The 144,179-nt window shown below is 39.3% G+C and overlaps 6 protein-coding genes, 1 long non-coding RNA gene and 1 pseudogene across 11 annotated transcripts in view; 6 read left to right on the top strand and 2 right to left on the bottom strand.

Annotated features, from left to right (window-relative positions):
* tsku (tsukushi small leucine rich proteoglycan homolog (Xenopus laevis)) overlaps positions 1-9,579 on the top strand; it is an 18,093-nt gene extending 8,514 nt beyond the window's left edge. For both annotated transcript variants that reach the window (XM_088346295.1, XM_088346296.1), the window contains exons 2-3: positions 6,142-6,456; positions 8,608-9,579. In XM_088346295.1, the coding sequence (XP_088202421.1) occupies positions 6,142-6,456; positions 8,608-9,351 (1,059 nt within the window). In that variant the 3' untranslated portion in view covers positions 9,352-9,579. The remainder of the gene's footprint in view (positions 1-6,141; positions 6,457-8,607) is intronic.
* Positions 9,580-31,987: 22,408 nt separating this feature from the next.
* mmp13b (matrix metallopeptidase 13b) lies at positions 31,988-42,046 on the bottom strand. Its single transcript, XM_088345256.1, has 11 exons — positions 41,732-42,046; positions 41,552-41,662; positions 40,303-40,430; positions 40,087-40,235; positions 37,935-38,060; positions 36,071-36,226; positions 35,874-35,994; positions 34,453-34,586; positions 34,205-34,364; positions 32,514-32,617; positions 31,988-32,442 (listed from the first exon to the last, which is right to left on the bottom strand). The coding sequence occupies exons 1-11, from the start codon at positions 41,888-41,890 to the stop codon at positions 32,342-32,344; spliced, it is 1,449 nt and encodes a 482-aa protein (XP_088201382.1). The 5' UTR covers positions 41,891-42,046; the 3' UTR covers positions 31,988-32,341.
* A 7,010-nt stretch (positions 42,047-49,056) lies between these two features.
* LOC148357705 (uncharacterized) lies at positions 49,057-56,325 on the top strand. Its single transcript, XR_015851577.1, has 3 exons — positions 49,057-49,331; positions 55,930-56,030; positions 56,137-56,325. It is a non-coding gene; the product is annotated as an uncharacterized LOC148357705 (long non-coding RNA).
* Positions 56,326-58,654: 2,329 nt separating this feature from the next.
* LOC148357704 (matrix metalloproteinase-18-like) lies at positions 58,655-65,481 on the top strand. The gene is made up of 8 exons (XM_088346052.1): positions 58,655-58,780; positions 61,277-61,488; positions 61,856-61,983; positions 62,949-63,051; positions 63,121-63,254; positions 63,326-63,482; positions 63,577-63,680; positions 65,381-65,481. Exons 1-8 carry the CDS (start codon positions 58,655-58,657, stop codon positions 65,479-65,481), a joined length of 1,065 nt encoding a protein of 354 aa, XP_088202178.1.
* Positions 65,482-69,003: 3,522 nt separating this feature from the next.
* On the top strand, positions 69,004-79,360 carry LOC148357703 (collagenase 3-like). Its single transcript, XM_088345013.1, has 11 exons — positions 69,004-69,177; positions 70,500-70,616; positions 70,698-70,825; positions 72,303-72,451; positions 72,530-72,655; positions 72,726-72,887; positions 75,464-75,647; positions 77,455-77,585; positions 77,654-77,819; positions 79,005-79,108; positions 79,193-79,360. Exons 1-11 carry the CDS (start codon positions 69,064-69,066, stop codon positions 79,294-79,296), a joined length of 1,485 nt encoding a protein of 494 aa, XP_088201139.1. The 5' UTR covers positions 69,004-69,063; the 3' UTR covers positions 79,297-79,360.
* Positions 79,361-82,210: 2,850 nt separating this feature from the next.
* tbrg1 (transforming growth factor beta regulator 1) lies at positions 82,211-96,125 on the top strand. 4 transcript variants are annotated; one of them, XM_088345011.1, is made up of 15 exons: positions 82,211-82,325; positions 82,659-82,777; positions 83,452-83,509; positions 83,592-83,674; positions 84,682-84,718; positions 84,949-85,011; positions 85,281-85,514; positions 88,546-88,616; positions 88,761-88,987; positions 89,057-89,193; positions 89,258-89,404; positions 90,646-90,743; positions 90,825-90,935; positions 93,507-93,646; positions 95,915-96,125. In XM_088345011.1, the coding sequence occupies exons 2-15, from the start codon at positions 82,659-82,661 to the stop codon at positions 95,929-95,931; spliced, it is 1,542 nt and encodes a 513-aa protein (XP_088201137.1). In that variant the 5' UTR covers positions 82,211-82,325; the 3' UTR covers positions 95,932-96,125. The 4 variants fall into 4 exon arrangements, with proteins under 4 accessions (XP_088201137.1, XP_088201133.1, XP_088201136.1 ...); XM_088345007.1 differs by having other exon boundaries at positions 95,910-96,125; XM_088345009.1 differs by lacking the exon at positions 82,211-82,325 and adding an exon at positions 82,343-82,537 and having other exon boundaries at positions 95,910-96,125.
* Positions 96,126-96,883: 758 nt separating this feature from the next.
* siae (sialic acid acetylesterase) lies at positions 96,884-118,591 on the bottom strand. Its single transcript, XM_088345012.1, has 10 exons — positions 118,407-118,591; positions 112,057-112,221; positions 109,749-109,903; positions 109,026-109,164; positions 108,800-108,965; positions 104,700-104,791; positions 104,496-104,629; positions 103,465-103,619; positions 100,427-100,613; positions 96,884-97,908 (listed from the first exon to the last, which is right to left on the bottom strand). Exons 1-10 carry the CDS (start codon positions 118,519-118,521, stop codon positions 97,615-97,617), a joined length of 1,602 nt encoding a protein of 533 aa, XP_088201138.1. The 5' UTR covers positions 118,522-118,591; the 3' UTR covers positions 96,884-97,614.
* Positions 118,592-127,342: 8,751 nt separating this feature from the next.
* On the top strand, positions 127,343-127,479 carry LOC148357700 (U2 spliceosomal RNA; annotated as a pseudogene).
* Positions 127,480-144,179: the final 16,700 nt, after the last annotated feature.

The following is a 144,179-nucleotide window of genomic DNA, read 5'->3' as shown; positions in this document are numbered from 1 at the left end:
ATAGTTAGGGTTTGAACCTAAAGTTTAGGCTCCTGTTGTTTTGATCGGCGCTGGATTTCTTCTTGTAATGGTATTTGAAAAATTGTATAATTGGCTTTATAAGTGTTTGAATTTGGCCATGAAAATGGTGTATGAACCCTGTATAATTATCTCTATAGTTTAATTGCCCAGGCCTAACTTTGACCATGTTTGATGCTTACATAAGAGTTGAAAGTTGAAATGATGATAACAATTCAACTTTTAGTTCCTGTTTAGGTTTATTTTTGTGGACTATTGCCTGACAATCAAACAACAATTTTAGGAACAATTGTTTCAGAAAATTTACATTGAATCTGCCACATCTTAACTGAATTTTTCATCAGAATCCTTTTAGTCTTCTCTCCAGCATACGTAATAACCGCGCCACTAACTCTAGGCGCTCCCCTGCAGCCTGATTGTTGAAAAAAAACTCTCAAGCTCCATCGGTTTCATTTAAAGCCTCAAGGATCCATTTAGAGTTGGGCATTTATGTGGCTCAACAGGACCCAGCCTGGCGTTCACCGTCTAATTGAGCAGTTTTAGCGTCACTCTAATCTCCAGGCTATGTGAAGTGAGTGCAGAAGTAGCGATGAACAAAGGCTCAGTTTGCGAATAAATGTGTGTAGCTGTTTTATCACTGACTGACCTTACGTAATACTTATCTTTGAGCCACACATTTAGAGCAATCAAAATGTAAATGACACTCGTAGTTTCATTTTTTATAACTCTATTATCACAATACACATTATAAAACACTTGGCTCCAAAATAATCCAGGGTAGAGTTGATCGATCCTCGACTGAACCTGGCTTTTCTTATTCATTTACTGAATTTCCTGGGCTATACGGCACACAAGACTAAAAGGTGCATGAAATGAAAACTACAGTAAGAGCAAGGGTTGCATAAAAAATGTTTAAAATACCACCTCCCACCCCTCCCTCCTACAAATTAAATGCTTGATAAAAAAGCAAATATAAATTTAAAACCATCAATTTAATGAACAAAATGAGAAAATAGGGTTGAAATTTGATATTTTTAGCTTTTTACCAATTTATTAACCTTTTATTACAATAAAATAATCATCAATGTTTAGGTATTATCCATCCATCCATTATCTGCACCGCTTATCTTAAGTAGGTTCACGGGGGGTGCTGGAGCCCATCCCAGCTATACTCGGGCAGTGAGCAGGGGACACCCTGAACTGGTTGCCAGCCAGTCGCAGGGCACACAGAGACTGACAACTCACTCACTTATTCACACCTAGGGACAATTTGGACTGTTCACCTGACAATCCCACGCAAGCGGGGGGAGAACATGCAAACTCCACACAGGAAGGTTTGATTTCATGACCTCAGAACTGTGCTGCACACGCGCTAACCACTGCGCCGCCATGCTGCCCTGTTTAGGTATTATTAATACCTAATTTTTTTGTGTGATGCTATATAAAGCAGTTTTACGGGTTAGATATCACTTATATGCGATCTAAGCTTATTTGTGAGTTTATACGGTACTGGAAGTTGTTTTGGTTTTGCTGTCCTATTGTTTTTTTTTTGAGAAAAAAAAAGGTGAATATATTTCATTTTTTTCCCTGCTTTAAACTCCACAATCCTTTTTTCTTGATCCGGGGTTCAGCTTGTCATTAGGGTGGAATAGTGGGTCCTTGAGTCAAACTAGTTGAGGACCATTGTCTTTAGAAGACACAGGAAGTCGTCTTTCACCAGCTTTAGACAAAAAGATGTGGAAACAGACAAAGTGTCGGGTCGTTGTCATTACCCAGGTGAGGGCCTTTGTTCTAACAGCTTTCTATCATTAGAATGCATGCGTGTTTTCAAGGCCATTTGGTGTGGCGAGGATATTTATTGGCATGAGGACACCCGGTAGGGAACGTTCAGCACTTGACCAGATAAGTTGGAACAAAGTTTGAAGGAAGAAGGTGAACTCCGCTTCCGAATCACTGAGCTGCCTCGCTCATGCTGTGCGCTTTTTGTTCCACTGGCACTTTCCGGTAGAGGAAACGCTCTCCAAGTTCTTTATCTGAAAGCCGGCAGAGGTTATCAATGAGGACGTTTCGTGACGGTCCAAATTAGGATTGCTCAACATAAGGAATTGGACTCACTTATGTCTCTTTTTACATATGATTCTGTCAAGTTTTTGAATGGATTTACGGTCCAGCTCCACCGCACTACAATTGTGGTTTACGTCTTTATGTTCACAACTGCACTTTAAGTGCTGGGTTGTAAAAAAAAAAAAAAAAAAAAAAAAAAAAAAACCCACAAGAACAGACAGGCCAGTGAAAAGTCCAACAACTGATTGTTTCTACTTTGCAAGATAATGCAGACCACTGAAGGTTCCTTTTGCTTATTTGAAGTACTGTAGTAATTTACTACAGTTTTGTGCTAAAATAAATGAATACTTATAGCAAAATAATAATGTACTATCAACTGTAATCTAATTTATTTGAGCAAAAATGCAATTTATAATCAAAGTGAATAACAGAAAGTTAAAGGGACATTTTGTAGTATTAAAGACCTCTTAGTGGTAAAAAATATATATTTTTTTAAATACTCATTGGTCGAGAAATTTCTATTTATTTTTTACATAACAAAAGCCTCACCTTAAGGGAGCAGACATCATTGTTTGTCATCTTGCTGCTAAAGGTATCCTCAAAAAGCAAAAGACTGGGCAAAAAATGAGGGGACAACTGTGCTTTTGGGTCACTGAGTCTTTGTAGTGTATATTCTTCATTGAGTTTTGTAGCACTTGTTTTCGGTTGCACTACGCAATACAGCAACATTTAGTTGTCAAATGTTACACAGTGTCCCTTTCAAAACCAAATAAGCACAAACTATTGAATCAATCTAATTGATTTAATTAAAATAAACATCAAATTAAATAACTGAGGAAGTTAAACATAAAATAAAAATAAAATAAGAAAAATAACTGGTAAATAAAATTCTAAATTTTGGGCTGGGTATCCTATCAAATTCTGGAATTTGATTCTATTAACTTACATTTGATCCAATACACAATGAGATAAAGGTAATTTATTAAAATGCATTTCACTGTAATATTAAGGGCATTCAGTTTCAATTTAAGTACTGGGTAAGAAGGTAATTGGTCTTATTACTTGGTTAGTTCAAAAAATTCCCATTAATACTGCAGTTTTACTGTTGTTTCGATATATTAATACTCATGGAGTAGACCAATTCGGATTTTTTTGAATACTTTGGGTCTTATGAAGTGACTTTGATGTTTATCTAAAGAAAATAGCAAGAATTTTAAAAATGTGCTTTAAATTTTAAACGCCTCATACTTCTACAGGAAAACAAAATATGACAGTGTTTACAAAACACTATACTTTTTGTGACAATATCTCTTTATTATTTGTAATTGCAACAACCTTTGCCTGGTTATCCTGAAAGGGGGATACCACATGTGCGGTCCCTTCTCAAGGTTTCCCCATTTTCCTCATGTTGAGGTTTTTGAGTTTTTCCTTGCTCTCATGTTGTTTCCAGATCAGTGGATGGTGTAACAAAAACCTGTGCAGCCCTTTGATATTCTTTGTGATTAAGGGCTATACAAATAAAAATGACTTGACTTGACTATTGGATTATGGAATTGGCAAATTAATTTATCTCAATTAATACATTTATAAAAACATCTGATACCTATTAACACAATGTGGCGGATGGCAACTTGTTTTCTTGTTTTAAGTATTTTTTTTTATTTTACTAACAGAAAAATACGCTCCCCCCAAAAAAATCAATATTAAATATTTGAATATACAGTGATCCCTTGCTGTAACGCAGTTTGATTTTTCTTTTTTGGGTTTATCTACCTCATAAAGCTGCATCATGTATTATGGTCTCCATTCTGATTTGCTAAGCAGTCCTAAATATAGTAGTTATTGGTCATTAACAAACAAATGTTTTCAGTATTCACTACTTTTATTTGTTTAATGAATGTTGGAGCATTTTGTTCTTTAATTTAGATCACATAATTGTATAATATTCTTTAAAAAAATGAAGGTTTCTACTTCACAGATTTCGCTCATCATGGGTTTAATCTGAAACTTAACCTCTGCAAAGAACGTGGCATCATTGCATTTTGGAAATTAAAATCTACAAATGTATTTCAAATATATATTGTAATAACAAAACAATTTAGACTAAGAAAATTATCTGAAATGGGGAGAAGGCAATATGACTTGATTTGTTTACTAATCTGCCCCCCTCAATTTCTAACTTGACTTTTCTGCAGTGGAGTTCAAGGTTTGCAGCGAGTGTCAGAAATAACGACAACAAGTATGTGTTACATGCACACAGCTGGTAGTGTTTGGTGTACGGTGGTCAAAATAAACACAGCACAAAGGTACAAGTCGTGGACTTTGCGCAAGGGTGAACATTGACCCAATAGTGGCGCACTAACAACCAACTCTTACATAAAGCCGGTTAGTAACGTCTATACCACACTGAGTGCATTATATATCAAATTAACTGTCAAGTGAGTAAACAGACGTTTAAAAAGGGCAACAAAAGCAGTTGCTAATGCGCTCAAAAGCCCTCAAAACATTATTTTGTCGTAGGACTGGGCAAAACTGGGATTTTTTTTAAACCAATACGATCCAAGTTAATACAGGGTAGTATCGATTTGATCCTGGTCTGATACCGATACTTTTTGCTCGAAAATCTGCTGATTCTTGAAAAATTGAAAAAAGTGAGGGCAAGAAGGACATCATATTATAAATGGGGAAAAAGTCAGGCAAAAGATGAACGATTAAAAAAAAAAAGAAAGCCAAAGAGAAGAAAAAAAAAGACTTGTTTTTTGAGGTGTACTCCTATCAGCAAGATGGCTGGCAAATACGGCAGCTCCCTTTAGGTGATCTTCATCTTATGTCGAAGAAATACAAATTTCTCCACCCACAAAAATGCGCGCACACACACACTCACACATATATATATATATATATATAGTCGAAATGGCAATACTGGTCTGAAAAATCGTAATTAGTTTTTTTCCAAAATCGTACAGCCCTACTTGGACACACAACATTATTGAAGTGATCGTTAAAACGGGAAGATGTTATTGTTTCAAGCAGATCCTAGTACTTACTCGGTATTGATAGTATTGATATTTGGATTGATCAGCCTACACTTATTTTATAGTCATTTCACAAATAAAAGAGGCGTTCGTCTGCTGTGTCATGGCAGGCCAGCTTAACCGTGACATTTTGTTTCCCCTTGTAACTCTCTTTTCATATTCATGGTAGTAAAGGTGTGGGGGTTGTTTCTCCTTGTGCAGATCTCCCTTTACAATCTGATCTAACATGACAAAGTAGGGCTAGTACGAAGTCTTTGTCTTTTTCGTTACAACTTTTCGTTGGGCTCCTTTGGAGAGAACATGATGTGCTTGATAAGAATTGACCTGGAACAGGAAGGTTGGTGAAATGAAGCAAAGGTTTTGGACTACCAGTGGGAGCTTTTTGTGATTTACAAGCATCAAAGTTCCTTTTTTGGTATGTTTAACTCTTTTGTGTCCTGCCAAGTTGCATTAGAATGATACTTGTTTGAACTTTTAAGAGTACAAATGTCAACAGCGGCGAGTTCAATGAATTTTATTTATTCGGTTTAAATTTGTATTTTCTTGCTGAGAATTCAAACCACTTTAGTTGCCATTTGATGTAAATATGTGGCTGTTCTCTTCTTTTAGTGTTAAATTGCTAGAGACCTGTCAATCTGGCAAAAAGGGATACTTCAGAGTAAGGACAACACGATAACCATTTATGAATGAATTAACTTATTCGAGTGGTGAAACAAGATGTCGCAGTTTTAATTTATGTTCTATGAAATAAATAATTTCAATGTAAATGGATTTTTTTTTTGCGACCCTTGCTCTTACTGTAGGTTTAATTTCATGAGCCTTATAGTATAGTTAATCATATATGATAAATATATCACAAAAGATAATTTTTTAAAATATTTGGAGTGCGATTTATAATCCGTTACGCCTTACAATTATGATAATGAAATTAGAAAAATGTAGTTGCTGAAACGTTGACTTGGAACGGGTAAGTCCCTCACTGAGACTTTGGGTTAATGTTGTAAATACGGTGCTGTGTTTGCAGAACATAATGGTGCTCTTCCTGTGGCTGGGCCTCCTGTGGCCCCTGGCAAGTATTGGCTCCATCACGATCAAGAACTGCCACCCAAGCTGTCGCTGCGAGGTCGAAAGCTTCGGCCTGTTCGACAGCTTCAGCCTGACCACGGCCGACTGCCGCGGTTTGGGCCCTGGGGCCTCCATGCCTGTGCCCATCCCGCTGGACACCGCCTACTTGGACCTGTCCTTTAACAACTTGGGGCCTCTGACTGACAGCATGCTAGCCGGGCCTGGCTACACCACCCTTGTGAGCTTGGACCTTAGCAGCAACCACATTACCACGGTGAGCTGTCTGAAACAATTCTACAGTGTTACGTCTACAGACAAGCTTAATTCTTCCAGGATCAATGGTTTCCATAGAATTTTGTGAGACCCTGTTGGGTGGAACAGAGTAGGGCGCTCCAGGGGAATAGCCCATTTAGCCAACATTTTGTACAGGTTAATGTCAAATGCATCGATCTGGGGCATTTTTAGAGCATAATCAAGAAGCTATATCTATAATCAATGTGTGCCCATCAATTCTATTCTTCTATTCTAAGCATTGTAAGTCACATATTTTTCATTGTAACATGTGAAATTAGTTAAAATCGACTGCCTTTTTGTCTGTCATCTATACCACTTGTGGTCCAGTGGTTAGAATCCAGTGTTCTCACTACTGCAATCCGGGTTTAATTCTTGTTGAATAACAAAAGAAATGTTTGAGCTGAGAAAAAGTGAGACAAGAGTTTAGCTAAAAACTTGGGGTGCTCGTAATACACAAATGCTTGTTATACACATTTACATACGGAATACCTATAAATACTATATTTTTTAATAATACAAGTTTATGAGACTCTGGTGGGACCAATTGAACCCTGGCGACCCGCCAGAATCTTCCTATGGAATGGTAACACTGCAGGATCGTGATCAAAGCAGCAACTTCCTCCCACTTCGCACACCTCTCTAATTTACTGTACTTGGGGATGCCAGCTTCTTTAGTTTATCCTCCTCTTTGCCTTTTTTTTGCAACAGGAATATATCCTACCTCAAATATTAATTGCAGTGAAGCGCTGCGTAAATTCTTCTGCGGCTTTGTGATTAGGACTCGCTGATTTCAGATTGTACTCTTTGGCTTGGTTACTCGTATGAACATTGCGCTCGTGTTATGTACTCTACAGGTATAACCAATTATGTGGAATTAGGTGTCATGTGCTCAGCTAACGGAGGTGAGCGGTCACAGGCTGTCTCTAGTGGTAGCCTCTGGGACGGCTTGTGAACTGGATTTTACTTCATAAAGAGAGCAAGATTTTTGTAAAAAAAACAACAACCTCGAAATTCTTGTGTTTTAGAGGTGCTTGTATAAAGCGGTATTCCTTGTTTTCCTTTCGGTTTTTAAAAATATGTTAGATATGTATTGTTGGTTTACTTTTGGTTTTGAAGAGAGACATCACGTGGCTCGTCAGGTTTACGACTTTCACGTGTCTGTATGCACTCTCGGCAACTTTTGGGCTACGTCTCAGACGGCGTGACGCTAACCGCTGAGTTACGAGCTTGGAAACTAGCATTGTATGAGTGTGCTTCTAGAAAGGTTTTGCAGAAATTTGGACATTTTAGTCCTGCTGGCTTACCCCCTGGTCTCATCTCATCTCATCTCATTAGCCGTACCGCTTATCCTCATTAGGGTCGCGGGGGGGCTGGAGCCCATCCCAGCCATCTTTGGGCAGTGGGCAGGGGACAGTTTAAATAAATATAAATAAATAATAAATAATAAATAATAATAATAATAATAATAATAATAATAATAAATAATAAAGGGAGCAGTTTAAATAGTGAAGGAAACCATAAGTGAGACTGAGTCCTTAAATGACGACACACTTCCTAACCAGATATTTTATTTACAAAACAAATGTAAAAAAATTACTTTACAAGTACATCTGCAATACATTTATACAATATCTGCTATTGCATGTTATGTAAACGTCCTGTAAACCATTGAAGAACCATACTCTCATAGCAGCAACCACGTAAGCAGTCTTACTGATATGTAATACTGTATTTTACCAAATCGCTGTATGAGTGTTATTGAATTTAATAAAACTCTTATCGGGGATTGGGTCTGTTTACTTGCCTACGTTGTACAACAGTGCAGCATCTGCATCGGAACATCACTAATATTTATTCTAAATAGATGACGAGCTGATTTTTTTGCATTCAACTCATCTCTCATTTGTTCTTGTGACTCGTTTTCTGTGTCATTGCCTTTCATAACTTGTATACTTATGATTCAACCGTTTAAAAGAGCATATATTCATCATGGATCTAGCGTCTTGATTTGGCTCTAGAAATGCACCAGATCGATGAGTATGAATTTAAAGTGACTGAAAGCATGCCCCCGGATGCCCCTCGTCTCAAAAATTATATGGGGAAACACTCAAGACGGTTTGTTGTCTTTCAGATTAGCGCCAGGGCTTTGTCCAAGCTGCGTTACCTGGAGACTCTTGACCTGAGTCACAACGACTTGGAAGGCCTCTCGCCCGGATGCTTTTTCGGCCTGCCGCTGTCCGAGGTCGACCTCAGCCACAATCGCTTCCGAAACTTCAATATGGAAGCCTTTGCGACCAAAATCAACAACAAACGCATCTGCGTGGATCTCTCCCACAACCAGCTCGTTTCGATTTCCACGCCACCACACGGGAAACTAGTACACATTCAAAGCTTGAATCTAACAGGAAATCTTCTTTCTGGTGTTCCCGATTTGGCAGGACTGAAAATACTGCGATTTCTCAATCTAGACAGAAATCCCATCGCTGCAATTAAAAGGGGAGATTTTGCCCACCTACCAGATCTGGTTTACTTGTCCCTCAGTAGCCTACATGTACTTCAAAATATTGAGGAACACAGCTTTAGGGGCCTACAGAGCCTCCAGGTGTTGGATCTCTCAAACAACCCCAAACTTAAGACGCTTCACCCTTCCATTTTTACTGGACTGGTTTCACTTCAGGAGCTGAATTTATCCGGTTCTGGAGTGACGTCCTTACCGAGTGGCATGCTCTCGCACCTCCCTGCTATAAAGAGCATTACGCTAGGACCAAACATCCGCTGCTTGAGAATGCAAAAACAGGGACAGTTTCACAGGCAATTGGGTCAAACCCAACAGTACGAGGTTCTCAACTGCAGCGGGGACGGCCTCGCGCTTTGATCCAGTATGGACTGCCGAACCAGTCCTTTTTCTTCATACCAGTGCTGTGCCTTTAATCACTTTCCACCAAACTTGAAGAGGTTTGATTTTGCCTTGGTAGACAGAAATGAATGGACGAACATAGATTGCAAATATGTATCCGAAACATGTCACATTCATTATTTAATGATACACAATAGAAATCTTTACTATCAATAAAGTAGACCAACTGTTTTAAATAGAACTGCATATTGGCCTGCGGCTGTTTTCACCACTGACGACATTACCACTATGTAACTGCATCGTTTCCGACAGTTCTCCGATTGTTCTGAGACCTTCCTGCTGCCTTTTTATGCAAGATTTTAATCAGGAAGAATAAAGCTTCTTGGTGTGTGCACAGCTATAAACGTCCAAATTCACAGAGGCGGAAGTAAATTGACAGCACAAAGCTAAGGAAATGGTACTCGTTTTCAGTGGGAGGTAGGGCTTTTATTTTATTCAGTATGATAAGATAAGGGCAGCACGGTGGCGCAGTGGTTAGCGCGTGTGCAGCACAATTCTGAGGTCGTGAGATCGAACTTCCTGTCTGGAGTTTGCATGTTCTCCCTGTGCTTGCGTGGGTTTCCTCTCACATTCCAAAAACATGCATGTCAGGTTAATCGGCCGGTCCAAATTGTCCCTCGGTATGAATGAGCTAGTGAGTTGTCTGTCTCTGTGTGCCTTGCGACTGGCTGCCAACCAGTACATGGTGTCCCTGCCCACCTCCCGAAGATAGCTCGGATGGGCTCCAGCACCCCCACGACCCTACTTAGGATAAGCGGTGCAGATAATGGATGGATCGATGGATGGATGATAAGATAACTGACAAGTTCACAAAAGTGTCATCAATTCTGCATTAAATTAGGACTGTGATGTTTGTCGACGAAATTATGAACAATAACTGCGGCCCAACGTTTTTATTTTTCTGCTGATTTTCATCGACTAATAATACCTTTTAGATTGGTTTGTTTTTTGCTAAAGATGTCAAATGAGGAAGAAGGCAAGATTTGACGATTCTTTCGACCAGGAGTCTAAAACTCGTGCCCCGGGAGACAATTGTGGCCTGCGGGATAATAATTGGAGGCCCCAGCTTTTATATGAAAGTTTTAAGGGAAAGTGTGTATTATTTAGGCCCGGTTAATGGTAGAAACAATAATTTATGAAACAACAACCACTTTATCTTCAAACAAAAGCAAAAATAAACTGATGATAAATTTCATTTTTAAAAATACTTATAAATTAAGAAATTTCCATTCATTTTACATAGCATGAGCCGTTTGACCGCCATCTTGTTGCTACGGCTACCAAAAACCTCCTGATAAGCTTGACCAAAAGTTTGAAAAGAAAAATTGTGCTCTTTGGTCACACTGAGTCTCTGTAGTTTGCATCAGTCCTTGTGCTTTTTAGGACTTGTTTTTTTTTCCTGGTTACAGCGACATCTAGTGGTCAAACACTTTCTCTTTAATGAAAGTTTACAGCACAAATTATTGATTGATTAATTACTGACTGGTTTATTTTCACATTCATTCTTAATGTTTTTATTTTTAGATCTTATTATGTGTAAGAACTTTTATAAAACAGTGGCATGTTTTTCCCAGAGGAAAACCCGATTTGGCCCAGCATTGACCTCCTGGGTAAATTGAGTTTGAGACCCCTACTTTAGATTTGCAGTACCTTGAGAACACCATTTTGCCTGGAGTTACCTATCAAATCAAACAAGTATTTTTCCTCTGTTCCTTTTCATGCCTTTATAAAATAATCAAACCTTTCCCCAGTAGCAGTTGGTCCCGAACAGTAACAACAATTTGTTTGGTAATTACTACCATGCAAAACCTTGCCTGGGCCTGGATATTTGCTTTAATATCTTGAATGTACTTCCAAAAAGCCAGCTCTTAAACACATCATTATTTCTGTAACTTAGTGGCATTCCCTTTGACGTTTTTGCTAGTGCCTTTAATGACTCGTGGTGCAAACAAGGACCACATTGACCAGAGGTTCCCTTTTTTACTGTCTTCATTTGAATAACGAATCATAGATGAAATATGACAAGCAAATCTTTTTCCTGTGGACTGAAGGAAATGGCCAGAAACACAAAGACATGTTTGAAAAACTGCCTTTTAAAATGTGTGTAATGCAATCAGAATGTATATTAGGTCCCTGTGGAAAAGATTTATATTTGTATGCACATCCAAATGCTGTATGTATTTTTGCAAATAGTTACAAAATGTGTAATAAATTAAGATTATTCTCCTAGTGTTGTCTACTTGTGTACTGTGTGACAAATCAAACTTGGGTGTGTCGGCCTGTTCTGTAAATAGTGGTAAGAATTAGAGGAAACAATGCGTCATTGTCTGCTACATTAGTCATTTGGATAAAATTGTACGTTCTAAAACCCGATGACTATTTTATAAACGCTGGGTGTGCCTCTTTGATTAAAAGCCACAATTGTGTGTGAGCAGGTTTCACCTGTTTAACAGAACACAATGGTATGTATTCACTTTAGAACATTTGTTGTTATATAGCAAATGCTATCTGTGGAGAAAAAGAGCAAAGAGGAAATTCTCCATCTTTATTCTGTGTGGCACAAATACACTTGGTTAGTGATGACAACGTCACTGAACAGTCAAGTTTCATTGGCAACCTTGCCTCCAAGTCACTGCTGTCAATTTACTTCCGCCTCTGTGAATTTGGACGTTTATAGCTGTCACACTAAATTAAAACATTAAAGCAGTGTCTGAAATAACGTCTGCCCGAACGCACAGGGTGTGCATCTTTTACGTCGGGCGTACAACTAACACAACGTATTTGCCCGGGTGGCCGAAAACTTTTTCAAGAAAGAAAAAAAAAAGTTTTTATTTTTAAAATTTTCTTTCAAATCAAACGTTTGCTTTATTCCGATTTCAAAATCTTAGCTCGGTTTGGAAATTTCAGAATTTCGGTTCGTTTGGCAATTTGCAGACTCTGCAGCCAATGAGAAGCCTGCATCAAATAACTTTGTGCTTCCGGACTTTCTCGAGCGTTATCAGGTTGTGCATTAGCATATCATTTTCCAAAGTAGACGCACAGAAAACAAGAAAAATGGTTAAGTGGTTTGGAATCAAGCCAAAACCTCAGCCCCGGAACAAATATTCAAAAGAAGCTAACAAAATCTATGACGCTTCAAAACGTAAACATACATTAAAAGCATCGTGGAAAGAGGAGTTCACGTGGCTTGCAGGAGACGATGCAATGCAAAAATTGCATGAATGAAGATGGGTAAATACAGGTACATACTGATGGCAGATGGAAAACAGCGATGTCGTATACGTGCAATGAATGTTATAAGTAGATTTATAATAATCTTAATTTTAAAGTTTTGTTCTGTTATATATTCTGATTATCAATCCTGAACACTTTGCAACAATGGTTTATTTTTTTGCGATTAGTCGCCTTCTTTTGTTTCAAGTTGTGAAAAAGGGGGCAGGCAACTTTTCAGAGTTGTCTGCCCTGCTGTCCGGTAATTTTTTTGTCACAAGTTTCAGACACTGATTAAAGCTAACTTTTACATCCAGTGACACCCAGCACGGCCCAGCTTGGCACTTGGCTCACAAATCATACTACCTAGTGGTGCTAGAGAAAAACTTTTGATATTTTGTCAAGGTCGCCTTGGCGACCGGTCTGCCTCGCCCCCTGGGCACCAGCTGAAGCAGTTCAACTGATCGCGTGTCTGCTATTTAAGGCTGGATTGTGGGCTTTGCGGGTGCTGGCTCATTATATACACATTGTCCGTTCTGTTATGCCTTGTCCTGTTTTGTTGAGTTGGAAGAAGCCTGTGTTTGCACGTTTTGTTAAAACCTGTTTGTTCTGTTTTGTCCCTGAGTTATGGACAACTTTTATTTTGGTAAATAAAAGTTTTGGATTGTCACGCAATTGAGTTCTCCCTTCCTGCCTCCTGCCTCCGTTCTGGTCCGGTCACCCCTTCCATTCCGTGACATATTTATTCAGTAAAAAAAAAAATACATAAACTCTCATAAGGAGGATGATCTTAATTATTCATTAATTGAAAAATTTGCATTTTAAAAAAATAATATGAGCCTAATGTAAAGGGAGCCGACATAATTGTTGGTCATCTTGCTACTACGGGTGCCCAAAAAACAAACCTTGCGAAAGGCTGGTCAAAAAATGAAAGTATATTTAGTGTGCTTTGGTCACTTTGTGTTGCTGTAGTTTGAATTCTTCCTTGTGTTTTTAACAATCATATTTGGTTGCACAACACATGACAGCAAAAATTTTTGGTCTAATGATAAGCACTGTTCCTTTAAATGAGGGAAAAACGAGATTAGTTGTATTTTTCCATTATAACCAGCCACTTTACTCAAATTACAATGGACAGGCTTCTGTTATTTGCATTTTTCATCTCTCAACAGTTTTACTTATTCTGTTATCTAACTGCATTTTTAAGCACTTACATGCCGTTTTTGTTTTATAAGAATTTATAATGCAACACTTAAAACTTGTTATTGTTTTATATTAGTCTTTTTGCACACATCAGGTGTGGTTTGGACACTAATTTTCGGTTGCACTACACAAATCGGCAACATCTCATGTCCAAATCATACACACTGTCCCTTTAATATGTCATACAAACCTTTGCAGTTTTCCAAACAAACTCCCTCTGCCACCTGGCTCAAAAAGGTCAGGTATGTGTCACAATTTAAAATCAATCACAATTTGAGCAAGTTATAAACTGTCTTTAAGCCTCAAATTACATCTATTTTCTAGTTGTAAACAATGTTCAATGCGTTGTTATCTATGACAATACTGGCAATTTTATTGCTAATTCTAAAGATAAAAAACAATAAAGCCTTTTTTGATATCCAGTGAAAGAGTTTAGGTCTCCAGGCCAACATTGTAGCATATGCCAAAGCAATGTGAAACACAACATTGGGCACAGCACAAAAACGGCTTCAACAAAGTTAACAAAACAAAATATTTACATTCAATTATCTGTACAATCATCTTCGCATAATGATAAGCCCAGAGAGAGGATTTTAAAATTGTATTTTATTGTTTATTAAATTGTATTCAGTTTAAATGAAGTGTAATTATGTCATTAATTCAAATTCATTAACAATTTTCATTAGGTATTGTCAGAACCAGAACAGGAGGAGGACCCAGATGCGTAACGTTTCTCACACAAGCTTTATTTTACAGGAATGGGGCAGTCATGCACATTAACACAAATGCCAGTGATTCGGTGATCGCTGGGCAGAAGAAGAAAGACAGCAGTCTGGCGTGGAACAACAGGAAGCCAGAGGCCGACAAGATCGATACCAGTTACACAAGCAGATACCAGACAGATGGGGTTTATACCGGACAGTACGGGACAGACAGGATTGATATCAGATACAGGAGACTGGTGACAGATATCAGACAGGATGAGACAGGCGGGATCGATACCCGATACTGGAGATTGTAGCAAGGTATCAGACAGGGCGAGACAGACGGGATCTATACCAGAGACTGGAGTCCGATATCAAACTGGACGAGATAGACGGGAAAAATACCCGATACTGGAGATTGTAGCAAGGTAACAGACAGGACGGACAGACAGGATCGATAACAACACTGGAGTCAGATATCAATCAGGGCGAGATAGACAGGATCGATACCGGACAGTATACACAAGAGTCAAAACATGTCCTGCGGGTGCAGCGGTTCGTGAGAACACTGAGCTTAAATAAGAGAGAAGTCAATCAGTCAACGAGCCGCTGCTGGCGCAAAACGGGCGGGGGCAATTGGGGCAATGGTTATTTTTAACTAATGAGTTTAAACTGAACAATTAATTTGGTAGACTGCATACTAGTTTAAAATAATTAATTCAATGAAATCAAATAACAAAATAAATGCTATTCTAAAATACATTTTATCTCTATTTTATTATTAGATTACATTTTATTATTTGCCAGTATTGAATTGTATTAATTTAAAGCTAAAGTCTACTCTCTATGGCAGGGGTGTCAAACTCATTTTAACTCGGGGGCCACACGATAGAACAAACATTCTGTCGGGGGCCGGACTAGTAGATTAAGAGAAAGAAGAAGAGATAAAGAAATAAGAGAAAGAGGGAGGGAAAAGGAGAGAGGGCGGGACAAAGAAAGAAAAAGAGAGAGAGGGAGAGAGCGTGAGAAACAAAAGATAAAAAGTCGTAAGAGAGGGGCAAAAGAAAGGGAGAGGAAGAAAGAAATCCAAAGAGAAATAGAAAGACAGAAGGAGCGAAAAGAAAGCGCGATAGGTATGAAGAGAGAAAGAGAAAAGAGAAAAAAGAAAGTTAGAGCAAAAGAGGTTGAGAGACACAGAGAGAGAGAGAGACACACAGAGACACAGAGAGAGAGAGAGAGAGAGAGAGAGAGACAGACAGACAGAGAGAGAGAGAGAGAGAGAGAGAGACAGACAGACAGAGAGAGAGAGACAGACAGACAGACAGACAGACAGACAGAGAGAGAGAGAGAGAGAGAGAGAGAGAGAGAGAGAGAGAGAGAGAGAGAAATAAATACAAGTACTGTGTCTTTGTGAGAGGCACCTGGCTTTGGCAACATCAAGTTGACATATTTCAACCTGCAGCTCGTTTTTCTCTTGCGCTTCTTTGAGTGTTGTCTCGCGGGCCGGATTCAATTCCTTAGCGGGCCTGATCTGTCCCGCGGGCCGCCTGTTTGACACCTGTGCTCTATGGGCATATGTTTATGTATTATATATTTTTACTATACAGCTGTTTTGTGCAAAGCAAAAGAAATGCAGTAGCTACAAAAACAACAAACCAGCATGATTTTGCTTCCTAGAAAGTTGAGCGCAACGGGGGACTGGCCTTGGGAAAAGCTGAGTTTGGTGCCGGCCCGGCGTGCCAAATTTTTTGGCACGTCTGCCATCCAGTTGAATTTGGGATTCTGCCAAGCTGACAAGCAGAGAAAGAGGCTTGAATAAATACAAAAGTGCCTGCACACAAAGCAAACATTCACATCATGCCCTCTTTTCACTTGACAACACTCCAATATCCCGAAAGAAGAAGTTCTCACGTAAACAAACTTACTCTATAAAAACTTGGAGCTTTTGACAACTGTTTTTGGGGGGTCTTGATTCATTTCAATGGTGGTGCAGGTCTTTAAGCAAGTCGCAATCTCCCCCACTCGTCTCCCCCTTGAGTTTGTCTATTTGCGAAAGTTGCTCGGCGGGGAGGAGGGGATAAGTGAGCCCTTGGTGGATGACCCCATTGCCGAAAGCACTTCCAGATGTGCACTTTCCTTCTCAAACATGTTAGGGCTGAAGAAGGCCGTCCATCACAATTTAGCCCCACCCTGTTCCTAAACACTGTTTTTCACCATCAAAACTCCAAATAAAAACGCTTACATTCGTGGAATTCACCGGCACAGCAAACTAGCTAGATACACAAAATCGGTTTTGTGTAAAGCACAAACAAACAAGAAGGTGAAACAATTTGCCACAATGGACTTTTCTCAGTTGAAGAAAACAAATGCAGACACACAAATACAAAAAATATTGATTTTTAAGAAGCCGATCTAACCCTCTTGAAAAAGCCAGTTAGAAAATAAATTAAAGACATCATAGTGAATGCCGATAGCCAGCCTTTTGTCATTGCTCACTGCAGGAAGAACATGCCTTATAACGGCAATCGTTTGCAAAACATTGCTTAAAATAAGGAAAACCGAATCTCTCTTTTTTATTTTTCGTTTAACTCCTCCGGTGAATTCGTGATTCACATAGGACAACCCCCCCCCGATCCAGACGAGTTTTGACCAGATTATTTTTCCTCACACAATATTCCTTGATCTGTAAAACGACTGGAAATCTTGGTGATCCGAGTGGCGAGCTACGGCAGACCAAAAATCTAGCCAGGATCTGATTCAACATAGAGCTCTTTATCAAGTTTGCAGTTGGAATTAGATTATTCCTTTAATCTTGACTATGGACTCATGAAATTTGAGAAACCAGTGATAACCATGAATATGGGATTCCCTGATTTTTTAATACATAGGTATTGGGTTTTATTTGCTTGTTCGGTTAATCTTCATGTCTATCATTTCCTTCTTGAATTGTCATTGAAACTTAAAGTGTATCATTGTGTGACTTCAAATTCTGCCACGAAACAGATTTGGGTTGATTCTAAGACTAGATCAGTGCGCACAAATGAAAATTCAAATAGAATAGAGAGAGAATGTTGCCCATTTGTCAGAAGCCGAATAGACGGAGGACCCAAACGCGTAACGTTTTCACACCAAGCTTTATTTTACAGAAAAGGGGCAGTCATGCGCGGGAGCATAAACGCCAGCGATTCTGCGATTGCTGGGCAGAAGAAGTGAGACAGAGAAGTCAGGCGCGAGAAAACAGGAAGCCAGCGGCAGACAAGATAGAGGACAGACGATTACAAATTAAATATGGATATCTGGGTTGCGTAAATTCTCCGGTCCAAAAGTAAAGCTCAGGCTTCCAAAGCAAACATTGGAAAAAAATTGCGATTGATCAGCGCGGCAGCAAATATTGAAAAATATAAATTTGAACACTGCGATTAGCTGGCAACCAGTTCAGGGTGTCCCCTGCCCACTGCCCGATGATTGCTGGGATGGGCTCCAGCACCCCTGCGACCTTACTGAGGATAAGCGGTGCAGCTAATGAGATGAGATGAGATAAATTTGAACAGTGAGGAAAACTGTGAAGCATATTCAGCTTTTTTCCCGTTTTTAACATAGCACACCTACAAAAGAGGTAGCATAGTCATTGTTTTGTCTATTATTCCTTACTTTTCTTCGTTTACATACTTGTCACAATTGTCCAATAGTGTTGCACTTCTCTGATATCCCCACCCTTTGGGGCGACTCTCCTTTTTTAACCTAGGAGATTTAATGAAAAGAAAGGCCTCAGGGGAGGGCTTTTAGAACAGGTTGGAATTTGGCATTGTAAGGGTTTTTACTGTACAGTTTTCCTTGCCCTCATGTAGGTTTCAGATCAGGGGAAGGTGTAATATTAGTCTGTGCATTCCTTTGAGACTCCTTATGATTAAGGGCTGTACAAATAAACATGACTTGACTACAGTCTTTTTCAGTTCTCCTTACAAGATTAAAATGTATTGATGTCTTATCTCCTTATTTTGACTGTCTACTATAATATCACTCACCAGCTGTACAAAGATTGTCTGAAACACAGATGTTAAAAACAAATGGTCCTGACAATAGTTGGCACACTTCTCCATGTGAGCATGACATACTTCAAGACTGTATCATCTTTTCAGTTCACTGTGAGGAAAAAATTAAAAAATAAAGGGGCAGACCTCGATGGAAGACTGAAATGACCTTTAAAAATGGATTCACGCAGCATCTAAGTTCTCTAAGTGACAGTTGAAATTTGTGTCACAAAGCAGTCATGTTTGTTCAAACTTTGGTTGCTTGTTTTCTCATAGTCTGTTTTACAGTCTAAGGCCATTCAAATCTTGACCAAAAGCCATATTTCTTTTTATTATTTTCTCCATCGTGGTGGACAACTTTGAAAATGGGCCAACACTCATTTGCAGAGCTTTTTCCTGATACAACTTGTTGTGTAATCACACCCAGAATGTCAACACAACAAGACCGGACAAGACTTTCTTTTCTTGACGCTGCTTTTTTCCCAAAGGGGAAATTCGATTGAAGACTGTGTTAATGAAATCTTCAGTTTTTTGACCATGCTGTTTTCAGGGAGGTGACCCGACTTAACACAATAGCAATCGTAAGCACTGTGAGGTGCGCCATAATGGACCTGTTGATCTGAGTGGACCCCGCATGGTTGGGGGCCACATAATAAAGGCTGCTGAGCTCTCGCTTTTATACAAATTTAATTAGATCTCAGTGAGGAAGTTCTCAGAAGCTTCATCATGTCCAGGCAGTATGATATTCTTTTCAGTGCTTACCTGAATGAAGGTAACAATCCTATCATACTGTATGTAGGAATAAATGTATAGATGAAAAAATAATTACAAATATGTGTCATGTAAATAAATGACCATATAATCAAATCACATAATACCTAAATATATGACATAAATAAAACTATTTCATGTATTTATGCAGATCATCATTTATTATGTCACTTTAAGGATTACGATAAAGATAATAAACTTCCCAACATTTTTTTTGCTCTTTTGGCAGATAATTTTGTGGATTTTAAATACTGTACAATTTTCATGCTTTCATTAAAATGTCAGACCCAGAACAGGAGGAGGACACAGATGCGTAACGTTTACTCACAAGTTTATTGAGAAATAGAGGAAAACAAACGCCAACGATCCGGTGCTCGCTGGACGCGGGAAGCAAGCCGCTCACGGGATCGGAGCGTGATCGGAATGCGGAAGTGGATCTCCCGGAGCGATAGATCGTAGCGTGGTCAAATGGGCAAAACGTGCATGATAGCCGGAGCGGGGATCAGAGCGTGATCGGTGGTCCAAAACGGGTCGTTAGCCGGAGCGGGAGATCAGAGCGTGGTCGGTGGTCAAAAACGGGTCGTAGCCTGAGTGGTAGATCAGAGCGTGGTCAAAAGGACAAAAACGGGTCGATAGCCGGAGATAAACGGGGAATCAGGAACAGACGAGTGGTATACGGATGAAAAAAACGAGACAGACGGGAGCCAGAGTCAAAGTGCTTGCCTTGCATATGCAGAGGTTTGCTGACGGACTGACAGAGAGTGACTGGTGCACTGGGTATAAATAGGAGGGGAATTAATCAGGCAACAAGCAACAGCTGGTGCCAAACGAGCGGGTGCAGGTGAGTGCAATGACTAATCATGACATTAAATCTGATTAAAAATATATACAATTTAAAAATCATCTTGGATTGAGTACAATTATATACCAAGAGGACAAGATTTATTTTACATTTTTCTTCATTTCTATGGACATTTTGCAGTGTTTAAACATTAAGGAAAAAGTAAAATATAATAAACAAAAACTCAAAATTCGCAAATTTTTTGGTCAATATTTCAAGACAGAAAATATACAATCAAGAAAAAATATCATCTTAAATTTTTGACTTTATGACAGTCATATTCTTTCAATTGTCGAGTAAGATTTTGACTCCTAATTCGTTTTTTTTAAGTATTGTTTGGCAGAATGTAGAGATTGTTTTTATGATGACTTCAATATTTCGATATAAAAATGGGAGTCACACACTGCTCCCTCAATCTTTGATTGACATAAGATATTTTCATCGATTAGAGCGCCTGCCGGGTTTATTATTACATCAGCCATCAACGACACGGATGAAGCGTGTCAGCGTGTTGCAGCTCGGCTCCACCTTTTCCTTTTATTGGGCAATGACAAAAGCTGGGTTCATCTTGCAAAGCAAAACACTTTGAGCCTTTGACACAATCACAAAAGGTTAAAATAATATTTGTTACCTAACCAGACTGGATACATTTTTCAGTTTATCTCTTTCGTAAACACGTTTCTGCCACGTATCATGGAAGTGCATCACCTTGAGGCTGCAGAAACTGGATAAAGTCATGTGACCCTCTGGTAAGTCTTTAGATCGGAGTCACCCGATAGGAGTCTTTCAATCATTTGAAAGCAATGTTCAAATAATAAAATACCTGCAAATAAAAAGAAAGAGGGATCCACCCCACTTCTAACATTAAAAGCTGACATTTCAAAGCATATATGCATGTTGTTTCTTTTGATTTTTAATGCAAGTTGCTGAAAACATGACAGGCAGTTATTACCGCTAATGGTTTTCTGCAGCGAGCAATGTCACATAGAAACAGTCATTTCAATAAAAAAAAAGGAAGAGGCAGGACTTGACATGTCGAAACTCAGCAAAAACAACAAATACCCGGATCACGTTCTCATTTCATGTTCTCATGGTGTTTATGGTGTTTTCAGATAAACCTGACATGATGTAAGGTTCCACCCAGCTCCTGAGCAAGTGCAACATGGTTCAGCCCACAGCCAACAATACGACAGTACTTTTTTGCTGACTTCTTTATCGTAAGGTTTTTGTGATACTGAACCTTCAACTGGAGCCGCTTCCTATCTTTTGGCGTGAAAGAATGAGTCGCTGATTCAGATAACACATAGCTCGACAAGAGGGAGCAAATAGAAGTTACAGTGAAATGAGGAATTGATATGGTAAAAAAAAAAAATCATATGATTATCATCGGTATTTCTAAATTGTTTCACCATCAAAGCGCTTGACATTTACCCAATGCAACCCCAACCGGAACAATTTCAGGATCATTTAATTTGAAAAATCCATCACTGTAGTTTAAGCCTTATAATATAAAAGTTGATCCTCAAAGACGTGGTGTATGTAACTTCAAAATATTATACTCTCTGACGCCATCTTCTTGCTGCAATCACCATTGCAGCTCCTTTTGTTACGCGTGCAAGTATGTGAAATTCTTAGATGCCCTCGAATAAACTCTTCCTTTTTCATCTTCTTTGGGGTTTGGGTTGGCATATGGACTGTACTTGAAACCGTCCTTTTCTTACCTTCACCATTTTCATCCTGAAATAAAAGAAAACCAAGACATTGCTCATAAAATCACTCTGTCCACCACCAACCCCCTGCCTTCTTCCCTGAGCGTGTTGCGCTTTGTGGCCAGAACACATATGATAAAAATAAGATAAAGCAGATAGGTGGTGGAAAAAAATGTAAAGGCTCTTCGAACTCAAGCGGGCACTTTTAACACATACTTAAAGCCCCAATGTTTTATATTTCACCACTACCTGGCACTGTGTTGTCTGGTGGAAACGAGGGCCAGTGCCACAGAGCACAGCATGGCACCATTGTCAGAACCCAAACAAACGGTGGACCCAGATGTATAACGTTTTCACACAAGCTTTATTTTACGGGAATGGGGCAGTCATGCACGTGAACACAAACGCCAGTGATTCGGCGATCGCTGGACGGAAGAAGTGAGACAGAGAAGTCAGGTGCGGGAAAACAGGAATCCAGAGGCAGATGATATTGAAACCGGACAGGACAGCCGGGATCAATACTGGATACAGCAGCAAGATACCAGACAGGACGGGCCAGACGGGATTGATCCTGGAGACTGGAGCAAGATACCGGACAGGACTAGACAGACGGGATCGATACCCGATACTGGGGACTAGAGCAAGATACCGAACAGGACGAGACAGACGGGATCGATACCGGATACTGGAGACTGGAGCAAGATACCGGACAGGACAAGACAGACGGGATAGATACCGGATACTGGATACACAAGCAGGATACCAGACAGAGTCAAAATACACTTCTTGCAAGTGCAGAGGTTTGTTGACGGACTGACTAGGAGTGAATGAGAGCACTGAGTTTAAATAGGAGGGAATCCAATCAGGCAACGAGCGGCAGCTGGCGCCAAACGGGCGGGCCCAAGTGAGGGCAATGGGCAACCGTGACAGCCATGCTGCCGGACAAACATGGCGGGGACCTAAGTGGGCACTCCATGGTGTAAAAGAAACAATAACGACCTATGATTTTTATAAAAAAATAACATTGGTATGATTGCACATATTTTTTTGCCCTGTATTCAAATCAAAGTAATTAGTAATTGTAATTAGTTGCTGGTTGCCAGGCAGCTACTACCAAAGGATGTACATTAAAAAAAATGGGGAAATTAGCATAGAGATAAACACAATCAATAGTGAATGATACATATTTGGTAAATAGAGGATGGTATAGTAGTAGAGATACGGGCTTTTGAATGTATTAAAGAACAAATCACATGTAGAATATATTTTAAAATATCCATCCATCCATCCATTATCTGCACCGCTTATCCTCAGTAGGGTCGCGGCGGTGCTGGAGCTCATCCCAGCCATCTTCGGGCAGTGGGCAGGGGACACCCTGAACTGGTTGCCAGCCAGTCTATTTTAAAATAATAACAATATATTGAGGCGGCAGTAGCTCAGGAGGTAGAGCGCTCGTCTTGGGATCAAGGGATCCCAGTTCGAATCCCGGCTCGTCCGTGTTACATGTCGAAGTGTCCTTGGGTAAGACACTGAACCCCTAATACCCCCTATAAGCAGGTTAGCGCCTTACATGGCTGCAAGGCCGCTATTGGGAAATGTGGAGCACATTGTAAAGCGCTTTGGGAACTCATTGACTTGAAAAGCGCTACATAAATGCAGATCATTTCATTTCATTTCATTTTCTAAATCAAAGTTAATCCACATTGTAATATACTCGATTACAGTAACGTGGTACTTTTGCTTTCTTATAGCACAAGTATGGAGAATGTTGTGTGTAAAAATGCTTTTGGCTGAGTGGTAAACCGTATTCGGTCCTCTTTTTTCTTTCCAAAGATGGAAAAACATAACTTGTAGTTACTTGTGTCTTTGTTTTTCTCGTTTCGGTGACTGATGTGTGATCCTTCATCATGACCCTTTTCCAGAGGGGGGAGGTAATGAGTTACATTTACTCCGTTACATTTACTTGCGTATGTTTTGGGACATTCTGTACTTCTAGGAGTATTTTAAAGTCACTATACTTTTTACTTTTACTTGAATAAGAGACTTACTTGAAGAAGACTCTTACTCTACTCTTACTCGGCTACATTAGGCTACATTGAAACCGTTACTTGAATCCTTTCCACGTAAGTACGTGGCTGAGCGGTTAGCGCGTTTGCAGCACAGTTCAGAGGTCATGGGATCAAATCCAGCTACCAGCCTGCCTATGTTTGCATGTGCTCCCCGTGCTTGCGGGGTTTCCTCCGGGCACTCCGATTTCCTCCCACAATCAAAAAACATGCATGTCATGTTAATTAGCCGGTCCAAATTGTCCCTAGGTGTGGAAAAGCGAGGTCGTGGTCTGTCTTTGTGTGCCCTGCGACTGGCTGGCAAGCAGTTCAAAGACAGCTAGGATAGGCTCCAGCATCCCCGTGACCCTACTGAGGATAAGTGGTGCAGCTAATGGATATATATATATATATATACATATATATATATATATATATATATATATATATATATATATATATATATATATATATATATATATATATATATATATATATATATATAATACAGTCAGTACTACTTGAGTAGTTTTTTCACCAAGTATTTTTTTACTTTTGTTTTTATCTGGATGACTACGTTTTACTTGAGCCATATTATTCGGAATCTGAAGTAACAGTACTTTTAACTCGAGTGAAACATTTGGCTACTCTAACCACCTCTGCCTGTATCAGTCCCTTGTGGACGTCATAATACACCTTTGAAATGTCAATGTTTATTATGTTCATTTTCAGCAAAGAAGGCCATATATAGTTTGTGTAAGTGAGTCACTGGAAAACATAAAAATCCCATATGTTTTGTCTTATGACGAGCATTTTCATCATCAGCTCACATCCTACTGACCTCAGAGGGAGTTTCCAAGCCGAGTCATTGTTTTGATTAATTTAACGTTTTCTGTCCGCCATGTGTTTTCTATCAGCTGTCGCTAGGCGAGGCAAGAGTTTTCCTTCAAGGATGCTTTCTTATTCACTTAAAACAATTTTTTAATCGCTTTTACCCCTTTAACCGGTTCGATTCATCATTGATTTAAAGTGCCACAGTGTAATATGGTATTGGTTCTAAACTGGTCGTAATTGAGGACCCACCACTCCACTCTAATTACAAGCGGGAATCCAAAACATGAAAATAATTCCACTTTTCAAATATATTGATTAAAAAGTTGTCATCACTGTTGCTGCTACGAGTACACAAAAAAAAGTACTTTTTTATTGCGCTTCCATCACTTTTTTGCAGCTTCCCTTTTCCTTTTGCCACCCACCCACATTGTTTTCTTTAATTCTGTCCACTTTTTTTTTCCTTCCCTTTTCTTTCATTTTCTCTTGTCTTGTTTCCTCTTTCTTTTTCTTTCTTTTTTTTCATTTATTTTTGTTTTTCTTTTTTGTTTTTCTTTGTTCATCCTTTTTCTTTCATTTTTCATTTTTTTTTATCATTTTTTGCATTTACTTTTTTTTTATTTTTACTTCTCTTTTCCTCTTTCTATTTACCCCTTTTTTTCTCCATTTTTTTTCTTTCTCCACGAAAGTCTCGGCTAAGACAGAAGCAAATTCATGCTATTTGGTCACTTTTGAGTCCTTATAGTTTGCATTCTTACTTATGCTTTTTAGGACTTACTTTCGGTTGACCTAAACCATACAGCAACATCTAAGGGGCAAATATTACACACATACATTTTTAATGAATTCCAAAACACTTTACTTCAGTTGCTTTGTATTCACCTCTCCATCCATCCATTATCTGCACCGCTAATCTTAAGCAGGGTCGCGGGGCTGCTGGAGCCCATTTAGCTATCTTCGGGCAGTGGGTAGGGGATACCATGAACCGGTTGCCAGCCAGTCGCAGGGCACACAGAGACAGACGACTCACACGCTCATTCACATCTAGGGAGAATTGAAACCCACGCAAGCACGGGGAGAACATGCAAACTCCGCACAGGAAGGCTGGTAACTGGATTTGAACCCGTGACCTCTGAACTGTGCCGCTGACGCTTAGCTGTATCTGCTTTTGGCCATGCTTAACATGTGTAAACACATTTTATAGGTCGTTTTCTGTGGTGTGAAATTGTGAGTGGAATTATCACAATTTACTGTTAAGGGATGTCAATGAACCTCATTTATTCATTATTAGCATTATTTTGCAAAAGGGAAAGGCCTGCGACCAACTTTTGGGTCCTCCTGATAAATTCAATTCTAAGTTTAGATTCTGGTCTTTACGCACCACTTAAGCCATGAATTCCCCTTTTGCTAGATTTGAGCATATTTTGGGTTAAGAGATGAAGACATGCAGGGGATTAGCGAGTTGATGAATCCGGCACAAACTTGGGAAATGAGCAAGCGCAGCCGCTTCACTTCACTTGACCATAATGACATTCACATGTTGACCTTTGGATTATGACGCTTGAAGCGTCCTGCTCATGCGACTGTCCAAATACGTGCTGCTCTCTGCCCAAGTCTGGAGGACATTGCTGGCTCACCATACCGCAGCAGAGCCAACAACACTATAAAGCACTCCTCTCACCCTGGCCACCAACTTTTCGCAACAGGACCCTTAAAAGAGTAGTTCCCAACTGGTCAGACTTCAGGACCCATTTTAAGTACAACCTGCAGCCCAAATCAAGGCGAACATTTGAGTAAGATAAAATCAGATAGGTGCAATGGGAAAAAAATGAAGAAAGGCTATTTGAACTCGGTTGGGCATTGTTCACATGTACTCAACAGAGAAAATATCTAATTTTAAACTTTTTAAGAACAACTCAAACAACGCACCTCGTCTTTAAAATACTTGTAGGTTGATACAGTTACCTTTTTCTGGGGTGCGAGATGGCGAGCGTCAACTCACATTAGAAGGGCATTGTCGCCAATTACTTTTAGGGAGTACAATTGACCCTTTGTTATTTTTTTATTTTCTTAGCATTATTTTGCTAAGGCTGGAGGCCTGCAAACCACTTAAAACTATATTCGAACCACTTTTGGGTCGCAATTCACCAGTTGAGAATAGATACAATACACTCACTTAAAACAAGTACTAATTGGCTCAGAGACAGTTTATTCCTCAGAGCCACCATCACCCTAAAGAAGCGCACAAGACTGTGTAAAATAATATATAGCTTGCCCATCTATATCTATATATGTTTATATTCGATTCCTCTTTTCATTGCATTGTTGTTCTGATGCACTGAAAACATTGTAAATATTTACCAGTTTATTGTTACATTATTTTTCAGTTCTTAATCTTTTATGACATGTATATCTTGGAGTGCCACGTCTAATTGAACTAACTTGTTATACAGTGCATCCGGAAAGTATTCACAGCGCTTCACTTTTTCCACATTTTGTCATGTTACAGCCTCATTCCAAGCCTCATTCCAAATTGTATTAATTTAATCTCTTATCTCAAAATTCTACACAAAATACTCCATTATGACAATGTGAAAAAGTTTTTTGTTTACTTTTTTTGAATGTATTAAAAATAGAAAACTAAGAAATCACATTTACATAAGTATTCACAGCCTTTGCCATGAAGCTCAAAATTTAGCTCAGGTGCATCTTTTTTCCACTGATCATCCTTGAGATCTTTCTACAGCTTAATTGGAGTCCACCTGCAGTAAATTCAGTTGATTGGACATGATTTGGAAAGGCACACACCTGTCTATATAAGGTCCCACAGTTGAGTGTGCATGTCAGAGCACAAACACCAAGCATGAAGTCAAAAGAACTGTCTGTAGATCTGCGAGACAGGATTGTCTCGAAGCACAAATCTGGGGAAGGATACAGAAAAAATTCTGCTGCTTTGAAGGTCCCAATGAGCACAGTGGCCTCCATTATTTGTAAATGGAAGACATTTGGAACCACCAGGACTCTTCCTAGAGCTGGCCGGCCTTCTAAACTGAGCGATCGGTGAAAAAGGGCCTTAGTCAGGGAGGTGACCAAGAACCCGATGGTCACTCTGTCAGAGCTCCAGCGTTCTTCTGTGGAGAGAGGAGAGCCTTCCAGAAGGACAACCATCTCTGCAGCAATCCACCAATCAGGCCTGTATGGTAGAGTGGCCAAACAAAAGCCACTCCTTAGTAAAAGGAACATGGGAGCTCGTCTGGAATTTGCCAAAAAGCACCTGAATGACTCTCAGACCATGAGAAAAAATGTTCTGGTCTGATGAGACAAAGATTGAATTTTTTGGTCTGAATGCCAGGCGCCATGTTTGGAGGAAACCAGACACCGCTCATCACCAGGCCAATACCATCCCTACAGTGAAGCATGGTGGTGGCAGCATCATGCTGTGGGGGTGTTTTTCAGCAGCAGGAACTGGCAGACTAGTCGGGATGGAAGGAAAAATGAATGCAGCAATATATAGAGATATCCTGGATGAAAACCTGCTCCAGAGCGCTCTTGACCTCAGGCTGGGGCGAAGGTTCATTTTTCAGCAGGACAACGACCCAGAGCACACAGCCAAGATCTCAAAAGATTGTCTTCAGAACCACTCCGTGAATGTCCTGGAGTAGTCCAGCCAGAGTCCAGACTTGAATCCGATCGAATATCTCTGGAGAGATCTGAAAATGGCTGTGCACAAACGTCTCCCATCCAACCTGATTGAGCTTGAGACCTATTGCAAAGAAGAATGAGCAAAACTGCCTAAAGATAGGTGTGCTAAACTTGTGGGATCATATTCAAAAAGACTTGAGGCTGTATTTGCTGCCAAAGGTGGATCAACAAAGTATTAAGCAAAGGCTGTGAATACTTATGTAAATGTGATTTCTTAGTTTTCTATTTTTAATAAATTCAAAAAAAGTTAAAAAAAAACGTTTTCACATTGTCATAATGGAGTATTTTGTGTTGAATTTTGAGATAAGAGATTAAATTAATACAATTTGGAATGAGGCTGTAACATAACAAAATGTGGAAAAAGTGAAGCGCTGTGAAGTGTGAATACTTTCCGGATGCACTGTAAATGACAATGAACACAATTTTATTTCTTATTCCAAATCTATTTTTCTACAGTATTAGTCTAAAAGATGTTTGATTTGATTTGTTAAATCATCCATAACTTGCAAAACGACATATATTACTGTTTGTGTTCGGAATTACTTTCTTGATTCAGCAGTTAGTCAAACAACATCTTTTTGTGACACAATTAAAAGTTACTATTTACTTAAAACTATTACAGATTGGTTTTCCAGGTTTGGGAAACAAAATAGCCAGGGCTTTAGCAATCATGTCTTATTTAATGATTTAACTATTTTGCCAATAAATATTGAACAAAGACATATATTTTGTACCGTTGACCAGCTGTCTGAGGCAAAACTTAAGTGCTAGCGTCCTCTAGTGTAAAACGGGGAGATTACATACATTCGAATTTCACCCTATTTTTCACGGAATTTGATGCAATGATCCTTACAGTCATACGCTTAAATGCCTAATGTAAATTTTAAAACATAATTTATTATGTTAATAGATTGCTCACTAAAGTCATGTTGAATTTAGAAGATTCTGCTTTTCCCCTTTCATCAAACTTGAATGTACTTCAGATGATACTTGCCAAAAATATAGTAATTTGTTATTTATTTTATGTAAGTATGCTCCACTGGCTAATGTTTAACATTTGTTTTTTATATGGGTTCCCTATGAGTTTTTTATCTTTTTTATTTTTATTTTTTTAAAAGCCGTTTCATACACGTTCATCCTCGAGGGCCACGTCCAATCTCGATGTGAAAAATGCCAACTACGTGCAATGGCAACACAGACAATTCTAATTCTAATCTTGTTTTCCCTCTTAAAATGTATAATTACTGTTGTATATAAGTGTATGTTCTACTGGGTGCAGGGCCGCCCCAAGCCTTCATGGGGCACTAAGCAAAATTAGATTTGGGGCCCCTTATTACTTGATAATTTGCAAACCTAAAAGAACTCATTCCATGTTCTAATTCAGGGATGGGCAACTATTTAGAGTCGGAGGGCGCATTTGGTCAGAAATTTTGGGCCATCTTGGAAAACAATCCAAATTCTTTTGAAATAGAAAAGTCTCATCAAATTGGTTTGAAAACAATCACACTTAAAGAGAATTAAGATATAATGTCCATATTTTAAGCAATTTATTTGATATTTAGTTTTTAAACGTTACAGTAGTTGTACTTTTTTTTAGTATTTCTGTATTCACATTTTTGTTGAAGTTGAGTAGTTTTTTGTAGTGTTATTATAGTTTTATTTTTGTACTATTTTTGCAGTAGTTTTCTGGGTATAGTTTTTCCATAGTAGTAAATTCTTCGTATTTCTGTAGTATTTCTGTTGTATTACAGTAGTAGTTTTTGTGTTGTATGTCTGTAGTGTTTTCGTAGTATGACAGAACTTTAATGATTTTGATGTTTTTGTAGAAAAAATATTTGTTTTCGTATTTTTGTAGTATTTCTGTTGTAGAATTTTGATGTACATCTGTAGTACTGTATTTATGTTGTAAAGTGTTACTGTTGTTTTATTTTTGAAGTACTTTTGTCATATTTCCATATTAGAACTTTTCGAGTATCACTCCAATTGTATTTTTGCAGTATTTCTGTTGTAATACTTCTGTAGTAGAATTTGTGTAGTAATATTTTTCTGATAGTGTTTTGTATTATAGTAATATGTAGTGGTATTTTTGAAGTATTTCTGTAAAAGTATTTTTCATGTATTTCCTAAGCAGTATTTTAGTAATATTTTTATAATTGTTGAAGTATTCACATATTATTGTTTCATATTTCTTCAGTATTTTTATAATATTACTGTAGTTGTGTTTTTACAATAATTTTGGGGTAATATATCTGTTGTATTGTGTATCTTAGTATTTTTCTCATATTTCTATACAATTTCCTCAGAGACAGTAGTGGCAAGCGCCCTCTTCTATGGAGGCAGCGTCAAGAAGAAGGATGCCTCTCGTCTCAATAAACTGGCTAGGAAAGCGAGCTCTGTTGTTGGCAAAGAGCTGGACAGCCTAACAACAGTAGCTGAGAGACGGGCACTGGAAAAGCTGCGGTCAATCATGGACAATCCATCGCATCCACTACACAGCATTATCTCCAGACAGAAGAGCAGTTTCAGCGACAGACTGCTGTCACTGTCTTGTACTACGGACAGACTGAAGAGATATTTTCTTCCTCATGCCATGAGGCTCTTTAACTCTACCCGGCAGAGTAAAAGCCCACAGTAAACCACACCACCTACATTGCATATTACTGAATCTTATTGCAATATGTATTCTGTGTAGCACTATTTAGTTATTCTATATAACACGCTACAGTGGGCATTTGCACGTCACACTGGGTATTTGTATATTGTATTCTTTTTGCTTTATTATTGTATTGTTCTCAGCTCAGGGATGCTGCTGGAAATGTGAATTTCCCTTCGGGGATGAATAAAGTATCTATCTATCTATCTATCTATCTATCTATCTATCTATCTATCTATCTATCTATCTATCTATCTATCTATCTATCTATCTATCTATCTATCTATCTATCTATCTATCTATCTATCTATCTATCTATCTATCTATCTATCTATCTATCTATCTATCTATCTATCTATCTATCTATCTATCTATCTATCTATCTATCTATCTATCTATCTATCTATCTATCTATCTATCTATCTATCTATCTATCTATCTATCTATCTATCTATCTATCTATCTATCTATCTATCTATCTATCTATCTATCTATCTATCTATCTATCTATCTATCTATCTATCTATCTATCTATTTTTTTCTTTTCCAAATGAAAGCAAAATAATTAAAGAGGTCCCTGTTTTTAAGCACTATATTTGTTATATAGTTATGTAGTGCCTTTTTAGTATTTCTGTAGAAGTTCTTGTTGTTGTAGACACACGAAAGTGTCAATGGGGACAAAGTAGGCTGCAAAAAAAGTTAACGTCTCTTTGGGGTCCCCCTGTGGTCGCAGGGCCCTAAGCAGCCGTTTGGTTCACTTATGCCTTGGGCTCTGATCTGGGTGTACTAATTATTGTCAACCGGGACAGTGAAGAATAGGTAAATCTTTGTGCCAGAAGATTAACAAATACTTTCATCGGAAAATAAGTCCTTTAACTGATATCATAATTTCATACACACATAATAAAACAGGTTCATTAGTAAACTAATACACACATCAATTTAAAATTGGTTATAAATAGCACTACAATCAAAAGGCGCATACAGCAAAAGGAATAGAAATTTAATTAATCCCTTCCTTTTGCATCACATTTTCATCGACAGTATTGACAAATACTGAATTCGACATGCAAACTTGCAAGGAAACTTAAAAAAAAACAAGAAAGAAAACAGTGAATAAATAAAAGTAGTATCACCAGTCATAAGGATGCACATTTTCTATAGTCTGTGTCCAGCACGGTTGTAATCAAACACTTTCATTTTGCTTCTCATTTTATTGTTTCTGCATTCAAAGATATGTCGGCATCATCAGCATCCGAGAATAAAATTGGTTTTCAGGACTCGGGTGACCTTACGTGCCCTGTAGCTGTACTCGTACTGCGTGTTGGCGTGGAAAAAATACAAATATCCTAAAAAACAAATAAACATTTTTTTTGAAAAGTTCACTCGGGATTGAGTAACAAAGAAAGTTTGCCGTTACCGTAACGGAAAACTGCAGCATCGACTTCTTCTTCTATTCCGGGGAAATCCTTCTCTATGGATCGCGGGTAGCCGCTATCCATGGTGCCTCTTCTTTCATCGTAGCTGGAAGTAAAAAGATAAAACAATGAATGGATAAATAACCTTGGGCATACTTTAATAAAACCAGCTCGGTGGCCTTGGGGTTAGGGCGCCCACCCATAGATTGAGAGGTTGCTGCTTTGAGCCTCGGCCGAGTCATTCTTAAGTCTTACAACATTGCTACCCATTGTCTTCCTGCCTGGCACTAGGCGTTGGAATTGGGGGGGGCTTGGTCACCTAATGACTCCCAATTATATCTTGCAACAGTTGGGTTGAGTGAATGGGCTGGGAATCCTCTCCTCTGCATTAATCTCCCAGAGATAGTCAAAAATCTCTAGCCACCTCCAATTAGAGGGATATGGCTTTGGTAGAAATATATGATTTAATGATTCAAAAATAACACAGTGACAGGAGTCTTTATATTTGTATTTTTTTCAAATAAGTAATTTAACATAAACAAAGGGGATGCATCATGCTGGCTTAGAGGACCATTTACATTACAAAAACTGTACATTTGTGAGTTTTGATTTTTTTTGTAGTCATTATTCATTTTTCTTTGCTGCTACTCTAAAGATTGGATTTCACTTCTTTAAATAAAGTGCAAGAATTAAAGAAATGTACCTAATATGTACATTTTAATGTATCTTTATATTACTTCTCTAAAATCATAAAAATATATTGATTCAACAATATTTTTACAGTTTTATCGTGTTTTTATAGTGCAGTGGCTCATTTGCCTGAAACGAAAAAGGTCCCCTGTATGGGACTGGGTGGAAACATATTGGAGAGGGATGGCAAGCAGTTCAAAGACAGCTAGGATAGGCTCCAGCATCCCCGTGACCCTACTGAGGATAAGCGGTGCAGATAATGTATATATATATATATATATATATATATATATATATATATATATATATATATATATATATATATATATATATATATATATATATATATATATATATATATATATATATATATATATGTATATATATATATATATATATATGTATATATATATATATATATATATATATATATATATATATATATATATATATATATATATATATATATATATATATATATATATATGTATATATATATATATATATATATATATATATATATATATATATATATATATATATATATATATATATATATATATATATACCACCACCACCAGCCTGTATTTGCGCAAGGCACACCACAGGAAATGGTTTGCTACATGCATTTGCAAGCTTTCAATTGAAAGTTTGTTTAAGGTGAGAATAAAAACCTTCTATTTGTGTGTGCTCCAACTGAGACTATTAAATTTTAGTACCACTTGCAGTGATTATAACAGTTTGTGACAAAACTTCTGTGTCTTACCTTTCAAAAGAGACCAAAACCATCCATATTCTCCAAATGGTTCAAGAACAGCATTGTTTACTTTGGGTCCATCTCGGATTGGGATTTTCGGTGAAATTTACAGGAACTTCTATGTAACTTTTAAATTATGTTTCATTAAATTCGATGTACTTTAAACTTCTATATGTGCACTATATTCATACTATTCTGTTTTGTTCTATTCTATTTTTATATGTCAGGAAATATCCCATTTACTACCTCCAGTACTCCTCCTCATGGAATAGAAGCGTTTTGCCGGTGTCTTTGATGTAAACAGCAGCATCCAGTTTCCTCACGGTCTTGGGAAGTCCCAGTTTGTGAATGTACTTTGGATAACCATTCACAAGGTTGTAGCCATTCAGAGCCCACATGCGAATACCTGCCGGAAAAAACAAACCACCATTACTCTCCCCTTAAATGTATGCGGGGTTTTTTTTAATCGTGGTGCATTAAAACTGTGAATCTACCACTAAAAATGATGACGCGGTCCTTTTCTGGATTTTCGTAGGCTGCATCTACTTTGTTGGGGAGGGACGGCCATGTTGACTTGATTAGTGATAGCTGAGGTTCGGGCATTTGCGGGTGGAGGCGCCAGTAGAATCTGCAACAGCAGTCATTAAAGGGACACTGTGTAATATTTGACCACTAGGTGTTACTGAAAACAAGTGTTACCAAGCACATGGAATAATACAACCTATGGAAGTAATCAAACCGCACAATTTTTCTTCTCATTTTTTTGCCCAGCCATTCAAGATTTGGGGTTTTTGGGGTAATATATTAAGATGTGTACAAAATATTATTTAATAAAAGGGATATTTTATTATTTTTAGTGCCTAATAGTGGTACAAAAAAAACTTTTATTCAGTGTAAAAAAACATTAATTTGAGTACAAGGCAAAAATACATGAACGATCATACCAATGTTCTTTTTTATAAAAAAATATAGGTCGACAAATTCATATTTCTTTTACATAGTGGAATCACTCTAATAGTCGCCACCGTGTTTGACTGGCGTCTTGCTGTTTGCTGTGGCACTGGTTTTAATTCGCATTAGACAACAGTTTCATCTAGGGGTCAAATATTACGTACTGGGGCTTTAAGATTTTAAACCCTGCAACCTGAGAAAAAATTGTAAATTGTAAATTTTGTAAATCTGCAAATATTTTTATATATTTTAATTTGTGTTGTTATTGCAGTTAAATTCTAATTTATCAATCATATACATTATTGTACAGATTTTTTGTAATCGTTTTAAAAATAATAATATTAGTTTGTTTTATTTAGTTATTTTAAATGGAGGTCTATTTCAATCTGGAAAAAAAGAGGATAATAAAAAACATTTTGAGTACCAGTCCTCTTTTTAGACCTGTTTGAATAAATACCTTTAACTTACCGTTTGACCCATGTAAGTCGTCATTATTTTATTATGTATCATATATTATACCAGCTCGGTGGGCCAAAACTGGGAGGTCGCTGGTTCAAGCCTCGGCAGAGTCATACCTAAGACTTCCAACATAGGTACCAATGCCTTCCTGCTTGGCGCTTGGCATCAGGGGTTGGAATTGGGGGGGGGGTTGGTCACCTAATGACTCTACAGGTGTTGAACTACCTCCCACCGTGTCTCCTGCCGGCCGGAGCAAGGGTGACGAGAACCCCCTCTTCTGTATCAATCTCCAAGAAAGAGTCAAGAATGTGAGTGTGTTCTTGACTCCAGCCATCTCCGACTAGTGGGACATGGCCCCGGTATATATATACAAAACATATTGTCATGTTGATTAATCAATAATGTTGTGTTATTTTGTACATTTAATCTAGTTTGTAGAAACAGATTTATAAAATAATATGAATAATGTGCATATAATACTTTGTACGTCTGCGGATGGGCTCACTTGTCTTTGAAGATGACAGTCTCTCCTCGGAGTTCAGTAGCAGCGTCAAAAGTTAAATCGGGGTCACATTTTTGAGGGGCGTCCGGCTTCGGTTTCACTTTTTTGTGGTCTGGGTTTGGGCCTGCGTTTTCAGAGAAACCAAACGTCTTTAAAACACGCAGTTTTTCTCTTTATACGATTTGTGATGCGGTCGTCACCATAGAGCGCCTGAATCCCTTTAATGTCATCCTCAGCGAGCGGGTACCCGGTAGCGTACGAGTAGATAGGGTACATGAGGGCGCCTGAGTCAGTGGAGTGTGACATACCGAGGGCGTGGCCCAACTCGTGCGCCGCCACGATGAACAAGTTGTAAGCTGCGAGGAGAACAATCATGCAATATTTATTGTATTTTTTGGACTATGTAGCCCACCTCAAAAACAAAAAATTGCCAGAAGTGTGTCTTATAGACCAGAAATACAGTAAATAAAATCTGACATGTAAATTTGCAATGAAATGCTCCTTCGTAGACAACCAAGTATAAATGAATGAATCTTATTGTGTTATAAAAGCAGTTTTATGTTCTATGAAAGACGTTTATTTTTCCCTGATATTTTTTAATGTCACTCTTGCACTAAGTGTAGTTTCAAATTAATGTGCCATATATCCTGATGTGCCTTATACTTTACAGTTTAAAAGTTTGGGGTCGCTTAGAAATGTCTTTATTTTTGAAGGAAAACCACTCTTTCTTTCCAATGAAGATAAAAGAAAACTAACCAGAAATACACCCTACATATGTTAATGTGGTAAATGAATTTTAGCTACAAATGTCTGTTTCCAAATACAATATCTACATAGGTGTGTAGAGGCTTATTTTCAGCAGGTGGCACTTGAGTGTTCCAACAATATATTGTGTTTGTTAATTGCGTCAGAAGACTAAAATTAGTGCTTTTATGTTAGCACAGCTGAAAACATTTTAGCTGGTTGGAGAAGCTATAAAACTGGCCTTCCTTTGAGCTAGTCGAGTATCTGGAGCATCACATTTGTGGGTTTTATTAGACATTCAGAATGGCCAGAAAAAGAGAACTTTCATGTGAAACATCCTATTCTTGTTCCAAGAAATAAAGACTATTCCATGCGAGAAGTTGCCAAGAAACTATGGATCTTGTCACAGTTGCCATGGCGCCCAATTGGCCCCCGCCGTGTGGCGCCAGCTTCTGTCACGGTTGCCAGGGCGCCCAATTGGCCTCGCCCATGGACACCAGCTGAAACTCCCTGTGACTACTTAAACGCTGTCCTGAGAGTCGCAGTCGGTCAGAGCATCTGCGAAACTCTGTTTTGACAGGTCAAGCCCTGAGAATCTGCGTTTTTCCTGTGTTTTTGCTCTTGTTTGCCAAGTCCTGTGAATCTCCGTTTTTTCCTGTGTTTTTGCTCATGTTTTGCTCTCGCCATGATCTGTTTAATTTTGACCACTCCCGCGTTCCGAGCAATCTATTCCCTGCGACCAACGAGCTCCGGATCGAGTGTGCGCTCCTTTCACTTCTCCCCAATAAACTGTGAGTGACATTACGCGAGTGGGTTCTGCTTCCTCTTTTACTGTCCTGGTCCTGACAGATCTCCTACAACGATGTGTACTACTCTCTTCAGAGAACAGCACAAAATACAAAGATAAGTGGGAGGCATGTACATTAGTCTCTAGTTTGACAAATAGATACCTTACAGGTACTCAACGAGCAGCTTCGTTTATCAGTGGGTGCAAAACACCAGTGTCAACATCTACAGTGAAGAGGTGACTGAGATGCTGGCCTTCAAGCCAGAGTAGCCAATGAAAAGAAATAGGTTAATATGGGTAAAATAACACAGACATTTGAGAACAATTTATTTAATAAAGAAAAGTGTGAATTTTTTATGAAGAACACCAAATTGTCTGGGTGACCCCAAACTTTTGAATGGTGGTGTGTATGAAACAGATAGCTTAAAAAGAGATATTTTGATGGTGTGTCTCATAATCAGGCCAGCCTTATAGTCCAGAAAATATGGTATACAGTACTCCTATTTTGAGAAACGTTAAAATCCTTTACAGACCTGATGAATCTTTACTCCAGTGCTCGTCTTCATCGAAGTGAGTGTCGCCTCCGATGCCTTGGCCCGGCGGGTAAGCGTGAGCAAGCAGCCCGTTCGGCCCGTCAAAAGGGTTGTGGTCGCCATGTTCTGAATGACAAAGGTTCATTAATAGTTTCAACATCACTTTGATACTGTGAAATATACTTGTTTGAATAGGGTATTACAGTAATACCTCTACATACGAGATTAATTTATTCCTGGATCATATCGGATATAATTACTCATATCTTGATCAAATTTGCTCATACGAAAAAACTGACAGCCAATTAATCTGTTCCTGGCTCCCCAAAATATTCAAATCAACCCTAAATATCGATTAAAAAAACATCGTTCTGATCACCAGCTCGGTGGCCTTGGGGGTAGGGCGCCCACTCAGAGTAGGAGGTTGCTGGCCGGGTCATACCTAAGACTTACAACATTGGTACTCATTGCCTCCCTGCTCGGCGCTCGGCATTGGGGGGTTTGGTCACCTAATGACTCCCAACACATCAGTTGGGTTGAGCGAGGGGCGGTAGTAGCTCAGGAGGTAGAGCGCTCGTCTTGGGATCAAGGGATCCCAGTTCAAATCCCGACTCGTACGTGTTACATGTCGAAGTGTCCTTGGGTAAGACACTGAACCCCTAATACCCCCAATAAGCAGGTTAGCGTCTTACATGGCTGCAATACAAGGCCACTATTGGGAAATGTGGAGCACATTGTAAAGCGCTTTGGGAAGTCATTGACTTGAAAAGCGCTATATAAATGCAGATAATTTCAGATCATTTCATTTCCATGCCTAGTCTGCCAAAGTGTTTTTGGTATGCTATCTGTTTCATCCGCACAACTTGTTCCTTTTGAGGGTTAATAATTTATCAAATTTGCTCATACGAAATAACTGACAGCCAATTAATTTCCAGCAGCGGACATCCAGACCACTCTGTGTGCTTTTCTAAATGTATTCCTATACATTTTATGCTAACATTCCTCACATCACCAAATCCATTTGTTTCTTGGTTTGTCACTTTCAAGTGTTTTGGACTTTCAAGTTTGAATCATAAACATTTCTTCATGAAGCATGATGTGTGTATGAAATACAAAAAATGTTTTGTTTTTGAGTTATCCATGGTATACATAATGCACTGAAAACATTTTTTTGCACATTGATGACAACTACAGACTTCTACAAAAAACAGTATTGTATTATTTTCTGTCAAAGGTAGCATCGTATTTTCCAATACCTTAGCCACATCAGTATATAAGCCACAAAATGTGAGACTGTACTCCAGTGCAATTTGTATACTCCTATTGGCCATTGTGTGTTCATCTTTTTACACGGTATTTTTAAATGAATTTACACTTTAGTGGTAAAAACCTTTTGCACAAACTCTTACACAAAATTCAGTTTACATTTCCTTGTCCTTTGATATCTGTTCTTCTCAGTTTTGCTGTTTAAACGGTTTTACTGAGGTACAACATAAACATTGAAATCAAGCGTTATTTCCTCTTGCCGTAAATTGGGATTGTCTTCTCTTCTGCGGAAAGGTAGCATCGTCTTTTTCAATACTTTCGCCACATTTGTACTGGACCCGCAGAAAAAATCAGACTTATACTCAAGTGCGACCTATGCATGTGTTTTTGGGCATTTTATGTCGCTTTACACGGACAACGGCGGCGACCAGAAGATGAAGGTGCTGTATCAGAGTCAGGTTGCGCCTGCTACTGGTAACCATGGGCACCAGTGCAATTTGTTTAATGAGGGCTTCAAACCCCAACAAAAAAATACTGGCCTGGAGAGGAATGGGTGCCACCGGGCTGTACTTGCCCAGGACACACCACAGAAAGTGGTGCCCCGACAACCATGGCGGTTAAGGAAACCGTGACCTGTGATAATTGTTTTTATACAAAATATTTTGAAATAAGTTTAGAATTTAATTGTAGAATTATTGGACATAATTCAGTCAACATCGCTAGCGCAAGAACTGAACTGAACTGAATTTCCCTGGACTTTCCCTGGAAATTTGTGTTTTAAACTTCAACCTGCTATTAAAACTGATTGAGGTACAACATATATATTTCAATTTTGTTTCTTATGATTAATTACGCTACATTTCAAGATAAAAATGTTGACAAATACCTTTCCTGCCAAAGCTAATCATGATGTCAGCATTGCCGTAGTATTGCTTTTTAAACGTCAATGGCGTCACAGCAGCCCAAACATTAAGCGCCGATCGGATGGCTCGGTCCACATCGGACTTCCTCAAATCCGGAGTGTAATTTGTAATCCTGTAAAACAAAACAGAACCATTCACGGAATCAAAATTTTTTTCCCCACTATAATGCAAATAGTTACCTGAAGGTCACAATGTTATTCTTCCATTTGAGGTGCCGGGGAAAGTGGTTGTATTCGCCGATGTCGGGGACGCCGCATCTTGACTGAGTCATTAAATCTAAGGTGTTGTCGTCCAGACTGCCTGTCACCTGCAGGCAAAAAGGAAAACAATATGATTTTATCTCATATTTAGAAAGTCGGGGAAGTGAACCTGTAAGTTATCCTTAAAGCAGTATTTTCTTTGTTTTATTTATTTATTTATCTGGGCACAGAACAAAAACTTCACCAATAATGTACAAAACTAAATATTTGCGCACAGTCATCTGTACTATACTTAATCATCTATAAACTTTTCATTTGTAGTATTTGTGACATTTTTTACAAAAGAACTGCTTGCACCTTGTTTGAAATCATTAATTACAAACAGTGTGTTTTGTCTATTACCTTACATCTCTGAATAAAACACAAAAGAAGGAAGACAAGGGACAGCAATTCTCATGAGGAGATGCTTTACAGTCAAAGCCTGATTCACATCTGACCAGTACTGCAACAGTTCCCCTATTTTATTAAAAATAGTTGAGTCACAGGGTCAATGTTGGAGAAAATTTTAACAAAGCCAGAGGACTCCATGAAACATCAAACAGACCATCCTCAAACAAGAAACATGAGATATCAAACAGAACAGAGAAAAATCAACATGAAAATGCAGCAGTTTATCATCTCAGGCGAATGGTTGAGTGGTTCACAAGGTGATAAAACTCTTTGAAGCAAGGAAAACATTTTACTTAACTGTAGGGACCCTATTCAAATTCCAATTCCAATTCTAACATTTTAGTAAATGAAAAATAAATGTGTTTACAATTATCCCATCACAAAATGAAGGTTAAAAACGAGCCTCAATGATCTGCAGGAGGGAGGCAAGTTTAAAGTGGTGTATTTGTTGGTATTGCACATAGGCTCTGGCATTATTCTTATTTCATACATGTCAAATAATTTAACGTGAAATAAAATACGCAAAAAAAATAGCCTTTGTCTGGAGAACAGAGTTGACGGTAATGCTGAACTTTGTCTTAAAAAATATAGTATGGCTCTTTCAAAAAATTAATAAATGATAATAGTAATGATAAAAATAAATAGCTATTATAGCTCTTTGGGTCAAAAAGGTTCCCGACCCCTTTACTATCCACACCTTGATTTGTGCACACGTTTCAACAAACATTTGCCCATGTTTTATATGTTTATATCAACAGATATTGACCCAGTCGCTCACCTTTAGTTTGAAGAACTTTTGCATTTCCATAAGCTTGGACTTAAAGTCGCCTGCTGTCCTTTTCTGGCTCTTCAGACCAACCGGAATGTCATAAAAGCGTCGAAGGTAATTCTGTGTATGACAAAAAGCTGATGAATGTTTTGATGCCGCCAATCTGATGCAGTCTAATGCCTCACTTACCTCAGCTAACAACCGATTTTCTTTTTCCTTGGCGAGCAAAGGCCCAGCCAGAGAGCGCTGGGCGGTCAGCAGCAGCAGCAGCCCCCAAAACATTTTGGATGTCTGGCACTTAATGATGCTATTCCTCTTCAAGGGGTATTTATAATGCGTGACCTCCATTTTTTCTATCCTCCTACAGGATGCAAGTGATTCATGCAAAAGCACCTAGCCACTTCCTCAAAGTGACGAGAAGGAGCTCGTGTTTGTCTGGGCGCCAGCATTTGAACTGACTCTATGAGTGAACTCAAAAATGCTTGTGGCTAAATTTTGCTGACGTTGCATTTTTAATGTTTGGACACGAGGATTATGCGGTAGAGGGAAAAAAAATAAACAAATCGGTCTTGTTGAGTTAGCAATGTAAAATGTGCTGATGGGAATGATTAGAAGATAAGTTGATTCTTCAATCAAACAGTAGCAGTTGAGCCAGAAGTGAGGTCACCAAAAGGGATGGGTTTTCATCATCACTTTAGAGCAGTTATGTCCAAAGTTCAGCCCGGGTGCCAGTTACGGTCCGTGATCAAATTTTTACTGGCCCACGGCCTCTGTCATAAAATTAATCATATGTGGCCTGCCAGTAATGGTGACCTATTAAATACAATATGCAATATTCCAGTAGCCTATTGGCCACCTTGCCCTTGTCTTTCTGTGAATTTTTTATCCACCCCATTTTGAATTGGCAACTGTAAACAAAACAAAAAAAGGAACGTTGGCTGTGAGGGCCGCCGCTTCCAGGACAAGTGGAAACTGAAGTATTTTTTTAACTGTCATGATAATCCAAAAATCCGAAACAACTGCATCTGCCTAAATTTCCATGAAACTGTGGTTGTTTTCAAGTCAAGTCAAGTCAAGTCATGTTTATTTGAATAAAATATCGAGTGGCACTGCCAGACAAAACATGCTGACTACAAAAAGCTAACTGGAAACGAACGCTCTGAAAAGGTGAAGCTACTGGAAGCTGTTCAAACGGCACAGCAAAGTTTTTTCACGAGACGCTGCATGTCATATGAAAATGCTACAAAAGTGAGCTACTAGGTCCAACCAAAAACGAGTGCTACAAAGCATGAGGATGAATACAAACTACGGAGATTAAAAGTGACCAAATCACACTATTTCCTCATTTGTTTGCCCAGCCGTTTACAAAGTTTTTGGCTTTTGAGGCTTAATGACTGCATGTCAGCGTCATAGTTATGTAAAATAAGTACACAATTTTTATCTACGAGTATTTAAAATAAAGCATGTTAATGTGATCATTCATGTATTTTGCTTATTATTTGAATCAGTATTTTTTTTTTTTTTTTTTATGATTCAAGTTTTTTTAAACACTAGGAGACATTAAATAACAATCACTGTCTCTTTAATAGGTTTGATCTTGACTCAAAGTGGCTCCTTTTTGAACCAACTGTTTTGTAGATTGCAAAACTCTATCACTACTGGCACTTTAACACTTATCACCGTATTATTTATTTTTTTTAATTTTTTTTTACAAAATATTGTTTTTTTTCTAAGCTACTCTAAAATAATACACGTTAAATTTCTTCAAGATTATTATTTTAGTTGGATGCAGAGAACTACATTTTTTCAGAGTTCAAATGTATTTTTTCAGATTTTATGATTTATTCTAAATATTACTATTAAATAAGGAAAATAACTAAATAAGCTTAAACTTTCCATATCACATAATTACATATCAGCTATATATTTTTTTTGTATTTGGACTACAAAAAAAGGAGATATGAGAGTGAGAAAAATAATACGTTAAATCTGTCAAAAGAACAGGACTTTTTTCTTTATAATTTTCTACAAAAGGGGTCTCCAACCTTTTTGAAGCTGAGAGACACCTTTTGTCACTAATTAGCATGAAGGGCAACCAATTTGATTTTCTAAAATAACGTGTTATGACTATGCTAATACTATGGTATTAATATGTGACCACCAGGTTGTCATGATTAGAGGTTAAAATAACGGTTAACCACTAAATATCATGACAGTTAGAAATCATATTTCCCATAAAATAAAAACAATTGCAATATTTCAATTTGGGTTTTAAAAAGTGACTTACACATTTTTTATTGAAATAAATAAGAAAACACCCCATTTTCTGAATTGAGGGAGCCTGGTTTTATTACAAGATTCATTTTTTTGTATTGTAGAAGATCACTGAATTCATCTATTTATAATAGTAATAATTAGTTTTCTGGTCCTTGCAAAATAACAAAAGTAGTTGGGCCATGTTAACTCGAGTAGGGATCCGCTCTTGATCCAAAATAGGCATGTCTTTTGACACAACAGTTTAGTAATTTTTGTATGCTATGGGTGGGTGGGGTTGTAGACATTTTAAGCGGGGACCCTTTTTTCAAAAAAATTGCCTTTTAGGAAGACCTGTGTGTTTTTGGTGTTGGAGTTTATGAAATAAATTGTCAAAGTTAAAACTTGAAATTGTGTTAAAGTAAAGAAAGAAACACACTCTGAGTCGAGGAATTGATGTTGGGTAGCCCATTCATCAGAGGCACATCCCACCTGTGCATTACCCTAGGTCTGCTTCTAAGATCGGCTCCGAGGGGAATGACCCCAATCCGATAACTACTAGCCCATTTATTTGAAACACAGGGATAAAACAACATCTCTGATTGGCCTAAACAAGATCAAAATAATACATGAAACAAATCTTAAACACATAGTTAAATGGCACGATATAATGCTGGTCACTAGATGGCGTGTGAGCACAATTAATGAACAGTAAGAAAAGTGAAACTTTTGTGACAATGAGTCACTGTAAAGTCAAGAGAGTATTTCAGGGGAGGCAAGCTTGTGACCAGACGTACCGGCACTAAAGTGAATTGAATAGTTAGCGGGCCCCGAGATTATACAGTTGCTGTAAGAATACAAACAGCATCTGGATATAATCTTTGGCCTTGATAAGGTACTTTTGAGGATAAAATCACACAAACTATAATCACCCTTTCATAGATTTTCCCCAAAATTGCAACCTATATTCCAGAGTGATTTACAGTGGAACCTCGGTTCTCGACCATAATCCGTTCCAGAACCCTGTTTGAAAACCGATTTGTTCGATCACCGAAATAATTTTTCCCATTAAAAATAATGTAAATCGTTTTAATCCGTTCCAACACCCTGAATGTTTACCTTGAATGTTTAACGTAAACATAAAGCTAACCCAGGCTAATCGTACGTCCGCGTTATCGTACTCTTCCGTACGAAAGATTACGCTAACATGAACGTGTAAAAATAAAAAAAATCAGGTCGTTTACAAGTCATTCAGCACCCGAGTCTCCACAACAAGTGGTGAGCGGTTCATTGAAAAGGGGGCTCCGTTCCAACACCCTGAATGTTGGGCTCCGTTCCAACACCCTGAATGTTTAACTTGAATTTTTAACGTAAACAAAGCTAACTCAGGCTAATCGTACGTTCGCGTTATCGTAATCTTCCGTACGAAAGATTACGCTAACACGAACGTGTAAAAATAAAAAAATAAAGGATAAAGAAAATAATTATGAATAGGATTTCTAACTTTTGTGGTGGTCAGCAGAAGGCGCAGGTGGACGGTGGGGTATTCCCTAGCGAGATCAGCACATCTTCTTCATATTTTGCTATTATTTCTTTCTTAAATGCAATAGTTGTACGCACTACTTTTCTTTTTTCACCTGTAGCAGCTTTGCTGCTTGCACTGACTTTCTTCGCAGGCATAATTAGGGGCTAAAACACTTCGTACACCTATATTAAAAGCGAAAGCAAAACGAAGCACGTCCGCACGCAATAACATTTGGTCACGAAAAGAGCGATCTACACACGTACACCGCTCAGCATCGCATCCTAGCGTACGCACTCTCGCATTACGGGCGTTCGAACTCCGATTTTTGACCGAACAGCGAAGCAAGAATTTCTCGAAATTTTTTGTCGGACTCCGATTTGTTCTAACTGAGAGGCGTTCGAAAACCGAGGTTCCACTGTATATGTTTTTCTCTTCTTAATTATGCAGTTTTTAGCTGGTGCAATTTAAATTTGAGTGGGATTTATAATCCGAAAAATACATTAACATCAATGCATCACTGGTAAATATATTTTTTCAATGCTTTATTGGTGACTTTGTGGGTATTTGATTCTGGTAACTCTGGTGAACCTTGCTTCTGCAGTTTGTCTTTTTAAGGCCATCCACCTTGCTCCTTCTCCTTACTAAGCATCTGTTAACCTCAGGCCATCATCAGGTTGACCCCTAAAAGTCATGATCTTCTTTGAAGGACTGCTGTTTTATTCTGCATAGCTCTCGTGACACTCACCAGCCCATGGCCCCTCTCATGGATTTATGGGGCACAAACATTTGCACACGCCTGACCAAAATTCATTGTCATTGTGGTTTCAGAGCGTAGATCAGGCTGACTGTGGAGGAGAAGTATGGTACACCCCATCATGCTTGAAGCAAACACATTGCACCCAGTGCACTCTTTGATTGTGAACTTTCCGCCTTATAAAACCAAAACCAATTAATGTCAATACACATCCGAGTAAACCACGAACAGAGTACAGTAGGTGTGAATACAGTATTTTGTAATGTCAAGTCAAGTCATGTTTATTTGCAAGCCCTTAATCACAAGAGGTCTCAAAGAGCTGTACACACTACAGACTATTACAGACTACAGACTATTATTACACCATCCCCAGATGTAAAACCTTCACGAGTCTGAAAGTAACATTATTCAAACACAAATTGTGAGCTAAAATCATGAAAATTTAAAGCTCTTGGGCAGTGCTTTTGTTGCTTTTTGCTTTAACTGAACAGAGAAAATTACAACCCAATAAAAAACCTAAGGGAGAAGAATACAAGGAGAAAATCAATTCACCTTAGGAAAATTACATTATAAATTTCCAAAAAGGAATTATAAGGATGCACGAAAATGATCAGTCAGCTGTTATCATACCAATAACGGACAAATATGATGTCACAGTTAGTTATTGGGTGAAAGAAAAAAAAGACCGATAATAAGTTACCTGAAGCAACATATTAATAGTCAATAAGTTGACACTACTTGTTATAAGGTCCCAAGCAGATTTGTTCCTTATTAAAATACATTGTAAATATCTATGGAGTAGCAGAACCAGGCCTAATGTGAGTTCGGACAAGATCAATGGCAAGAGTCAGGATGTGTACAAGCTGTTGTGATTGTTCAGGTAAAGATGACCGACACACAACTATGAAGGCATTTAGAAAATTAAAATGTAATTTGTAAAATACTCATTCTTCCCAAGTGAAACGTTTTTCTTCAACTGATATTTTTTTCTGATTTTCAGTATAATTTTCATAATTATGACTAAAAATAGTTACCTAAATACAAACTAAAATAATTAGATTTTTTAACAGAAAAGTATGATTACATTTAGGGAATATTTGGGAAAATGTTGTATAGCCGCCCCTTGGGAAGCGGCCCACGTATGAGGTCTATAGAAAAATCATGTGCCCGTTGTGGAGTAAGAGAAAAGACTTAATCCTTACTAAACACTAGCGCCAAATCGTGATAGTCTTTGGGTACCAGGAAACGAGATTGCATTTAATAACCTTATTGAATACACCTCAATTGAGAACATCTACAAAATGGCAGTTTTGTATAGGTGTGACAAGTTTTTATTATGTTAAAGTGCCAAAACTTTACATGCTTGTTTATGATTGTTCTTAAGTGAATATGATGAAGTTCATGTCTGTGAAAACGGGCTGTGGTGGTGTTTTATTCAGGGAAAAAACAGATAAATGTTCATGTTTAAAAGGATGCCATTTTCATTTAAAAAACTCTGAGTAGTGCCTGGCTTAATTGAAAGCCTCTGGAGACTTGACAGGATGTAAGATTTGTGCAAAGCAAAAAAGCATGTACGACGCGAGTAAGTCAAGGTCAATGCCAGTGCTGAAAAAATAAATGAAATAAAGAACAAAATGAAACATGACTTTTTGCTTTAATTAGAACGGTCAAACGTTGGTTCTGTGTTTTAGAACAGGCTTGTCGGGGCCTTCTGACTCATTGAGGGGAAGTCGACCATCAGGGGGAATTCGGATGATATTCTAAAATCATCCCTGACAAACACACACATATGTTTTGTGTGATTTGTGACCTCTTTTCTGCAAGGCTGTGCGACATTCCTGCCTCATGCTGTGTTTTTGCTAATTTATAGATGGCATTGCTGTTAACCTCAGAGTCACGTTGCAATCATTCATCTTTATAGTTAGGCCTTTCAAGAGCAGAAAACAACCAACCATCTTATTCATTAAAAAGCATTAATATCTTGGATGGAAAAGTGCTTTTCAAGTACCATAAATTTCGAACGGAGACAGGACCCACTTGCGTTGCGTTTCGCACAAGTTTTATTGGAAGAAAGATAAAGGGTTGCGCCCATGATCCGGAGGTTGACGGACACTGGAACCAGGTCGCTCTGATACTCGGATTGTGCTCTGAATGCAGAAGTGGATCTTTCGTGGTGAGCAATGGCGGTGTCGGGGACGGAAACGGGTCCCTAGCCGGGACAGGAGAGCAAAAACGTGGTCGGGGTCGGAAGCGAGGCATAAGCCAGAATAGGAGAAAGGACGTGGTCGGGGACAAAAAGAGGTCGAAAGCCGTGACGGGAGAGTAGACGTGGTCAGATCAAAAACAGGTCGAAGCCGGGAGGACAGACGTAAGAAAAAAAATGGGAGAGAAGGGAGTCAGGGTCGAAAAAAGGCTTGCCTAGTGTCAACAGAGGTTCGCAGATGGACTTACAAAATGGGACAGACAGGACTGGGTACAAGTACTGATCGGGAGCTATTCAGAACCCGCGGCAGTTGGTGCCAAAGGAGCAGGCACAGCTGAGTCACATCTGTAGTCATGACATGTGCATTTCTTACATTTAAATAAGAAAATTAGTGGGGAAATGTCTAGTACAGCAAGTAACACATTATGCCACATTAAGACACTCGTTTAGGGATTGAGTCAGCAGCAGTCAATCTTAATCAACTTGCACAGCAGTCAATCACAATTAAATTGGTATTAACATATACACAGGAGTGCGACCTTAAAATTGTTTTATTGTACTGACTACATTTTAGAAATCAGTACAATTACAACAGCCTGCACACATGCTGACCCATTCGACAAAATAATTACAGTACAGTGGAACCTCGGTTTTCGAACACCTCTCAGTTCGAACAAATCGGTTCTCGACCAAAAATTTCGAGAAATTCTTGCTTCGCTTTTCGTTCAAAAAATCGGAGTTCGAACGCCGGTACGCCAGGGGGCGACGCTGAGCGGCGTACGAGTGTAGATTGCCCCCACCCCTCGTGAAGAACTGTTGTCACGGCAACGCGCACTCCTTTTCTGTTTTCGTTTTTCAAAAGCGGTGAAGGGAGTGTTTTAACCCCTAATTATGCCTCGGAAGAAGGTTGGTGCAAGCAGCAAAGTTGCTACAGGTGAAAAAAGAGGAGTAGTGCGTACAACTATTGCATTTAAGAAAGAAATAATAGCAAAATATGAAGAAGGTGCGCGAGTTTCCCCTTCTTTCAGGAATACAGCATGGCTTCTGCCGACCGGTAAGAAATCCTATTCATAATTATTTTCTTTATCCTTTAACCGCTCACCACTTGTTGTGGAGACCCGGGTGCTAAATGACGTGTAAACGACCTGATTTTTTTTATTTTTACACGTTCATGTTAGCGTAATCTTTCGTACGGAAGATTACGCAAACACGAACGTACGATTAGCCTGGGTTAGCTTTACGTTAAACATTCAAGATTAAACAGTCAGGGTGTTGGAACGGATTAAAACAATTTTACATTACTTTTAATGGGAAAAAACGGCTTACAAAGAAATGGAACGGATTATGGTCGAGAACCGAGGTTCCACTGTATGTTTATTCAGTGTAAAAGGTCCTTCTAATTCAACTTAACAATTTTGGAATTTTGTTCTGAATGTTCACAATTACCGTTCAAATATTAAGCGTGAGTGGCTGTCGAAAGCAACTTGTCCCACTATTGACCCCACTGACAGCCTTCAGTGATTGTGATTTGGCGCACTCCCTCTGGGCCAATGAATAGAAGCTGTAGTATCTCAAGCACACAGCTTTTCAAGTGCAGCCATTCTAAAATATTTGTCACCTTGCTTGGCCTTTATCTCAAAAAATGAAGGATTACATCTTAAATTGAAACTTTTCCAAACTGGACTTTAATTGAAAGTAGAATATGCCTTTATAGGACAACCAACACCAGAGCAAAATGTTTAACTTGAGATTACGGGAAAGACGATAATATTTCAAAAGTATTTTTTATGGTACAGTATGTCTTTGATAAATCATTTTACATGCTGACACTAGTTACCAAATAAGGAGGGATACGCCATAATTATCACATGTTTCGGCCTGATAGCAAAAATATACCTTATCGTTTGTCACCTGCTGCAACACTAAAATATTCAATCAGTCAACACGACTTGTTAGAAGGGGTCTAATCATTTTTGTATAATATTTTTTTATGTAGTTGTTTGAGGTGTCATTAAAGAGTTGAAGGTGAAATATTTTCTCTATTAAGTATGTGTGAACAATGCCCAACTGGGTACACAGATTCCTTGTGCAATATTTTCCAATGCACCTATCTGCTTTTATCTTACTTTTAGCAGAGCTGTTTGGGGCGGAACACATTTGGGTTGAGGAATGAGGGCCAAGAGGAGTTTTGGAGAGAGACATCATTTGTCAGTGTATCATGAAAATGATGAAGTTAGCAAAATGGCTGCTTCTAGTAGAGTCCAAACGCCAAACCAAACCCCAAGATGGAAAAAAATGACCTTACTTGCATGCACACCCGGAAACTAGCTGACTATGGCTGCAATCATGACTTTGTTGTTGTTGTTCTTGCTGCCATTGTTGTCATTTATGTATTCTGAATATGCATCACAAGCAGTGCATGGCTTCCTGATCAATCCATCCATCCATCCATCCATCCATTCATCCATTAGCTGCACCGCTTATCCTCAGTAGGGTCGCGGAGGTCCTGGAGCCCATCCCAGATATCTTCTGGGCAGTGGGCAGGGGACACCCTGAACTGGTTGCCAGCCAGCTGCAGGGCACACAGAGAAAGACAACGCACTCGCTCATTCACACCTACGGACAATTTGGACCGGTCTATTCATCTAGCATGTTTTTGGAATGTGGGAGGGAACCAGAGTGCCCAGAAGAAACCCACGCAAGCACGGGGAGAACATGCAAACTCCGCACAGGAGGTTTGATCTCATGACCTCAGAATTGTGCCGCACACGCGCTAACCACTGTGACGCAGTGCTGCCCGGCTTCCTGATCATTGTATATAAAAAAAAATACAATAAATGAAAACATGTAAAAATTGAAAAATGAAAAATGAGGATGCTACACTAACCACAAAATGAAGCAATACAAAACAAACTTGAATACAGGAAATGGCAGCAGGTATTTAAAAAAGTTCCAAATTCTGTACAGATTCTTACATTTTATACTTGAATAATGACGGATGAGGCAGCAAATCATTGGTCTTAAACTTGTCAAAATGCACTTCTAACATGAAATGATAACAACGACCAAAAATGGTCTTATAATTAGGCACTAAACACAAGTTCTATCGCACAAGGTCTGGAAAAACAGCGAAAATTGTTGTATTATCAACAAGACATTTAGTTATTTCTTATTCATTAAATTAATATTAAAACATTATTTATTTTCACACAGCTACTTTCTATCAGTATTGATTTTTGATACATAAAAATGTCCCCCACTCAAAGAGCCAAGAAGAAGTGTGCAGGCTAGAAAGCTTTCTCCATCCAGGCCCAAGTGCTGTGGAAGTCTCTGCCTCCGGAGATAAGATCTGCAACCTCAGTGGAAGTTTTTAAATCTAGATTTAAGACACGCTTCTATTCAAAAGCTTATGGCTGATGCCCACCTCATACTTTTCTTCTCCTGTCTTTTCCGACTGCCTGGCTGGTAGTGATACGAGGTACAAGGACGAGTAAGCGCACCGGTATCTGGACCTGAAGCATGTGAACGCCTGCATCGAACAGCCGGCAGAGATGGGAAGCTACATCGTTGCTGTCATGCACTTTCCAGACGGATTTCAACATATTACCTATTGTTTTCTTTTATTGATTTTTACTATGTTTTGTGTACTGATACCTAACGGTAAATCTATTGCACCCTGGTCATTCTGGAGGGGGATTACCACTTGTGAGGCCTCTTCTCAAGGTTTCTATCTTCTCTCGCCTATGTTTTTCCTTGCCCACATGTTGGTTTAAGATCAGGGGATGGTCTAATTGTAACCTGTGCAGTCCTTTGAGACATATTGTGATTAAGGGCTATACAAATAAATGTGACTTGACTAGAAAATCATTTTTCCTTTTAATTGCAATCTTCATTTTTTTTGTTTAGTCCCTTATCATAAAACTGTCACATAATCTTGGCTAATATTATAAGCACGATATCATAATTACTATCGTTGTTGTCTTCTTAATTCTAAATTTCCTTCTATCGAACAACTTACACAGAGGATGTTGCTTACTTATTGCTGAGGCAAAGGAATCCGAGCTTCAGTTTTTTTTTTTTGTCTTATAGTGTGTCACTTATCATCTGCACATATTGGAATTTCTTATTTGCTCCATCCTCAACGCCAAAAAGTGCTGAGCTCCTCTTTTTTTCACTTGGGCTCAGCTTTTTTTTCTACAGTGCTACTCTGCACATGAAACACTTTCCCACATGTCGTCCTTTCCCAAAAGAGCGTGCACGAATTACTGCTCATGAGATATAATGTGTGGCAGCACGGCGGCGCAGTGGTTAGCGCTTGTGCGGCACAGTTCATGTCATGGGAACCTGTCGTGGGTTCAAATCCGGCTCCAGACTTCCTGTGCGGAGTTTGTATGTTCTCCCCGTGCTTCCGCCGGGCACTCTGGTTTCCTCCCATGCATTTCAGGTGAATTGGCCGGTCCAAATTGTCCCTAGGTGTGAATGAGCGAATGAGTTGTCTGTCCTTGTGTGCCCTGCGATTGGCTGGCAACCAGTTCAGGATGTCCCCTGCCCACTGCCCGGAGACCCCCGCGACCCTAATGAGGATAAGCGGTACGGCTGATGAGATGATGAGATGAGATATAATGTATCAGTGTCCTACTCTGATGAGATCCATGCGAGACAGATGCTCCTCATAATGCATTCGAATAATTCACAAAAAAAAAACGGTTTCATAAACTTCTATGACAAATGTGGGGCGGCAGTAGCTCAGGAGGTAGAGCGCTCGTCTTGGGATCAAGGGATCCCAGTTCGAATCCCGGCTCGTCCGTGTTACATGTCGAAGTGTCCTTGGGTAAGACACTGAACCCCTAATACCCCCAATAAGCAGGTTAGCGTCTTACATGGCTGCAATACAAGGCCGCTATTGGGAAATGTGAAGCAGACTGTAAAGCGCTTTGGGAAGTCATTGACTTGAAAAGCTCTATGTAAATGCAGATCATTTCATTTCATTTCAGTTGTGCTTCCAAAAATGACTCATGTTGCAATATGAAGGACAGTCCTTCTAAAGTTGATGGGAAAAAAGTTGATTACAAATATTGTCTGATGTCTCTTTAAACCTCTCTGTGCTTGCCACTTACTTCAAAGAATGTAATTCTCTACTCTTTTTCCACGTTAAGATTCATCAAGTCAAGTCAAGTCATGTTTATTTGTATAGCCCTTAATCTCAAAGAGTCTTAATGGGCTGCACCGATCAATGACTATTAAACATTTATTACAGACTATTATGACACCATCCCCTGATATTGTCAACATAAAATATAGGTTATTCATATGCTATAGAATAGAAGTGTGTTTTAAGCTTAGATTTAAACATTTACACTGGGGTTGCAGATAGAATCTCAGGGGGAAGAGCATTCCACAGCACCGGGGCCCGAATGGAGAACGCTCTCGAACCTGCGGATCTCTTCTTGGCTCTTGGGGTCACTAGTAGACCAGCATTTTCAGAGCGAAGGCTCCGGACCGGAACATAGGGCGAAATTAAATCTGAAAGATATGGGGGAGCAAGTCCATGCATGATTTTGTATACTACCAAGAGAACCTTAAAATCACATCTTAAGCTAACAGGGAGTCAATGCAGGTTAGCTAAAATCAGGGTAATGTTATCAAACTTTCTCGTCTTAGTTAAAAGCGTCTCTCCAGCATTTTGTACCAGCTGTAGGCTCTTGATTTTGGACTTCGGGAGACCGGAGAGCAGTCCATTACAGTAATCAAGACGGGAGGTAACAAACGCATGAATTATAATCTCCGCATCCGACTGAGACAGCGAATTTTAGCAATGTTGTGAAGATGGAAAAAAGCTGTTCTAGCAATATTCTTAACGTGTGTTTGAAAGGACAGATCGGGGTCAAATATGACACCTAAATTTTTGACATAGTCACTCTGGGTGAATTACATCTCTCAATGTTCAGAGCTGTTTTTGAGAACAAGTCACTGCATTTAGATGGACCAATAACTAGCATTTCGGTCTTTTCAGAGTTAAGGCGCAAGCGAAAGCGTTATATCCATTGTTAAAATGTAAAAACAAAGCAGGTAAGTCAAATGTAAGACTTGAAATTGACCGGCGATAAAAAAAACATGTGGAATTTTTGGGGAGTCCTTTTATTCTGTAGTGTATTGTGGATAACACACCACAAGAGAGCAGCAGATATCTAAAAGTGTTATCAGACTTTCTGGTCTTCCCAACTCCAGCTACAGAAGAAAGAACACTTTATTAATCATATTATGTTGACTTGAATGCAACATGACCTTAGCGATAAAAAAAATGAATACAAATAAACCACTAACTGGTTCAATTATTTTTCAATCATAAAAGAGGAAGACATATACTCAAAATGTCCAAATATGCAAGTGGAACAAGAATTTATTTTTGCAGACTATAATCAGAACAAAATTTCATCAATATTTTTCTTTTCTTATTATTTCACATAAAACGGCAAAAAAGATACATCTAGTGGTTTTATACGGTAAATGTGGACAATAATGTTCTTTCAGAAGCAATTAAAGGTAACAGTCGTGTAACAATCTTCATATATTTGTAAACATGTTTCCTTGGTAGGATAAGCTTTTGGCAACAAAAATAAAACCGTATCTAAAAAAAAGTTTCCTCTTTTAATCTATGTGGCACAGGGGTTGACTGGTTTGCACGTCCTCCTCCTTACATTTCGGAGGTCTAGAGTTCAATTGCAGCTACTAGCTTCCTGTGTGGAGTTTGTATATTCTCCCCATGCCTGAGTTTTCTACAGGTACTCCGGTTTCCTCCTAACCATTTCAAAGTGCGCCCTTTCGCTGATGTGACAAGAGGGTAGAAAATAAATGAATGAAAAAAACGAATGAATGAATGAATTAAATAATTAATTAATTAATTATTTAAAGAATGAATAACACAGGACAGCATCATATTGTTTGAAAGATATTTTGTTTCACAGTTCACAGTCTATAGCTCTCTTAACCGCCAGGGTTGTCAGGGCAATACTGAGGACGCAAATCTGGACAGCTTTGTCCACTGCTGACAGTTTTTTATTTTGTTTACCAGGCGAATAAAATAACTTGTATTGTAGTTAATAACCCCTTTAAAAAATAAGATAAAGGAAACCACATAATCAAAAAAAAACCCTAATTAAATTGCTGAAAATATTTCACAGTCATCATTCTAACCGTATGTCTGACACAATGCTATTGTTGGGCCTTGATTTTTAGTTTACTTGATATATTCACTATCTCAAAAATACATGCAGAAACACATGCACATGTTAATGGTGGTATCCACTTTGCACCACCATAAATAAAGCAATGATAAAATAGCTTCAAATTTGATTCCATTATGCTTGCTTACAATGAAGAATACGGTTCTGTTTGAACTACCGTATTATTTACGACCATAAGGCGTCTCAGACGTTCTTAAAATTGTGATGCTCCCTATTGTGCAGTGTTCCCTGTCTCTCATGCAAAGCAGCAAATGAAGACCAGTTTGGTGGCCTTTGGGTTAGCCTTGGCCGAGTCAAAACATATAACATTTTTGGGTGAAATCCGATGTTTTTGTGAGATCATTCACATTTCCGACTAATGCGACTTCTTCTGTGACTTTTAAGTGTCTCTTGTTTGTTTGCCTTCAGATCCCGCTTGCACGTAAGAGAAGACGTGACGTCAATGCAATGCTTTGTTTGCGGAAGTGCTCATGGATGCTAACGCCGTTGCATATTTAGAATTTTAAAAGGTATTGTGCTACCGGAGGAGGAACAGAGTTGTACCCCAAATATTAATTACATTCAAAAGCTCACCTTCACTCCACTGAATGCTCTGCGTGTTTCTGTATTCCATAGTGTGTTGATTTCTAAGGAACCCGGAAGAAAATAGAAACCAAGCGGCCACGAGAGAATTGAAAATTAATGAATCGTAGGTTCGCAAGTGGAGGAAGCTGAAAAACGAACTACAACAGTTTTTATCCTTGTGTTTTACTTTATAATCAATACTTAAATAAACCACAACCAAACTTTTTCTATGACTGTATTTTTAAATATGCACGCTTGTATGCTTGTCTGTGTCGTACTGAGAAATTAGATTTTGATAAAAAGTAAGGGCTCGGATGGAGACCTTCAGAACAGGTTGGAACTTTGCATCTTTACGGTCTTTGTACTGTCTTTTTCTGTTCTCTTTAAATGCTTGAAATTAATCAATGTCTTCTCTCCTTATTTGACCTTCTATCAAACTCTAAACTTACCATTATGATATCCACTAGTTCCTGGTTACCACAATTTTGCAAACCGATATATTAGATGAATACTGCTGTAGACTGCACACCTCTTCTACTCTCATTTTTACTGGAATGAAGCAAAACAAACAAATAGGGACTCATTATAATTTAATTTCATATGCAGATTTAACTTTACTGTCTTTTGCTGTCCTCATAAAAGAAAGAAAGCTCATGTACCCAGCCATGATCACGACTAAACGACTAACATCTTATTCCATATAGCTTTAGCACGCTAGTTTGATGTTAAGTTTAGAAACTGTGGGTTTTGTTGAACAACCGTGCCTGTAAAATGTGTTCCGCTTCTATGCTTAACATGACTTTACTGGTTTGCCAGTGCTCTGACTGTGAAACCCGAAAAACAGAAATTGCTCCATAAAAAATGCATGGACTTGGCTTATGACAGCGCTACCCAAGTCTGTCTATAAAAATACCCAAAACCCAATCATAGGGCTGTTTTGTACGTGTAATTGTAAGAAAAACTAATAATGTGCATACATGCATCAGATATCCCTGACCATTTTTGTTTGTCTATTTTGCAGTGACTGCCATGACCTGACAGGGGTCATCAATCTTTTCAAAGCTCTTAGTTACTTCTTTGTTTCGGATTGGTGTGAATGGGTACCAGTTATATTTCTTCTTTTTTTGTAGCAATTGAATAAATGCAGCACACTAAACAAAATAAAATGGGAACCATAAATAAAAATATGTGTGCCTCAATTGTCATACTGCTTTGTAATAAATAAAAAACAAATAAATAATGACAGTTTTAGCAGTGAACAGGGATTAACATCAGATCAAACTACTAGGCTAGGCCGACTGAAGCTGATAAAATACTGCACAATATTGTCTTTAATATGAAACCAGGTAATTCTTATTCTTAATTATCTAATCAACTGCGTGTCATCACACCCTTTTCCCTCTTTCATTAGACTTCAGCAATCTACTTACTGCTGATGGCTCTTGAAACTTGGCATCTTTGTGCCTTTATGAGTGTCAAATCCTGAGTAGCAGCCCATTTAACAATGTCATTCAAGTGTTTGTTCGTTAACTTTGAGAGATGCTTTGTTTTTTTATTTTTCTTCAAAGAGCACACAAAGATAAGTACTCCCAAACATGAAGAGAACCTTTGCTGGACATCAGCTATTTTATACCTTTACCACCCTTAAGCAGCTAGATGAAGGATTTGGTTTTTATTGATTTAAAAAAAATCACAACGTTTGATAGAAATGAGCCAGAGACTTGCTTTTTTTTTTTTTTTTTTTGATGTACTCAGAAATGTACGTATCTGGTTCGCGGGCTGTATGTTTGAATTGCTTGGTCTAATTTTTTTCCATCTCTTACTTTCCTAGAAAAATGGACAACCACTGGTGAGGTTTTTTTTTTTTTCAGAAACTCGTCCATGATCTTTTCAAGTGTGCTCCATGGGTGGGGTGTGTAGTATGAAGTGTACTTTAAAAGTTTCAAATTAAATATTTTTTTATTAGGTATGTGTTATCAATGCCATGCTGATTTCAAAAAGCTTTTATGTATATTTTTTCAACACGCCTATCTGATTTATATCTTACTTTTAGAATCGGTGTTCCAGCCACGGAGCACATTAGGCTATAGGTGAGGAGGTGGATGGAGGGTAGGGGGTGGTGATTTCACGCGCTTGCTCGAGGTTTACTTTTGTTTTAGATGAAAATAGTGAAAGTAAGAAAATGACTGTTTCAATTACAGCCCAAATGCTACCCAAACACCCCAAAAAGCAGAAGAAAAGAAGAGTTAATTCGAGTGCGTCTCAGAGTGACACGAACGGGGAAGCGCCATTCAAGCAGTTGGACAGAAGGCGCTATGATGATTTCAGCCACAAGACAGCGTTAGCAAGTAGAGTATTTTGAAGTTATGGGCACCACTTTTAAGAGCTACCTGGCAACCCTGTACAACAATCTCAATATGATTTCATTGTCGTGCCATCGCTCCCCTTGGCCTCCTGCCCCAGCGACTCCTCCCTCGCTGCAAGTCGAATTTGATGCTTATTGAATCAGTAAAGAGTTGAAAAGCTCATTGGGCACAAGTAGCATCTCTGTTGTGCTCCAAAGAAGGTCATGGAGATCTCCATCTGTCTCTTGCTGTCACTCATAGCTGCCCCATGTCTGACAGCACCCACAACCACGCCATCGGAAGAGCCTTTTCCTTCTGCCTCTGCACAACAAGCTTTGAAAATGGTCACAGTAAGTGGAGGGTGACGCATGAGAAAACTGCATGGGATTTATCTTAAAGTGATGCAGAACCTTAGCATTCATTTGCATGTTATATTTTGAGAAATAAGAAGTTGGGATTGTGAATGCAAAAACAACACTAAAAAAGTCATCGAAACCTTTATGTTTAGCCTTTTAGTTTGACCTGTGGGTAAAGTATGCAGGCAGCAGTTTGGTATAAGGCAAATAAATCAGGTTTCAAGCAGGCCAAGGTGAATCCCTGGTGAAGTTTACTCTCGAAGTGAACATAAAACAAAAGAAGCTCAGTGATGAGCATAGAGAGACACTAAGTGGTGAAAAATCTCCTCCCTCTATTGATTGATTGATTATTGCTCCAGCGAAGGTCGGGGGTCCCGTCCCTGTGCGTTGAGACGACCAGATGAACCAGGTTTTTCCAATGCTGGCGGTCTTGTGCCAGCTGTTCTGCATCCTCTACAGCAACTCCGTGTTGTTGGAGGTCGCCCGCAACGATGTCGAGCCATCGAGTGCGGGGTTTCCCTCGTGGTCGTCTCCAGCCTGCTGCCTTTGGGTCAAACTGGAGAATGGCTCGTGTCGGATGGTCTGGTGGTAGACGAAGGACATGGCCAAACCAGCCCTCTCCAAAGAAATTCCCCTGTAATAAATTATTATATTTAAAGGGACCGTGTGTGTTATTTAGCAGCTGCAAGTGATGGAAAAATTTATAACAAATATATATGTATGTATATATATATATATATATATATATATATATATATATATATATATATATATATATATATATATATATATATATATATATATATATATATATATATATATATATATATATATATACATCATCCATCCCAGCTATCCTCTGGCAGTGGCTGAACTGGTTGCCAGCCAATCACAGGGAACACAGGGACAGACAACTCATTCGCTCATTCACACCTAGGGACAATTTGGACCGGCCAATTCACCTGAAATGCATGGGAGGAAACCGGAGTGCCCGGAGGAAGCACGGGGAGAACATACAAACTCCGCACAGGAAGTCTGGAGCTGGATTTGAGACGGACAATTCAATCGCCCATTTACACCGAGGGACAATTTGGACCGGCCAATTAACCTGACATGCATGTTTTTGGAAATGTGGGAGGAAACCGGAGTGCCCGGAGGAAACCCACGCAGGCATGGGGAGAACATGCATACTCCGCACAGGATGGCTGGTAGCTGGATTTGAACCCATGGCCTCAGAACTGTGCCACGCACTTGTTAACCACTGCGCTGTATATATATATATATATATATATATATATATATATATATATATATATATATATATATATATATATATATATATATATATATATATATATTTATCCATCCATTATCTGGACCACTTATCCTCAGTAGGGTCGCGGGGATGCCGGAGCCCATTACTCCGACGCCCTAACCACTCAGGCGCTGTGCTAAGCTTTACAGTTCTTTTATTTTTGCCTATTACTAAAATCCATATAAATATAGGAACCGGCATGGCCGATGAGTGGTTAGCGCGTCCGCAGCACAGTTATGAGGTCCTAGGTTCAAATCCAGCTACCAGCAACATCAAGCGGTCAAAAAATACACACTGTCCCTTTGTTGTAAGTGCAGCCCATGCGGATATTGGATTCATTTATTACTGATTTATTTATTTTAGGGGTTAGTGCGAGAGCGGCACAGTTCTGAGGTCATGAGATCGAAACTTCCTGTGTAGAGTTTGCATGCTCTCCCTGTGCTTGCATGCATTTCCTTCGGGCACTCAGGTTTCCTCCCACCTTCCAAAAACATGCATGTCAGGTTAATTGGCCGGTCCAAATTTCCCTAGGTGTGAGTGAGTGAGAGAGTGTTCTGTCTCTGCGTGATCTGTGATTGGCTGGCAACCGGTTCAGGGAGTGTCTTGCACACTTCCCAAAGAAAGCAGCTACATCAAAAAAATAAAACTGGAGAGCTAAAATATCTCTCGGTTGTTTTAAAATGGCACTTTGCATTTCTTCCTTTTGTTCGAGAAAAGATTGTAACAAATAGCATGTGGGAAAAATACATGTATTCTCCTTGTAAACATAGATTTCTTTCAAAAAGGTGAGCATGAATACTGCACTTAATGAAATATCGATACTTATGCTTGAGTGTATATATACTGTACAGTACACTATTCTGGGGCTGCAGTAGCTCAGTCAAGTCAAGTAAAATTTATTTGTATAGCCCTTAATCACAAGGACTCAGGAGGTCGAGCGGTTGTTTTGGGACTAAAGAAGTCGTAGGTTTGATTCCCGGCTCCTCTGAGTTAGACGTCGACACGTCCTTGAATTACTTATGCCACCTATTTGGGTGGGTGCCTTGCATGGCTATTGGTGTGTGAGTGTTTGTGTGGATTGGTAAAATTGTGAAGTGTATTGTACAGTGCTTTGGAGGTCCTCAATGATGGGTAAAGCGATATATAAATGCAGCGCATTTTTCACTACCATCTAGGAATACTTGAAGAGCTACTGCGAGCTGCAAGAAAATCCTCCTGAAAACTGGAAGTGGATCAGCTTGGTGTTTGCATTAAGAGTTAAAGTGATACAGACATTGTTCAGGCTCAGCACTACTGGAACATTGGATCCGGACACTATTCGGGAAATCTGGCCACCTCTCTGCAGTGTTCAAGTGGCCCCATTGAACAAAAAGGTCATGACATACAGGTGAGAAATCCAAAAATGGGCATTTATTTTTTTACATTTTACTTACTTACTTACTTATTGCTCCAGCGAAGGTCGGGGGGTCCCGTCCCTGTGTTTTACATTTTGCCTTGAGAAAATCTATACAGGATGTTCATTTAATTCTGGTCATAAAGAAGCACTTGATAGTAAAGAAGCCCGTAATATTTTTAACGTGCTGGGATTTTTGATAGTCACGTTTGATGTTATAGTAGGAGATCAGGAATATTTTCCAGTTAAGCGGCGCCAGTGATGAATGGTGGTGTCGGATTTAAATAAAAATGAAAAATACACAAAAAGTGAACTCAACTTGACAAGGATTTATTAAAAGTGGGTATAAATGCATCAACAGGCCCACCAGAGACCTGCCTCACAGTGCCGTTGATTCCCTGCTCAATACCGCCCTAAATGTTTGGGCCCAAGCTAACAGGAGGACATTTGTACGCTCGGTTTCCAGTAACAATAACATTGTCACTCAAGGTGGGTAAAAAGTGCATGATTATCTGTGCTATGGGTGATAAAGTTACATAATCATGATTGTATTGGAATACTAAGCATTACATCAACATATTTCATGGAGAGTTTAAATATAGCAGGTAAAATTGCCCAAAAAACAACATAAAATCTTACGACAATGGCTGAAAATTTTGATCATTTGAAGTTCATATTTTTTCTTTTCGGATATATATTTTATTTTTTTTAGGATAATGTTAAAATTCATGCTTAAAACAAGAAAAATGTTTTTTCTAACATCTTCTCGTAACCATTTTTTTTTAATCTTTGTTGAAAAATTCCCAAAAATAAAATATTTTGCTGGATATGATAAACTCGATAATACAAAACTTCCCGCCTGCAAAAGTTATGAAAAGACAGCAGTGGTCTGTTTTGACTGTCAGCACTTTTAACATGACCCCAATACATTTTAGCCCAATGTTTTCTGAATGTTTTTTCTATTTCATAAACAAAATGACCAAATATTTCGCCATTCTGCAAAGCTGAGAAATATTGTTTGAGAAACAATAAAATGGAAGCAAAAAAAACCTAAAATGAGAAAAATTGTATGTCATTGTTGTGTGTGTGGGGGGGATTGTTATGAGTCTTTTTAGATGAAGAGCTACGAGCACTTAGCATTTTGTTGCACTTGTATGTGGTCATGAAAGATCATTGATGATGTTTTAATCAAATCAAATCAAATTTATTCGTAAAGCACTTTTCAGGCAAAAAAGTTCTGTAAAAAAACATTTAGCATACAACAAGACAGTGAAATCTCCACAATACTGTGAAACCAAACTAAATCCTTTGTTATAGCTCAGAATGAGTGCTTGTTTGACAAACATTTTTTGGCTTAAAAATCGTTTTCCAAAAAGATATAGCCCCTCCTCATGTCTATTTGTGAGCAACATATTCCGTCTTGGCTCTCAAACATGCACCCAACTGTGTGTCAGGTCCAAGGTTGTCTTTTCGAAAGAAGCGAAACAGATGTGCACCTGATGTGACATTCGATGCCATCACAACACTCGGGAATGCCACCATCTTTTTCAAAGATAGGTTGTTGATTATTTGTATTTGTCACATTTTTACAGTGTGCTGTAAACCGAGTTTATTATTTCCGCCCAGGTATCTCTGGATGAAACACAATCAGGCAGACGATATTAAAGAAGGTCCGATCACCAACTTTATGCCCAAGATAGAAACTAACATAGATGCTGCTTTCTGGGTACCACGCAGGTCTAGCGTCTACCTCATTCATGGTAACCTGAGTACAATCTTTCACATTGCAAAGATTTTGTTTATGAGTTTGTCTCAACTTATGCTGTGACAGAATCAATGTTCTGGACTGTCAAAGGCTCTGTAGTAAAAGGAAAGCCCAGAGGTCTTTGCCACTTTGACTTTCCTGCCTGGGTCCAGCACATAGATGCTGTTGTGCACATCCCACAAACTGCACGCACTCTCTTCTTCATGCATGACGTCTTTTGGAGGTAAGATGTGTATTTTGAGGTTATTTAGGAACGAAGTAAACCGGCAAGAACTAAAGGATACTCTACTTAGTTTTTTTAAAACTTATTTTTGTAGCTTTAATGAAAAGAGAAGAGTGATGGACTTCGGTTACCCAAAGAACATCAGCGATGACTTTCCTGGAATCAACTCAACCATAAATGCAGCTGTTCACAAGGAAGGTGAGTGAGTCTAATTCAATTTTCACACGCAGTAAACAAAGAAAAAAAATATAGTGATGAAACATAGAGTTGCACTCCACGATCCAGCTTAAAGTCACTTTTGGGGTACTGGTCCTTCAAAGTGTCAAACTCAAGTCTTGAGGCCAGATCTGGCCCACAAAATCGTTATATGTGGTCCAACAAGGCTTGTCATCTTCACGTTTTTGTTGAGCCTTTGTAAGCAAGTTTTTTTTTATGGCGAATGCAAGGCAGATGATGTTTTAGTAACAACACAACAGGTACAAATTATCAAACAAAAAAGTGTTCTCAAAACAACTAACAAGAAACAAGAAACAAACCTGACGTGCCATGCCAAATCCCAAACCCAGACAACCTCTGCTTTCAGGTTCAGTCAATACAAAGAGCTTGAATCTTTAAGTGCAGGGGTGAAGGTGAGTGCCCTCCAGCTACCCCCTTTGGTTGGCACCCTATAGTGAAAATGGTCTGCCAGATCCCAACAATACTCTCTACCCAAGGGCTAAACGCCAGACATCTAAAAACAACAACAAAAAAACCTCCTATGCATGTAACTGGAAGGAAGCTGTGGCAGACAGTCCTTCACTACTGGAATAGTCCCCTGCCACCGAAACACTGGACAAAAGTGGCTGAGGGTCATTTTCCTCTGAAACTGGGAATGTTTCTATGGTGAAAGATCCCTACTTCCTACTTCTGCATATATTGGGCCCAGTTTGTGATAAGCTGATTTAAAAACTCACTCTTCACTGCAAAAAATATCACTTCATAATTTTCTTATAATTCATAAAATACAAAGCACAAAGATAATTTCTTGACAAGAGCATTTCTTTTTTTCTACTCAAAACGTGCCAATGTACGGGTTTCCTAATTTGAATCATTTTGGCTTTAAACTAAAGTTACAGAAAGATGGAAATACCTTGTCCTAAGGCAAGTATGTCTTATTTCAAACAACTTCAGTGAGATAGTTTTGCTTATTTGAAGGAGGATTTATTTTATTAGATAAAACATAAATTATTCCACAATGAAAATATATATTTCTTACATTTTTCTGCTGCAGACTTAAAAAAAGTAATATTCCCAATTCATCTACATATAGATTTTGCTTGAATAAAGCAAAAAATCTGCCAAAAGAACAAGTTAGAACGATCCCATCGAGATTTCGTGAAATTAGACATATCCATCCATCCATCCATCCATCTCCTGCCGCTTATCCTTATCGGGGCCGTGGGGGTGCTGGAGCCTATCCCAACTATATTCAGGCAGTGGGCAGAGGGACTTGCCAGCTTATTCATACCTAGCGAGAATTTGAACCGGCCCATTAACCCGACATGTATTTGGAGAAACCGGAGTGCCCGGAGGAAACCCACGCAAAAACAGGGAGAAAATGCCAACAGGGAGGCTCCGATACCTAGGAATGAACCCTGGACTTAGCCACCGTGGGGCTGCGCGCTAACCACCCAGCCGCTGTGCTGCAGGAAATAAGACATCGTTGTCCTTAAATCATTTTTGTGTGACTTTGCTTTAAAGTCATTGTCTCAAATTTAGACCATCCATATAATTTCGCTAGAAACTGGAGAAATGTTCTTGCTAAGTAGCCATTTTTTACAGTGTATGATGCTAAAAATCCTATTTAAAACCATCACAAATCCTGATTTTGCCATGTGCTTTCTGTTTTTTTGTTGTAGGTTTTATCTACTTCTTTATTGGACCACAAGTCTACAAGTACGACTATGCCCACAAGCACATCGCTGGTATTAAAAGAGCAAATTACTGGCTTGGGTGTTGATGCTGGACAGCGACCAAGCGACCGAGATCTTGTGTACCCGAAAGTTGCTGTTAGCAAAAATAAAGTATTGCTACTTAAACCTGAAAATGCATCAGATACAGATCCAAAAGTGATTTTTAGATGGAGTACAAGTACAAGTCCTCATTGTGATTTGCTAAATTTGTCACATTGATTCTTTCTGCATTGCTGAACGAATTTAGCTGGTATGGTAATGACTATGCAAGACTGGTTTGACTCACCACCATGACATGGCAGAACGTTCAAAAGCAAACCCATGTCGGAGTTGGGTCCTAATTACATCCTGCAATTTAGGTGGTAAAGTTGCTATTCTGTCGTGGCATCCCCAAACGCTGAGACATAGCGGAGCTTATTTAGGTTCTTCACGAAGCTTTGGCAGTAAAGTCACATGGCGCCATCCAATAAAGTGGCTGCGTTCATGGGGACTCAATAATGGCCTAACAAAATAATTGGATTGCCTCAAATCACATTCGTATGCATGTTTTGCAGTTTGGATTTATATTGTTACCCTTTGAACATGAGGACACAAGTACATTCAGAATTTACCTCTCTATTATGTAATCTCCAGTAGTCCAAATAACACAATGCAATGCTGGACTCTAAATCTATTTACACAAGCATCTGGACTATGTTTCTTCTTTATCATAGGTTATCATCAAGGTGAAAAGAACTCTGTAAACAACAAAAACTGCAGTGACCTTCATGACTCAAGTATTTACCGTGATTCATTTAGAACCTGAGTATAAAACACAAATATCACAATGATTACAAAAAAAAAATACCTCATGAGCAGAGAAATCAATCATTACCTGATAAGAAATAATTTCTTCAGTTGAGCAAAACTATTAAAACCACAAAGAAAAAATGTATTTAAATCTGTTTGGCCAGAAATTTAGCTTGTTCTACATGTTGGTTGAATGGTTTGATCCCCGAACCACTTGGACTAGAGGGGCACCATTTTCTGTGGTGTGTCTTGGGTCAGTAAAACCTGGTACCGCCCATCTCCATGCCAATGTCTCCACCAATCAACCATTTACCATGTGTTTGTTGAAAATTTAAGACATTTTCCACTTTTTATCCAGAAAAAAAAAGAAAATGAACACATCTATTCATTATAATATTGATATTTTGATTCTATCTCTTAAAATGAGAAAAACATATCTATCATCTGCTAGATAATTTCAATCTATTCGTGATCTTTTTAAAAACAAACTAGGTTGGCATGTCCTAGATAATATAGATTTTACATGAAATGAGTAAAATAAATACTGTTGAAGTTGAAAGGAACATTGTGTATTTTTTACGGTTCCCCCCTAAAAATCATTATTTATTGAAAAAACAAAAGAAAACATATTGATTTGCTGTTTAGTCATACTGAGTCTTCGTAGTTTGCCTTCGTCCCTGTTCTTTCTAGCAGTAGTTTACGGTTGCAATAGGGTCGACAATGCAACAGCATCTAGTGGTCAGATATTTAACAAGGTCCTTTTAAAGCAGAATGTCACTGTGTTTAGTACGCTGCAAAAATAATTCTTGACAAATATTATTTTTACATTTTAAGATAATTTACATGTTTTCAAAATTAACAAATATAAATGCATAAACTAGACAATTCCCGCAGCAATTGTAATAGTTGTGATTTATCTGGAAGATGATCCCGGCATGTATCTATAACCCCGGTTGTTAGCATTATGAGTTAGCATAATATTTTTAACTCAGAGAGATATATCTGTCATTTTTAACTTGGTTCTGTGTGTACACGTTCGAAAGGAACGGGCCATTCCATTTGAATTGGCTCATCCGGAATGCATCAAGCCCATTCAATTCGCTGAGTCATTAGCAGGTTAGCATTAGAATAATTTTTCAGCATGAAGAAGTTAGCATCTAGCCGTTAGCATCACTTTTTAGCATGTATCCGTTAGCATAACTCATCAACATGAGGCCATTAGCATAATTTGTAAATATGTAGTCGTTACAATATTGCCATTACCAAAAAAATTTTGCATGAAGAAGTTAGCATTTAGCCGTTAGCATCACTTTTTTGGAATGTTCCATTAGCATAACTCATTGACATGAGGCCATTAGCATAATTTATAAATATGAAGTCGTTAAGATATTGCCATTACCAAAAATTTTGGGCATGAAGAAGTTAGCATTAAGCCGTTAGCATCACTTTTTTAGCATGTAACCATTAGCATAACTCATCAACATGAGGCCATTAGCATAATTTGTTAATATGAAGTCGTTAAAATATTGACATTACCAAATTTTTTTAGCATAAAAAAGTTAGCATTTAGCCGTTAGCATCACTTTTTAGTATGTACCCATTAGCACAACTAATTAACATAATTTGTAAATATGAAGTTGTTACAATATAGCCATTCCCAAAATTTTTGGGCATGAAGAAGTTAGCATTGCCCACAGTGTTTACAGCTAGCTTGCGCTAATACTTGGGCTAGCACAGCCAGCCCAACTCGTCACCAATAGTTTCTAGAGCTAGCATGAGTAAGCATACCTTCAACCTCTCATCGCTAATACTTGGGCTGGCTATGCCAGCCCAACACCTTGCTAGCGGCGCACATAGCTGTTAGCCTCCTCTCGCTAGCATCCACTCTTTGGAATTCACCATTTACCCATGATTAAAGGTAATGTGGGTCGGGCCCCCTCAAGCCACCCTGGACAGTCCCTGCTTAGTCCCTACTAACCTCTGAAAAAGCCCTCGTTTCCATGACTACCCATAGAAATAAATGGGCCCATGTATTCTGGACGGGAGACTCTCAAAATACATCAGTCCGGATGGGGACTTTTTTTGGTTCACCCAAGAACTTACAGCACTTGGCAATGTAGTTGTGCCTTGCTGAAGCAATCACAACTAAATAAGCAAAACTGCCTTTTCTATAAAATAGAAGATTGAAATATAAATGCATAAAATAAGCAAAACTGCCTTTTCTATGAAATAGAAGATTATTTTTTTTTTTGCTAAATAGGTAGAGAACATTTTCCCGAAATGAGAAAAAGCATCTGCTGTTTATAAGACAATTTTACTTATTTTAGGAATTATTTCCTTACTTTTTATGAGAAACACGGTAACATACCTGGAACTTATTAGATACATATTATGTAAATATGTATTTATAGTATACCTAAAATTAGCTAAATCTTCTTCAAAGGGATAACAATTATTTTTTTCTGATGTACTGATGTGTTTCGGTAGCGCAGTGATTAGTATTATCGCCTAGCACGTAAATGTCCCGAGTTCGAGACTGGCTGCTTACAGGCTGTACTTGCCCAAAACACACCACTGGAAATGGTGCACCTATGACCCTAGTGTTTAAGGGATCTAGCAAGTGTACTGATACAATTCATCTAATATGATGAAGTGCATCATGTTTCCCAGTTGAGTTTTACACACTTTTATCGACCGTCAAATATTGATTTCTTGCAGTTGCGAAACCTGACACGGCCCCAACACTGTGGGTTTGTCTTAATATTATTGACAAGGGCTCCACTTTAGGACACTCAGTACTTTTAGTGCAGAGTAGAGAAGTGAGAGGAGAAGTGTGCGTGATGCTGCCATCAGCTTTATGGATGCTGTTGCTTGCTGCAACGTTTTTGACAGTGGGCAATGCTGCACCAACCGTCGCCCCGACTCTTTCACCAGAAGAAAATGACCTGGCTGAGGTAACATGCTGATATAAGTTATTAGGGACCTATTCAAATGAGTATACTACTGTAAATTGCGTACTCCAGAGTGCACATGATTAAAAGACGCATGCGCAAATTTAAGAAAGAAACTCGGGTTTGTACAAGGCGCAAAGGATTTCAAGCCGCAGGCTTAAACAGCCATAAAAATGAACTATTGCATGTCCATTTCTTACATTTAAAAATAATCAGCAGGAAAATGTCTAGTACAATTAACACATTGGGCTGTAATTAAGACTCTCATATGCAGACTGTGTCCGCATGTCTCAATCTTAATCAATGAGTGCATCAGTCAATATTAATGAAATTTGCATTGATATATACGCAGGATTGCGTCCAAAACATTCTGAAAACAAAACTCAATGTAATTTCCTGACTAAAATGCTGAAGCTTGTACAATTACAAGAGACTGCACACCTGCCGGGCCATGCGACTTATCTTAAGCTCTCCCATCCCTTGCACACATGAGACCAGGGACCAAGTATTGCTTCTCCTACATAAAATTAAATCATACATAAATGCTTAGAATCTTTCCATCAAAAGATGTCCGCTGATCGAATATTCTGATGTGGCAGCAGGCGGCTAATTATAAGCCGAAAACTGTGACATCATATTTGGCTGTTATCAATCTCATAGCTGTCAGCCCTATAATTATCGTGTACTCCTCATTAGTTAGTAACTAGTGTCGACATGTATGAAGATTTTTTAGGTGATAGCAATACTTGGTCTCCTTTCTGTCACTCTGTCATGTGCGCAAGGAATGGGAGAGCTTAAGTTCATTTGCTGTTGTGATTGTATGGGCTTCTTAATTTTAGTGAGTACAGTACATTGAGCATTGTTTTGAGTTGACACGGGGCCCTGATTGATACCACAACTCGGGACACCTGCAGAGAGGACCCGGCGCATGTCTAAAGTCACCACCGATGCCCTCCCGACCATCCTCCTTGTGAAAAATATAAATCAATAAAATAACAAGCCACATTTTATTGCAAGCTTCAGCAATTAAACTGTATACTCCTTAATTTGAATAAAGTATCTATCTATCTATCTATCTATCTATCTATCTATCTATCTATCTATCTATCTATCTATCTATCTATCTATCTATCTATCTATCTATCTATCTATCTATCTATCTATCTATCTATCTATCTATCTATCTATCTATCTATCTATCTATCTATCTATCTATCTATCTATCTATCTATCTATCTATCTATCTATCTATCTATCTATCTAGTTCAAGTTAACATTATACTTATGAAAAAAAAAACAACTAACTTGTGACTTTTTGGCATTAGAACTACATCGCTAAGTTTTACGACGATGTTGGGACGAGAAATTCCACAAGGAGACGTCTCCTTAGGAGGAACTTTACAGAAGATCTGGAAACCATGCAGGCTTTTTTCGGCTTGGAGGTAGAAATGGGCACATTTAGTTGGTTAAAGTTACCATTGGAGGCCGAAGGTATTTTGTGATTTTGTCATATCGGCCGAAAGGTGACGGGGGTCTTGAACAAGGAGACGGTAGAAGTGATGAAGGCTCCCAGGTGCGGCGTGTCAGACCTCAGTCGCTACGGACATTTCGCTGGCAAACCCAAATGGAACAAGAAGCTGTTAACATACAGGTAGGATCAAAAGGCCGTACACCCATACATTCTATGGGAAATTCTACTTTGGTAAATGTGTGTGTTCTCTAGAAATTATGTAGTTATTTTCCTGTCAGGTTCATTGACCAAAGCACCATGGACTCTATTCTCAAGCCCAGTGCCAGGCTAGCACTAAAGACATATTGACTGTGTGTATTTGTGTGCTGAAAAGAAAAAAAATATTTCTAAATTCTAGTAAAATAGGGAAAATAATGATTTGAATCAGCAACATTTTTTTACACACTGGAGAAAAATACGTTTCACTCCATCGCTGAATAAAAAAAATAACTCATTTTAAACTACATTTTTGCCATATTCATTTATTTATTTATTTGTTTAACAAGAAACATTATACTTAAAATGTACAAAATTATCGGATACTCTCGATTTTCTTCTCTCAACTATCATTTATTTTTCATTTTTAAGATCTTCCTTTAAAATTACTTCATTTACTTTATTATTAAAAATGAATCATATTTAAACTTTGTAAAATGATCTGATACACAGCAAAAAAAACTTTTCAGAAATTCTCTAATATCTTTCCGCTTTTTTCCCAAAACAACAAACAATTAACATTTGAAGTATAATTTTCATTTTGCCAGAATTATATTCTCCAAACACAATGGTAGTATCTGATACACTGGAATTTCTTTGCACTCCATTGTGAGATTTTTTTATTCATTTCAAGTATCATGTTTGTTCCACTCTATTTCTAAAAGAATGGTAAAATGATCTTTACATTTTGCTAAATTATCCTAAACACTGCAAAAAGGCTAAATGTTTATTTCATTTATATTGTTTCGTTTAGTTTCCCATATTTATGGTTTATTTCTCGAATTAAACGGGAAAACATATTCCTAAATCCCATTTTTTTCTTTGCCGATTGAGTAAAATATTTCTTTTTTTAGGTGCGTGAGTACTACATTTTTTCTTATTCTCATGTTTTTTTATATTAGAAAAACAGTACCTATAAAGAGCAAATTGTTCTATTGTCTACCATATAAGATTTTGTTGTAAAAATTTCGAATTTCTCTATAGAAAAAAAATAAAATTATGTAAAATACCCACCACTAAGATTATACCTTTTTTTTGCAGTGTGGAGTTATTTTTATTTTGTCATTTTTACAAAAAATACATTTTTGGCGTTGTGGAAGTGAACACAGCCTACTTGTTTCGTGACAAATGGAAAGTCATTTTCTCATTCTACATGAGTTTTAGTCTAAACTTAATTGAGGAAATGCGGATTGAGTCAAAAGGCCATACACGCATTATTTTGGTCTTATTCGGTTTGTTTTTTTGGGTCCATTATATCCGGTGTCCAATTTCTACAGTTGATTTGCTTATTGCATAACACATTTGCTGCATATTATGCATTTGAACACATAAGTTCCATTTCTCAAATTCTTAATACAGTATGTTTCAATCAAATTAATATTTTACCATACAATCTGACCAGGATCACACAGTACACTCGAGACCTGAGCCAGAGGCAAGTGGATGAAACCATTGCACAAGCCTTCAAGTTATACAGTGACGTCATCCCACTGGACTTCAAACAGATCAATAGCGGCACAGCAGACATCATGATTCTCTTTAAGGGAGGATGTAAGTCACAATTGGGGAAGAGATGCCAGCATGCAATCTCCAGGTCTTTTAGTAATTCATCCCTTTTGTTTTTTTTAGATCACGGGGACTTTTATCCCTTCGACGGAGCTGGTGGAGTCTTGGCTCATGCAAACTCTCCAGGAAGGCAGCAAGGAGGGGACACACACTTTGATGATGACGAACAATGGACCCTAGCTCAAAGAGGTACTTGAATCGGTGAACAAAACTAGTCCAAGTCACATAAGGCAAGATTTGTTGTCAATGGTGAGTTCAGGTGTGAATCTGTTGCTGGTGGCTGCTCATGAGTTCGGCCACGCTTTGGGATTGGACCACTCCAGAGACCGGTCTGCACTGATGTTCCCCACTTACAAATACGTCAACACAAATGGATACAAGCTGCCGAATGATGACAGGGAAGGAGTCCAGGCGCTCTATGGTGAGTTCAAGTTAGAAGTAAGATCGGGCCTAAAAAATCCAGCCCAACCCCTTGGGTATTAAAGCTCGATCCATCCCGAGCCTGACCAACTAACTTGATTTGAAGGACCAAGCCTGAAGCAATCCCAACTTTTTTACATTTTGGGAGGACCCGGAAAGAGAGGTGTTTTTGAATCGTGCTCAGGCCGGGCTTGGGCTCAGCCCAAGATCTTACCTCTAGTTCAAGTCAAACGTAAATTATTTTAGGTGTTGGAGGGACTCAGTCAGGGGCTTAATTTTGGCATGGACCAAGAGGAGGTGTCCCTACCATTATAAAGCAATCATTGTTTTGTTCATCCCAATATTATGTGAAGAATTAATAAAATGTTGAGCAATCATTGTTTGGTCCCCACAAATCATTTGATATCTCATAAAAAATGTGCTATGCCTCCACCAATACCAAAATCAAATTAACATATATCCTTCAGATCCAGTGTGCCAGTTAGGTTCATTTTACAGGAAAAATGTATATGTATTTAGGTTCCATTCATTATCTGCACCGCTTTAGCTTATCCTGAGTAGGGTCGCAGGGGTGCTGGAGCCCATCCCAGCTATCTTCGGGCGGTGGGCAGGAGACACTATCAACTGGTTGCCAGCAAGTCGCAAGGAACACAGAGACAGACAACTCCCTCGCTCATTCAAAACTAGGAACAATTTAGACGGGCCAATCAACCTGACATGCATGTTTTTGGAAATATGGGAGGAAACAATGGGATTAATAGTTTTGCTTATTTGAACAAATATTTTCTTTTAACATTGGAAAAAAAAATTAAAACATGTCTGCTAGATAAGTCAGATTTGCTTACTTTAAGTATAGATTTTCCTGTTTCGATAAAAACAAACCAAGCAAAAATAATTGAAAAAAATACTTAAAATAAATAAGGTTTTTTTGCAAATGTAAAAAAGAAAAACTTCATACCTATTTGGCAGAACATTTTGTTAGTTTTTTACATTTGAAAACATTTTATCTGGTTTATTGAATGAGAAGAGAATCGTTCTTTAAACAGGCAAAACTATATAATCACCTAATGAGTCCCAACGAAATGTTGTAACACATCAGGTGGGTTGAGCGAGGGGGCTGGGAATCCCCTCCTCTGTATCAATCTCCTAGAAAGAGTCAAACATGTGAATGTGATCTTGACTGTATCCACCTCCGACTAGGGGGATATGGCTCCGGTATATATAATATATATAATCAATCAGAATGTAGGTACATTTCCTCATTTGAATAAAACATTTCTACCAAAATTAGATGAAAATAATAAATATGAGCAACACCATTTAACGTCTAAGTAAGCATCTATTTTTGCTCATTATTGATGTAATATATTTGATTTTACTAAATAAATAAAAAGATATAGATAGATAGATAGATAGATAGATAGATAGATAGATAGATAGATAGATAGATAGATAGATAGATAGATAGATAGATAGATAGATAGATAGATAGATAGATAGATAGATAGATAGATAGATAGATAGATAGATAGATAGATAGATAGATAGATAGATAGATAGATAGATAGATAGATAGATAGATAGATAGATAGATAGATAGATAGATAGATAGATAGATAGATAGATAGATAGATAGATACTTTATTCATCCCCGCAGGGAAATTCACATTTCCAGCAGCATCCCTTCGCTGAGATAAATAAATACAGTATCATAAAATGAAAAAAATAATCCAAATGGTGGAAGAATTCCCTTTTTTCTAATGTCAGGTACGATTTGTTTTATTATTATTATTATTATTATTATTATTAGTACTACTATTTTTATTTAATGAGGTAGATAGTTATGCTCGTTTTTCTTATTTGTTATTGGGAACAAGACAAAATATTACACGCTGTCTCTGTAAAGGGAAATTTTGTATAATTTAGTTGGTTAGCGCGTGCGGCACAGTTCTTGGGTTGTGAGATCAAACCCCTGTGTGGGGTTTGCATGTTTTCCCCGTGCTTGCGTGGGATTCCTCTGGGCACTCCGGTTTCCTTCCACATTCCAAAAACTTGCTTGTCAGGTTAATTGGCCGGTCCAAATTGTCCCTGGGAGTGAATGAGTTGCCTGTCCCCGTGTGCCCTGCAATTGGCTGGCAACCAGTACAGGGTGTCCCCTGCCCACTGCCCGAAGATATCTGGGGTGGGCTCCAACACCCCTGCGACCCTACTGAGGATAAGCGGTCCAGATAATGGATGGATGGACAGTTGATCCTAGTGGTAAAAAAAAACAAACCTTGTTTTGATATAAAAATAATATTGACTTACATAATAAGCAATTGTCTTGAAGGGTTAGGCAAAAAAAAAAAAAGAATTTAAATGGTGTAGTTTGCTCACTTTGAGTCCTTGTAGTTGGTAATCTTCCTTGTGTTCTGTGGCCCTCGTTTTGGCTTGCAGGACTACACAATACAGTGACATCTAGTTCACAGTGTCTGTTTAAGACAACAATATATATTTAAACTAAGCAAAGTTTTCTGCCAATGGTGTGAGATGTCTTACTTTCTCATGAAAATACTTGCAATGCTCACTACTTCGCAGGTAGTCGCACACAACAGCCCACAGAACCCCCGCAACCAAATCCCCCACCAGAACCAGAGCCGGAGGACCCGACAGAAGATCCGGACGACAATCTTCCAAACCCCCGTGATGAGCAGTGCAGCAGAGATTTAGTATTTGACGCCGCCACATCTGTCAGGGGAGATTTGTTCTTCTTCAAAAACGGGTAACTTGGATTGTTTTGGCTTTGCGGGCTTTGTATTTATTAAAGGTCTCAAACTCCATTTACTGTGGGCCGCTATAGTTTAGGTCTGGTGAGGATGGGCCACATAGGCCTTTCCTCAAGAAAATTTCCAATAAAAACATTCCTGTGTTCCGAAAGATATTTAACACGAAAGAACACGACCTAAAAAACAAAAAGTCAAAAACAGTACAAATAATCACCAAAAATCTATCTGTAATCAAGAAATAAAATAATACAGCGAAAAAATTAAGTCTTAATAAACTAAATATATGAGTGTAATAATCCCAAAAAACAAACTTGGCTCAAAGGCAGAAACTCACCAAAAGTAAGGTGCATTTACTTTCTTTTAAGCTTCAGTTCAACAGCGGTGATGATCTCCTGACACAACTTGGAAGCCCATTGTTATACGTTTCAACTTAAGTTAGATAGTTTGCAATTAGAAAAAAAATGATTTATCAAATTGGCTAATTCGGGCATGTGATACATAAGAATTTTGGGCCGGATTTGGGCCCAATGGTTTAATCTAGGAATACATTTCTGACTATGTTAAAAAAAGGAGTGAGTCTCTAAGTCATTTCAATCAAAGGTTACAAAATTTCATGAATGCATGTTAACAAAATGCTCTCTCCAACTGCTAGAGGACAGCGTTAAATTTGTATAGCGTGGTGAGTAGGTTCAGGTATAAAACTACATTCAGTCAACTGTTAGAATAAACCAGTTAACAAATTCCACACCAAACATCTTTTTTCTTCATTGTTTGAATAAATTAGTTGTGTTTAGATAAGATCTCTTTTCATCCGTAATTATATCATAATGGTGGCTTACTAATGTAGGCTGCATGATAAAGCATATTACTGAAAAAACAAAGTTAGAAATTTGGAGTTCACAGTCTTTTACATATCAGACTGAATTCAGCCCCAGAGCCAAACTGAGTTTGACATCCCTCAGCTAACTTGTTTAAGTAAAGTCAAGTCTCATTTATTTGTAAATCCCTTAAACACAAAATGTCTGAAAGGACTGCACAGAATACAAATACACTATCTCCTGATCTTTAACCAACATGTGGGCAAGGACGAACTCAAAAACCTCAGCATGAGGAAAATAAGAAACCTTGAGAAGGGGCGTCACAGGTGACAGTGGAAAACTTAGTTACCGACATGGGTCAAACCAGAAAGTAGCTAACCAATTCTATTCCACGGCAGATGTACATCAAAACTTTAACGTGTGGATTTTGAGCAGTGCCTAACTAATGAGCAAGTAGGTAGCCTGTAAAACTAGTGCAGGCTGCAATAACAGGGAAAACATACAGATAGTAATTAACACAGTCCAAAATATTATCGGCTGCTATCTGTCAAGGTTTGAGGACTTTGCCAGCTTGTGATAGCGTAGCAGAGCCATCAAGATTTTTCCTTGTGACTTAGTTTGGGGGTTTTGTTGCTGCTAAAGGTTATTGCACTATTGTTACGAAGCACTATTCTTCTTCGTTCACGAACTTTGCACTTTTATTATATCTGAAGCCAGTCTCTAAGCACTACCTTGTATATATTTTTATTTGACTTTTATCCTCGTGGTCTTTTATTTTTTTTCCCTTTTAAAGTCTTTCTAACATTTTGACCCAGGAGTGCCATGTCCAATCTCGTTGCATACAATGTTTCACGACGTTGATATTAATGACAATAAATGCAATTCAATTCAATTTAATATCAAGCCGGGGTCCACAAACTATCGTCTTTAGAGCTGCTAGTTTTAGACTCCTTGTCTACATCATTACGTGTAAAAATATTTGCAGATACTACTGGAGGAGGAGTTCCATGTTCCAAGGGATCCGTTTTACTAAAGTGAGCACAAAATGGCCACGGATCAACACTGTGGATGCTGCGTACGAGGTCCCAAACAAAGATGCTGTTTATCTTTTTGAAGGTAAAGGTCATGAAAGTGTGGGTACATCCGAAGTTATTAAACACTATATCCCCAACTTTTTTCTCAAGGTAATCAGTTTTGGGGCATCAGGGCCTATGCCAAGACTCTGCTAGCAGGTTATCCAAAGTCACTGACCAGCCTGGGTCTCCCTTCTACGGTCCATAAAGTGGACGCAGCCGTCTATGTGGCGAGAACAGGAAAAACACTGATTTTTGTCAACAGACAGTACTGGAGGTGAGTTAAGGTTGTTGGTCAACTTTACTTCAACTGGCATTGTGATAGGGTTGAATTCCAGACCACCGTGTGACCACAACCAAGGAATCTTGAGCCAAAATTTGAAAACTGAATGTTACAGAGGTCATGTCATCAGTAGGAAAGTTAGTAGTGACATGCACTACTGAAAAATATAATCTAAGCCCATCCACAAATTTTTTTTTTCGTTAAAATAATAATTGTCTTCATTTTTTATTCTTGATTTTGGTTAAAGGGACGGTGTGTAATATTTAGTGCCTCCTAATGGTACAAGAAAACTTTCATTCAGTAAAATTAAAAAAATATGTATAATACTATGCAAAACAACCTGAATTATCATACCAATATTATTATTTTTTATTTAAAAAAACATCTGTGTTCTGTGGCACTGTTTATTGTTTGCATTTGACAATACAGTGCCGTCTAGTTGTCAAATACTACAGACTGAGGCTTTAGATAAATAATAAAAATATTTTTTAACTAAGGAAATAGTACTAAATATGCAAATATTTCCTCTATCTGCTACATGAGACAATTTACTTATTTTAATTTTTGTTTTTTAAATGCTCACGGGTCAAGGGTTTTGCATTTATTTTACATTACATGAGACTCTCCTAAAGGGAGCTGCCGTAGTTGTTACTGCTCCGGGCACCCAAACAAAACAAAAAGCTTTCAGAAAGCTTGGCAGAAAAAAAAAGAAACAACATTCTGGTTTGGTCACTTTGCGTCTCTGTAGTTTGTATTCTCACTAGGGCTTTTTAGCTCGTTTTTGGTTGCACTACAAAATACAGCAACATCTAGTGGTCAAACTATACACACAGTCCATTAAGGTAATATAAATCAGATAACTGTTGTATCAAGCAGGCTACACACAAAAAAGAAGCTGTGATAGGCCAACTCTGTGATGTAGAAACCTTTTTTTACACTTTTTTTTCAACTACATACTTTATTATACACAATGAACAAACCTTTTTGGTAGCTCAAACATATATTAAGGGATTAAAACACTTTACTGGAGATACATACGCTCTCTTGGGGACTGTTTAGCCAATCAAAATTCCAAACACAATGCGTGATAAAAATCAATGAAACAGCAAGGCCATTAAAGGTGAACCGCATTATAGCGAGGGGTTACCCTACAGTTCCAATCTTTTTGTTATCCCGCAGCTATGACGAAGCAAGAAACCAAATGGATTCTGGATACCCCCGGGCTATTGCTAGTGACTTTCCTGGCGTTGGTTCCAGAGTCGATGCTGCTTTTGAGAACTACGGTAAGAAACACTATTTCTCATGAGGACGTGTATTACTGCTTAAATCTATATATTATGATTTATATTCTTCCTGCTTTCTTCTAGGTTACCTTTATTTCTCAAACGGCCCACGGCAGATGGAATACTACATGCCATATAGGAGGGTGATGCGTGTGCTGCTTAACTATGGCTGGCTCAATTGTTACTAAGATTGAGAACACAGTAGATTTATTCTTTTTGTTGAGAAGTTCCATAATAAATGAGCTACCTTTCGTTTCTGCTTCTTTTCTTTGCAAGCTTGAGGTGACTTGCTTTCTTTCTAGGATTCTTTTAGTTGTTATGAGCTTAATCATATTCCACGTATCAAAAGTATAACTAAGATTGTTTTTATTCATTTGAAGAATATACCCAGAGTCCACACACTTTTCTTAAGCAAACACACAGGTGATGGTACATGCTTATAACTCATCTCTTTTTCTTCGATAATTGTAATTCCCTGCTCTCCAGTCTCCCAAAACAAATATTGCAAGCCTAAAACTACTGTAAAATTCAGCAGGACGTGTGCTTACGAGGGATTGGGAGTGGGACCTAGGGCTGCAAGAGCGAATCGATAAAATTGATTGATAAAGACGATTAAAAGCATTGCCAATGACTTAGATAATCGATTTATGTGTTTCTTCAATGCAAATAAGACCATATTTTGATGCGCCAGGCCATTTTAGAGCCACATCCAAATTAATTTACAAAGCACTTTTCAGATACCGAAAGTAAAGGTTTTTTCCTTTGAAGACGTTATTAAAAAGGAGGTTACATAGTTGCAGGTGTATTGAATACATTTGTATGTACAATATTTTTGGATTATTGTAAAGCTGTTTGATAAACACTTTTTAATTTGTTTTTGTCATTATTACTGATGTGATTCAACTGTGCCCGCTCATTTGGCGCCAACCGCCACGGGTTCTGATTGGCTCCCTGTCACTATTTGTACCCAGTCCTGTCTGTCCTCTGTGGTCAGTCCGTCTGCGAACCTCAGTGTATACAAGGCAAGCCTTTTTTCGACCATGACTCCCACCTGTCCCGTTTTTGCTCCCGTCTGTCTCCGGCTACGACTTGTTTTGATCCTTACCACGTCTGCTCTCCTGTCCCGGCTTACGACCTTTTTTGTCCCAGACTACGTCTACTCTCCTGTTCTGGATTACGACTCGTTTCCGACCACGCCTTGCTCTCCCAATCCGGCTACCGACCAGGTTTTCCATCTCTGACACCGCCATTGCTCGTTACGGAATATCCACTTCTGTGTTCGGATCACAATCCGGGTACGAGAGCGACTTGCTTCCCGCGTCCAGCAAACACCGGATGGTGGGCGCAGCCCCTCCTCTTTCCTTCAATAAAACTTGTGAGAAACGTAACGCAATTGGGTCCGGTTTCCGTTCTAGTCCTGACAGTTTCATGGTATAGAATATTCTGTTGTTTTGTGCGCTATATTTCTATCCGTATTTAAATAGAGAAACCTTAAAAAATGTTTTTTAAAAATCTTTTTTATCGATTAACCCCCCAAAAAACTGATCAAAAAATCAATTATTAAAATAATTGTTTGTTGCAGCCTAAGTGGGATCACATTGCAGTAGTTATACAACCGCACCATTGTTAACCAGTGCATTTCACAATCAATTTTAGGGAGATTATACTAGCTTTTAAATGTCTTAACTGCCCTAGGCCATCTTATTTTTCTAACCTGATCTTATTTTTATAATCTCCTTGCGCCTGGATATTGCATTAAAAGTGCTATACCAGGGGTGGAGAACAAGTTTGACACAAAGCCGAATTTTTTAACTGTGAGAGTCAAAGAGCCACAACACGCACTGACCTGCCATGACAGACAGACACACACAAACACACACAATTAAAAACATATTATTTCCCATAACGCACTCCTCTCCTTTTAATACAACAAGTATCATTCTTCTGTTGATTTCAAGGAAAGTGTCCAGCCGCAATACACAAAAAAAGTAAACATGAAACAAGGCAAAGAGCCACAGTATATAGAAAATATGATGAGGCAAAGAGCCGCATGCGACTCTAGAGCCACATGTTCGCCACCCCTGTGCTATACAAATATTATTTTATTTGACAATGGACAAAGAAAATAAGACAAGATTAAATTTTGCGTGGAGAAAAGTGACAACACTCCATTAGGATGACATTAAAAAAATGTCTGATGAGATAAAAAAAGGAGAAGGTACACCACATATGCCATATGTTCCATTTAACTATAATCTGTGTATTTTTATCACAAAAAAAAATCCCACGTAAGATGAAATCTTGTGTGAAAAGAAATCTGCAACACCTTGAAATCCAGTATTTGTGCTACCTACATAGCAGGCAATAAAAGGAGGTAAGAATCAATTGAGATAAATCAATTGATATCTTGTTTTATATTTGTAAAGCGCTTTGAATGAAGTCGTATCATACAAATCTCATCTCATCTCATCAGCCGTACCGCTTATCCTCATTAGGGTCGCGGGGAGGCTGGAGCCATTCCCAGCCATCTCCGGGCAGTGGGTAGGGGACACCCTGAACTGGTTGCCAGCCAATCGCAGGGCACACAGGGACAGACAACGCATTCGCTCATTCACACCTAGGGACAATTTGGACCGGCCAATCCACCTGAAATGCATGTCTTTGGAATGTGGGAGGAAACTGGAGTGCCCGGAGGAAACCCACGCAAGCACGGGGAGAACATACAAACTCCGCACAGGAAGTCTGGAGCTGGATTTGAACCCACGACAGGTTCCCATGACATGAACTGTGCCGCACAAGCGCTAACCACTGTGCTGCCGTGCTGCCCTATCATACAAATCATTAATACTATTATAATTATTGTAAGAATATGAATTAAAAAATAATAATATGGTTAGGATGAGAAGGGTCTTTGTGCACATCCCTATATTTATTAATGAGTAATCATATTATTTAACTGTAGCAAATAAGCAAGCGAATGCAACCCCTTTATTGTAAAAAAAATATTCCTAATCCAGGCTAATTGACTTGATTTTTCTGAAATCCATTAACAATACCAAATTGAAATCCAGTAGATGTAGTTCATACTGCTACGCTGGGTGTAGCGGTAATGCATGCTACGCCTGTTGTCACAATTTGATTTTGAAGTAGAAGAAGTGCACGGGCGGAAGCTAGGGGAAACGCTTTGCAACGATTTGATGACTAAAATAAACAAGGCGTAAGGAAAATATTTTATTACAAAAAAGAAAACACAGTTTTTTCCCCTGCATATACGCTACGAATGATGCATTGTTTCTCAGAATTTCTACTATAATAATTTTTGCACAATTCAGTCTGCTCTAATGTTAGCATTTAGCTTATTCGCATGTCAACATTCAAGTAAACACAAACTGTCTTGACAATTAAAGCATTTCTTCCGTTATTGATAAGGTTGGTCTTTTTTGAAGAAATATTCATTTTGAGGGGATTATTGTCTTCTGATATTTGCAACTCAGAGGCCGGTTTTATTGTCTTACCTTGTAATGTGCATCTTGCTTGTTCTTCTCATAAGATGGAGTCACTCAACACTTTTGAATCAGAGATGGAACCTGACGGGCAAGGAAACTATTCTCTGTTTCCATCCCTGGATAGCATTGCTGGTCTCTCCGGAACTGCTGATGCAATGGAGAGGTGTGTGATATTGCACCCATGCATTCATTTTCCACGTTACAGTTTCCGCAAATCATAATTTTAAAAACACAACTTAAAGGAGATGGAATTTTCTTAAATTTAATCAAAAAGCTTCATCAATATCATCTGCAGGACGGTACCAACATATTAGACGCATTAAGTATTTGCACTACCCACAATAAAAATGCCTGTCAACCTCAGCTAAGGTTTTTTTAAATTGATTTCTTAATTCTTTTTTGTTTTTAAAAACCCTTTACCAAAATTGTTGTACGGTGTACACAATTTGATCCGATCATAAAAAACAAAACACGGAAAAAATGTTGACAGGTATTAATAAGAGTAGGCACTGATTCAGCATATGTCCTTTGGGCTTATGGTTATGTAACATATTGGATTGCACAGGCGTTTGTGTGCACGTATTTTGTTGATTCCCTTTATTGTTTTTTTGTCGTTTTTGTGCTGACCCCAAATAAAAAGTCATAAACAAAGAAACTCGTAAAAAACACATTTTTAATGATGCAAATAACCCTTCAATATTTTATATCTGAATATTTCTTACTATCAGGTCACTCTACAATTTGCTTATACCAATCAATGAGCATAATATGGCATAGTTTGTTTGTACAAAATAAATACCATAAAGATGAAATTTCAAATGTGATTACCTTTGGCAGTGAACCGCCCAATGAAATTGCAGAAAAGCCCAACCTCACCTGGCTTGATGCTGCACAGGTTTGTGCTTTTCCATTTGATAACTATCAGTGCTGTTAAGGTTACCCCATTTTGATTATTCCATTTTGCATATTTCATGTAGATTGTTTTGGAGGAAGCAGGACATCCAATGCACATAAAGGAGATCAAGCAGAGAATCATCGACCGGGGGCTTGTACAGTCCAAGTATGGTTGTTAACTGCAGTTTCCAGACTTTTTTTATATATACAGAGATCCCTCTGTTTTCATGGTTAATGGGGACCAGAACCACTTGCAAAAAGTGAAAATACGCAGAGTGAGAGAATCAGAGAGTAGGAAAGAGAAAGAGCAAAGACAAGACACACTCTTAGCGAGATGCAGGTGGAACAGAGCAGATGTCCGGTCACAGTAGACTAGAAAAGATGCAATGATATGACTTGGCGAGTCAAGGGGTTCAGGCCGATCGCCGTGAATCTTGGCTGCCCCCACCACCCCCTGGCCCCCTCTCGCTCAGTCGGGAGAGCGGTTTGGTTGCTATTGGAAGCGTTCGTTGTTTTTTTTTTCCTACATTCAATGGCCAATTGAATGGCTTCCGGAAACGTTTCATAATGGTGCGGGAAGCATGCTTAGTTTTTTTTTTTAAATCCAATCTATTTTTTTAAATTATATATGTATATAGATATAGGGGCATCGCAGTGGTAAGCGCGTGTGCAGAACAGTTCTGAGGTCATGAGATCGAACCTGCTGTGTGGAGCTTGCATGTTCTCCTCGTGCTTGCGTGGGTTTCTTCCGGGCACTCCGGTTTCCTCCCACATTCCAAAAATATGCATGTCAGGTCCAAATTGTCCCTAGGTGTGAGTGAGTGGATTAATGGTGGTCTGTCTCTGTGCCCTGTGACTGGCTGGCAACCAGTTCAGGGTGTCCCCTGCCCAATGCCCGAAGATAGCTGGGATGGGCTCCAGTACCCCCGCAACCCTACTAAGAATAAGCGGTGCAGATAATGGATGGATGGATGTATATAGATATATATGTATTCACCGCCAATCTTTTTTTTTTTTAAATTGAATAATTTTTTTCCTTGCAAAGGAGTGAACCAGCGATCACTGAACCGTGAAGTAGCGTGGTGTCTCTGTATACCAAATTATCAGATTTTTTTAAAAATTCCAATTAAGATAAAGTGGTGAATTAACCTTGGCATTTCTCACAATTTACAGTGCAAAGTCAAGCCTCGAGGCAGTCATGTATCGTGAGGTAAGCTGGACTGGACAGTTTTTCTTTAGTTCACCCTTTTCAGTTGATGCGGCACATTGATCATTTTTGAGTTCCTCAAGTATCGCTTTCATCCTTTCACATTACCGTAATCATTTGAACTGGGGCAGATACGAAGATGCAGGCGAGGTTGTGTTGAACTGCACAAGCGAGTTCATAGAAAAGCGGAGGCCTGACCAGATGTGTCGCCTCAGTTTCACGTTATGTTTCAGACACAAAAAGGCAGCAGGAGGTTCAAGAGGATTGAAAACAGAAATGGAGTCTTTGCATTGCTGGTGAGTTGAACAAGGGCGATAATGCAGATGCTGCGCTTATGTGTGATATTTCAACACTTTAGTCAAAATGTGACTGCTAAATATTTATTCAGTGCTTGTTTGAACTTAAAAGCATACATGCTGCTATGATCCCCAGTCCAAAATTGTTGTGTTGCATTCTTATTGTGTGCATCCGTTCTTATTTAACCATTTCCATCATAATTCTTTTATTTATCCATTCTAAATGCTACCAAAAGAGTTTCCCAGTGTTCACTTGTTTTCTTCTGTAGACAGATGCTGAGCGGCAGCAGGCTTTAAAAGCCTTCAGCGCTCAAGCTTTCCTCGGAACCCCGCAGCAGAATTCTGCTTCTGGACCTGGGGGTGCCCCTGCAGCTCCCTTTTCGTCCCCGTCCATCGCTTCAGAAAGCAAAGCCAAGATGAGGAGAGGCGCGCGAAAAAAAATGAATGAAAAGTACCGGCTGAAGTACCTTCGATTACGCAAAGCAGCTCGTGCCATGATATTTGTGAGTATGCAAGATTGTTAGCAGAATTGTTTTGATTGTTTGACTTGATAATTCTTAAAGGCATACCAGAATTCTAAAACATTCAAAATGTGAAAAAATATTCGTTTTTTTGCATAATATCTATTTCTGACTTCCTGAGCTCTGACACCATGTGAAGAACACCATGACTCTAGCAAGTCAGTCACCAACCTATTGGGTTACATGTTAAATAGTCAAAATGGTTTTAAGAAAAGTTTTCAGAGTTTTTGTGGAGAATGCCTATGCGTTGTGTCGCAGTTGGGATGAGCAGTGTTCATTTTACCTCTGAAAAGTGATGGGTCCCGGGTACTCGCATGCCCAAAAATCTATGGGTCCCGACAGAGATCTATGGGTCCCCAAAATTTAGTGTTATCAAGGTTGAAATTTAAAATCTGTGACAAATATGTAATATAAATCTATTTTCATTCAATTTTAATCATCACACTATTGGTTATACAAAGCAGTTATCACTTCAAATTTTTCAGTTCTCAAAAATATTGTACATCATACAAAATAATATTGCTGAAATATTAGTCTATTTATTCATGCAGTTTTAATCACCTTAGATTTTTCATTTCATATATTCTCCGTGGTTTGCTGTCCCACCAAAGTTGTAATGCCTTCTCAAGGTCCAATTGTTTGGTAAGATGCACCTTCATAAGCTGGTGTTGTTGTGTTGCTGGGTGCACGCATCACAGAACATTGTATCCTCCATTATCATGCTCCTCATAGCATAACCTGGAATATAATTTAATCCATTTTGGCAGAAGAGTCCTTTTCTTGATAGGAGTATTCTTTTGTTTATTTTCTTTCGTCGAATAGTTCGCTTCAACACACGTTTTCCCTTGCCTGCGCGATCTTCTGAAGAATTTCTCTGCCGTTTTTTCGCGACTGAATTATTGCCGTTGTTACCACTTTCTATATTATGTTTCGGCTTATTACTGACACTGAAGAAATTACCAATTTTTTGTTGATTTGCACCCAATACCAACTGTTTTTCCGGAGGCATACTTCTCTTTCACTCGACAACCGCCACAACAATGACGTCATCTCGATATAACGAGATCTCGTTTGCTGAGATCGGCGCGAAAACAATGGCGGATCTGCCTGACGAAAAGTTTGGAGTGCGGTAAATCTTTGTTAATAAAAGAAAGTAATCAGGGAATAATGACAATTTTGTGTCCAAAAAGTTGCGTCCGAGGGACGCACGTTGATTTGAACCGTCCCCAGCAAAAACGATGCGTTTAGGACACAGGGACGCGGGCAAACGAGAACACTGGATCAGCAGTGGTAAAACAAATGGCAAGCGGCCAAAATAGGGATGAACTGGCAAAAATATCACACAGAGTTAACGGGCTAAACCAGCCAGGACACAGCAGGCTAGATGGCTGCTAAAAATGGCTAAACGGGACCAATCTGCGGAAAAACGGGAGTCTGGCCGACCTAAAACATGCAGTAGGCCGCCGTGCTGACCAAAATCATGCAGTATAAGTAGCCAGGATAATCTGTAGCCAACAACAAAAAAACAATTACATCAACAAGCACAAACCCAGAAGTAAATATACCAAATGATCATGGCAGCTTAGCCAGATACAAACTATGGGGACTCAAGATTACAAAACTGCACAAATTTTCTTCGTTTTTTTTTCCCCTCGCTTTTCACAGAGTTTTTGACTTTTGGAGATAACCTTAGTAGCAAGATGGCAGACAGTTTTTGTTAACCACTAGGAGGCGCTAAATAATACTGAATCTCAGCATATGTTCCCTTATAATAACCTTTCATTTCAATGTACTATTTCAGTAATGGGCAGTTTAATTCCTGATTGTTAAGTGGGCCTCAGAGGACAGCCTTTTCTGGTATCGGCCACCGTTGTGAGTCCATTCCATTCCATTATCTGCACCGCTTATCCTCAGTAGGGTTGCAGGGTGCTGGAGCCCATCCCAGCTATCTTTGTGCAGTCGGCAGGGGACACCCTGAACTGGTTGCCAGCCAGTCGCAGGGCACACAGGGACAGACAACTCACTCGCTCATTCACACCTAGGGACAATTTGGTCCGGCCAATTAACCTGAAAGGCATTTTATTTTTGTAATGTGGGAGGAAACCGGAGTGCCCGGAGGAAACCCACGCAAGCATGGGGAGAACAAGCAAACTCCACACAGGAGTTTTGATCTCATGACCTCAGAACCTTGCTGCACACGTGCTAACCACTGCGCCGCCGTGCTGCCTCGTTGCAAGTCAACAATACTTATTGGCACCGATAACCGAAACGTTTTTTGTCATGATAATTTCTTGCTTCTCAAGAACAAAATCATGATTCAATCCATTCATCATCTGACCCGCTTAACCTTTGCGCGTGGTGCTGGAGCCCATCCCAGTTATTTTCGGGCAGTTGGCAGGGGGACACCCTGAAATGATTGCCAGCCAGTTACAGGACACACAGAGACATGCAACCATTCACATGCTCATTCATACTCAGGAACAATTTGGAGTCACCAATCAACCTGCCATGCATGTCTTTGGATATAGGGATGAAACCGGAGTTCCTAAAGGCAAGGGAAGAACATGCAAACTCCTCACAGAGAAGCTGTCAGCTAGATTTGAACCCTGTACCTCTGCCCCGTGGGGCTGACAAACTAACCACTAAGCTTTAGTGACGCTGTACACCAAAGCCATTATCGATTATCCATTTTTCAATTGTATTTTTTATTCATCCAAACAGTATTAAAAAAAAACTGTGACACAATTATCAAAATGATAGTTGTGTTTCCCAACCAATAAGAACGCATGATTCTCACCCATCCCTACTAAATATAGTGTCATTTAAATACTAAACTATTGTCCCTTTGGTACATAGGTCTATAAATTGTACTGTAAGCATTCAAAAAATAATAGGATAAATCAGCAGGAAAACAAATTTGGGTTATTAGGAAAAAGCTCATGTTTTTACAGGAATGACAGGCAAATTGTAACTTCACTTTTCCTTCTATTGACACATTTTTCATTTTTGACAGGAAAATGCAGCGCTGCATGATGAAGTTGCACATTTAGAAGAAAAATTTGTCAGAGCCAAGGAAGAGCGCCAGTAAGTAGATATGCCCGTCCACAAATTATTTTATCTAAAATGTATTAAAATTAAATTGATTTTATGAGTGATATTGTTAGCTCGAACGCATTTTATTTGGGGAGCAGAATGCCATTTTTTCAAGGGTGTCTTCCAACCGTCCAGGTTGTTGCTGTTGCACTACCAGTCTCTTTCGGAGGGTGACCTACTTCCCACGCCAACTTCAACCACCCATCCCCCCGTACCATCCCCTCTAACTAGCTCCGCCCCCGGAGGAGCACCGGGCATGTGCGGTATCCTCACGTCTGTGGCATCAGCAGCGGACGAGGGACAGCTTAAAAAACCCAAGAAGGAACGCAAAGACCGAGGCCGAGAGAACGGAAAGGATGAACGTGAGTGCTGTTTTACTCTTGTTGCTTCAAAAAGTTGGTGTGGTAAATACTGTATTTACATAATTTTAGTTCCGAAGAAAATCACAAAGAAGAGGAAACTGGCTGACGGCTCCCGCAAGTTAGTGCAACCCATCCCGCTCGACTCGTGCGGTCGCCCCGTTTTCCCCATCGTGCTCGGAGGCTTGACTTTGTACAGCTTAGGCGAGGTTCGTGAAGTGACTCGAGATAAAAATGTCAGTGAAAGTAACCATTTTCCTGACTTCTCAACAGATTATCACAGACAGAATGCTTTTCCATGACGAATGCGCCATCTACCCGGTGGGCTTCTGTAGCACGCGTGTCTTTGCCAGCATGAAAAACCCAGAACTGCAGTGCCTCTACACCTGCCAGATCAAAGACGGAGGAAGTGGACCGCAGGTATAGCACACTTAGGGCCAACCGCGTGGGGAATTGGGCGTCGACGCCTTTGGCTTCAGAACGCAAACAGCGTCGTCCGCCGCACACCTGAAGCCGTTTCCAGCTCCACTCCAAGTTGTCTAGGTCACTAGGGTCATCTAGGTTTTTGGATCAGGTGACCATTCAAGCTGGCTAGTATTTCAGTCAGATATCGATTACGTTGACGAACACATATTTACTACTGCACCAAAAAAAAAAACAGATAAGGGCTGCATTGCATAAAATACAAGCCATTTATTTCCAGGCGACAATGCCAGGGCAACCATACTGAGAAGAATAGTGCCAGATTGCGACACGGACGTGATAAGTTGTCTTTTTGTGTTGTTGTCTTTGATGGTTTATAGTTTAGTAGACACTCAATATAAGGAGGGGAAAAATCAATGGATTTTTAACTTCCAAGGAAAACAAGGAAGACCCCAAACTTCAGTTAAGAAGTTACAACCTGATCTCAAAGCCCTCCCCTGAACCTTTTCCTTTTCTTAAATTTTGTGGATATCAAAGGACGGCAACATGATTGGCTATTGTGACAATTATGTAAACAGTGAATAATAATGCAAAACGGTGAGGTATTATAGCCAAAATATTGAACTGACATCCTATGCGATCTCCTTTGTTAGGTGTCCAATATCAAAACCAGAATAAACTTCTCAGCTTGTCATTGTTCCTTGAGGATTAGAGAAAACTGACTGATAATACAGAAAGAGAAATGTAGCATGTTTGATGGATAACTTCCCTTGCTGTTCAATTCAGATGTGGGACTTGATTTGTGGGTGTAAAAATTTTAATTTTGTGAGTACGTATTAAATATTGATTAAAGTACCATCAAACCTCTTGTAAATGTTAGCAAAACCCTTGACTCATTTCTCCTGTAGAAGAGCAACTCAAATGTTTTCAGATGTCATTGCATGGATTTGTTCTCAGAGTGAATGTGTTGTGGAAAAGGTCAGCTCGCTGTTTTCCTCTGTGCCCCTCACTTCTGAAGAATTTTGTAGCTCAGGGCCAAATTTTTCAAATACGTTTGATATTTGACTCCATTGGTGCCACTCCGTTTTCCTCCAAAAAGTATCTGCGCATGCCTGACGCCAAATGCAAAATACCAAACACCAGTTGCATTGCACACAAGTGGTGCTAGTGATGTGTGGTACATAAGATTCTCAAATGAAAGGTTTGCAAAAAATACATGTATATCTGCTTTGATTTAGTTTGAGATTGTACCTGAAGACGATCCCCAGAATGCCATCGTGGCCACTTCTGCCCTGACATGCCACTCCAACCTGCTCAAAGCCGTCGCAGCAGTCAGGTACATAATAGTTCAATCATTTGAGGCAAGCACGACTCAGCGTGGATTCGTTTTAAACGCTCAAATCTTTTTTCCCCTCAGTTCCAAGATTGTTGCTCCACTTGTGCCGTCCGGAGCAGACTTCTTTGGCTTCTCTCATCCCACCGTCCAAAATCTCATCCAGAGTTGTCCTGGAGCTCGCAAATGTAACAAGTATGTAGTGGTGGGAGGAACACCAAATCATCACAATTTCAACAAAAAAAAATAATGTCAAGCCATATTGACTTGTATAGCTCTAAATCGCAAAAAATCTCAGAGGGCTGCAATGACTACCATTAGAACATTCCCTTATCTGATGCCTACACAAGGGCAGGGGAAATCAAAAACCTCAGCGTTAGGGGAAAAAAAATTACACATTTACATTATACAGATGCTGCCCTACTTGCGAACGAGATCGTATGTTTAAGTTTGATATAAGTATGTTTAAGGCTTGTATAAGTAACCTCTATTGTTTTTTACAAAAAAAAATCAACATTTCATAAAATATGCTCTATAAAAATGTTAAAAGTTAAGTTTAACTTACTTGTGGAAGATGGGCTTCAAGATTTAGGCGACTTCCTCCTCTGTGGTAGAAAGTGGGCGAATAAAAGCGATCCAACCATTTTCTCAACCGCATCATTCTTTCTTATTACACTTTCGTTTCAAAAGCAACGGCTCGCCTCTTCCTTACACTTTACACGGACCATATTGAATGGATGCACGAGATATTAAAAAATAAAAACGTAAAAGTTCTTAGACGCTAGAGATACAGTACACGTAGTATGTCCTGGTCCTGGTCCTAAACGTTGACAAAACTAAAGAGATCATTGTCAACTTTAGGAAAAACCAGCCCAACCATGCCCCACTTTGCATCAACAACAAGGCTGTGGAGGTTGTCAGCAGTATCAAGTTCCTAGGGGTGCACATTACAAACAAACTCACCTGGTCCATGAACACTGCATCACTGGTTAAGAGGGCACAGCAGCGTCTGTACTTCCTGCGGAGGATGAGGAGAGCCCACCTGCCCCCACCCTCCCTCATCACATTCTACAGGGGCACCATAGAGAGTATCCTGACCAGCTGTATCTCTGTGTGGTGTGGAGGCTGCAGCGCTACCGACTGGGGTAGTGTGAGGAGGGTAACGAGGACAGCAGAGAAAATAATCGGGACTACACTTCCCTCCATTCAGGACATTGGCCAGAAGCGCTGCCTATCCCATGCTAAGAACATTATCGGGGACCCCTCTCACCCCCATCATGGACTGTTCACTCTGCTAGCCTCTGGGAAGAGGTACTGCAGTGTGCGGTGCAGGACCACCAGGTTCCGCAGTAGTCTAGTCCCCCTGGCCATTAGACTGTTAAATGGTCAATCTAACATATAGTTAACCTAAATCTAAAAGGCTGCTAATCTGACTTTTTGCACTACTGGCAGTTCTTTATAGCTTGCCACTCCTTGCACATTTGCTCTCTGCACTATTGTACTAACAGCGTTATTGTTACAGTGTTAATGTAACTGTTTACCTGACTTGTTAACCTGACTGCCCATTTTGCACATCCGGTTAGCTACTCCTCTTGCACTATCGGCACTATGGTAAAATACTATACGTAGCCATAATACAATACAACTTTTACTTATATCTGTACATTCAAGGAAACTGTGCGGGTCAGATGTATCGACATTTCGTTCTGTATACACGTGTACTAGAATGACAATAAAGTAGATCTGAATCTGAATCTGAATGTTTACACACGAACTAGGAAAGGAAAAGCCTTCGGTGTGGATGCTGGGTGACCTCTCAGAGCGCCGCCACACGCCAATAGTGGCTGAAAGAAGGACTACAGTAATGTCCTGTACTCTGAAAAAGGTGCACACAATACAAAATCTAACTTACAGCAATGTCCGGATATTTTTCGATATTCCGAAAAAAATGTTCGTATCTTTTGTTTTTCGTAACTCAAATGGTCGATAAAGTAGGGTAAGGTCTATTTCCATTTTACTTACAAGCTTGGCTGAGTGACAAATATAAAATGTCAATGTTATCGCTCGGGTGGAAGATTATGATTTTTTTTCTTATGTTATACAATAAACTCATTTGTTTTACGAATGTTTTAATTTTCTTAAAAAAACAAGACAAGAATAACTGTTTTTACATCTGTTGTAAAGAATAGTTAACAGTCATAGCTCATATAAAAAAAAATCCACCTAGCATGTTATGAATTTGCCCAAATATATTAGTTAGCTATTGTTTTTTATTAGTAGCTGCTTTGAGTAATTTATGCTTTGAGTAAATTAGATCACGCACATTTTTTAATTTTCAATTTGCATGGGTAAACATTAGGGCATTGAAAATACATTTTTGCAGATTTTGCCTCCCCAAAAAAGGGCATAATCAGCATGCTTTTTCTAGCTTCTAGTTTTTCTTTGATTTTGACTAGTTCTGAAGTGCAAAAGTAAAACAGATGGTTTTGAAATTATAATGCCTACACAATAAATAAAAGTTTCATCTTATAATAAGGCTGCAGCTATGTAATAGCATAGCTATCATTAGCATCCGTGGTAAGTGTCTTTGACCTTCGTATTAGCGGCTAACACTCCACTGTGTGAGCATTAGCAGTCCTTGTCACCCAAATCTAATTTGTCTAAAATGGGCCAGAGATAATCCAACAATTTTCCGGCTTTTTCAGAACTCAAATATACTTAAGTCATTTACAATCCTTTAAGAGATTCTTCGTTATGTGCACACAGCTACCGGTGGATACGTTTCGAAGTGTGTCGCGTGGGCGATGGGCAAATTCCTCACAGCCTGTCGGAGGACGACGCCTCTGTCAACTTTGAGGCTTATCAAAGACACCGGCACTTCAGTGACAAGAACGACCAAATTTCAGGTTTGGTGGCCGATTGTCATTTGGGTGGATGTAGTATTCACAATATCACTGCAATAACATGAACCTGAATTTTTGCATTCATGCCATGGTGTCGTATGTTTGCGTAACATTTTGGAGATATTTCTTAGAGGTCGACCAATTATTGGGCAGGCCGATTATTGGCACTGATATTTGGTAATTTGATGGGTATCTGTATTGGCATTCAATGAAGCCGATAATAAGCACAACACCGGGCAACGGCCGACCCGAGCCTTTTTTTTCCCTCTTCTGCCTTCTGATTGGATAGGCAAATGGGGCGGAACCTCTGAAACAGGAAGTCCCCACCCTGCACTGTCCGCAGTCACAGACTGGAGCGAAAGTTAGGGCCGTCGCGAATATTTTTCACATTTGCAAATACTTTTTACATTTAGCCTCTTTCTAACTCTCCACCCCCTTTGTGACCACCCTTGACTAAAATGTCGAGTATATGTCTTCAATGTGCAGCGACACACACACACACGCAAGCAGCCAACACCAACACGGTGTTGCAGAATAATAATATAATAATAATAATTTCCTTGTATTGTCATTCTGTGTAACAATGTACACAGAACGAAATGTCGATTGCACCTGACCCGTTGTAGCGAGCCGATGCAGCCGCAGCCAACAGAGGGCGCCCCCGATCACTTTTTAAGTCTTAGGAATGACTCGGCCGGGGCGCGAACCACCGACCTCCCAGTCTCAAAGCGGGCGCCTTACCATCTAGGCTACTGAGCAGACTCCCCTTAAAGTGAACGCAAACTCGGATTTTCCTATGCTTCTCTGCGCTGCTCTACCGATAGAGCAATTGTTGAGATAGTTGTCTGTATAATGTGTTAATTGAGAAATATTAATTGGTGTGATTAAAACAAAAAAAACGATTGTTGTCTATATAATGAGTTTGTTAAGACATTCACGTGAATGCCACTTACACCCTGGAGGCAATCAAATGTAGCTAAAAGCTATAGTGTTAATCCAGGGGCAATTTTAGGTTCAGATCTTTGGGGATGCTAAGCATCCAGAGTGTCTTAAGTCACCTCCCTTTTCACCACACGCGAAAATTTGAAGCGATAGCTATTTTGTTTACGTTCGGGAAATCTGGTAGCAACGAAAAGCAGCATGTACTGTACTGTATTTTTGACTCCAAACTAAAGGCAATCTTCGTAACTAGAGGCAATATTTTCCCATTCAGGTACTTGGTAACATGAAACTGTTGTATGTAGAGACATTCGTAAGTAGAGGTACCACTGCATTTACCCAGGTGTTGGACTGAGTCGTATTTCAACAGACTGAACATAATTTAAGAAGACAAGTTATAATATACCGGATTCCCAAACAAATGAAATGACGGTAGCGCTTGAAATTGTTTAAAAAAATCACAAACAGCGGCCGAATTTAAGGTTTACACATTCCAGTTAGTTAGGACGTGCCCAGTTTAGTCTTTTCACATTTTGATGTAGAAGTTTCTCGACTCCTCGTTACGCTATTTTTCCCAACATGTGACATGAAGGAAAAATAATTTGGCGCGCTCAAAAACGTACAAAATTAAAACTTTTTGGTGTTTGTACGTATGACTGCAAATCTTCTATTGGTTTGTGTCATGGCATTATGAAGGTGTTTTCATGCTATTGGCTGAACTCCCTCCAACAATGCTTTTTTTCTCTTTATTCGGTTCAGTATCAGGTATGTTTCGTAAAGACTTGATCTTTGCTAGTTAGTGCGATACTGTACTCCTTGTAATTTATAAGATTAGCGTGCCCAGACTTGCAATGATGGTAAAGGGTGAAGCAAATAAATGATAACCATGTAAACGTAATTTGAGATCATAAAGAAATACGAAGAAGGTACACATATCGTCACCCTTGCGAAGGACTATAGCCGTAGCTAAACTAGGAAGGTGATTAAAGCAACAATGTCTTCTAAAGGCATGACAATCCTCGCAAGTAGAAGGCCCAGCATCAACAATTAGAAAAATATACACACTCCTAATCAGTAATTCGTTTGTTTTTTAATAGTTTTAACTGCAGTACCTGGGGTTTAGTACACATTAGCTATTGGCATAGGTTTCTATACCCCGCCATACGCAATTTTACTTCATTATCACCACTCAGAACAATGTCATATCAGCGGAGTCAACTAGACTTCTTAACCTCATCTGTGCGTTTATAGGTATTGTCCTAATTATAGAGGAATATAATTCAGTGTCTAGCACCCCTAATATTTCTCTGTTGTTTCTCTGCTCTAGCACAGACACTGCAGTGTTCTAGCTCCTCGCATTTGACCGCAACCTCTATGAAAACGTCATCGACTTCCTACTTCAGCTCTTAAGTATGGCTGCCACAAGTTATCTACAAAGACAAGTGCATATTGTGCCCAATCTTTGCACTGGAATTTTTGGATGAGTCCCAAAACGTGTACTTACTTGCCGAATACTAAATAAATACAACATGTACTTGTTCAATTTCTGTGATTGAGAAACTGATTTTTGAGTCCAAGTGTTCATGCAAATAAAAGGATGAGATTCTTACAAATCTTGGTAATAATAAGATTTATTCACAGAGGTTTTCTAAAAAGTAATACAAAGTATTGTACACTTGAAGGGACGGTGTGTATTATTTCGTGCCTACTTGGTGTATTAAAATCTTTAATCCTAAAAAAACAATATTGATTGAAATTGTAAGACAAAATACATGAACTATTATGTAAACATGCATTTTTCAATACTCTTGGGTTGAAAAAAAATGCATCTATTATACTAATCATGAGCCTTAATTAAAGGGAGCTGATGTTGTTGCTCCCCACCTCACATGCTTGCTGCTTTGTGGACCCCCCCAAAAATTCAAAAACCTGTCCTTTTTACATTTTTCCCTTTTTCATTATTTTTGTGATTTTTATTCCTTTTTTTCCTTTTCATTTTTCTTTCATTTTCTTCTTACTCAGATGTTCCCTTTCTTACTGACTTTTTTCTCCATTTTTTTCTGTATTCCCTCTTCATTTTTAATGTTTTTCTTGAATCATTTTCTTTTTTTCTGTGTTCCTTTCCTTTTCCCTTTTCTCTAATTGTAGTGTTCTTTTAGTGTTTTCATACAATGCAAAAGGCAGGGTAAAAACATGTAGAAGAAAATTGTTGCAGTGTGGTCACTTTGAGTCTCCATAGTTTGTATTCTTCCTTGTGTTTTGTAGCACTCGTTCTCAGTTGCCCCACACAATACCGCGTCGTCTAGTGATCAAGTCAAGTCATGTTTATTTGAATAGCCCTTAATCACAAGGAGTCTCAAAGGGCTGCACAGACTACTATTACAAATCCCCATCCCCTGATCTAAAACCTACATGAGGGCAAAGAAAAAAACCTTGAGAAAGGACCGCACATGAGATCAAAGAACACAGAAGACAGCCAAAAGGCTGTGTTATTTAAAGCTAACAACTCAAAAAAGCCCATCTTCTTACCATTGTTCTGTAAATGCAGCAAGGTGAAATTGTTCAAATGTGGTGTTCATTGGCTCATAACTAGCTTGTGCACAGGACCCCTACAAATATACTAGTATGGAACAGAAATACAAAAATTCTGCAACATAAATACAGTATTATGACAGAAATACTACAAAGTACAACTACATTAATACTACAAAAAATATCAGATGGAAATACTACAAAAAAATACAGAAATACTAAAAAATAAAAGTACATTAATACAACAAAATACTACAAAAATACAACTAGAGTAATTCTACAACAATACAGGCTGGTAATGCCCCCACCAAACATTCTTTTCTTCACATTAGCATGCGAAGAATCATTACTGAGTTGTCCACACCAGAGTTTGCCTTTTTTTCAGATCCATGGTGAAACTAATCCAGTGAGTTGGCTTTCCTTTGGGCATTCTATGGAGTAAAGCCAAATGGCTTGGCTGTGGTACTTGTAGTTTTAAGCAAATACAAATTCAAAAGAAATTACAACATTACATTCTCTTTCCAAATTGTATTCTTGTCGCTACTATGGTCATTAGCCTGATAGCGATTGAAAATCACAGGCGGCGAGGGTAATGCTGTGTTAGCGCCGTAAATGGGACACGCTTTGAAATCGCACGGCCAGTCCCTCCACGCATATCGCAGGGCTGCGACTTCACTGGAGTTTTTGCAGGCGCTGTTATCGATCAGAACGCTGGCGGGGCCCCAATGGAGTATTGGGGCTGAAACCCAAGAGGAGCCCAACCCACATGGGGTTTGTGATTTTGAGCAACAGACCTAGAAACCAAGAAAAACACTAGATGTTAACACTTAATTTTGCCATTTTATCAGATGTTGCGGGTTTTTTTTTAAACTACGACGCTGGAGGCATTTGCAACCATTTCAGTGTCCTGCAGCATATATAATTAAAGTGATATTTCCTAAAAGGATAAGTACAAATCCGATTTTTGAGTGCTTTTAACAAACTTAGTTAAATGTAGAAGGTGCCAATAACAGTTTTCTCATTTTCACACTTGAAAAATATGTTAACCCATTTGCAGAGAAATATTATTTTTGAGTATCCCTGCACTTATAATACTATATTTTAAATGTTTTGTAAAATATGATATTGATTTTTCTCATTTCAAGAAAGGTTTTTACTAAAATAGAGAAAATAAATAAACCAAATAAGGAATAAAACTACTAAAAACTAAGAAAATTATTGTTTTTTGTTACCTTAGCTTAGTTGCATGTACATAACCAATCAACAATTGTGACTGATTATTAAAATCGAGGTGAATAAAGCAAAGAAATCTTCTGGGTGCAGTACAATCCTCGCAAGTGATAGATTTATATCCCTTTTTTGTTTTTTTAATCCGCTGTCTCTGCATCCACCCACTACTCCACTGTGCTAGGTCAAGTCACATCACACCATAGGTTAATTAAATTTTAACTTATCCTTTACATGTTTATTTATTTATAATATAATAATATACATAAATATATGTAGATTAATCCCTAATGCCCCCGATAAGCAGGAAGTATGTATGTATCGGTATGTATGTGAGTGTGGGTGAATGGGTAAGTGTGAAGCGCTTTGGGACGTCTTTATTGACTTGAAAAGCACTACATAAATGCATTTACAATTTCAATTATTGTCCATAAACTATCTAGCTTGTTTAGAGCAAATCTTTAAAATATATTTTACCGGAAAAACAAGTAAGGAAATTTTGTAAATTAAGAAAACATAATTTTGAAAAAGCAACATTTCATCTACCAATGGGGTAAGAATGTGGTAGTTTTCCTCATTTTAGGAAACGTTTTTTTCTAAGATGGTAATAAATGCACTAAAATCAGAAAAATAATACCTAAAATGAGGATGTGCAATCTGTCATGTATGATGATCTAGCTCATTCAAAGGCTACTTTTTACTATGATACAAAAAACATTCAATAAAAAATGATGTAAATCAAGAAAAAAAATACCTAAAAAGCAAGATTTTTCTGTCAATGGGGTAAGAATATGGCAGATCTGTTTTTCTTATTCATTCATCATCTGCAACGATTATCCTCAGTAGGGCCACGGGGGAGCTGGAGCCCATCCCAGCTATCTTCGGGCAGTGGGCAGGGGCCACCCTGAACTGGTTGCCAGGCAGTCGCAGAGCACACAGGGACAGACAACTCACTCGCTGATTCACACCTAGGGACAATTCAGACCGGCCAATTAACCTAACGTGCATGTTTTTGGAATGTGGGAGGAGACCAGAGTCCCCGGAAAAAAACAATGCCAGCACAGGCAGAACATGCAAACTGGGCAAAGGACGGCTGTTAGCTGGATTTGAACCCCTAACCTCAGAATTGTGCCGCGGATGCACTATTCACTCAGCTGCCGTGCCTCCCCACAATCATTTTTTTCTCATTTTAAGAAATATTTTTCACCAAAAACGTGGAATTGAATGTACTAAAATCGGTAAAGAAATACGTCCAATAAGGGAAATCAGCTACAATCCATCATATGATAATTTATCTCATTTTAAGTACAATTAAACAGAAAGAATAAGTTGCAACATTTTGTAAAATAAGAACAAATGCTTGTAAGAAATGGTTTTTTGTATTCTTTTTTTTTTTAATGAAATCGATCATTTTTATGAAAAAATATAGAACTTGATAGAAAGCTTTTTTTTGTTTATAAAGAGTGTGGTAAAAATATAAACATTTCTCACATATAAGGCGCATGGAATTAAAACTACGATAAGAGTGCTGAGTTTATTCTTTAGTAAACTCTTAAATCAAAAAGACATCAATACATGTTGAACTTGTAAAGGGAACAGCAGAGAACTACAATAGCCCTACCTTGAGCCCTTTTTCAAACGAAATCTCCTAGGTTACAAAAAGCAGTTACGCCCTAAAGGGTGTGGGATTCCAAGAACAGCAACATCATAGTAACAATGATGTAAACAGTGCATAATAGTCAAAATAACCAACTGGTATCCTATGCAATCTCCTTTGCCTTTGTGATGACATTTTGTCTCACCACTCGTATGTAGTAGCAGTTTATTGTAATTATGCATTTGCAATTTTAGGTTTTGTATTTTCTGGTCTATAATTTTTTAATTTGAGGTTTTTAGGCGCACCTTATAGACCAAAAACAAGAAGGTGGCCTGTGAACTCTTCAAAATTTCTGTTTGTAGCCAAAGGAGGTTTCTAATTTGGGGATTCTCTATTTTAGTGCTGTGATGATGTCACTGGCTTGAGGCAGTTGCAGGTTTTGTAAGGACGGAGGTCAGGCAGCACTTCCTGATGTCTGTCTTTATTACCTCAAAGATGTCCTTTGAGGGCTTGACCGCGACATCTTGGTCGTAGGTGATGTTGACGTAGAGCCGAGCGGACAGGATTCGTTTGGGGAAAGGTCCCAGGAAGGCCACATCCTCCACGTTGTAGGCCACGGCCCGAGCTCCGAGTGTCAGTCTGTATGCCACGTCCTGCTTGTCACGAGGATGGATGCTGCACACGCATACACGGTTCAAGTTCCGTCACTCGTGGAGGACAGACATTCTGGACGGAAGTGGGGAGTTACCGTATTTTTCGGAGAATAACTTGCAGTTTTTTTCATAGTTTGGCTGCAGGTGCGACTCATGTGAAATTATTGACACATTATTACACCACTGAGTTTTAATTACCAGTGTATTATTTCACATGCTATTTTATGACTATACCGCAAGAGCGCTCTAGGCTTGTGTTGATAATGTTAACCTTGCCGTGCTGTGCCAAAAAATGTTTGTAGTGTTTTGTTTTGTATTGTTTTGCATTTTCAGGGATTCTGTCTTGTTGTTTGACTTCAAATCTGTGTGTAAAAAGCTCATTTTTTTGTATTTCAGATGTTTTTGAAGATCTGTGATCTGAGATTTTAATCTATACATTATTTAATATGTTTTGCAGGCATACCCTGCAAAACATGTAAAAATTACTAAATCATTTTTGCATAAAATTTAATTTTTGATAATAAATCAATTTTTAAAAAATCTAAGGAACCATGTGGGAGCACAAATAGACGACTCTTTTCAGTAATCCAATAACTAAAGAGCCTATTTTCTAAATAGAGCTGCCCTCTTGGGTGCAACCAGTAGGGCTTCACATGACAACGCCATAATGACAACTAGAGGTAAGATCAGGTCTAAAAAAATTCAGCCCGATCCGAGTCGCAGGTTTATAAACCTGTGCCCGCCCGAACTCGACGAATTAACTTGATTTGATAAATGAGCCCAAAATAAACCCAAAGCTTTAACTTGCCGTCGACGTTAACACGAAGCTTTACTCCGGCCGTGCGTACTTCAGCGCCGAACTGCGCGTTCAGGCTGAACTACTCAGCTTGGGGTTTACTTGGTACCGAGTCCCTCGGCACTGCACGTGCGGCGCCAAAATGAACCAAAGTGCGTATCTCGGTGACGTGCAGCGAACAAAAGTAAAACTAAACAAAATGTCACAGAAAAAAAAATCAAATTCAGCAAAATACATGCAACAAATAGTGAAATATTTAGCCAAAAAGCAGAGAGTAAGTTTGTAAAGCTTGTAATCTATCTGCAGAAATGACGTCTGATGTGAGGGAGGTGGAAGCCGCGCGTCTTTTACCTCAACACCCGGGAGGAAAATTTCTTTGGATTTTGTTTTTTGGGAGTTAAACTGAGCATTTTCTTTATCTAAATAATTACTTGAGCAAAAGTAAGCGCATCATGTGTAGATCCTCCACGAAGGGGGGAAAAAAACAGTGAGAGAGAAGCCCGACTGGCCTAACATAATGACATTTTAAATCCGAACCCAGTACGGATTTCGGTGTCATACATCTTTTCGGCACAAATTCAAATTCAAAGTGTTTATTGTCATAAGCACAGTAAAGAACGATGTTTCCCTGCACAAAAAAATTCTTACTTTGCTGTCCACACAGTTGCCAGGGTAAAATAGAAACTATGAAACTATAAATACATGTCAACATCTCATCTCATCATCTCATTAGCTGTACCGCTTATCCTCATTAGGATTGCGGGGGGGCTGGAGCCCAGCCCAGCCATCTCCAGGCAGTGGGCAGGGGACACCCTGAACTGGTTGCCAGCCAATTGCAGGGCACACAGGGACAGACAACTCACTCGCTACTTCACACCTAGGGACAATTTGGACCGGCCAATTTACCTGAAATGCATGTTTTTGGAATGTGGGAGGAAACCGGAGTGCCCGGAGGAAACCCACGCAAGCACGGGGAGAACATACAAACTCCGCACAGGAAGTCTGGAGCTGAACCCACGCAGGAGGTTCCCATGCACATGCGCTAACTACTGCGCCGCCGTGCTGCTACATGTCAACATCTCATCTCTCTCATCTCATTAGCTGCACCGCTTATCCTCAGTAGGGTCGCGGGGGTGCTGGAGCCCATCCCAGCAATCATCGGGCAGTGGGCAGGGGACACCCTGAACCGGTTGCCAGCCAATCGCAGGGCACACAGGGACAGACAACTCGCTCGCTCATTCTCACCTAGGGACAATTTGGACCGGCCAATTCACCTGAAATGCATGTTTTTGGAATGTGGGAGGAAACCAGAGTGCCCGGAGGAAACCCACGCAAGCACGGGGAGAATATATAAACTCCGTACAGGAAGTCCGATAGCTGGATTTGAACCCACACAGGAGGTTCCCAAGACCTTAGAACTGTGCCGCACACGCGCTAACCACTGCTCCGCCGTGCTGCCCTCAGGACATGTCAACATAAAACTGGTAAATTATAAAAACAATTGAGATGAGCTGAAGAAAAATGCCACCGAAAAGAAAACCTATTTTGCAGATAACAAGCTGCAAATAGGTTAATATGAAGCCGAAAACGGTAATCGAGCAGCAGAAAGAAACGTTGGAGTTGGGGAGAAACTTTTAAAGACCAGCGAAAAACAGGTGACAATGAGTCTGACGTTACTGACACTACTAGGCATGTCAGTCATGTCACGTTAGATACAGAACAAACACTTAATCAGTCGTTTGTTCTCTATATTTTTTATTTTAAATTGCCTTTCAAAATGACATGTATTGTATTTTATCAAATACATTTCCCCCCAAAATGAGAGTTATACCATATACCTTCTTTGTCCCCATTAGTTAAGCATTTTAGGCTGGTGAGACTTATACTCTGGAGCGACTTATAGTCCGGGAAAAAAAGGGTAGTAAGGAACTTTTGAGCTATCAATGTTAGTTGTAGGGCAAGGGTGGTGAAATGGCCCGTTGGGCATTACAAACAAAAATGGTAAAAATGTGATATTCACATAAACAGTAATCCAGGGGTCGTGAAAATCGATGTGTACGCCAACATGCATACTTACGTGCCATACGGCGAGTTTTCATCTGGCAAATCCAAAGCCACCGCCATAAAGGTCTTCGGCATACGGGAGTTAGGAACGAAGCCTCTGTCGGCCGTTTGGTGCCAGCGGATATTTGGAAAGCCGTCATCTTTCGAACCTTTTTTGTCAGTAGACAGCTGCATTGTGAAGAAACATTCGGAATTAGGCATTGACACGCCGTAATGACAATCAGAGCATGCGCGTCAGAGTCATTTTCGCGCACTTTCAAAACATTTTTTTCTTCATTTATTGCTGGGTCTATAGAGTCGGACTGCCAAAAAACAAGGCGACGGTAACAAATTCAAGCATTTTCAAGCTCCTCACCCAAAATTCAAGCATTTTTTCTGACCTTCAAAACAAACATTAACATTCACGCACTTTTGAGGATTTCAAGCACCTGTACATACCCTGTAAGGCAAGGCAAAAGAGCCGGAGTTATTTTCTCCACTCGCTTCGCGTTTGTACCGATTTCGGCCCTTTCTATATGGCCGTGTGACACGAAAGCAAAAGCAATGGGTCGAGCCTGGTCACGTGACCGAATCTGCTTGACGAGCCTGAAACAAAGCTTCATTTTTCTCCATCACGTGAACCGACGTCACTGACACACACTTCGAGACGGGGCTTCATTTTCCCCGCCCACTCTTACTCGACACAAGCTTCGAAACCCTTTGCGCTTTGTTTTGTCTATCACTAGCAAGAGGAACCCCCCAAAGACCTTGTGTAGGGCAGAGCAAAACAATGAGAAGAAAAACCAGTTTGGTCACTTTGAGTCTCCATAGTACTCTTTCTTGTGCTTTGTTGCACTTGTTTTTGGTTACACAATACTGCAAAATCTGGTCGTCAAATATTACACGGTGTGCCTTTAAGTCAGGCATGTTCAAAGTCCACTCTGGGTACTAGTTACGGCCTGTGATCAAATTTTTGCTGGCCCGTGGCCTCTGTCATAAAATTAATAATACATTATATATATTATAATAATATGCAGTGAAACATTTGAATATTACAACAAATACCTGTACAAATCCAAAGGGAAAGTCCATTGCAGTCTGTCCACCTGAGCCTTTGTGAAAGGATGTCCTCCAGTCATCAATCATAGCAGGAAAAGAACAGTTATATTTGTCCTGATGATATAATGTATTCCTTTCACCTAAAAGTAATAAACAAAAATAGAATGAAGGGTTTTAGCCAATTGGAATTGGTCGATCCGTTATCTTTACCTTGGTACCAGAGGGCTCCTTTGAGCGTCATGTTGAGTAGTGGGTGGATCATGGCGTTCCACAGAGCAGAGTTTTCTGTTTGTGGACTGAGCCTAAGACAAACAAATTCAATATCCGATTTGTTTCCGGTCGTCCATTCACCTCAGTGTTTTCCTGGGTTCAATTGGTCGGGCCAATGTCTCATAAACTTGTATTATAAAAAAATATAATATTTCAAATGTACAATGGAACCTCGGTTCTTGACTATAATCCGTTCCAGAACCCTGTTCGAAAACCGATTTGTTCGATCACCGAAATCATTTTTCCCATTAAAAATAATGTAAATCGTTTTAATCCGTTCCGAAACCCTGAATGTTTACCTTGAATGTTTAACGTAAACATAAAGCTAACCCAGGCTAACCGTACGTTCGCGCTATCGTAATCTTCCGTAAGAAAGATTACGCTAACATGAACGTGTAAAAATAAAAAAATCAGGTCATTTACAAGTCCTTTAGCACCCGGGTCTCCACAACAAGTGGTGAGCGGTTCATTGGAAAGGGGACTCCGTTCCAACACCCTCAATGTTGGGTTCCGTTCCAACACCCTGAAAGCTAACCCAGGCTAATCTTACGTTCGCGTTATCGTAATCTTATGAATAGGATTTCTTACCTCTGTGGTGGTCAGCAGAAGGCGCTCGCACACCTCCTTCATATTTGGCTATTATTTCTTTCTTAAATGCAATAGTTGTACGCACTACTTTTCTTTTTTCACCTGTAGCAACTTTGTTTCTTGCACTGACTTTCTTCGGAGGCATAATAAGGGGCTAAAACACCAATACGCCGCTCAGCATCGCACCCTAGCGTCCGCACTGACGCATTACCGGCGTTCAAACTTTTTTTGACCGAAGAGCGAAGCAAGAATTTTTCGAAAATTTTGGTCGGACACTGATTTGTTCGAACTGAGAGGCGTTCGAAAACCGAAGTTCCACTGTATATAATTATAAAGTTAGTTAAAATAACTTTTAGATGTCTCATTATGTGAATGATCACAAATGTGATGGTGTGTATTTGTGCTACATATTTCCTCAAAGCACCATTTTAACAAGCCCAGCTCTATTCTGTCTTACCCAGTACCTCGGCCTCTCTAAATTTGTGGCTGTTTTTACGACTATCAAGCACACTTTTAGCTACTTTCCCTAATGGGTATGCTGTTAAATCCCGCCTGCCAGGTAGAAAATGGCTAAATCCATGAGCCCACTCCAAGTAGGAGCCAAAGACAGGCAAAGAAGGACGTGCAGCCTAGTATTGGCCTTTTGCTCCTACAGAAACGGACAATGCCAGGTGTTCTTTGCATAGCTGTCAACTTGTGATGTCCATGAATTTTATACTGTTTTTGATCATCACGAATGCTGGTTAACATTTTTCTTAATAGATTTTTTCATTTTTATTTTATTTTTTTAAAAACAATCTCGATTTGCCCATTTCGGCACTAAGCTCCATCGTCTTGGTCACCGGTAGCAGACGACAACGTCATCATAGTTTACCAATATTGCTGCAGTACATTCGGCCCGACTTTTGATAAACAAATAAGTGTCTGTACGATGACACCAGTCACTGATATACTTGACTTGACTTACACTGTTGGGATTCAAGATATGAATCAAAATATACTCATAAAAGAAACATTACAATCAGTCTATCCGAAAACTATAAAGTCGGTGTAACTCACCAATAACGTCCCCTGGCAGTCATCAAATGTGTTGAATGTATGCAAAATGGCTTTTGTTACATCCAGGACAAGACAGAGAATCCAACCGTGTTAAATATTTACTCCAAAACACAGGACAATGCAGACAAATAAAAAGAAATCCGCCTAAAAGCATGTCTGCTTCGTTCAACGTTCCCTCTTGTAATTTGTTCATTTCACTTTAAAAATTCCCTTTTAAAATAAGCAGAATTGTAAAAACTATTCCCAATATGGTAGTTTGCCTATGACCTGTCGATCAACACCTTTCTTGGCTAATACCAGTTTTTTTTCCACGGCCCACAACTCGCATTAGCCTATTTATAAAATGGATATTGCCTCCCAAAGGGCCAAAGATCTTCAGCCTGTAGTAACAGATTTGAATGATGATTGACACATTGGTTAGCCCACAACATTTACAACATAAATGCATAAATCTTTCTGATGTGTATTCAAATCGGAGCCGAAATTAAATATGCATAAAACGAATTTGTGATTTATTTTTACACACAATCGTTGCGCGCAACTGTGCACAGTCATTGAATTTACTTCTAGAAAGACATTTATAAATCTTTCACAATGTCTAAAAAAATTGGCCAAAGTAAAATACGGATTAGCAAAGGTTTTAGCGTTGTAAACTAGTACCGTATTTTCCGCACTATAGGGCGCACCGGGTTATAGGGCGCACCCCCCAAAAATAGTTTTTGGTCCTATATCTTCCATAGATAAGGCGCACCGGATTATAAGGCGCTACAACGGGAACGTCGACAAAACAGTCAGATGATTCAGTCCAACTGATTACCCCCTTAACATTCCCAAAGCTTGCAAAGAAGCAAATACGTGTCGTAGACACGTGCGGATGCGGTGTCCGTACGATGTCACTTAAATGCGTCATTTCAAATATCATTCGGAAGGTTGAAGTCTTGGGATTCAAGAAATGCCAAACATTTCTATGTTTCTATTTTCTTTTTCGCTCACAACTTTACTGTGCATATGACAATAAACACTTGGAATTGAGTTTAATTCACTCAACTCATCACAGCAACATCAAGATCGTTCTAAAACAAGATACCGGGAAAATATAAAGCCGCATAACTCACCTAAGTTCTCACGTTTAATAATGATACGCAATCATGGTCTTCTTACAACCGTGAGTGAAGTAAATCCAGGAGAGTAGAATATTTACAAATACAGACTAATGAAACATGTTTCTTTATAGCGTACTTTAGCAAGCTTGCTACGCCATTGCTAAACTCGGCCGATTGCAGGGTTTGTTTTCGCCATCTAGCCAATCCGAGGCTCCGAATAACTTCAGCCAATAGTGATCGATTAAAATGATGATTGACACATTGGTTAGCCAATGAAACGCCGGTATATAAATCCCAGCATACACCGCGGACTTGCTACGCCATTGCTAAACTGGGCCGATTGCAGGGTTTGTTTTGGCCATCTAGCCAATCCGAGGCTCCGAATAACTTCAGCCAATAGTGATCGATTCAAATGATGATTGACACATTGGTTAACCAATGAAACGCCGGTATATAAATCCCAGCATACACCGCGGACTACTCCACGTTCGGGGTAAAATCGAGTCGGCGGCTGTTGAGTAAATTGCGAGACCTTGCGAATTTAATATTGAGCCTTATATAAGGCGCACTGTTATAAGGCGCATGGTCAGCTTTTGAAAAAAATTAAGACTTTTAGGTGCGCCTTATAGTGCGGAAAATACGGTAGTCTCCAAATGGCCACTTTTCGAAACATCTAAACCTACCCTTGGAAAAATTTGTAAAATACAAGGTTTGGTTTTTCTGATCAAATTTGATGAGGTACCAGGTAAGGCTTCAATCTATTGTCTCACCTGTTTTCTAGCTAAGATACCCATTTTACACTCAACTGCAGGCATGTAATTGCAAAAAAAAAGAAGAAAAAAAGATGGGAATAAAAACCTTCTATTTCTGTGTGTCAGTAGCACTTGCAGTTTGTGACAAAACTTCAGTATGTTACCTTTCAAAATACACCAGACAGGACCATATTGTCCAAATTTGGTGAGGAACATCATTCAATTTACTTCTTGAATTGGGATTTTGGGGGAAATTTGCAGGAGTTTGAAAAGGTCAATATAATGTATGTGAAGAAGGAACTAAGAAAGATCTGAAAAAATCATTTGTTTTGTTGATTTGGTATATGAAATAAACTTGTTTCTACTAGTTATCTTCGTTTTTATTCATCATAGTCTGCCTTGGTGTTTGTGAGGTTTATTATCACTTGATAAGGGGAAATGCAATCATTAATAAGGGGAGAAGGGCATGTCCCCAGACTCCCCTAGATTGTCCACCCACCAAGGTCTCAAGAACGTTTTGGGGAAACACTGTACCTACTTTTTATTTTGTTCCAGTCCACATTGCTGAAGCGCTCTCCGAGATGACCAGGCCTCGACGGGTGTGCCCCCCCAACATGACTCAATCAATCCTATCGGGTAGTTCAGGTGCTTGTACATGTACCGTCCGAAGAGCCAGCAAACTGCAGAGAACTGTGACAGGCTGTCTGGAAACACATCATTCTCAAATTAGGATCCCAATATTTAAACGTAATGCACTTGCGTACCTGCTGTCGGCACACACCACGGGAGCGTCACTCCCAGCAGATCGGTCTGCTCCCTGTCGCTGGTCTTCAAGGCCGCCATAAAAGGCCTCACGTGAGGATACTTGGAGGCAAGAGCCATCTCCTGAGATGCGTTGAAAATCTAATGGATAGTGAAAAAGATTAAAAAATAAAATCAAGTTTGTTTTAATAGGCAACGTGCTAGGTAATTAATTTAATTAATTTGATGAATTTGTCATTTCAAAATCCCACTATTTGAAATTGTTCAACCTTTTGGAAGCTAAGTTTACTGATTGGTTACTGATTACCTTGAAGAGCTACCAGTTGGATACAAATTCCTCAAATAACAACTTATCATGTTATTTCTATGTTGTAACTATGTTATTATACTCGGGTGTTGTGGGCAGGACCATTAATTGGTTGCCAGCCAGTCGCAATTAGATTGGAACAGCCAATCAATCTGACTTGCATGTTTTTGGATTTAGGAGGAACCTGATTGCCCGGAGAAAACCCACGCAAGCATGTGGAGAACATGCAAACTCCGCACAGGAAGGCTGGTAGCTGGATTTGATCCCGTGACCTCAGAACAGTGCCACGGACACGCTAACCACTCTGCTGCCGTGGCACCATTGGTCAATACTTGTCCCATTTTTTTCTCAGAGAAGTTATATAAATTAAAACAATGGATGCATACAGCTTGACATGAACACAACAGCCATCAGTTACCTGAGACATCGTAAAATACATGTTGCTTTGGCCGCTGCAAATCCAAACGTCTCCAAAAAGCACATCGGTCAAAGTGGCCGAGCTATTCTGAAGCACTGCCGTTAAGATATAGGGCCCGCCGGCCTCTACCGGGTCCAGGGTGACTCGCCAGATTCCTGCAGAGTTTGTAAAAAACTGACAATTGCTTCTAAGAAAACATTACAAGAAAACAGCGGCCATGTTCACATGCAGAAAATAAGCAGATGGGAAACGGAATAGAGCTGCAACTAAAGATTGTTTTAGTAATAGATGAATCGTTGATTATGCTTTTGATTAATCGCTGAATCGGATTTTTAATAAAAGCAATTTTAATTTCCTCCAATTTATTCAAATATCGTAGTTTTGGATAAACTAAAAAGGGTTGCATAAACTTAAAAGAAAAATCCAGAAATCACAAAAGTGTCATGATTACCCAAGTGGAGCCACCTGGGGTAATCATGTGGCGCGCTGGAATGTGCTTCCTGATTGGTTAATGCTCCCTTTTTAAACGTGTTACGCGGAGAACTCTTCGTCGGAGGATACTTCTGTACCCCGTAAGACTCTCCCGATTACATGTGCCTTCTTGTTTACCTGATTCTGCCTGCCTGCCTCCGATCCGACCTGCCTCCGATTCGACCTGCTTTCGTCCCACGCTACGATCTTTTCTTCAGTCCTGGTAAACTCGACCTGCCTTCGTCCCACGCTACGATTGATCACGTCTCCCGCTAACCCTTACGCTTCCCCAAATAAAGAACTGTACGAACGCTCTGGGGTCTCCTGCTCTGTTCTGGTCTTCCCTGACACAAAAGAAAATCCAGAAATCACAATGCATGATTTTTTAACGTTTTATTTGTGTGATAAAGCTGCAAATAAGTATTTGAACACCTAAGAAAATGAATGTTGATATTTGGTACAGTCGCCTTTGTTTGCTATTACAGAGGTCAAACGTTTCCTGTAGTCCTTCACCAGGTTTGCACACACTGCAGGAGGGATCTTGGCCCACTGCTCCACACAGATCTTCTCTAGATCAGTCAGGTTTCTGGGCTGTTGCACACGGAGTTTGGGCTCTCTCCAAAGATTTTTCAATTGGGTAAAGGTCTGGAGACTGGCTTCACCATGCTAGAACATTGATATGCTTCTTACGGAGCCACTCCTTGGTTTTCAACCCATTATCATTACAAAGATTAGATTAGATTTATTTGGAGTAAAGCTGATAGTTTGGTAAGCATGTTCTGTAAAACAGTTATCTGAATACCTTTTAATATGTTACGTTGTTACTGACATTACCAGGCATGTCAATCATTTCACGTTAGTATACCATACACTTATTCAGCCTGTAGTTCTCTATTTTATTCCTATTTGAATTGCCTTTTAAGATGTATGTGTTTGGTGTTGGATTTTATCAAATAAACTTCCCCTAAAAATGTGACTTATACTCACGTGCTACTTGAATGTCAGAACCAGAACAGGAGGAGGACCCAGATGCATAGCGTTTACTCACAAGTTTATTGAGCTATAGAGGAAAACAATTGCCAGCTCGCTGGACGAGGGAAGCAAGCTGCTCGCAGGATCGGAGCGTGATCGGAATGTGGAAGTAGATCTCCCGGAGCGGGAGATTGTAGCGTGGTCCAAACCGGGTCGTTAGCCAGAGCGGGAGATCAGAGCGTGATCGGTGGTCAAAAACGGGTCGTTAGCCAGAGCGGGAGATCAGAGCGCGGTCGGTGGTCAAAAACGGGTCGTAGCCGGAGCCAAACAAGGAATCAGGAACAGACAAGTGGTATACGGGTAAAAACGGGACTGACGGGAGCTAGTCAAAATGCTTGCCTTGCGTATGCAGAGGTTTGCTGACGGACTGACATAGAGTGACTGGCTTACTATGTATAAATAGGAGGGGACTTAATCAGGCAACAAGCAACAGCTGGTGCCAAACGAGCGGGTGCAGTTGAGTGCAATGAGTAATCATGACACTTAAATATGTTTTTCCCCCCTTCATAATTATACATTTTTGCTTGGTGTGACTTCGGAGCAACTTCAAGTCCAGAAAATACGGTATTGCCTTGCACGTACCCAATGTCGTTCCTTGAAATTCGTACACATTTAGGCGTTTACTTTGTTCGGTTCACGCTTTACTCAGTTGTCATCTTTAGTTCTCTGTGACTGGGATCTTTCAGTTCTTGTCAGGAATAGGCCTGTGAGGTTGGACCTTTTTTTTTTAAAGTATTTATTTATGGACTGCCCCTTAAGATGTTTGCATAAACTATCCTACTGAACCACAGCGAGCTAGATTTACCTTTCTCCACAGCGACTGGCGAGCTGTTGTATTTCGTCGGTCCTGACAGGTAGACGGTAACCAGGGCTCCCTCGGGGCTGCCGTAACCCCAAACGACCGCTCTCTCCGGAGACTTCTGCAGCACCATGTGGTCGCCGTAGTAGGAGGCAAAGCCGAAACCTTTATCTAAAAACATAAATGAAAACATGGCTTCTTGTTTTTTTTAACTTTTGCACATCAGAAAAGACAAAAAAGTCATTCCTCAAAACAATTATTTAATTCTCATATTTCTTTTTATAATTTTAAAGAAGCAGGAAAGAATTTGGAATTTTGTTACTGTCTGCCGCAGTCTCCTGGCTTGTGTCATAATTGCAGCTTCAGTTATTTCAATCATGATGCACGTGCAAGTATGTGCATTTCTTAGGCCAGCTCCAATTAACTCTTCTTTGACTTAATGCTCGTAACTGCGGTGTTTTGTTAGTGTAGCATGAAAACGGGGAAAGTAAGAAAAGGCATGTTTCAAGCACAATCCAAACACCAACCCAAAAGGTTTAGAAACCTGATCATTAGTGGTCTTTGATGTTTGGGGGGGACCCTATCAAGGTAAGATCGAAGGCAGAATTGTTTCAGACTCAGATGACGTGTAGCGCGGATCGTTTTTTTTCTCTTTGATTACTAAAATAAAGTTGCTATCTTGCTGCTAGCACATCCATCCATCCATTATGTGCAACGCTTATCCTAAGTAGGGTCACGGGGGTGCTGGAGCTCATCCCAGCTATTCTCGGGCAGTGGGCAGGGGACACATTGAACTGCCAGACAGTCGCAGAGCACACAAAGACAGACAAATGACTCGAGCATTCACACCTAGGGACAATTTGGGCCAGCCAATTAACCTGACAGTCATTTTTTGGAAACGTGGGAGGAATCGGAGTGCCCGAAGGAAACCCACGCTATCACGGGGAAAACATGCAAACTCCGCACAGGAAGGCTGGTAGCTGGATTTAAACCGATGACTTCAGAACTGTACCGCGTAGGCGCTAACCACTCAGCTGCCGTGCTGCCTGCTGCCAACACATTTTGTGCTAATTCTAGATGTTACTATATACAATGAACAATCTATTTTTGCTGAGGTAAACTGACAATAATTTTGCCATTTAGCTTCAAGAATGCATCAACAAACAAACTAATGCCAGCTGCCGTTAATAACAAGAGAAGAAATGCAATGGCAAAGGAAAATCACCAAAGACCAGTGTCTGTGTCATTGTTAAGGGGCCGGTCACACAGACATTTGCGGCTGAATCACGGCCAGAAATTTCTGCCTTTGAGGCAGACGCTATTGGACGCATTGAGATCGCCATTCAGACGAGATACAGGAGTGCTTAACACGAGGTCGGAAATTCGCGCGCGGATGGCAGCGCGAAAAAGTTTTGCGCTGCTCAATTCTTCAGAGCGCGGGTGCACAGCCTTTCACGAGCGTATCAAAGTTGAACCACGGCCAGAAATTTCTGGCCGTGAAGCAGATGCTGTTGGGCGCTGTTGGACGTTTTGAGACCGCCATATAGACGAGATACAGCAGTGCTTTACTCGCGGTCGGAAATTCACACGTGGTTGGCCGCGCGCAAAACTTTTGAGCTGCTCAAAAGTTTGAGCAGGTGTTAAACCGCGTGCTGCACACGTGGTCAACACGAGGTAATGACGCGGAAATGACGCGGAACGACGTGCTCTGGCCGCGGCCAGGGCGTGGTTACACATGGGTAGGACGGGAAATTTCAGCGGGTAATCGTGGGTGGAGCATGGTAATAGCATGTTCTGCGCCTGTATCGCGGTGTTATTACGTGAAATTAGCGTGTTACGCGTGTGACAGTCAAACGCCTTTCTCCGTGTATATACAGCGCGATTTGCCGAGCACACGTCAGTTGTGCTCGAGACGTCAAGGGGGTGAACATGGATCCCCGTCAGCGTAGTGACCTCGTCTTAATCCATTTTTATTTCTTGACATTTCTTTTCAAGATAATAAAATAAAAATGATGCCATAGCTTGAAATCTTGATCTTCACTGGACTGTGTCTTGAGCGGTTATGATTTCTACAGCCCGGTGTTATCCGAGAAATGCATCCCCATTTTTACCTCGTTTTATCTCACTTTTAGGGAATGTAATGGCGAACATATAACCAAAACCACTTCGTCTTGCATTTGTTGGGAATGTAATAAAACTTAAACCATTCCGTCTTTGTTTTTGTTGTGAACGTAATCGAACAGTAAATCCCCCCCCCTCGCGTGAACGTACATTCTGCTGCGCTTCCAACAAAAGCGATCGTATTCTATATAAAACGCTTATTAAAACAATAAAGCGAGCTAATTATAACAATTGGGAGATCCTAGTCTATATAAACAATAAAGTGCGAAAAAGTCACCAACGTCAATGCACGCTTCCCACAAAAGCTATCGCAGCAGAATACGCGTTCACGCGAGGGGGTGGGGGTGGGGGTGGGGGGATGGGGGGGGATGTGTTGCGTAAGAGTCGGATTTGGGCACAACACCGGCTCGGGAGCTTTTATACCCGTGGTCCACACGAGAAAATGACGCAGAAATGACGCGATGAGGAAGCGGAACAGTCGCCGGCGTGTTTTGCGGGCATACCACCGATGAACAGCGGGTTGGCCAATTTTGCGCATTTTCCATCGCGGGCAACCACGGGCAAAAAAAAAACGCAAAATTTTAGCCGTGATTCAGCCGCAAATGTCTGTGTGACCGGCCCCTAAGCAGACTTGTCTTATGGAGTCAGTCTGCCATGAACCAACAATTTCAAGCATTTACTAGCACATCACCCCAAAGTCAAGCACTTTTCAAACCGTAAAAACTACATTACAAATCAAGCATTTTTAATGATTTCGAGCACCCGTACGAACCCTACAAAAAAGATGAAAAAAAGAGTTTATTCATGCGCAACAAAAAAAATGCATGTATTTGCACTCGCATCGTGAGCGAGCTGACTGAGGCCACGATGATAAAGCCAGAAGATAGCATAAGCAGGTGGAAAAGTTCCAAATTCCGTACAGTATTTTTAGGTACAGACCGCCATGTAAAATGAAAAAAAACTAAACAAAACACTATTTAACAATTAATTTGCCCAGACAAGCTTTTATGTAGCCTAACTTAATGTGCCTTGAATTTGAATCAATATTTGTGGTGGCTTGTAGTGATAGAAACAATTTTGATAGCTCAAAGAGATTTTTGTATTTTTAACCTGCTTTCTAATATATCTTAAGTTAGTTCTTTTGGGTAGAATGAGAAAAGTTATAAATTAAAGCAAGAAAATGTGTTTTCTGAATATTGTTTCTCGACAAGGTTCTTGAGTTTTTCCTTGCCCTCATGTAGATTTTAGATCAAGGGAATGTGTAATACTAGTCTGTACAGCCCTTTGAGACTTAGGGGCTATACAATAAGTACACCATTAAGTCATGCAACGACTATTTCCTTGTTAATATTTAATACAATTACATGACCTAAATGTATAAATTATTTTAAGAGGATAATTTTTTTTTCTTATTCCTGAATAAAAGTAATGTCCAAATTCCATCTATCCAATATGATAAATCGCTCTTCCCTAAGCTTTCAGGGCAGCATCAGCACCACGGCGAATTTCAAAAGTGAGGTCGATAACCTACTCAAATTTCTTCTAATGTAGATTCTGGCCACATCCTTTTGCCTTGAGTGATAATAATTATCCATCTATGTAGCCGTGCATTATCTCTATTGCTTCTCCTCATTCAGGGTTGTGGGCGAGCAGTCTCAGCTGATGGGCAGGAAACTGGAAAACATTCTGGAATGGTCTTCAGTCCATATGCGAGAGCTTACAGTGCCTTGCAAATTTATTGAACCTCCCACCGGAGTGCAAGAACTTTTTGACACATTGCCATATGTCGGGATTGAAAAATATATATGTATAAAAACAAAACTCAGAATATTTCTTAAGAATCAACAACATGTGAGACAATGGGGAAAAGAAACCAAATGTATTCAACATTTTATATAGTGCTAGCGATTAATAAATAAAAAAAATAGACCTTATACAACCTCCTTTTGCTGCGATCACAGCCACAAATGGTAAATGGTCTGCATTTATATAGCGCTTTGCAAGTCAATGAGGACCTCCCAAAGCACTTAACAATGTGCTTCACACTTACCCATTCACACACACGTTCACACACCAATAGGGAGTCAGTCATGCAAGGCGCCTACCTGCTTATTGGGGGCACTAGGGATTCAGTGTCTTGCCCAAGGACACTTCGACATATAACACGGAGGAGCGGGGAATCGAAAGTTCTGCACATTTTGAAAGAGAAATATTTGCCCATTCTTCCTTACAAAACACCCGTAGTTTATTAAGGTTTGATGGTGATCGTTTGTGCACAGCATTTTTCAAATATTTCCACAAATGCTCAACATGCTCTATTGGATTGGAGGTCACCCTGCACGGCGACACAGTGGTTTGCGCGTGTGCGGCACAGTTCTGTGGTCATGAGATCGCACCTTTCTGTGTGGAGTTTGCGTGTTCTCCCCGTGCTTGCGTAGGTTCCCTCTGGGCACTCCGGTTTCCTCCCACATTTCAAAACCATGCGTTTCAGGTTAATTGGCCGGTCCAAATTGTCCCTAGGAGTGAATGAGCGAGTGAGTTTTCTGTCTCTGTGTGCTCTGCGACTGGCTGGCCACCAGTTCAGGGTGTCCCCTGCCCATAATGGATGAATTGGAGGTCTGAACTGACCCCTTTAATTTTGTTAATTTTAAACCGTTCCGTTGTAGATTTTGATTTATGTATAGGGTCGTTGTCCTGTTGGAAGATAAACCTGCGCCCCATTCGCAGTTCCCATGCAGATTTTTTGCAAGATTTGCCCTTTATTTGGCTCCATCCATCAGAGCGTGATACTTCCACCACCATGTTTGACAGCTGAGAGAACAGGGATCTGATATTTTTGCCTCACTTACTTTTCAGTTTTCAGTGTAAATATAATGTAGAATGTTGACATAATTTGGTTGAAATACACTTGATCCCACATAGTAATACAAGGTCTGTACACCTTTTTGTGGCCAAATTTAAGCTCTCTAAAGACTTTCAAAGCCAATTTTCCAATTGTTCCAGTAACCTTAAAAGAAGAAACCTAGTGTTGATCGTGTATTTTACAGAGCCACAAATATATCTGCGATTTAAATGTGTCAATCTTTATTCTTGCGTGTGCATTTATCAAGACATATGATTTTAAGATCCAGAGTAAATTGCAAATATATTTGATTGTGAGAGAAATCTCTCCTGAAGGGAGTTCTTCCCATTAATATTTAACACTAGGAAACTACAGTATTTTTTCATAGTAAATATCCATAATTAATGGTAATCCTTGGAGTAATACACATCTCAAAGTGCCCTGTTGAGTTGTAGCATGCACCAGTCCTCTTGGATGCGACCCGTTGGGGGCCATTACACCTAATAGGACAATGCCATACAAACTAATGCCAGGTGCTGTGAACTACGTAGGCAGGAGAAAAGCAATGGCAAAGTGAAGCCACCAGAAAGCAGTGTTTGTGTGTTTCTAAGCAGTGTTGTTGAGAAATGTGGCAACAATTTCAAGCATTTACAAGTACCTGACCCAAAACTCAGCAACTTTGTAATCCTTGAAAACCATACATAAAAATTCAATCATGTTCAAGGATTTCAGGCACCTGTAAGAACCCTGAACTAACCGCTTTGAATCATTCACCCTTTTTTTAAACCCTCACCAAAACATTTTCTCCTCGGATCTACACAATTCACACTGGTCACATTCTTCTTCTTTTTTTTTTACTTTGAAACGGTGAATTTCGGCTGAATGGTGAGTTTTCATGCCTGCCTTAAGGTAAGCTAAAGTACCTGCTGACCTGTTCTGAAAATAGCTCACTAGTGATGTATCGTTGTGATTTTCCCTAAGGTGTTTTTAAGTGGTTTAGTGGTCTAACCCTGCTTCCAATAATGAACCTGGTAAAAACAGTAATAACATGGTAAAACATAGTAAAACCATAATAATAATATAGTAATAACATAGTAATTACATACACGGAGACTGTCGAAATAAACCGTTATCTAAAGGTAACACGTCAAAAAGCAAGAAATTAATTCCCCTTATATATTTTTGGTCTCACGTGCATAGCTACCTGTTTCCTGTTCATATAACGCCATTCGGAGCATAAATACTTCATAGAAGTAATCTGAATGGATGACGTTAGGGACCAAGACAACAAGCACAAACTCAGTGCAAAGTGGAAAGTAACCTTGTCATACTTTCTCTCTCTTTTGCCATACAACTACGAAACAATGAACCAAAGCAAACTTTGCTCACTTACCATAGTGCAGCCAGGAAGCAAACACAAGAAATATAAACACGCAAATAAGCAAAACCGAGGTGACAAGAAGGTAAATCCACAACACGAATGCGATTTTAGAAACATGTTTTGTCATGTTTGGAGCGAAATTCTACCGGTGGTCAAGAGGAAAATTCTGTCATGCGCATAAACAATGAGAAAGTCAACGTGCGAGTGCGTGTGAGTGCGCGCGTGTGTACTTCCTGATTTTCCACGGACACACCTACCACTAATTCCATTCCCAATGTTGGGCACGTTGGATTAAAAAAGTAATCTGTTAAAGTTACTCACTACTTGTTCCAAAATGTAACTGAGTTGGTAACTGAGTTACTCTATAGTAGAAGTATCTAGATACCAGGGAAAGTTACTATTCCCGTTGCTTCAATAAGAAGTTGTATGTCAAAGTATTTGGCATTTTCTGAGCAGTATTCGGTTGAATAGAGAAGAGTCAGGTAGTTGAATTATAGTACCTTGTAATCTTTATTGCACCTCACGGCAATCAGATGCATACTACACTTAAAGTGCAACTAACATAAACAGTTAACAATATAATACAATTACAATCAGCAGTACACAATATAAAGTGAGTTTCATAAATTCAATCTAACTCCAATGGTCCGTTGGAGGGATGGGAATTCCAACTCTTCTTGGAGGACCGTTTTTTAGGCTTGGCTCACCAAGTAGAGTCAACTTTTTCGGTTGTTTTTTGTTGATTATCCATATATCACCATTTAAGTCAAGTCATGTTTATTTGAATAGCCCTTAATCACAAGAAGTCTTTAAAGGCTGTGAAGGCTACAGACTATTATTACACCATCCCCTGATCTGAAACCTACATGAAGGAAAGGAAAAACTCAAAAACCACAGCATGAGAAAACTGCGAAACCTTGAGCAATGTTCACTCTAAGCTTCCACAAGTCTGAGCAAGTACACAAAGTCCGTGATGGTTATTTATAGTGTATTATTATGAATAACGTTGAAGGGGGGAAATAAAGCAACATTAACACCTAAGCATTAACACTGAAAAACATGGGGAACATAAATTCAAATATGTAAAATCTACAAAGGAAAGGATAAAATACAATTTCAAACTTTTTTATATTGAACAAATTCAAAGTCAACAGCACAGAATCCCTAAAAAATGCATTTTGACGAATCCCAAGAGTAAAAATAGCATATCAAATGGAACCATCTTTTGATTGGTGGGTAGCCGGCTCCCACTTCTGGAGCTGGCTTATAAAGCTGTTTTGTTCGCGAATGTCACGAGTCGGTGCCTCATTCATCAATCCGCCTTTTCTTGTGGTGCATTAGTAGATACACTATATTCATAGTCGCCATTTATCCATGCGATGGTCACTATTTTGAACGGGGACATGATCCGATATACGTGACGTTAACTAACTCGAAGGAGAGCGCATAACAGCGTCAGGCCTGCAGGGACACGCCGCTGTTGGCGTTCTGCAGCTAAGTAACGCACCGCTTTTGACCGTCAATTATGATAACGGCGTTGTAACGGGGGAGAAGGTAATTCCATTACTAAAAAAATAACGCCGTTACGTAAGGGCTTCATTTATAACTGAGTTATTCTCAACACTCTCCATCACAGACCACTTTGCTGGCCATTGACCTGAAGCGTAATATAGTTACTAGTTACCTGTTGAAAATTGTAATCAGTTAATGATTCTGAATAATGATTCTGAATACTATAATATTGCAGTAATGTAACCTGAATGCTAATACCAAAAAGACAAAATAAACATCTCAAATTATTATATTTAGTTTCAGATCAAAGAACAATCTAACCTTGAAAAAGAATAAGATTACTGTATCAATATCAATAAAAGAATGCAACGTTGTGCATAGAATACTGTCCTAATTAGTAAAAATAAAGCTATCAAAATGGATACATACTGTACGCTACGTGTTGGGGATTCATGTAAAGGCTACAACGTCGTTACACTTTCCTCTTCAAAAATTGACTCAAGTAAAAGTAAAAAGTATAGTAACTTAAAAATACTCCTAGAAATACAAAATGTCCCAAAACTTACTCAAGTAAATGTAACGAAGTAAATGTAACTCATTAAGTCCCACCTCTGCCTATGCCTATATAGCTACAGAACTAAATTTTATGTAGGCCTTCAAAAATGACTCAAAATGTCAGAGTTTGGCTAGTGCCCATTTGAGAGAAACGTCTGGCATTGAATGAGTTAAGAGCACAGAAGCCCCCCACACCGGCTTCCATGTGGAATTCTCTCGAACCATCCTTCCATCCATTATCTGCACCGCTTATTCTCAGTAGGGTTGTGGGGTTGCTGGAGCTCATCCCAATCTTCGGGCAGTGGGCAGGGGACACCCTGAATTGGTTGCCAGCCAGGCGCAGGGCACAAAGGGACAGACAATTCGCTTGCTCATTCACACCAAGGGACAATTTGGACCAGCCAATCAACCTGACATGCATGTTTTTGGAATGTGGGAGGAAACCGGAGTGCCCGGAGGAAACCCATACACGCACGGGGAGAACATGCAAACTCTACACAGAAGGTTCAATCTCATGACCTCAGAACTGTGCCGCACATGCGCTAAACACTGCGCCACCGTGCTGCTTCTCTCGAAGTCAAGTCAAGTCACATTTATTTATATAGCCCTTAATCACAAAAATGTCTCAAACGACTGCACAGGATTACAATTACAAAATTACACAATTACCTGATCTTAAACCAGCATGCAGGCAAGGAACAACTCAAAAACCTCAGGGTGAGAAAAAAAGAGAAACCTTGAGAAAGGACCTCACAATTGGTAATCCCCCTTCCAGGATTGACCAGGGTGAATTACAATTAGCATTACTGTACACATAATAGTAAACATTAGGTAAGATATTGAAGATGTCCGGAAAGAGCATGACACCAACGACGCCCCCAGCCTGTAAACCAGTTCTTCTTTTTCATTGTGTGCCTCTTTTAATCGTCAAGCTCCAGCATCCTTCCTTGTCACTCGGCCCACTAATTGACAGAATTGTCAACCTGTCAACTGAGTGGAATTTGGCCTGATTGGATGCTGTGAAACAGACATTTACGCATATGCTGTTGCAGACACCGTGACAGGCAATCAGAGAGAAAATTTGCTTGCTCTAACTCTTGTGAATTGCCGAAGACGTCAAAGCAGGTGGAGATGCTTGCTGGTGCCTGTGACAATATGAACATGTCTTTATGTGCATGTGTGCGTTGAAAGGAGTCACTTTTTTCGCTGAAGTGCTGAGTGATTCTTTGAAACATAACTCTCGATCAACTCTATGGCCATGGGTCAATTTGAACGAGTCTCCTTTAGGTTGTAGCATAATTGGATGGTCATTAATACAATTTAAATTAAGGAGCCCAGTTTATTATTTTCAAAACTTATCTCGCCTTTTTCGAGCACCATATTTGTTTTTCCAGATAATTAAACCAGGGGAACAGAATGAAAAACCTTTTTAGTCTCATAATTTGAAGGGTTGACTGCAAAGCAATTTTAAGTCAATTCTTTTTACCGTTTTTGATTGTTCAATATACTTTATTCAAGACAAACACACTCTTGAATTTACGGAGTTTTCTTTAAATAAAACTCTTCTGAGGAATTTTGAACACAGCATGAACAAAGAGAACAAAATGAAACAAAACGACAGGATTTGGGATTTGGGCTGGTGCCAATAATATGTAAGGCAATTATTTCAAAACATATTAAATTATAGATTTTCCAGTCCATGAAAATTGACGATTGATCAGTCCAAAGGAAAAATGTGTAGGCAAACAAACAAATAAAGAAGTTGTGGTGTTAAAAGACTCATTATATTTAGATGACGGGGAATGATTTAATATTTGGATTTAAATATTAGCCTAAGCAGCAAAAAACGGTCCATTTTTCTTTTCTTGGTTTACCTCACGGGAACAAAAGGCCTCTTGTTAAAAGAGTTGGTTACGATGGCGGAGAAGAGGACGCCAACTTTTTTCTTCTTTTAGCCCGCTCTGGTTTCTGGCTGCATAGATTCTCAAAGAGAACAAAGGCCTGTCAAGTTTTGGGGGAGGCCCTACAAAATGATTGGTTGACCATAGACCAACCCATTTCATACATGCAGTGATAAAAGTTCATTGGGGAAGTCCATCATTTCCTGTAAGGACCACTCTGTGGTTATCATATATACAAGGTGCTTCTTTACATGACTTCTCTGTCCCTTATGTTTTAATTTTGAAATGTGTCACTGCATATATGGTCATGGTTCTATGAGTTTTCAGCTATAACCAGAAAAGGACAATGCCATGTGTCATTTGTGCTGTAAGGTGGTCCACTACTTCTTTTTTCTTCTTGGATTCCCGGCTCCTCCGTGTTATATGTCGATGTGTCCTTGGGCAAGACACTGAATCCCTAATGCCCCCAATAAGCAGGACGGCGCCTTGCATGGCTCTATGGTCGCTATTGGTGTGTGTGTGTGTATGTGAATGGGTAAGTGTGAAGCACTTTGTAAAGCGCTTTGGGAGGTCTTCATTGACTTGAAAAGCGCTGTATAATTGCAGACCATTTACCATTTGGCCCTACCAGGGGTCAGCTCCCATGCATAGTTCGACTGAGCACAGTAAATGATGCGACTACACTTATTACCTGACCCATGTGTCGCAACACCTGACTTTCGGAGTCATTAGGTCACCCGATCCCTCAATTCAAATCCCTCATGCTGAGCACCAAGCAGGCAATGGGTACCAATGCTATAAATCTTAGGTATGATCAGCCGAGGCTTGAGCCAACAACCTCCCAGTCTTGGGAGGGGTGCCCTGCCCCAAGGCCACCAGGCTGGTTTACTGTTGCAAATTTACATAAACACATGAAGAAGAGCAGCGAGCTGCAACCAAAAATGTAAACATGTGACTGTCCTTGAACAAACACCTGTAAAACCATTGTCACAATGGAAACAGAGCGAAAAGGATTTGTCTCTTAAGTTGCGGATATTTTCGTTTGACTTTTAACCTGGAGCAGTTGTTGCTTTAAACTGTTAAAGGTTGTATTGTTGACAACATTTTTACTTTCCAATCTTATTTTCTAAATATTGTGAAATGGAGGGTATAGTTGACATGTTGACATTGTTACATTTGTATTATTTGTTCCATTGCTGCATTTTTATTCTATTCTTTTTGCTTTATTCTGAGTTCTTTTTTTAATATCATTAACATTCGAATTGGGTAGTTATTTTATTAGAAAAATGAAACATTTTTCGTGCTTAAAATATTGGTACTGTGTTTATTGTAAATATAAACTAACTTAAAAGGGAGGGCTCAATTATTCAATTATCTTGACATTTCAAAACAAAAAGTATCGGTATCAGATCAGTATCGATGGATGCTACCATGTACAGTGTGTCACAAAAGTGAATACACCCCTCACATTTCTGCAGAAATTTCATCATCGTGTTGAACATCAATTGAACAACACCGAATAAATATCGCTTTGACACAATGCAGGGTAGTCTGTGTAAAACTTATATATAGCAGTGTCGATTTATTATCCCCTCCTCAAAAACTCAAAATGAGTATACCCTAAAGTAAAAGTTTCTTAAGTCCAATATTTTATGTGACCGCGATGATTTTGCAGAACCACTTTAATCCTTGGGCAGCGCGTGTGCGGCACAGTTCTGAGGTCATAGGACCGAACCTTCCTGTGTGGAGTTTGCATGTTCTCCCTGCATTTGCGTGGGTTTCCTCCGGGCACTCCGATTTCCTCCGGGCACTCCGATTTCCTCCAACATTCCAAAAACATGCATGTCAGGTTAATTGGCCGGTCCAACTTGTCCCAAGGTGTGAATGAGAGAGTGAGTTGTCCGTCTCTGTGTGCCCTGCGGCTGGCTGGCGACCAGTTCAGGGTGTTCCCTGCCCACTGCCCGAAGATAACTGGGATGGGCTCCAGCACCCCCACGACCCTACTGAGCATATGCGGTGCAGATAATGGATGGATGGATTTTAATCCTCCTCGCCATGGATATCCCCAGACATTCACAAATTGCAACTAGAATGCTCTTCCACTTCTTCATGACAACATGACTGACCTGGGGGATACTTGAGATCTTATGCATCTCCACCTTCTGCTTAGGGATGCCCAAAAGATGTTCTATTGGGTTTAGATCCGGAGACATGCTTGGCCAGTCTATCCCCCTTAACCCTGAGCACCTTAGAAAAGCCTTCGTCATCTTAGAGGTGTATTTGGGGTCATTGTTAGGCTGGAACATTGCCCTGCGACCCAGTTCCTGGAAGGAAAGTATCACTCCTTCCTCCAGTATTTCACTGTGCATGCTTGAGTTTGTCCTTTCGTCAATAAAATACAACTCCCCAACTCCAGTTGCACTCTTGCAGCCCAAAACAATGACATTCCCAACACCATGCTTGACTATAGGCACAACACAAACATGTTTGTACTCCTCACTAGTTGCCGCCACACATATTTCACAACATCTGAGTCAAATAATTTGATATTTGTCTCACCAGACCACCGGATATCTTTCCAGTAAGGTATGGCGTTTGTTGACAAAGCGATGTTTCTTCAGTGATGTTATATTAAACATTGAAATAAAATTTTTGTGACATACTTTATTTACTGACTGAATCAACACTAAAATTCCTAGTATTGCCCACCCTTGGCGAAGACTGAGGTGGTTTACCATAACTCCATACAAAAACAGCAATCCATAAACTGTATTTATAAGCTCTATTACAAAGCTCAACATTAAACATTTGAGGGGTCCCACAGTTGAATAGAGCACTGTTCTACGGACAATAGCCTTGTCATCCATGGCAAAATCCTGCTCAAGCGGCATAACCTTTACCTAAGGAAATCAACTGTATTTTGTTAATAGGGACTATTAATGGACTTCCCATGAGTGATTTTCAACGCTGGCATTATTATCGTAATTCAGCTGATCCCATCTCCTCATGAGTTGAAAATCACGTTTCCTGTCTCTCATTGTGTATTCTATTCAACAAAGTAAGATGGTTGGCCTTACAATGACGCTGAAGTTATATAATTTACGACTAATTAAGCAAAGTGGTAATAAGTGATGAAATTATGCAATCATAACTGTATATGGTGTGACATAGTTCAATATTCCAAGATACCAAACTGGCTTTCTTGTTTTAGCATGAATGCGATGAATTAAAACAGAAGATAAACAGCACATAGAAAAAAACCAACAACCTTCCATTAGTATGCCGAGGAATCTGGGTGGTTTTATGTGATTTGAGTTGAGATTTCAAAAGATAATTAAAGTGTCTTGGCCTTGAGACTCTTCAGTTCATTTCAACTAATGTGATTCAAAACTCAGAAGAACTTCTAGCTTTAACGGCCGACGTCACAATTTCAATGACAAAACGTTTTCACTCCTTTACGATTGAATGTCACTGACACATTCCAAGTCGTGACGTTCTCTCCTTATTACAGTAATTTAGAATCTACGCCTCCGAAGGCGCTAAGATAAAGGACACACAGCAATCGTTCCTTGTCCCATCCGAATGCCAGCATTTATTTATCGTATTCCTCCAGGCAACATTGAACAAACGTGACGGCGCATTTCAATGCAATGTTTTGGCTTCAGTAAGCATGCCTCAATTTGATGGCACCAAATCTCGCAGCCGATTTCATGCGCTGCAGCGACAGATGCAGACGCGTTTGTGGCACCGCCAGTAGAGTCAGATTTATGGCCGCTGTCCGGGCCCATGGTGGTTCCTTGATATTACATCCACCTTTTGATGTATCACTTGAATAAGTGCCTCCCTTTAAGACACTCAGCAGCTATTACGTACACGACAAGACAGGCGGACCTTAAAGGTACACTGTGTAATAGTTGATCACGAGACATCACTGTAGTGAAACTGAAAACGAGTGTTACAAGGCATAAGGAAGAATACAAACTACAGGGACTCAAAGTGACCAAACTGCACCATTGTCTCTTTTTTTAGCCAGGCTTTCACAAGGATTTTGTTTTTTGAGGGTACCTACAAGTATAAGTAAAATGCACATTTATATGATAGTTCACATATTTTTTTTTTATTATTTAGATTGATATTGTTTCTTTTTTTATCAATGAATGAGTATTTTATCACCACCAGGAGGCGCTAAAAATAAACAACATCCCTTTAACTTCTACTGCGGAAGTGGTCGAGGTAATCATTACAAAATTACATGTGATATTTCTCCCGACTAATGGTGCACTTTATCCTCCTCAGTAGAACTGTACAAACGTTTTACTCTGATGGCCACATGTAAAAAACAAAAAAAATAAGAGGGATTTTAAAAAAAAGGCATTCTCCAGTAAATTTCTTGTTACCAAGGAAAAAAAAACATTTTTTTTTTGTTCAGTTTTAAAACAGAAACCCTGAAAACTTTCAAAGATGTTAGTTTGCAATTTAAATAAATATGATTCTGTTCATAGAATAACAGAAATTGTCCCTATTTCCCCCCAAAATTATTTACAGGCGCTCCCCTACTCACGACCATTCGACTTACGTAAAATGATACGTACAAACGTTTATTTCCAGATTTCGAAAAAAATCCGGACATTGCTGTAAGTTAGATTTTGTATTGTGTGCAACTTTTTCCGAGTACAGGACAGTGCTTCTTTCCGCTGCTACCGGCGCGTGGCGCTGTGAGTGGTCACCCAGCATCCACCCGGAAGTAAAAAATTCCACTTCCTCTTACAAGTTCGTGTGAAAACATCTTTCCTTAACCTGCTCGTAATCCCTCCGCTGCCACCAATGTAGCGTGTCGTTTTGTGTGGGTAATGGATTGCTCCTCCTTCATGAAACACTTACGGTCCCTTTGGAGATCAGCAACCGTCAGCAATCGTTTATGGTAAACACACCTAACTCTCTCCCCAACTAAACTCTTGCGCTCCTCTATACTCTCGCACCAACTCTCGCGACATTCGTGATGTTCTAGTATTAAGATGTTTCAGTGATTTTTGCAATCCGGAGATGGAATAAGCTTGCTCTGTCCACTCCACGCATCAGCCCGGTATTGCAGTACCTCCGGGAACGGTGCACTGATCGCTGTATGACTCTGTGGCTAGGATCTTGACCCAGCCTCTTGGCTGAGAACAAGTGTCTCGGCCCCTTGATTTGACCGATAATGGATAATGGATAATTGATAAAGAACATAGAACAATAAACCTTACAAAATCCTCCCCCCCCTACTGACATCATGAATGCGCACCTCACATTCTACCCCTATACTATCTCCAGTGCACTAAGACCTTCTACATTTTTATTGTTTAATATTTCATGCATCTATTCAATATGGTTGGTGTAAAGTGTAAATAAGAAGCGAGCCGTTTCTTTTGAAATGAAAGTGAAATGAGAAAGCTTGATGCGGTTGAGAAAATGGTCAGAAAGCTTTTTTTCAGCCACTTTTTACCACAGCGGAGGACCTCTTGAAGCGCATCTCCCAAAAGTAAGTTAAACTCAACGATATTTATCTTTAAAGAGCATATTATTTTATGAAGTGTTATTTTTTTAGTACAAAACCATACAGGTTATTTATACAAGCCTTAAACATACAAAATATAGCCCTGAAGAAACTTGAATGATCGTTCGTAAGTAGGGCAGCGTCTGTAATAACAAAATCAGAAACAAAGAAAGAAACAAACAATTGGTCATAAAAGACCAAACAAAGTATCCAAACCAAAACCTGAAACAAAAAAACCTTACCCAGATATGCAAATGGGAGTGAAAGACAATGAACCAACAGCCTCTGCTGGCAGCCCAGTCCTTAAACAATGGTTTCTTGACAACTGTCCGGCACGGTTAATGAGGAACAGGTACTGTATATGGGCCGGTCCGTGTTCCTGTTGGCAGCCACTGGTAGAAGCTGTTGTACCAGATCCTAGTAATATTGGTGATGGTATCAGCTTGATTACTCATTACCTGTCATGTCCTGCATGGTCGTCATGACAACCAGCTGGTCCCGCCCCTTGACACCGGCTGACACAGATTGTCCTAATTACGTTTGGGATTCTTAAGGGCTGGTTTGGGGACTGCCGGTTGCTGGTTCATTGCATTGCTCTGTATTGCTCTGCTCTGTTCTGTTTTGTTTGACTCAAGGAAGACCTGTCATGCCCGTTTGTCTGAGTTAGTACCTTTAAGCCTGTTTTGTAAGTATTACCTAGTCTGAGTTCCTGTTTGCCTGTTTTTGTTTTGTTTATTGTCCCTGCGTGTTGGACAACTTTTATTTTCTAAATAAAAGTAACTGATTGTTACGCAATTGAGTTCACAATTCCTGCCTCCCCAGTCCGGTTCCGTGACATTACCTGAAAGACTTGTATCTTTTCCATTCCTACTCCTGAAAATTAATTTTACTTATCAGAATAATAGCTTGGAAATATAGTTATATATTATATAAGTTCAGTCATTGCTGTGTTTATGTCAATTTTGATTCACTTGTTTGATTGATTTATGACCTACATTACATTACATTTTCCCACCGGTAATTCCTGTAATCAAGAATAATTGAGGTACAAATCACAGTCAGCTAACAAATGACACCAACAGAATGAATGTATGAACAAACCAATTTCCTCAAAAGGAAACCAGACGCTTTTGTACAGGATTATTATACATACCAAATAAAGCGGTGGATAATTATGTATCTTAATAAAAAAATGACATCAGCTGCTGTGGCAATTATCAATACAAAAGCAGAGGCAGACCTTTTATCTCAAATCTGGGGTTAAATACATATGAAAAAAGACAATAAATCCATCAACCGTGCACAACCTGGATGGCGCAGCTGCAGTCTGGCGCCAACCGGGCAGCATCCAAACCAGCAATTAACCACCACAACAAACCCACGGGGGAGGGGACGCAGATACAAGAAGTGAGGCAGCTGGCCTAGCTAACAGATTTCATGGGTGCCCTCTACACACGGAGGGTTTCTGCTTCGTCCACAGATGGTTAATAGTGTCTCAATCACTGCTATTCAAATTACTCACATGCTCTATTTTTTCTTACATATTTGTTTAAGGCTGTGGCTTTGGGTTTTTATTTTCCTTTTACAAACTGCTTTCACTGGTTTTCACTGGTTTGGGTTGGCCATGGTCCAAAAAAATTGTGTGTGAGTTTTTTGCTATTTTTTCCTTTTTTTATTTTCTTTGTTTTTGCATGTGTTTGTCTTGCTGTCGGTCACCCCTCTTGAGAGATACGACCAGGGTAGATAGATAGATAGATAGATAGATAGATAGATAGATAGATAGATAGATAGATAGATAGATAGATAGATAGATAGATAGATAGATAGATAGATAGATAGATAGATAGATAGATAGATAGATAGATAGATAGATCTGCTTGATCCGTTTGGTTATGACATTCTTCAAAATTCTTTAGATTTCATAGCCCAATGCTAATAAGTACAACACTTAGACTGTCATAAAAAAATAAGTTTATCAATTTCCGCCATCCATCTATTATCTGCACCGCCCATTTAGACCTGTGTTTTGAAAGTCTTAACTAAAGCATACTTGTAGTCACTTAAAAAAATGCAATAGTTGGAAGCTGTAAATTCAGATGTCGCCAACTTGTAAAGTTGATAAATCAGTATAGCGTTTTTTTTTCGAGGAAATATCTCAAGGTCAGCCAGGCTAATAATAACTGGAGATGTTTGTTTTCTCTATTTTAGTAGTGTGCATAGAAAAATCCCCCAAAACATTAATTATATTATTCTTCGTGATGGAATACTATTAGTAGTATTCACTGATGTATTCGAAATCACACTCTGATATGTTTGACATTGCTTAACAATTGCTGCAGAGGTCATTCATCTTGAGTGCCCCGATTCAGTCAGTCAAGCTAATTACAGCTGAAAACAGCAGGTGGAGAAAACAATACAATAAACTAATGATCACAAAGTTTAAAAATAGCATTGTTGGCAGGAGAGCTCTTCAGCCTCTGGTCATTATTTCAAAATGACTTTATACTGGCAGTGCAATCTGGCGTTGCACCTCAGGGTGAAAAACATCAACATGGCAACACTGAAGCAAACAAATAAATTAAAAGAAATGCTGTCAAACCTCATTTATAACAGGGCTTACCTTCCAAAAAGAAACCTGTAAAGTGGAAAACGTTCTGTTTTTTTGTAATGTTTATACAATACTGTATTATAGATTAGAACCAAAATAACTTATTCAAGCATTTGTTTAACAAATAAATGTACTATAAAAACATTCCTTACAACTACTGTACTGTCAAACAATATTTTTAATCAGCAAGGTTGAGAATAAGCAGAGAGAATGTTTAGCCCAGAGGTGTCAAACATTCGGCCAGAGACAACGCTGAGAGAAGTACAGAAGAAAAATGTGCTGCACTTCTGAAGATGTCCACTGGATGTCGCCAATGTGAGGCAACACTTACGTAGACTTTTTTTCTTCTTTTCATTCTCTCTCTCTTTCCTTCTCTATTCCTCCCCTTTCTATCTTTCTTTCTCCCGCTCTTTTTTAATTCTCTCTTTCTTTTATTTTTGTCTCTCTTTCTCTCTAATCTATTGCCTGAGCTCAAATGAGTTTGTCACCCTTGTTTTAGCTGATCAGAATGCACGCTACAAATCAGTAAATTAGCGACACCGTCAAAGTGAGGGGTCATTGTCAGGCTGGAACATTGCCCTGCGAGGGTTCATGGTACACGGACTGCCAACGATGATTACCGTATTTTCCGCAATACTACAGAAGATCCTCTTCCGTGTTCGGATCACAATCCGATTGCGAGAGCGACTTTCTTCCTGCGTCCAGCGAGCACCGGATTGTAGGCGCAGCCCTTCCTCTTTCTTTGAATAAAACTTGTGGTAAATGTTACGCAATTGGATCCTGATTCCATTCTGGTCGTGACAAAATTAACATTGTGATATCTCGTTTCACCACTAAAATGAATTTTTGCAACAAACAATTAACATGTGCAGTTTCATTTAACAACATTTCAAACAAGAGTGTGTTCTTGGATACAAAACGCTTCCATTAACAAACATCTTCATTGTAGTGATCACAATACTTTTCATTCATAGCAACACCAAAAGAGTATTTGCAATAAGTGTTCGAAAGTTGAGGTCTGAATTGCCGTTGGAGTTTTCTTTTGTCTCCTTTTATAAACAAACAATTCACATGCTAACCACAAGAGGGAACTCGAACATCCTTCTATGTTTTTCAAAGGCAGAACAGTTGATGTATGCAGTATCAAATAATTGTATTTATGAAATTCCTATTGTATTCACCGTATTGTATTATATAAGGCACACTGGATTAAATTTAAATTTCTTGTTAATTAGTGTTTTTGGTGCACCTTGTTATCGACGTTTTTATTTTGAAATTGTGTGAAACCAATTAATACTCACATTGTTTTAGTGAGTAATTTGTTTGAGAATCGTGGACATACAATACGGCACAACAACTGCAACTCATGTTACTAGGGGTGGGCGGAGCGATCCAGATATCGAGATTAAAGACACTAAGCAAGCACTTTGATTTAATCGATACTATAGTCTAGAGATCAAAACTTCACCCCTCCACTTATTTCCTCAAAGTGCCACTTCTATATTTAGCCCAGTCCTTCTCTCTCTTTCACCCAGCGCCCTCGGCCATTCTCCAAGTTTATGCCTGTTTGCGTGACCGACAGGCACACTTTTAGCACTTCTCCCTACTTGGCCTGCTAGTGCATCCTGCCTGCCAGGCTGAAAACAGAGCCAAATCTATCAAAAGCAAACGGAAAAACACAACACAGTGTGGACTTTTTTATCCAAATAAGAAAAAGACAATGTCAAATATAATATTTGTGTGGTGAAGTGGTCTGTTACAGTGGCAAATTTACATATACAAATAAAAAAGTTCACCCGACAAAGATCAATAAGTTAAAACCAATTATTTTAACATTATATTGTTCCTAAATCTGTTGTCATGGCAACAGAGCCAAACGGGCTTTTGTGTTACATTGCTGATTTTTCAGTTTGACTCTCTTGACTTTTGCTGTGATACAGTTGTTTTAGTAGAAGTATTTTATCTTTTATACTATTAAAGGTTTTTATATCTTATTGTTTACACTATTTGCAATTTCTGAATTTATTTTCAAGATATTTTGCAATGAAATACATATATATATGTTGTCATTGTTATATTTGTACTTTCGTTTCATTGCTGCTTTTTTATTTGACTCTTGGCTTTTGTTCTGACACGGTTGTAATAATATGTTCTTATTTTTTCATAATGTTAAAGTTTGAATTGCAGTTATTTGATTAAAAAATGAAACATTTATGGTGCCTAAAGTCATTATGCTGTGTTTATTGTAGATATAAAAAAGCTCAAGGGGGAGGGCTCAGTTATTCAATGATCATGACATTTCCAAGCTAAAAGTGTCAGAACCAGAACAGGAGGAGGACCCAGATGCGTAACGTTTCTCACACAAGCTTTATTTTACGGGAATGGGGCAGTCATGCACGTTAACACAAACGCCAGTGATTCTGTGATCGCTGGGCGGAAGAAGTAAGGCAGAAGTCCGGCGTGGAACAACAGGAAGACAGAGGCCGATGAGATCGATACCAGATACACAAGCAGATACCGGACTGGACGGGTTAGACAGGATCGTTACCAGATACCGGACAGACGGGATCGATATCAGATACAGGAGACTGGAGTCAGATATCAGGCAGGACGAGAGAGACGGGATCGATACTGGAAACTGGAGACTGGCGAAAGATATCGGACAGGATGAGACAGGCGGGATCGATACCAGAGACTGGAGTCCGATATCAAAGAGGATGAGATAGATGGGAACGATATCCGATATTGGAGATTGTAGCAAGGTATCAGACAGGACGAGACGAACGGGATCAATACCAGACACTGGAGACTGGAGTCCGATATTAAACACGATGAGATAGACAGGAACGATATCCGATACTGGAGTTTGTAGCAAGGTATGAGACAGGACGAGACAGACGGGATCCATACCAAACACTGGAGACTGGAGTCAGATATCAAACAGGACAAGATACCGGACAGGATACACAAGCAGGATACCGGACAGAGTCAAAACACACGTCTTGCGGGTACAGAGGTTTGTTGACGAACTGACAAAAGGTGAGTGAGAACACTGAGCTTAAATAGGAGGGAAGCCAATCCGTCAACGAGCTGCAGCTGGTGCCAAACGGGCGGGGCAAATTGGGGGCAATGGGCAACCGTGACAAAAAGTATCAGTGTCGGATCGGATTTGATCAATCCTTACCTGTTCACCCCACAGAGAGCAATGAGCTGCAACTCAAGATGTTAACATGTTACTGTTCCTGAACAAACATCTGTTGTCACTATAAAGAGCCGACTCTTTGGGTCCCATATGGCTCGCTAGGTTGTTATTTTTACCATACATTGCCAATTTTTATGTAATATTATGAATTGAATTACTTGAAAAGCGGAGAAAATGTAGCTGAAAAAAAGAATACAATTAGAAAATAATACAATGACAAAAAGAAAACGAGAGATAAAAGAAGAAAACGAATACAGGTTACATTTTTATATGAACACATTGCCAGTGAAAAACACAGGATATATAATCCAAATATTTATAAATGTACAAAAAAAAGATAAAATAAAAAAACATTTTAACCTTTTCATGTTCAAAAATTTCAATGTCAAAAACACAGAATCTACCAAATACTCGTATCATTTTTTAAGGAAAAAGTAAGGGCATCAGATTGGTTTTGATCAATTCTGCTCTGTATTTACTTGGATTGGATCGAAACGAGAATTCCCTGTAATCCCCTAATTAATATAACTGGTGTTAATGTATTTTCTTTAAAATTAACGTCCGATAACCAACAAAAATCAAGTGAGAACAATGAGGTAAAACAGTTTCTTTCCATGAAAAAAAGGCACCCACACACTATTTTCCCGAGCCACAGAGCCGTGTTAACATTTCTGAGACGCTATTCACGCTACTGAACACCAGAGAGCACTCATGCATTCATTTTAACACACAGCCTTTAAAGAATGACACTGACTAATTGAAAATGTTTAAACTGCTTGTCCATTATAGTTCAAGTACATTGCCGAACAAAATGCATAATTCTTCAATCCACACACAGGGCCACCTAAATGCATTAAAGCTTCGGTCAGCATCAAAACAAAGGCTGCATGAATCAACGAGTCATCCATTGTGATCCAACAAGCATCATCCTCACTACAGATTTTTACTCCATTTTGAATTTGTGGCAGTTTTCAAAAAGCATATTAAGCTGTAAGCCTTTAGATAAATAATAAAATAGTCGTTTTGATTCCCAGCACACTGCAAAAAAACAACATCAGCAGCTTTTTGCGTCAAAGCCTTCATGACATGAAAAGGCTGTCAACTCCCAGAGTGGTAAAGGTCACATACTGGATGGATTCAAGTGTTTTTTCCCCCTCCCTATTAAACTCAATTTTCAATCTTAGCAATCAGCTCCACACCTCCTATAGAAGCTTGGAGGTCGTAATTATGCTCTCGCTCCTCCTGAGGACCCTACCGCCAGCCTCATGAATTTTATTTGCTCTGCTTGTGTAGTCTTTATTTGTTAATCCACCAATCAATCATCAAGTGCAATGCATCAAAGCATTTCTAATGAAATTGCCCACAAGACGCTTATTGTCGAAAAGCTGTACACCAAACTCCCAGAAGAATTAAGAGGCAAACCCAGACAAAAACAATGATATACAAAGAGCGTAAATAATAAAAATAGGATTAGGCCGCCCTTAAAATGAGGAACTAAGAAAAACTGTTGCATAAGTGTAGAAAAAACTGCAGCCGAATAAAAGTAGAGTTACTGTCATTACCGCAAAAGTTAAAATCTGTGAAGTTAAAAGATAATTAAATGCATATTGAAATATTACGCAAGAAAAAAACAACAATTCACAGGCTCGTAATAAAAGTACTCTACTTTTTAATGTGTTTTTTAAAAAATAACCTTTGTACTCTTTTTGTAGTGCAGTGGTTAGTACATTCGCCTTACAAATAAAAGATCCCCAGTTCAAGACTGACAGAAAACATTTATTGGCCTGGAGAGGGATGGGTGCCACCAGGTTATATTTGCCAAAGACACTAGAATTGGTGCCCGAGTGGTCAAGGGGTCCAACGCAACAAATATTGTCAAATTAAAATTTTAAAAATAAGTCTGTCGTTTTTTGAAAAATTGTATGGATTAAGTACTCGATCCCCTTTATTGCCATCATCATGTGGACGTTTTGGTAAGCTGTATTTACCTTCTAGTTCTGCCCTAAGGGAACTGTATATTTTTCCATTATCAAACGTCGGTGGTTCGCGCCCCGGCCGAGTCATTCCTAAGACTCAAAAAGTGGTCGGCGGCGCCCTCTGTTGGCTGCGGCTGCATCGGCTCGCTACAACGGGTCAGGTGGAATCGACATTTCGTTCTGTGTACATTGTTACACAGAATGACAATACAAGGAAATTATTATTATTATTATTATTATTATTATTGAAAAAGTCCCAGGAAGTCACTAGGGAGCGGCAACGACCCGCATGTGGCACCTGAGCAAGGTGTTTCATATAGAAAGTGTTTTCCTCAGTTTAGCGAATCAGAATACAGAACACAATGCAAGATGAAAATCCACAAAGTAGAGGAACCGCGATAGGGTAACTGCGATGCAGCATGGGATTACTGTTGTCCTTCCAAAATACTAAAAAAAACGGGTAAACAAAAATAATTTACTGAAAAGGATACCCAAGTACTGACTAACAATTTGAAAACCAAAATTTTCTCTTCCAATGGTATGAGGCATGGTGTATTTCAGTACCTGGTGACATCATAAAGACATGTGTTTTTTTTTACCAACAGTTCAGCGGCCTGCCGGCAGGCCGGCCAGACAGAAACTGTTTAATGTAAAAGTAATCCGATTGAAATTGAAACAGAATTCTTAATTGGCTTTGGAGGTTCTGCATTGTTAGATTCATTTAGTCAGTTAATAAAAGCGTTGTGTACCAGGAACAATGCCTCCGACTGTTTCAGGAAATAACGCATTCCATGTGGTGCTTAATATTTAAACAAGTGCATGTGGATTCAGAAAATAAAACAATGGCAAAAGAAACATCTTCAACATATCTATTTTTGCATGTGGCGCACATTCTCCCCTGCACCTTGCTTCTTTTCGGCTATGTAAAGCTTATTTTTCAAGCCTTGAGTTTGGTATATATGTACATCTATACTGTACATGATAATAATTCCAAACACTAAATTTTTAGTAGTCACTTAGCAGGTAATGAAGTTGCTAGAATAAATCGAGGGTGACATCTGTTCATTTCTACAATGTAAAAAAATTGTTGAGCGGCACAATGTCTTTCCACTTCACCTCATTTTGACAATAATGAAAGTGACACGTACAGGTTGGTGCATCGCACGGTCATGTTTCACTGTCTTTTTTTAATAAGTGACTAACTATCTGCCATGCAACGCATCAGTGAAAGTGCTGATGAAAAATACATCATTTGATGGAAATATCTGCGACAAAACGTAGTATGTGTGAATGGCATACTGTATTTTATATATACTATATTGTAATGCGGTGTTGAGTCTAACATTATGAGCCTACTTTTGTGGCTTGCGTAACCATCCGGCTCAATTATTTAAAAAGCTTTTCAGTCAAAAGTAAAAGAAAAAAAACAGGGTTGGAATAGATGGTGTTCTATATAAAGGTATATATACATATATATATATATATATATATATATATATATATATATATATATATATATATATATATATATATATATATTTTTTTTTTTTTTCCTGTTTAGGTACTTTGTAAACTGAAACTTTCGTACGTTTAGGAATTCGTAAGTAGAGGAACCACTGTACATATATACATCCACACACACAGGAAGAGCAATGATGCAATGATGAATGGTCTTGGAACAGATATACCAAGCTCCCTGAAAAAAAACAGAAAAAGGGTAAAATTGAAAAAGTACGTTGTTTATCATTTAACGAGACCTTCACTGTCATACGTGATGGAATGAGTATGACCATGATGTATTAAATTAGGCTACATCAACACAGATTTTTTTCATTCCATTTCCCACACTAAACCTATATGAAAAGCACAACTATGGTTAAAATAAAAAATATCCACTCTCAAAATCATAACTCACAAATCCAAATATGCCTCAGTCGTAGTAATTTCTTGGAAAAATGCCCGGGTTGCAGAAAGTCTTAGGTTATGTTGACAGTGACAGTCTATTCAATATGCTGCCGTCAGGGCAAAGACTGCAGAGTCTCAGAGCCAGAACCAGCAGGCTCAAGGATAGCTTCTTCCATCAGGCTGTCAGGATTCTGAACTCTCTTCTTGCCCTACCCCCTCCTACCCCTCTGCTTTTTGCTAAATCAATGCAAACTGTTCTATTAAGATTCCCGCTTTTTATTTTATTCAAAACCTTGTATACTTTTATATTTTCATATACATATTTTTTTTCTTTTTTTGACCTTGCTGCTATTTGTTATTTATGCTGCCCCTTATTTATTGCCAGAAGGAAGTAATTACATCTGTGCTGTAGGTTGTTCGTATGGCATATTGACAATAAAGTTGAAGTCGAAGCACTTTGCCCTCGTCATTAGCAGCGAGTGCTTCTGTTCCATTACTTTGACATTAGGAAAAATATTTACAAAGTTTTATCTTATTGATAAGCCACTAGGAGAAAGGCCAGGAAGCACAACAATTTGTCACGAAGTGTCCGAACGTTACGAAGGTTAATTAAAACTGGGACAAATGTGGATTATTTTCACGTCCCCTTTTCCCCTGGCTCGTGCTTAATGGTGTCATAGAGAAAATTAAAGTGCACCTTACACCCCGATAATGGTGTATTTTTCCTTTAATGAGGTGTTTTCTCATAAAAAAAAAAACCTATCCATTAAACGCCCTTCAAGCAAAGGCATATTAAAGAGAATTGTCCGGCTCGTTCTTAGAAAAAACTACGGAGGAATATAGCTGTCCAGTAATAGATAGATAGATAGATAGATAGATAGATAGATACTTTGTTCATCCCGAAGGGAAATTCACAATTCCAGCAGCATCCCTGAGCTGAGAACAATCGAGAACAATCGAAAAATAACAATCGAAAATAACACGGGAGCTGCTGGAGTGGCTGCCATTCGTGACGGCGCCGGAAGAAAAGATTCAATTTGAATCATGTACAAACAAACAAACAAACTGGGGGGAAAATAATTTCTGATACTGATATAACCAGGTAAAACTAATTTTAAGTTACCTGTCCAAATGAATGTTGTGCCATCTCACCTTTCCCACTCTCTCTCCTCTCACCTTTCCCACTCTCTCTCCTGCAGTTGACTTGCTGCTGCTCGCTCCTGAAACTAATACTTACCTCTACTTACCTCTTTGTGTACATATCCACCAGAGCTCTCACACGTTGTTAGGTTGTTTGACTGTCTTGAAAAGAAAGGACTTGGGTACAAATTTTATTAAACTATTTGGTATTGGACTAAGTCAAAAGTAATTAAAAGTACTCAAGCTACATTATTGTAATATAATGGTACTTGGATTGTGTTCCCGAGTGACATGGCCGCTTTCTTGTGTCCCGTTACATCTGGAGGGACGAAAGCATGAAACTTGTTCGTGTGTTTGGGCATTTGGGTTGGCCATGGTCCAAAAATGTTTGTGTGTGTTTTTGCTTTTTTTCCCCTTTTTTCTTTTCTTTGTTATTGTAGGTGTTTGTCTTGCTGATGGTCACCCCTCTTGAGGGATATGACCAAGGTAGATAGATAGATGGATTGTGTTACTGAATACATTTTCAACAGGTAGCTATAATTGATTATACTTTTTGATTATACGTATACTTTTAAGCTAACCTACCCCCTGCTAGTGAAGACGAGCAGCTAGAAAATGAATAGATAAATACAAATAATGCCAACCAAAGTTTTTGATCTGATAGTTGTTTCAATCACTGCACCCTGTTTTCCCATGTAGATGTGTTTAATGTTTGTCTGAAGGCCCCTGCCATAAACAAAACACAAGGAAATCCAGCCATTCATCATCATCATCCATCCATTATCTGCACCCGCTATCCTCAATAGGGTTACTGGGGTGATGGAACCCATCCCAGTTATCTTCGGGAAGTGGGCAAGGGACACTCTCAATTGGTTGCCAGGCAATGGCAGGGCACACAGAGACAGAGAACTCACTTGCTCATTTACACCTAGGGACAATTTGGACCGGCCAATCCACCTGAAATGCATGTCTTTGGAATGTGGGAGGAAACCGGAGTGCCCGGAGGAAACCCACGCAGGCAAGGGGAGAACATGCAAACTCCACATGGGGAGACCGTGGTAGCTGGACTTAAAACCTGAGCCCCCGCATTGTCGGGCTTTGTGCTAACCACCCAGCCGCCGTGCCGCCTCCAATCATTATCTTTTTAAACTGATTCCAAAACTTATTATTTTGGCATCTGGGTTTTTGATAATTCAACCTGCTTTGTTCATTAATTTTAAAGAGATGGCTGGTAATTCCTTGTGATCTTCATGCTTAGGCTCACAAGCCATCCTCATCAACTCACTTAAATTTCATCAATTGTCATTCCAAACTCATGGAATTTTGGCATTGCTTATTGATCCATTTCCAAGGTAGCGCTTGTCACAATCACCCAGATCGGGAACACCTGTGTTCAGGATTTGGCGCCAACAGCCAGGACAGCTGATTGGCGCACCCTGTATATTTAAATCCCCAGCTTCCGGTAATACTTTGTTCGATTGTACTCATGCTACCTGTTGCCTTCAGCTCAGTAAGCCCGTACCTCTGACTCTTTGCCTGCTCCCTGTTCTCTTCTGATTGATCTCCGTTGCCGACCCGTTTTTGTAAATCTGCCCTGCCCGTCTGACTCCTGAACTCTTTTCCGAACACTACGATTACGCCAGTGATCTCAGTCTTCCTTTGGTCTTGTCTGACAGACTCGCTACTTGGTGTTGGTTTTTGTAGCAAGAGGTGTTGTTGCTGTTGCAAAAGACCTTGTTGCTGTTGGACTTGGCGTAGTAGTGTGGCGACGTCACTTGCGGATTTTTGTACTGCGCTCTCGGTCCATTGTAGTCGTTGTAGAGCGGAAGGAGGCTCTGAGTTGCTTGGTTCTTCCTTCGGAGAAACGTTCGCTGATCTCATGATGTGGTTTGATTGTTCTGTCAGACAAGACGAAAAGAAGATTGAGATCACTTGTGCTCGTTTCTTGGTTTTATTGAAAGGAAGGAAATGACAAGGTGGGATTCTTCGATCCGTTGGTTGGCGGATTGACGGAACTTGACAGGCGGGTGAAGGCTTGGCGGGAATGGTCGTAGTGTTCGGAAAAGAGTTCAGGAGTCAGACGGGCAGGGCAGATTTACAGAAACGGGTCGGCAACGGAGATCAATCAGAAGAGAACAGGGAGCAGGCAAAGAGTCAAAGGTACGGGCTTACTGAGCTGAAGGCAACAGGTAGCATGAGTACAATCGAACGAAGTATTACCGGAAGCTAGGGATTTAAATATACAGGGTGCACCAATCAGCTGTCCTGGCTGTTGGCGCCAAATCCTGAACACAGGTGTTCCCGATCTGGGTGATTGTGACAGCGCTATGACATTTAAGGGGAGTCCACCAGATTTAGGCTGTTGACTTACAGTATATTTGGAAGGTTGCAACAACAAATCGATAAAAATGATTTAAATCGATTATTAAAATGCGTTGTCATATAATTTCATCATCGATGAGTTGTGACACATGATGTATGAGCCACTAAGCATGTTAAATGAATGCAAAAGTGACATTGAGGGTTGTAGTACCACTTTGGTCCGGCAGAACGTTCCTTGAGACCATTATTATAAAAGAAGTGGCATACATTTATCTTAAAAAATATTTTAATTGAATATTGCATCATTACAAACCAAATTGGCATAAGGCAGCCAAAGACTACAAAGTTAACAATTTTCACGGCAACAAAAAGTCCTGCAGAGATACAGTAAACAAGAAAGAAAATACATTAATAAAGAAATAAAGTAAAAAAAAAGAATAATAATGATCACGTTTAACTAAACAAAAGGGGCATATTATATATCATTTGCACATTGGGGAATGTGTATCATAATCAAAGATTTAACAAAAACAAAATAAATTGTTGACAAATTTTTGAAAAGTGGGGTTACATCATCGTTTTTTTTTGAAGATAAAATCTTTTGCCACTCATAAAATAAAAATCTATTGCCCTTTCTTTGTTTTTGTTTTGTATGAAAAGTCCAAATGAAGGAAGATCTTTGCATAAGTTGGTTGGAAAAGAGTATCCTACATATTTGCAGTTGTAAAGCATACATTTGTAAGTATTTTTGTTTATTATTAGGCTATTTGTTGAATACTCAAGTTTTTACATTTTTTTCTATGATGGAATATTCTGTCACAACCAGAATAGAAGTAGGACCTAAAATGTAGGATCTCCAAAGACTCATTTGCTCTATCCTACTCTATGGGTGCCTCGCCGCGAGAAAGACATTCACAGCCTCGAAGCTTTTGACATGTACAGCCTCAGACGAAGCTTCAATATCCGGCTGAATGACCGAATCCCTAATGTCGTTTTTCAGGCTCTAGTCTTGGAGCGACTCTCCACAAAAGGAGGATACGGTGGTTTGGTTACATCTATTGCCAAGTAGTCAACTCAGTCGCTCCTGCCGGCTGGAAGAAACAGGGGAGGAAAACTAAAAACATGGCTAGGGACGGTGAAACCAGATATAGAGCGCGACATTGGACCCCAAGTCTAAAGCATCTGACTATTGCCAATGGCTGGATAGCACCGAGGTCGCAGCTGCCGATTGGCAAAGCTGCGTCGCCCTCATTTGAGACATTGCGAACGTGTTGGAAACTCAACCAACCCCGGGTTGATGCAAGTAAGCAAGTACAAGTCCAATATATCTGAACCATCCTCAGATTCACTCCGGTCATTTTACCAAAAAAACAACACAATTCTTTCCGCATCATTCTTAGTTCTTCCCCCACTTACAGTAAATTTAGTGCTGCCTAGTTTAGGATGACATTTGCTAGTGTCCTGGGACACTATAAGTAATCTACAAGGATATTGAAGTCTACAAGTGACTGAGACGATCGGATTAGAGATGAGTCAAACACAATAAAGTGTTTTTTTGTGTTTGTTTTAGGGTTTTTTTTCCCTACACAAAAGCTTGTGGGAAGTATGCTAGACAGTTCAGGCTCATTTTGTCTGTCATTTTCGTCCTAATTTAAGCTTTTAAAAGAAGGTTCGAGTAAAGACTTTTTGTAAAAATGTCACAAAATACTGCAAACGAGGATACCAACGTATTTACCTTCAGTGCGGACGACGATGAGCGAGGCAGAGTGTCCGCGCTACATGTATAGCTCCGCCCATTCCTCTGCCCATTCCTCCCGCTCACTTGTTTAAATTGTTTTATGTGCTTTTCTGTGTATTTAAAAATTGGTATGTGTCTTTTCATCATAAAGAGTTTCTAAAACAAGCATAGATTGTTTAATATAAAGCAATATTTAGTAATTTACAGCCAAAATGGGACCTGTTGTTGTGACACCTTGACTGTTAACTGTTGTTGAAATTGTGTCTTGTATCAAATGAACCGGACCCTCTTGACTCTTGTTATTGGCTTCACACGAGCATCAATCCGTTTTGTATCTAAAAACACATCAATATATGTGCATATCCTATTTTATCACCGAAACATATGTACTCATAAAAACAGCCATTCATACAGAGAGTGCCTCCCCCTAGTACAGTATATACTCTCCTATAAGCCTACTTCGCATATAAAAGACCCCCCAAAACTGCTTTAAAATAGTCACATACTAAAAGAAATTCAAAACATTAGTAAAGCGAGTACCTAAATGTCGATAATTATTCAATTATGTTGTTATAAAAGATGACTATTTTGGTGAAAATGTAAAAATATAACATTTTAAAACCATTTATTGTACCTTCCAGCAGCGCTTCAACCGCAGACACTCACACATTTTTATATTTTGCACTAGTTTCCTTCTTTTATTTGATCCATGTTGTCACTGTTTTCAACTTTTCATTCTCCTTATCACTCACTTTCTTGGCCACATTATTATGAGCAGACAAATCAAATTAGAAAAAAAAAAATCACCATTAAATGAAACGTGGTTCCTCTCAAATGTGCCTATTGACTGAACAGTAAGAAAAGCCAGGGTAGGTCATTATCACTATTTACTGTCAAGAAATGCAATTGCTCCTCTGTTTTTTTTTCTTTTTCTTAGCATTATTCTGCCAGAGCGACCCTCTTTTGGGTCCTGACCCACCAGTTGAGAAACACTGCAGTAGATGATGCAATCCGCAAAGTGCTCAATGAAATGTTGACATGATCCGATTCCATTGCAGCAGAGCAGAGATGACTTCACACTTCAGTAGTAGGTCATGTCAGAGGTTAGTGACCAGAAGCAAGTAAGGGATGTGATGCAGCACATTCTATTTTCAGACACAGAACGCAAGCTGAAGGTTGGTACAGGGTGAGGGGGCAATTAAAGGGCTCTCTTGGAGAAACTGCACTGAAGAACACTTTGGGAGGAGTCAATGACATTTGTCCTGCTTTTTGTCCCGTTGAAAGGACCTTGAGGTTAATGTAGATCAGGGTTCTCCACCGTTGTGCCCACGGGCCCTAGTGTGCCCCCTAAGGACATCTGAAGTGACCTGTTCTGAAAATAGCTCACCAGTGC

This window comes from Urocampus carinirostris, chromosome 10 (assembly GCF_059441175.1).
Source record: "Urocampus carinirostris isolate Australia breed hairy pipefish chromosome 10, RoL_Ucar_1.0, whole genome shotgun sequence".
Classification (NCBI taxonomy): domain Eukaryota; kingdom Metazoa; phylum Chordata; class Actinopteri; order Syngnathiformes; family Syngnathidae; genus Urocampus; species Urocampus carinirostris.
Note: the sequence above shows the minus strand (reverse complement) of the source record. Positions and strands in the feature narration are given on the sequence as shown.

Coding starts and splice junctions, on each gene's coding strand:
- mmp13b (XM_088345256.1), bottom strand. CDS start 41,890: ATGGAGGTCACGCATTATAAATACCCCTTGAAGAGGAATAGCATCATT. Junction 35,995..36,070: donor AGGGATTCAGGCGCTCTATG/GTGACGACCGCA, acceptor CTGAAAACGCAG/GCCCAAACCCAGACCACAAA. Junction 34,587..35,873: donor ACTGTCATCTTCAAAGACAA/GTGAGCCCATCC, acceptor CTGCTGTTGCAG/ATTCTACTGGCGCCTCCACC.
- LOC148357704 (XM_088346052.1), top strand. CDS start 58,655: ATGGAGATCTCCATCTGTCTCTTGCTGTCACTCATAGCTGCCCCATGT. Junction 61,984..62,948: donor CAATAACATTGTCACTCAAG/GTGGGTAAAAAG, acceptor ACTGTGTGTCAG/GTCCAAGGTTGTCTTTTCGA. Junction 63,681..65,380: donor TGCAGCTGTTCACAAGGAAG/GTGAGTGAGTCT, acceptor TTTTTGTTGTAG/GTTTTATCTACTTCTTTATT.
- LOC148357703 (XM_088345013.1), top strand. CDS start 69,064: ATGCTGCCATCAGCTTTATGGATGCTGTTGCTTGCTGCAACGTTTTTG. Junction 70,617..70,697: donor AGGCTTTTTTCGGCTTGGAG/GTAGAAATGGGC, acceptor ATCGGCCGAAAG/GTGACGGGGGTCTTGAACAA. Junction 75,648..77,454: donor TTGTTCTTCTTCAAAAACGG/GTAACTTGGATT, acceptor AAATATTTGCAG/ATACTACTGGAGGAGGAGTT.
- tbrg1 (XM_088345007.1), top strand. CDS start 82,659: ATGGAGTCACTCAACACTTTTGAATCAGAGATGGAACCTGACGGGCAA. Junction 83,675..84,681: donor CGGGGGCTTGTACAGTCCAA/GTATGGTTGTTA, acceptor CACAATTTACAG/TGCAAAGTCAAGCCTCGAGG. Junction 85,515..88,545: donor CAGCTCGTGCCATGATATTT/GTGAGTATGCAA, acceptor CATTTTTGACAG/GAAAATGCAGCGCTGCATGA.
- siae (XM_088345012.1), bottom strand. CDS start 118,521: ATGACAAAACATGTTTCTAAAATCGCATTCGTGTTGTGGATTTACCTT. Junction 112,222..118,406: donor TGCTTCCTGGCTGCACTATG/GTAAGTGAGCAA, acceptor TTATGTTTTTAG/ATAAAGGTTTCGGCTTTGCC. Junction 100,614..103,464: donor GAAAACTCGCCGTATGGCAC/GTAAGTATGCAT, acceptor ATGCGTGTGCAG/CATCCATCCTCGTGACAAGC.